We start from the raw sequence: 144179 nt of genomic DNA on the forward strand, positions 1-144179 counted from the left end.
GAGCGCGTACCCCTCCCGCAGGCATCCCGCATCCCTCATCATCCCCCTCCACCACCTGGGGCCGGCAGGGCAGGGCAGGGCGGAGCCAGGGCCGCCCGCCGCCCTTTAAGAGCCGCGGCGGGAGCGGCGCTGGCCCCACCCGCTCGGCCGCGGGGCCGGGCCGTCCCCCTCATTAATATGAAGGCGGCGGCCGCGGCGGCGAATGGGTAATGAAGCTGTCACTCCGGCACCTACTTGTTGGGTGTCCGCGGAGCCGAGGCGCACAGAGGGCGAGCGGAGCCCGCGGGAGGGGAGCGGCGGCGGTGGTGGAGCGCTCCGGGCGGCCCCGCCGGCAGCCCATGCCCTGCGCCCCCCGGCGCGCTGCGGGCGGCTCCCCCGCCGCCCATGCCGCGAGCGGCCGCCGGTCCGTGGCCGGTGGGCTCGGCGGGCTCCTCTGAGGCGGCGGCGCGGAGCGGCAGCGGCAGGAGAAGGAGGAGGAGGAGGAGGAGGCATGCGGGGCGCCGGCCGGCCGAGCCGGGCCCCCCGCGCCGCCGCGCTCGGCCTGGCGCTGCTCCTCGCCTCCTGCGTGCAGGTAGGGACGGGGCGCGGGGGGCTCCGCTCCGGCCGCGGGGCGTCCGCGGGTCCCTTCTGCCTTCTCCCCGCTCCGTTTCCACCTTGCTCATTTCTAATTTATATATATATAATATTATATCTATCCATCTATCTGTCTGTCTCTCTGTTGAGCCCGCAGCCGGCGAAAGTTGTCGCGGGGAGCCGGGGACCCGCAAGCCCCGCGCTGCCGGCGCTGCACCCCCGGCCGCGGTAGTAACGAGGCTGTCTTTCCCCTTCGGCTTTTATTTTTAGGTGTCCCGCTCCACGGGCTATTTCGAGCTGCAGCTTAACTCGGTGCGGAATGTAAACGGCGAGTTGCTCAATGGGGAATGCTGCGATGGCATGAAAAGCCCCCAGAACCAGGACTGCTCCCGGGACGAGTGCGACACTTACGTGAAAGTCTGCCTCAAGGAATATCAGGCCAAGATCACGCCGGTCGGACCCTGCAACTACGGATTCGGATCTACCCCCGTTCTCGGTGGAAATATTTTCTATTTGAACAGCAACAAATACTCCCACCAAGGCAGAACCCCCGAGACGGGCAGGATTGTTATTCCCTTCCAGTTCGCGTGGCCGGTAGGTTGATGATCGCGCTGTCGCTATCACCCTTTTTTTTTTTGTGTGTGGTTCCCCCCCCGCCCGCTCCCGTCGGTGCCGCTCCCGCGTTAAGAGAGCGGGGCGAGCCGCCGGTGCGCAGCCTGGGCGCGGCCGCCGCCTCCCGGGGCTGCGGGGCACGGCCGGCGGAGTGGGATGCGGGGGTGGGGGGGTTGGTGCGCAGCCCTCGCCCCTCCGAGAGGGTGCGCGGGAGGGGGGGCGGATGCTGTGCAGGCGCTCCGGGTAGCGGCCCGGCGGGTTGGCGGCGTGAGGGGGCTGCCGCTGTCGGGACGCGAGAGGCTAAACGAAGGGAAATTATAATAACGAGGAGTGAAAATCACCCCACCCCCGGGGGGAGCGGTGGTGGCGCGCCCGGGCCCGCGGGTGCGCGCAGCGCGGGGCTGCCCCCGGCAGGGGGCGCTGCCGCCGGGCGGGTCGCGGCGCGTGCCGCGGCTCGCGGAGGGCGCGAGCGGCCCCGGGGCGCGGGCGGGGCCGCGCGTGGCGGCGGCGAAGGGGGGGGGGCGGGGAGGGCTCTGTGTGGGGAGGTGTCCCCGCACCTGAGGGACCCTCGCACCTGAGCTGGGAGGGGACACTCCGCACCCGGGGGACACCGGGCGAGCCCGGCGGTCCCCGTCTCCCCCCGTCTCCCCAGGTGGCGCGGGTTGTGGGAGCGGGGCTTGCAGCAGCCGCCGCCTCCTCCCGAAGCGCAGCCCTGCTCAGACCCCGCAAACACCGGCTCCGTGTGTGTGTGGAACCCCGTGGCTGCTCTGCCCTTCCCTGCCCTCCCCTCCGTGTCTCGTGGGGGGCTCTCGGGTGCGTTGCCTCAGCCCCCGCCGCCCCGTGCGCCGCCTGACCCGCGGGGCGCATGGAATGATTTGGGTTGGAAGGGACCGTGTAGATCGTCCGGGTCTGACACCTCCCCCCCCATGGTCAGGGACACTTCTCGCTACACCGCCTTGCTCAGAGCCCCGTCCAGCCTGGCTTTGAACGCTCCCAGGGATGGGGCATCCGCAGGGGCCAGCGCTGGTCCCCGTCCTTGCAGGCTGGCGTATCCCTCTTGCTGTTTGGGGGTGCTGGGTGTGGAGAGCGGAGGGAGGGAAGGCCGGGCTCCCTGCCCGGCTGCAGGCAGGTAGGATCCTGCAGGGAGTTTCACAGCTGTTGCCCTCGGCCCTTCCAAGTGGGCCACGGGGTGGGAGCTGGCAAGTTGCGAGGCGCTGAGGAATGGGGGTGGTGCGGTGCCCGAGCTGGGAGATGCGTATCGGGAGCCTCGGTACCTGCGGGCTGCGTTTGGCACCTGGTGACTAAACAGATGAAATGGCCCTTGCTGACCTCTCTGAAACACACGTAGCTCGCGGGATCTTTGCTACTTGGAAAACGCCAGCTAGGAGTGATCGGGGGCAAAAGTGCTTCACTTGCATTTCAAGCTAAAGGAAACCCACTCCACATAAATCAGTTAACTTTCTGTGCTGCTAGGGACCTGATGCTCGTGCCTTAAGAACTAACTGTTATTTGGAGATAGGGGTTTTGCAGCAGTTAAATGGTTAAAAAAATACAGTACAACCGATAAATTTTTCTGTGCAGAGGCACTTAAGCTCTGGTTGCCAGGTTGGGGTGTTTTGATGGCCTTTGTTGGTCCTGTGGCCTGTTGAACTTGGAAACGTTCCTATTAATGTGTATAATCAATACCGTAAAAACAGGGCATTTAGAACTGTGCTCTTAAGTTGTAAGATCAAAGGGAAAATTAATATTCTTTCTTCTCTTTATTGACCATTTAATAGAGGCTTGATGAAATCGTAAACTCTTCAGTAGGAGATTGCAGTAACATTAGCACCTCAAACTTTATATGTTATCTGCATGAGGAAGTAAAGGTAACTTAACTCACGCTTTTATTTTGCCAGTTTCTAGTATTGCTACTTGAAACACGAGGAGAGTTTGATAATCCTTGTGGTGCAGGTCCCTAAGCCCAGCCTTCTTTGGATTTTTCTCTGTTGGAATAAGCACATTCTTACCTTGCAGCTGCCGGATATTGTTGTTCTGTGCTCACCTGGTCCTAAGTAAGGCCTGTTTGACCTGCCTCTTGCAGGTGAATTAAAGCAGTGCCTCCAGTACAGGGCCCTGTCTGCTGCTGTTTCTTGAGTTGTTGCCTCCAGCATTTTAAGGGAATTGAAATACTCGGGGGTTTTTCCACCATTTTTTTCTTGCAGCTGTTGCAAAGCAGCCTGTAATTTATTTAAACAGTGCCACTGCAGTCTAGTGGGTGGCTAGCTGATTTTTGGAAGGTTTACTGAATACTCTTCCAGCCTACCCATGGTTCTAAAAATAGGTTTTGAAGTAGTTGTACTTCTTAAAACAGTCTGTGGATGCACCTATGGAAAAGAAGTCCCTCCTGTATATTGTAGTTAGATCTTAACTCTTGATGTTCAGTCTGTTGATGGGGAACACAGCATCTTTGTCAGAGCTGTACATAAGCTGTGTAGACTCTGCAAGGACAGGCTTAATTGTAATGCTAGTTTAACACAAGGGGCTTTTGAAGTAGGTTGAGTTCCTGGGTTAGGTTTCAACTCCCTGGGGTAATGTCAAAGTTATTCTCCAGTAATATTCTCTCTCTATTCAAGTTTGCAAACAAGAAACAACAAAATGGGCATAGCCTTTTCATAAGATTTTTATTTTTGCTATACAACAGTAATGAAATTATTGCTTATATAAAATGCTGGGAAAAGGAGCAAGAGTAAAGAGAACTGGAAATTGTGTCCTCCTGAAACAAATTTGCTTTGGTGTTGGCAGGGAGAAAAGGACTTTTTTCAGTAGTTGTAGTTTGGATTTTTAGGACTAAAAAAATCCAACCCTAATGAAAGCCAGCATTGGTATATGTTCACTTCTTACTGAACCTCATCTGAACAGTAACTCCCTCATTTAGAGACTAATGTAGTAATGCTTAAATTGCTTGAGGGAGGTTTTCTTGAAGTCTGTTTGATATTGCCGTGTCCTGAGTTAGCAGTAGCTGTAAAGCAAGTAGTTTCATGAAAAGTAATTTGTTTTGGTTTACTGATTTTCTTTTTTAATTTTACAAGGTAAAATTTTATTCCAAAATTTGGACAAGTGTCTCTTCTGTAATGCTGCAGTACCAGAGTTCAGTGACTTCTGGTGTTTGTTACAGTGTCAGTTATCCAGTTTAGTCCTATTTCCTGTCTCTCTTTTTTAATATCATTAGTCTGATCTCTGATTTGCAAGAGGGAGCTTGGGACATTGCCAAAAAGTTCTTAAAATTGCTACCTTGGGATACATCATCCCCAGAAATCTGGCAGTGGGAGAGGCTGAGGAACGGCTAGAACAATACAGCTGTCTTCTTCACCCACCTACCTCACATTTATTTCTTTGCCTCCTGCTGTAAAACTTGAAGCTTAATGATTGTTTGAGATTGTTAACAAACAAATGATGCAATTAAAATTTATGTGCAACTTTAAAACAAAAAAGACAGAAGAATTCCAAGTAGCTCTGAAGAATGGATTCTAATCAGTTACACAATTTAGCTTCATTAGTCTTAGAATTTTTTTTCCTAGCACAAAGCTGTTTGTTCAGACACTGAAGCTTCAGAAATACCTGGCACAGCAATATTTATCAATAGCAATTAGGTTATTGGCAGACTTTTAGATTTGGGGTTAATTGAAGGTTAGTGCTGAAAATGATGCTCTGAACTATAGACATTGTGCTGGATGGGTGGAACCATTTTTTTGTACTCCTTTGCAAGATGGCATGAAATGGAGTTGTGTGTGTGGTTTTTCCCTCCACCCTGTTCTTTCCCTCAGGGAATTCACAGCTTTTCCTGTACCATAAATATTGGTATGGCATCCATTACTTCAGTTAATTAGTCATATAGAGGAATTGTTCTGACTAGTTGTGGATGTTGAAATCATGTATTACAGTATGCATCATTAGCTCCTCTCAGCCCCTCTGTTTTCAAGATCCTACTGTGACTGACAGTCAGTGCAGTGCACATATGAGTGCTGTGTACTCTGAGCTCCCCAAGTGAACCTCAGTGTTCAGGGCTTTGGAGATAAGTAGCAGAAACAAGCATTTTCATCTCTTTTTTCCCCTAGTACTTAGCCAGGACTCTGTGTACCTATCTGAAGGAGAGGTAGTAGAGGTTCAGGCAGCCCTCACAAATTGCTTGAGTAAAGGGTGCCTTCCCCACTAGAGTTGTGCAACTAATTATTTTTGTGAGCACTATACTAAGGCTTTTTCCTATTTAGAGTGTGATTGTAGCAACACTTTCTAAACTTCTGAAGTACTGTTAACTTTCAGGTAGATTAAAAATGCATATATTTTTCATATCCAGGCTCTGTGTGAGGTTCATCCATATTCAGTCCACATGAGAGTCTCATCCAAATGCCTGGAGGGGCTCAGTCTTGCTCTAAAGCATATACAGGAGCATGAACCATCAAATATGTAAAACTGCTGAGAGGATAACTTGGCTGCAGCAGTAAGTGATAAAATTCTTAGAAAGCAACCCATCTCTTCCCCTGCCAAAACCTGAGCAGGAATACTTGACCTTACAGCTTTTATTGCTTAATGGGTACAGCTTTGTGTTTGGCACTTCCACGTGTTGTCTGCTTAAGTTTAGGATTCTTCATCAAGCTCTCTCAATCCTTCTAATTTGAAAAACGAAGGTGTTCAGGCCCCGGAAGGCATCTAGCCTTGAAGCTCACTATCTGGGATCCTTGGTGCCTGTAGGGAACTAGATATAGCCTGACTGTAGGAAATGCTCTTGTCTATTTTTGTTTGGCTGGTAGATCCACAGTTGGTCTACCTCCTGTCTCAACACAGCCATCACTGCTCTCTGATCAGGATCTTGAGGCTTTGTAATGAAAATATCCTGGATTAGATTACTCGCTGCTCCCTGATGGAGTAAACATGCATCCTGTCAGCTTGGATGACAACCCATCGGCTTAAAAATTAGGCAGGTTAAAGTTTAGCACTGGAAAAGGTCCTTCTACACAGCTGTACCAGAGGAACAGTAGGTATGTTTTTTCATAAAAAGGATTACAATTAGACAAATGAAGCATCAAGTGAGACACAGCAAGCTTTACCTGTAATTAGTTGTTCTTTGCTCCATTGATACTCTCCTTTATTAAAGTGCATGCAAAAGCACAGTTCCAAGCAAGACCTTAGGGCAGGGAATAAGAAGGAATTAAGAGCAAGACCTTCTGCCAAAATGTGAAATTCACCTGGTGTGGTGATGGGTTATAATGTACACACATCACACCTCGTTAGCAGAGGAAATCAGCGTGGAAAAAATATTGTAGTTAGTAGCTATATATTGACTATTTAACATAAATGTTTAATGTCTTCTTCGCTAGCAGCCTAAGTTTTTTCCCCCAGGTGGAAGGCTTTGCTGACAGCACAGAGCTTCCTTTTTTTACTTGACTATTTATTTATTTTATTTCCTCCCCTGAACTTGGTGCATGATTACTGACTGCCTGATGGACTTGCCAGCAAACTCTAGAACTCCCGTGGAACTGCCATGCCAAACTGTTTCATATTTTGCCAAAACACCTGCAGTCCTTTTACTTGTAGAGCCCTTCCCTGCTTTTTGCAATTTATGGACAAATATATTGTGGATCAGAAAACATGGATCTATGTTTCCTCAGTTCTGGGGAGCTAGATTAGGGAATTTGTATGCTTCCATCTGCTCGGTACTGTTTTTACCTCGAAACCTTTTTGATCAGAAATGAGAGGTCGAGGGAATGGTTTTATTATATAAACAATATCCCTTTGGTTTCAAGTTACATAAATGCAAAGAGTAGTTCTCAGGTTTTGTTATGCTCTTTCTTAAAAGAAGATAATCAGGTGATGTTTTAGAGAGTGACTTTAGCAGTGCTGGGTAGTGACAACTCCAGTTGATTTCAATAGCAGCTGCAGGTGTCACCTCTAAAAAAGAATCAAGGCCTTAATGGTAACCACTTCAGAACCACTCTTTGAAAAAGGGATTTATTATTGGCATGCTGTGTGTGCCAGCAACTATTTGCAGCTTGCCCAGAATAGAAAGTCTAAAGACTTAAGTTTCATGTAACTATAGGAAATCTGTCTTCTAATTTTAAGCAGAAATGCTCTTTGCACTCTTAATCTTTCATGCATTGATGTCACTAAATCTAGAATTTCTTATGTCTTTGAAATAAATATGCCTCAAAGGACAGTATTCTCCTAACTATTTAAACTTTATACCTCAAAGTTCTGGGGGGGTTTTTGAATGTCACAGAGATGGTCAGATAGTAAAGAACACTTCTATTTATACTCCTTGAAAGCTTCCTTAAATAAACACCTGCTTATTTATTGGAAACATTGAGGCTGAAGTTAAAACTTGCAGACAAACTCCCTCACCTCCCAGCCACGGAGAGTGGGTATTCTTGTATACCTCTAGTTGACTTTCTAATCTTTATTCCAGAAGGTGCTCCAGCCAGCCTATCTGTGAAATGCTACACTCCTAGCCACACAGCTGGTGTGGGCATTAAATCTTTGACTGAAAATGGAATAGGTATTAAAGTAGTCAGGATTACTCTTACAGTAGAGGATATGAGCTGGAGAAGAGGGTGAAGTAGAAGCAGAGCATGTTTGAGTCACTGCAGGGCAGCAGAGGCTTTATAGCACTTTCTCTGGACTGTTTGAAGATGTTTCAAATCCTGTTTTCTCAGAAAAAAAAAGTTTACATGTGAAAGGTTTGCTGAAGACATGACTACTTGTAGCTTTAATCTTAAAACTATCAGGTTTATCTAGAGCATAGTTGTTTGGGGTAAGACCGTAATTGGTTGTGTTATATCAGACTTGTGATATTTGGCCTAATTGGGCTGCATTCCCACTGTATTGTAGGCAGCCTGAGTGATCCTGTGAAGTTCAAGTGTTAGTGTAGATGTTGGGGAACTTTGTGTGGCCAAAGCTACGTTCTGTTTGATGCTATTGCTTGTATTCCTGGTAAAAGTCCAGCTCACTTTGAATTACTACTGGAGCTCATTGGATGTCAGCACAAAAGCTGCAAAAATTAAGCTTCTGCCAAACAATAAATTATGGGAAACAAGTACGTTTTCTGGATGTAAAAAATGCCAAAAGAGTGTAGTGAGTGAGTTTTTAATCTATTTGTTGTTAATCTGTACTGTTGCCACAAAATTTTTCTTGCATGAGAAGGATTGTATTTGAGACAGATATGCAGGGTAAATTGTGATTTTGTTTTTTAACCTTTAAAATTACTTTTGTGCTGTCCCTGTGGGCCAGTGGCTGTCTGGCCCCTCTGTTGAGTGATGCCGTTGAGTCACTGTTGTGTAGGTGAGATGAGCGGAATTCATCCTTTTTGTGTAGTCTGACTCCTCTTGTTTTTCCTCTAGGTGTTGATTTGTGTGAGTGTTGGCTCTGGAGTACATGCTATGAACATACTTTAAAAACTACTCTAAGTTCATAAAGCAGCAATGATCACACCGTATTCTTAGTCATCTGCAGACACTTTACGTTATTGTGTGCCAGAAAGCTTCCCTCCCCTCTCTTCTGAAAACAAGCCCAATGTTTTGTCAACTCTGTGTGGGTCCTGTTTGCATTGCCTGCTCTAGTTCAGAGCTGCTTAGCCTGCTGAGGAGACTAGAAAGTGACCCTCCCTTTTCTGCCAGCACACACATTTACTTTCCCTCATTCCTTTCCAGTTCTAGCTACTAATAATCCTCTGATCTGGAAGGAGCTTGAGAGCATCAATTTGGAAGGAGAGGTGCTGCCTCAAGGAGTGAGGAATAAGGGTATAATGGCATTGCTTCTGGCTCCTTACTGCTTAGCCATTTGCTTACCTGAAGGATAGTTGCTACTGTTCCTTGGCAGTAACTCCAGCCCTCCCTTCCTCTTCTGCACTGTGATAAACCTTTGATGGTCATCCTCTGGTCTGGCTTCTGATTAGTGGGTGTCTAAAACAGGTCAGTCTTTGGTCAGAGGTGACTGTTGGCCGTGGTGTCTGCCAAGTTCATTCAGTGTTTTTGAGCTGCACGTTCAGGTCTCACGTGAGAGCTGAACACCCACATCAGGTGGGGCCTGAACACCCCCACCCCACCACTGCCCCCAGGGGCAGGGAGTGAACCAGTGTGGGTACCTAAGAGCATCTCTGCTAGTTCATGTTGGGCAGGACTGAACTTCTGCCTCCTGTGGGGTGGGGGGGCTCTGAGAGTTGCTCCTTCCCCTCTGTACACCCAGGGAGACCTGTTGGGATGGAGAGAGCTGAAGAGAGTGCTGTGATGGCTCTTGTGTAGAACCACCTTGTGTCAGGGAGGGGTGACCATCCTTGATTTAACCACAGACTTGTGGTGTCTTTGCTTACTGTACAAGAAAAAATACTGTATATAAAACTTAATGGTTAAAGGTGCTATCTTAAGTGGAGACTCTGTCCACTGATACTACAGACAAGCAGTGATGTAGAATAGGACTAAACAGATGAGTTTATTTTTTTTAATTACTCCAATGCCTTGGGCTTTTTTTTCTGGTCTGAAGGTCAGATTTTGCTTAAAGGTGTTTAAATTTAGAAATCTGATGTGTGCAACATAGTAGATACACTTCACCATCACCAAAGATTTAAATACCATCCAGCTCTGAGAGAAATGCTTGCTATTTACCTGAAATGTCTCTACTGCTGCTTTTGATATTAAGCATTTTTTTTGGTAATCATATTTGTGGAATGTTTTACAGTTATAAAATCTTGTTTTTCAAGAGTTGAGCTATACCTTATGCTCATTTATTAAACTTAATTTCCAAGGGTTTTCTTTAGAGTCATAGTTAGCCTTTAATTTGTATATAAGGGAGAAAAGTTAAATGTCTATTTTATTAGTTGCTGTTTCAGATGCTAAATAAAATGTAAAAAGCATATTTAACATGAAGATCTTCTGATAACAAGAACTCTGAGCTGAAATACATAGCAAGCCTTGATTTTTATCTGTGGTTGAAATGACTATTTGCTTCTCAAGAGCAGTTAGAATGCTATATTAGATGGAAGGGGCAAGGCATTTCAAGGCTAAATGACAATCTTAGTCTTACTTGATTAGAGCTTGCTGAGGTTGCTAAGAAACAGCCTAATAGTCCTTGAGTAAGCAATTATATGCCCCTTGGACAGATGCACAGGTGCTCATTCTCTGAAGTTGTTTTTTGGTTTTTTGTTGGTTTTTTTTTTAATCTGAGATAAGACTGGAGTATTAGTACATAAACTGCAATCTGTTTACATCCTGCTTCGGGCTTGAAAGTCCTGATTTTATATATTTGTTGTTCCCAGCAGGATGTGTTCTGGTGGGTTTTGTTTAGTATGTTACTAATTGATTATTATTATTATGCTTAAATTGTTTTTGCAATGCCTCATCTAGTTCCAGATAGTCCACTAGGTCTTTAGTCTCTCCAGTACTTTTCTAGTACTGTGAATGCACCAGCTTAAGTAACTCTAGGCATCTAAAGTTCAGATTGGATAGTTTTTACATTTTTAAAACTTAGTGAGTAGGCAATAGTAATATTGATGCTGTAGAGCTAGCTTTTCTTACCCCTTCCAAAGCAGTTCTGTTCATGCAAATTGCAGTGAACTATTGTACAAGGTAGCAGTTAACCTAAAACATCAAACAGGATTCTTTCAGTCTTCCCCCCCCCCAAATATGTATGATTCTGGTTATAGCGTCATAAAATTGAAATGTCTATCTTAAAACCCAATCTACGTTTTTAATGTAAAAGGTCCTGGATTGCAGCTGAAAAACTTAAGTTCTAATTAGGGAACTTCTTCATCCTTGGAAGACTTGATTGACATGTGCTTTGAGCAGTAAGTTGAGAAATACTTAAATAGCTTAATTATTGATCTACTCCAGTCAAGACTGAAGTATAAGTTTTCTGGGGTGTTCAATTTTTGGTACCACTTACTGTTCTTACTATTGATCAAGGACAATTTTAACAGCACTGGTTTGGTAACCTATACTACTGCTTAATAGGTTTTAGTGGCAGTTTCTTTCTCTTACAGCATGTAGAAAAAAAAAACAACCAAAAAAACCCCCCAAACCCCCAAACCAACCAAACAAAAACCCACAAACAAAAACCAAAAAAAACCATGGTGCTTTTTATGGTTTTGATTCCCTTATGTTACAATAACATGATTTTCCTTGTATCACAACATGGAATTTTTACTGTAACTGGCTACATGCAATCAGCAAAGTCTAGAAGTCTGACCATGCTTACTTGAACTGTTAAGACCAAGTATAGCTGTCTGTTGCCCCTCAGTAACGACTGGATTTTGTACACAACAATGACCTGATAGCACCCTTGTGCTGGTTATAAACTGTTGTTTAAATCATATGTTTATATGTAGGCCCCAAATATTTTAGTATTGTATTTGGCCGTTGGAGACCTTTGTAGAACAGTGTTGTTTCCGTGATTCATCCCCACATATTGGTGCTTTCTCCTACCAGAAAGTGAAGAAGGGAAGGAAGCAGGGAAACTGAAATGTTTAGACTTGGATGCACACCTAAGGTGTTGGTTGTCAAATATTTAGTGCTCCTGCAGTGCCTTCTGATGTTTGCTGTTAAGTAACCCTGATAACTTCAGGGCTGTATGGTTTATATCTTGTAGTCTCTTCACATCCCTCTTGTTCTGTAAGAGGTGAGGGGTAAGGTGGTTGCCTCTTGATTGTCACAGGGCTTAGACAGAAGTACAAACTGTTGCATATTAACTGATCTCAAGCTGTTCGTATTTACTCCTAGATCACTGCAAACATGAGGTAAACAAAATAAGCTTTAGCTGGCATGAAGCAATAGTCTTGACTTGTGGTAGCTTGCTATCAGCAATAATTTGTTTGTCCCTGAGCCTTTAGGATGGATTTTCAAGATTTGGTAGCCTGTGAAACTTCAGCTTGACGAGGAGTGTGGAGAAGTCAGAACAGCAGAGTGAGTGGTAAATGAAGTACTGAAACTGTAAAATAGTCACTAGTACCTACTTTTGAGATACAAGTCCAGCTTTGGACTAGCAAAACTAGTCTCCAGGTTTTGCTAATATTAGCTTACTTTAGATGGCTTCGTTCTGTTCTCCATTGATACTCATCCTTATGAGGAAAGAGTGTAACATTGTTACCCACCAGAGGAGTAACTAGGGGTCAACAATGAAATGAATTTGAAGACTTGCTGAGATAATATGCCTTTCATAGCTTCCAGATCCATGTCAATGGGAGGAGAAGGGTGGAAAAAAATAGAGAAGCATTCTGAATTTACATGCTTAGAGTAAATTTACAGGGCAAGTGCTTACTTTCAAAGGGTGTTTCATGTGCTTTGCTACACTTGTTACACTTTCCTTCCAAAGGTGTGCCCATTTGTGAGGTTTGCCTGAGTTGCAGTAGTAAAAAGCTGTATCAGATTCCCCTCCAGCTTACGTGAATGTGAAAGATATGATTGGTTATTAAAGTTCTGATGCTGCTTTGTTATGGTGGGATTGATCATGGCTGTTGTCATATATTCAAATAGATACCGTGGAATTGTGGTCTGCCTATGCTATTGCTGTAAGCAACTAATTTTTAAGAGTAATTAAATACAATGTAGTGGTTGGTGCTGCAAGCATGTGATAAAGATTTACTGTAGCCATAAAGTATTGTTCAGAAGATTCAGTCTTGCTGCTGGAATATGATACAAGATTTTGTTTCAGGAACGTATTTATAGACTTATTTTTTACCAACTAAACTTTGGCTCTACCATGTGTATTTAAATGTGTGCATAGTCCCTGTTTAATCCTTTATTCAAGTTCCTTGCATGAGTTGGATCTGCATGAAAGAACTTGCACCCACTCTTAGAGTGGTGACTTTTCTGCTCAACTTCTTTCTGCAAATTTACAGAGAACTAAAATAAGGTGTTTTCTATCTGTTGACTTCTCTGCCAGCCTCTTTACCATTTGCAGAATTTGAAAACTCAGCTGGTGTTTCACTCGGGGCTGAAATGAAGGACAGATTAGGTGTGTTACTCCTTTTCTCTGGATTAATGAGTTCTGTTACTAGCCATGAGCAGATCTACAATCTGTTTGATAAGTCTCTTGTGAAAATGTGAAGTTCAAATTGACTGAAGCTGTCGTGTGACTCAAGTAGCAATAAAACTGAGACACTTGTGTTGCTTTATGATGAGAAGATCTGTAATGATAGCTGTGCTCAGAGCCCACAGCATTGGGATGTGTCTTGTTTGGATCTGTATGAATATTTGATCAGTCAGGGGTTGCTGTTAGTGTGGGGCAGTGGAGTCTTTATCTCATTTGTCCTCTTTCAGCTGTGACTGCTGCTGCCCAAGTAGCTCTAGAGGTGACTCAGTTGGGTAGGACTGATGAGAGAGTTGAAGAGGACTTAGAAAAACGATGCTGTAATCCCCACTCCCTTAGGAGCAGAGGTTGAGTGTGGGCCTCTCCTCTTCCTAAGGCAAGATATCTAGGCTCATTAGCTGGAATTGGTTTTGTGGGCATTTGCTTTTTCAAAAACAAAGGGAAAGATTGCAGTGCTATCAGCAGCTAACAATATTTAAAAGGGGTAAGATTAAAACACTACTCTCTGTTCCTGGGAACTTTACATACACAGAACTTGGGGGCATATCTTTTTTTTAATGTATTTGCTTACCTTCTTAGTATGCATATTTCCAATACAAAAGAGTGCATGCAGGTGTTCTGTGTTTAGAACAATAATTAAAGTATGTTATTACATAGTTAGCTTAATTCCCTCTTGACTTCAAGTTGAAATTATAATGATGCATGGCTTGAAGTGCCCAGAGGACACTAATACCCATGCCACATGGAGCGCAGAGGGGAGGGGAAGAGCAGTATTAATTACTAGTTCATCTTTGAATTCTAAATATTAGCATAAAACAAGTCTTGCACTAACCGTTAATGGGTCTTCATGGTTGTTACACACACTTCAAAAGAGACAATCTAGCTACACTTTCATTAATGCAACAAGAAAGTGTATGTATAGTGGGCTCAATTTATCTTGGACTTCTTCCAAAACTTTAGGAAAAGAGTAGGACGTGGATACTTGGTTAATATCAAGTTTGTCTGAAGCAGTTCAAAGGTGGTAGCAGGGCTGAAAGCTTCTACTGAAATCTAATAGAAGGATGCTGAGATGGTACCCAACTGTCTGCCTGGTGTTGCACGTGTCTCTTTATAAAAGGCTTTTTTCTCTGTTCTCTAATTTCATCAATACTTTCTTCTGTTCTTTGCTATTGGATTAGCTCAGTGGATTTCTGGAAAATGCTAGTGCTAGCTCCAGCTGTGCGGGAGAGGACTGTGTTATATTAGCTGGGAAGTCATGAAAGTATCTGAAGATGTAGCTTGTTTATTTCCTTTTATGTAATGATCAGGCAAAGTGTCTGTTTACACTTAATCCTATGACCCTCCATCTAAATCAGTGTGTTTTGGTTTTGTTGCTTGTTTGGTTTTTTGTTGTTTGTTTTTTTTTTGTTTGGTTAGTTGGTTTTTTGTTGTTGTCCAGTAAAACTGGATACTAGCAAAAAACCCCATCTACTGGAATTGCTACTCTGCTCTCTTGTGTATAATTTATGATTTAATCTCAATTTCTGATCTCAATTAAAAATCAATACCTGGGGTTCTTCCTGTTCAGGATGGAAGAGAAGGCTGTTATTTAAGGTTCTAGCATGTGTTCAGGATTGATGCATGTGGGGATAATTTCACTTTCCTTCCTGCTGCTTCTGCTCTAGAAACTCCAGAAATATAACCTGGAGGCGTTACACTAGGCTCTCCTGTTTGAAAGAGTTACAATACAAAGTGATACTTGTTTGACTGCTCTCAGGTAAGATAGTAGGATGCTATCTTTTCCTCTTGTATGGTTGTAGTGTACCATACCAAATTCTATTGCTTTGGTTGGTAGCTGTTATATTTAAAATAGTTTTGGTGGTTGGCTGGCTTCTCTACTAATTTCTTCTAAGGTGTAGAAGGAAAGCTTGCTGATACTATTTTGTGTCCCAATATGCATTCCAGAACCTCATTGGAACAGGCACATTAACACCCGTATCAAAGGCTAGCTAAACATTTGTTACCTTTTAATCAGACTACATAAAGGTTTAGTGCCCAGAGATGTGCTGGGTAAATTAACCAGCAGAGGGGAGCTGTGGCAGTAGGAAGGATGACTGATGGTTCTTCTGAGCACTGGTATTTGCTGGTCACACTAACTCTTCTGTGTTCTGTGGTCATCATTAGCTCTCATCTCATATTGTAACAAAGCAAAGTGATGATCAGGGTGGCTTGTTAGGACTGCTTTCAGGTGGATTTGACTTCCTGCACGTATCATCTTTCTTTATAGTGTCAATTGTTCTTTCACAGTGGTCATGTGTGAACAGAGCTCTGGCAGCTGGGAGGAACTGTCCTTTTTGAGGCCTGTTTTCCACATGCCTAAAGCTTTTTATGGGATGCTAGGCCTCTGGCCAGTAAATCTAAGTATCACCTCCAAGATGCATCTGCCGTGTTCTTTGTGGCAGATTGGAATAGGCAGGGTGAGGTGGGATTCCTTTATGTGGAACAAAAGCAGTTTCACTGAGGTGTTGAATGGTATTGAGTTTCTGCAAGTCTTTTCATATGACTTGTTAGAGACCCGAAGGACAAGGTCTTCTGTGCTTATTGACCAAAACTTTTAAGGCGTTTTTTCCCCTACTGGACAGTGTGCAAAAGTTCAAATGAACAAGGTTACCTGAAATGGGTTTACCTCTATAGGTATAGATCCAGAAGGCTTATTGTGTCTTAATTCCTGCTTCCTTACCCCTGTTTGTTCTGGTCTAAACTGTGTTTCCTGAGGTCGGTAAGGATTCTGATCTCTGCTCAGATTCTGAAGCTGTGTTGCCTGAGCCCTGGACTGAAACTGTAGCAACTGTCAAGTACACAGGTACTGAGGTATCTGAAGAGCTAAGCAGATACATCTGCCATTTCCCTTTATCAGGAGCACTCTAGGTATCCATGCAGTGTATCTAGAAGCATCTTTTGGAAATCCAGACAATTAATCTGGTTTGCTCTGAAGAGTCTGCTTCTTCCTGTAGTTTGTCTGGGATCTTGAGTAATGCCAATACTCCCTTTCAGTATTTGAAAATAGGTTTTACGGATAGCAGTGTTGCATTGAGGGTAGTTCAGTCAAGTTAGAGGAAGTTCTGCAGCAAGTCTATGACTATTTTTTGCTTTTTAATCCCTTTCAGCTCTAAAGTTCTAACACTTTTTTTAGCTGGTATTTCCAGACTGTCACAGATGCTGTTGCCTTCACAGCTTTTGTGCCAGTCATGCTAACTTAATTTTCACCCTTTCTATTCTATTCTTGCCCTAATTCTCCTTGGAGTATATGAGTGATGTTTTGAAAGCTGTTTTGTTCCTCCTTAGACTGTGTCCTGAGTTACTGAAAGTCCCAGCTTTTAATGGGGGAGGTATTTCTTGCTTGCTTTTTAGCTAGTGTGGAAGAACATGTCTGGCTAGTGTGAACTTGGCTCAGTGACACACACAGACAGTGCAGAATCACTTTATTAGTGGAGGAAGCTTAATTAGGAAGAGCACCAGCCTTCATCTATGCTATACAGAACCCAATAGGGATTGATTTGGACTAATGTAAATAGAATAGCTGAAGTTTGGAGATGAATTGCCAAATTATTTCAGTTAGCTTTTTGTGTAAACCTTGGTTTAGTCTCTCCAAGACAAGTACCAGTTTTCTTATAGTTAAACCGGGGTTTTTGTCACAAATGCGCTGATGAATTTTTGTGTGAAAAATTGGTAAGCTTAGTATTTCACTTGACACTTGTCAGTCCTCCTCGAGTTAAAGGACAAATGCTTGGTGTATTCAAGCATTTCTGTTACCTTGCCTTGGATGACAGAATGTTCTGCTTTGTGTCACCTGACTTAATCACTATTAAAAGACTGTCTGGATTACCTTTTCCTCAGGGGAAGTTTCAGAAGCCTACAGTCCTCCTTTATTCCAAATAGTAAGGTCTCCAATTAGTAGCTTTAGCTCAGCTTGTCCTTTTTTTTTTTTTCTGAATAGCATATGTTGTGTTTACTGCAACAGGTACCTGACTGAATTTCATACAAGGGTTGGTGATTTTTGCATTTGTTTTATTTCATGTGACATTTCAGTGTTGCAGAAAGGAGAATCTAATTAGATTTTTCAGTTATGGCTTCTTCTGTCATGGTTTTCAAAGAGGAGTTCTGAGATATAATTATAAATCTGATTTAGAACTGTGCTTTGTTTATCCTGGGTCCTTTTTTTTTTTTTTTCCCCTCAAACACTCCTTGGGCACAATTTTGATTACCCTGTAAGTGGTAATGGCTCAGGCAGACATGCAAGATTCTACAGTGTAATTGTTTTATTTATTTTAGTACTCTCTTGTTTTAATGTCAGCCATTAGAAAAAGCAAAATACTTGCTTCAGAACTGCACCTATACTGAAGTCATAGTTCAGGGAATGTAAGCAAATGTCAATGAGAGGCTAAGGGCAAGAATATAGAAAACTGTTCTGTGTTCTCTCAAGCTTTGTTTTCAACCTGGGACCTTCCTGAGCTAACTGTGATTGGTCTCTCTGAAGTATTTCTGCCACACTGTCCTTGGACCCACAAAACTCTTAAAACCACTTTGCACTTAGGCAACCTATGTATTGTTTTGCAAATTTCTGCCTAAAGTGCCATCTTTTCTTCATTTCTTCTAGCCATGGATCCTATTAGCTTACTTTCATGCCTTTTGTGTCAAGAACATGAAAACAGATGATCTACTCCTAACCATCCCCAGAGTCTCTTTCTGAAGCCTTGTAGGCTTCTGTTGCATATTCCCTTGTGTCTCTTCTAGGCTATGGAGGTTTGACCAACTCTTGCATTTCTCTCGTGGAAATTATTTGACTCTTTGTTCCTTCTTGCGTTTCTCTGGACCTTTGATTTCTGACATCCTCCTCTTGGGGATTGCTGTTCATCCTGTCTCATGGGAGAGGGAGAACAGGGGAACCACACTGCTTCCCTCCACCTTCACTTACAGAATCGCACAGTGTCATAGCACTGGATGTCTTTTTTCCTTGTTGTTTGCCCTGTTCTCTAGCCTCCCTTTCTCTCCAGGATGCTCTTTCCAACAGACATCTGAATATTAAATAGTCAAGACATGGGTGAGAGTGGGAGGCAGATCTCTTAATGTAATCTGATCAAAGAACTTGTGTTGAGTTTGTGAAGGGAACTCGCTTAGCTAGGAGCAAGATGGCTTTGGTGGGTTGAAGGAGTAACTGGTTGTGGAACTGGCAAGTTGCAAGATGTATTTTGGGAAACCTTATCAATACAGATTTGCACAGAAGAACAAGGTCACAGGTGTCATTAACTCAGGGTTATGTGAGGCTCTCTGAAAATTAGTTTACATTCAACAAGGCTGGAAGTTAAAATAATGAGATATGCAACACTATACTCCCATTATGACAGTTGGTACAGAGAATTCTGAAAGGTACTGTGGAAAGAGAAATGATAAGATTAAGTAGTAGTTTGAAGACTGCCTAGAATGTCACTATTCTAGTAACTAGAATAAAATTGTAGTTACTGGTCATTCATCTAAGATGAAATTGCTTACTTTTTTTGTGAATATTAAGCTTGCTTATCCAGTTGGGGAAAAGATTTTTCTATGTCCCCCTTGATGTATTGATTAGTTTTATAAACCAGTACTTTTGCTGAGACTTGTCTCAGAGGAGGTGCCTAGAGATGACATAGGCAGGAGGCATTTGCAGTAAAATAGAAGTGTTTCAAGAAAACTGACAAATTTGATAACATGAACTGGTGTTAACCACTGATATTCTTGTTTCTTGCTGAAAAATCTTGACAAAGGCAAGTGATTGTGGGAGTCCTTGTATCCGAGTAGCAAAATTTTCACTGATGCTTTTTTTTTTGTTTAGTTCCGAAAGTATAAGGAAAACAAATGACTTGGAAGTCAATCCTTCAGTGTTTGTTCAAACTTAAGTGGCCACAGTTGGCACTTCAGTTGGCCACTTGGACTTCATAGTTGGAACTTAATCTCCCTGAGTACAGAGATGTGTACATGCTGGAATCAGGGGAGGGGGGATGGAGTAGGGTGGGGATGAATAGCAGACAGCTATAAAAAGCAGAGGCAAGTATTACTTCTGTTCCACTGGACTAGCATTACTGCTATGTGTGTAATGGTGAAAGGCACTGCTTTAAAATAGGGATGGGCTCTTCTAGAACCTTTAGTGTCCCGTGAGCTGAGAGTAGATAGCCAATGAACTTTTCTTCAGATGAAATCCTCACATGACTACTGCCTGGTCAGATATCCTTCAGGTTTTCTAAATAAGAAACTAATGACTTGTTTCTGGCCTTGTGAAAACTATTAGTGAGGTGCATGCTTCGTTTTTTCTCAGGGGTGCTGCTGCCCTCGCTGCAGCAGCTGTCTGACAGAGAGTGCTGTCAAAGGTCGGGGTATCACTGAGGTGTCGGGAGCAAATACATCTCTAAGACTTGTCATTTGTCACAAGGTTGACTTGGCTGAGATTTGCTTTGAGTTTCTGTCTAGTTACAAGAAGCTTGTGGAGTCCTTCCAGCAGTTTGGCTTCTCATATGTAGTTGGATCTCCAGAGGGCTTTCTCTTTGCTTTTATGTGGCCTGAGGTGACCGTATTAATGTTCTGCCTCGACGATCTCTAGTCAGTCATGGCATTTTGGCCTTTTGTGAAAATGGGTCACTGTTTTACAGGCCTTAGCTAAAGCTTATATGTGACTTCAGATGATTTTGAGAACTCCTCAGCTAAAATGCTTCCTGTCTTGTGATATATCAAAACCCTTTCATGTTGAGAAACTCCTGCTGCATTCTGCCACTGCAGCAGGATCAGAGTGTCTTCAACCTTTGCTTGAAGATCTTCCTACAGGTATATCATCTGGTAAGGTGTGCCATGGTCCTAGTAGTTTGATCACCCTGGAGAGAAGCACACTATGCTCCTGTTTCACAAAACACTAGGCACTGCCAAATAGGTGTTGTAATACCCCTTTGAGTCCCTCCTTGAAGTTGTTTTATCTTTCAGATACATGCAGCTGGTTGTTGGTAGGATTCTTCCACCTAGTTGCTGGGTAATTTTACTGGAATGAGTCTCTACCTGGGTGTTAAATTTGGTATATTAACTCCAAGACTGACTCCTGTTCACCTGTTGTTTTTATTTGTGCTCTTTTTGCAATGAAATGACTCTTAGTAGTCTAGACATCTAGATTTCCCTCTGCCACCCCCATATGCGTACACACACACACCCCTCCAGTTTAGATTTTGCTTAGTTTGGGGGAGGAGTGGAATGAGTGTTCAGACTCATGTAGGTGGAGATATCAGCCTGTTGACTATTAATCATGGCAAAAAATAGCCCCTCTCCCCACTCCCTGGTTTTACAGACTTCCTAAAGATTGTCAGGTGGGGCTATTTCATAAAGAGTTCCCCTCAAACAGCATTAGGGCTCCAGAGTTTGTAAACATGGTTCTGCTTTTGTGACTGGGCCAAGAGGAGTATAACTGCAGTAATTGCTCTCAAATAGAAAGCTTCAACTTGTTCAACTGCTTTCTGCTATCTGCTGCTGATGTTTGCAGTACTCTAACCTGGCCTTCCACTCCTAACAAAATGGGGCTGTTTGGCCCTGATTTCCAAAGGGAAGCACTATGCTTGCTGCTTAAATGAAAAATGAGGGTTTAGAGGATATGATTATGATTTTGTGTGGTGAATGGCCTCTGAGACCAGCAGACAAGTTCTTGCATGCAAGTGGCTGAAATATTGTTCAAGTTTCAAAAAAAAACCCAAAAAAACTCCCAACCCCCCGCCCCCAATGGGGATCATTTACTCCTTCAGCAAAGGTCTCCATTGTGACTCTATAATGTCTCTTTCTAAAAGATAAACCTACAGACCTGCTTCATTTGTCTGCCCTTAAACCTGTATTGAAGATGAGTCCTGGATCTTCTCAGAATCTTTCTTTATTTCTTCCTTATTCCCTTTGCACCTCTGGGTTATTCATGAGGAAGTTGTAAGAACTCGCTGCAGGGTTCCTGGGGAAGGAAATGGAATATGCTTGCCTTGAAGTCAGCTTTTTCCATGGCAAGCAGGCTGCTTGAGGCGGGGGAAAGGTGCTGAAACAAAAAAAAGGGGGGGCAAGCCCCCAGACCTGTGTTTGCCTCAGTTGTCTCAGAGCTCCTTAGGAAAGCAAGCAGGAGAGTTGACTGTGCTGATCAAGACTTAATGGACTTGCAAGACATATTGGTGATGGTTTATTCCAGAAATTACAAAAATTAGACTAGCAGTAAGAAGAGTACTATGCTGTTGTTCAGCCTGTTTTGACAGTCAAAGTGTTTGACTACAAATGCTGCCTATGCTTGATTGAGGTTTGAAAAGTGGTATTTACTGGGGATAAGACCCTACATTTACCGTGTGGCTGTGGAACAGGAAGATAAGGTGGGCTCAGGGTTTGTTTAGGAGCCAAACTTTCTTTTTTCTACTTCATAGCTCATTCTTATGAGGTTTTTCCTCGTAGAAACTCCAGTCAGTCCTTTTAATGTGAAATTGATAATTTTTTGTCTGTTAGAAGTTTTAATACCCAATAGCATGTAATTGATGCAGAAAACTTCAAGTATTGATTTCAGCTCAACCTTCACCTTTTGCATTTTTCAGACTATGAGTTGGAGAATATATGAGTTCTATGACTGACTATGAGTTCTATGACTATATATGAGTTCTATGCCTGACAAAGTGCTGTCAGCAGATTGATCATCATCTTTCTTGGGATGAAAAATCTGACGTCTGGTTTGCCAAAAAACCCCTACCTTTTGAGTGTTGATTTGCAGGTATCAAGGTAATAGTAATAGTTCATGAAAGTGAACAAAACCAATCTTACAGGTCTTGTTTCCCCTCTCCTCATAAAGGAGGTCGCTGGGATAGTATGGGGAGTGTTTTGTTTAGTGCAAACAGTGGAATAATGCTTTGAAGTTGCTTATGTCAACACGAATCCTGAGAAAAAAACACAACTGAAGCAGCATCACCATGATAAACAGACTTAATTTGTATCTTTCCAAGCTGCTTGGCATATCTGTTCAGTTAACTCCTACGAAGTAGTTCTTGCATAAGCTGTGCTCTTCTGCAGAAGTGCGCTGATGCTCTCCTGATTCGTAGCCTTTAACATCTTCCAGTTTTTCATTTGATGAGCACAAATGCTGTTGTGTGTTTTATTTCTTTCCAGAAAATAAACCCAGACACTAAAGTCAGCAGAATGAAGTGTATTTTCAGTATATTAGCCCCTATCCCCTCACCCTCCAATCTGTGCCATGGTCACTTTAAAAATATTTTCTCAGTGTTTTGCTAGTACTAGTTGAAATGAACAACAGGTTCTACTTCATAAAGCTTTTCTTATATGTAAGAACAGACTGGAGTGTGCGTGTCCTGCTGTTATGGTTGTATCAGCCTACAGCAAGAGCTCTGTGCAAGTTAAAGAAGAAGCAGGTGAGGTGGTGTGTGTGTATTATGCATAAGACTCATGATTTTGGGGCATTTTTAGGATACGTTTATAGAGATTTCTGGTAGATTTATGCCTGAACTTGAACACACATTCATATCAACAGTCTGTGGAGAACATTCTGTCTTCAATAACTTTTATGCTGGCTTGTTCATATCAAAGGTACATCAAAGAGCCAAGACACTGCTCAATGATGTGAGGGAGTTAAAGATTTGCAGTATGAGTAGACCTTAGATTCTGGACAAGAGCTAAATTAGTGCAAATTTTGAAGCTGTTTGCTGCAAGCACCATTTGAGAAAAATGTCTGGTGTCAATGTCTGTGCAATAGAAGGGTTACTTGCAGCTGGTGTTAGTAGATGGTGTGCTGGGTAGTCTGTCTTAGACTTTCTGTTGAAGAGTACAGGTGTGACTAATGCATAAAATGAGTATGGCCATTATGTGAGCTAAAGATATCCTTCAAAGTTTATATCCATTAGTATTATTCAGCTTTATAGCTCCTACTCTGGTTATTGGGCAGGGTTACAGTGTGGGTGGGTGTATGAATATTAAAAATTCCACTAGTAAATCATTTTGATAGTCAAACATGTTTCTGATTACTGAGCCATAACTGGGAAGCTCTCAGTGCAGCATACTATAGACATACTTGGTAACACAGATGCTTTTTTTTGTAAGTTTTCAGCTGTTGTTTTAAATTAAAGTGCAAAATTCAAATGAGCTTAAGCAGATCTAGTGCAAGACTTCCTACATGTGATAGTGGGCAAGACTGGTTTTTTTTGAACCAGTATGTTAAGGACCAGCTTTCTCTTTTGAGGTGTAGTAATTGTAATATGACAATCCATTGCACTACCACAGAGAGGAATTCCTCTTTCAAGTTACTGACTAGCTGAAAGTGAGGAAGGGAAGACAAATTGGACTGGTAGCCTTAGCTGTCTTCTCTAGTGGTAAAATAGCCATAAAAATCAGTTTTATGGTTGCATTCTTGCTGTGTCTAAGGGTTTTGAAGGTGTAATTCAGTAGACAGCAGGAAGCGGCACAACTGAGAGCTGTCCCAGCTGAAACTGATCTTCCAGTAAAGATGTATTTGTCTATCAATACTGTTTAATGCCATCTGATTAACATCTCTAATCTCCTGCAAGTGTGACTACAAGCCTTCCTAAAATGTTACACTCCATATGCTTGCTTACATATGAACAGCCAAGGGATAGCCTATTAGCCCATAAGTAAACACAGGGAAACTGAGGCTATGGGATGCCAGTACGTGAAAGAATTTAATAGTCTGGGTCTTGTTTTTTTGTTTTGTAGGGGTTTTAAGCTTTTTATAGGTGGGCTTATGGTGCTTGGTGGTCATTAATGGGACAATGGTAAAAGCAAATGCTGGAGACCAGGCTTGTGGAACCTGGGGCTTGCAAAGCCATGAGGAGGCAACACGAGCTGTGTGGGCAGCAAAGGTTGGGGTTTGGGACAGAATTTCAGTTCTTTGACATTTTGAAAGAGCTGTTGAGAACCAGAGTCATAGTTGCTTCTAATGTACTGTTGAGTCTCTATAAGACAGTAGAGGAATTTTTTCAACTCCAGAGACTATGACAACTTAGATTGTGAGATTTGCTGCCAGAGCTATTGGATTCCTTGTTTTAAGCATCTTAAAATTGGTAGAAGGCCTCTTTATCCCCATTCACACTATCCAGCGTGAGCATGCTGGAGCAGTGTATTGTGTGGAGTTCTCTTAACCCACAAAAATTCCTTAGCATCCTGAGCAAAGATACAAATCTACTTTCAAATGGTATGATGGGAAAGCATAGTTGACTGATCTGTTTCCTAAGGCAGCAAGTCCAGCTTGAATTTTTTTTTCTGCCTTGGCTTGTGTGGGAAGTCAGATGCAGAAGTCAATTTGCAGTAGGAAAGACCAGCACTTACATAAGATAAGCAAGTGGACATCTGGAAGCACTTGAGCTCTAGTTTATACTTCTAATACAGATCAGTGGAACACAGGAAAACTGGGAATATGTTAGAAGACAAGTAGGTAAAAGTAGAAGAGGTGGATAACATCTTTGGATCTTGCACCAATTTGCAGAATTCTACCTGGATTAGTTCATAATTTTTCAGAATTAGGATAACTCACCATTGCCAGAAGGAGATGTTAGGGCAGTGCTACATAGCACTTATTTTCTCAGCTATTCAAGGTATGTTGTTTTTTTTTTTTCAGGTTGCAGTTAGAAAGAGGGGTGGCAGGCAGTGTTTTCAGAGTACAGTAGAATCCCTAAATACTGAGATATTGGTGGTTGGGGGCATGGGAGAGCAGGGAGTTGGAGGGTGAATCTACTAAAATGCTTCACTAACACTTGTCTTCAAAAAAACTGGGTGGAGTTGTGAGTTGTGCTATGATATCATACCTCAGAAGTAGAGACCTTTACTTTCTCAGCTGATCTCGATCAGTTGTCCTTATTCAAAGGCAGTCCAAACTCCAGTATGCCTCTGTCCAGTGTAGCCAGTCCTGAGCTCCCTTTCCCCCTCCTTCCTTGTGTAATCTAAATATTTACTTTTTCTGTTTCAATGATGGAAAATCATCTTCCCCAGTATATGTCTGAAGCTGAAAGTACAGAAGAAAGATGTTTTTCAAAGACTGAGCTGTTGTTTGTATGTTAATGTAAGTAAGCAGTGGAAAAATATGCACTCAGTTAAGTGTGCTTCTGAGTAGACTCTGCTGTAGTAGTGAAAGACCTCCAGGCAAAGAGCCTTTCTGCTTAGGGTGCTGCACTGATCTCTGTTCTTGTTGCTGCTGTTCTAAAATGGGGAGATTTCAGTGTTATGATCACTTGGTGGGAAGTTGAGGGGCATAAAAAGCACTTATGAGCTACCTCAAGGTGAAAACATACATCTCTTGATATAACAGTACAATAGTTTTAGCCACGCTATGAAAGATGGCTGAATTCTTACATAATCCTCTTCCTAAGAGTGCTGGAAATTTCTTGGCCGAATGTCCCCATATCCATGTGAATTCATAGACCATTAGCCTGTGAATTCTGCACACATCAGGGCTTGGCTCTGCTGTACTTAACGAGCCCCAGGTTTTGGTGTGGCTTACCTCTGAGCACAGAGATGTGTACAGCGGGGTTTTAGGACAGTGATGCAATAACTCCTGTTCTTGGTGGGTTTTTTTTTCCTTGGTTTTGAATGTATGTGAGGATCTCAGTGTTACTTGGAACCGTTGGAGACTGTCAAAGCTGAAGGGTTTGACAGCTATTCTTGTTAAACACAAAACAGGTCAACATTACCTATATGCATAAGGTAACTTTTTTTCTAAATAAGCTTAGTATTTGAATATCAACATGTGTCCTACGTATTTGATCATAAACACGAGAAAGATGCCTGAAGCCTTACTTTAGTGTGAAGTAAAGCCTTCATGTTTTTTCCAAATAATTTTAAAACTGTCTGAAATCATGGGTTTTCTCTTTCCTCTGGGGAAAATACAACGCCAGGTGTGCTTGCTGTAATAATTACGTTTCTGCTGTGTCTTTTGCAGGTGTGTTTTTCACACTGTCTTTTCCAGAAGAAAGAAGTCTAAATTTTTGATAGATGTGGGGTGATTTCGGTGTTTCTTCTTTAGATATGTTTTTCTGTAAAACAGATCTGGTATAGATTTACCTCATTTTATTCCTCTTTCGGGGGAGTGGTTCAGTTGTTTAAGTCTTAAATATCCTAGCTGTTTCCCAAGGTTGAGAACTTCATTTCATTTAAACCTTTTAGGGCTGTGTCTAAAAAGGATTTCTGTGGCTAGGCAGAGCTGAGAATTAGATGCAGTGGGAGGAGAATAATAATAATAATAATAATTCAGTCCTCCATGTGTGGGGGGGATGTTTTTGTTTTGCTGTTAGCATGGTTTGCCCCACAATTTTTAATGCTGTTATATTTCATGCTTTTGAAAAGATGCCTTCAAGGGCTTTCACATGACAACAGAGAAGTGAAATTTTTAACTGCTTTCATTTGGCTTTCTTGTAACAAGAATATCTGCTTATTTCAAATCACAGTTTGTCTGGTGTGTAACCAGTAGCTTTTTATTACTGTCTAATTGGTGTCTTGTTTCTTTTCAGAGATCGTTCACATTAATATTAGAAGCATGGGATTGGGATAACGATACAAAAGCTGGTGAGTATTTGTGTAAAACTTGGAGTTTTTACTAACTCTGTGCTGTTTGTATGCAAATTGGGTAGAGGGGAATGGTATGCTGCTGCAATTAGCCATCCCTCCCAATCAGCCTGAATGCAAACCTGCTGCCTAAGTAAAGGGCTTGTACATGCCCAAACAGTGACTACTGGGTTAGGAACCATGAAAAATTAGTGCTGTATAGGAAAAATAATGGACAATAGTAACTGAAGGTTGTAACACAACTCCTGATAACTAGCTTTAAAAAATGTTAGAAAACCATTGTAGCTTTTTTTGGCTTTATTATTTAAAGGAAGGACAATAATCTGTGCTGTAGACTTGCACTTTAAATTCTCCTCAGTTTGCCTTTAACCATGCTGTGCAGTACTTCTCATGATCAAGTAAACAACTAAGCATTCTTGCTTCCCATAAAGAAACCAGGCTTTGGTTTTGTGTTCTAAATCATGGTATGATTGCTTCTCTGTTTCTCCTCAAGTCCAAGTACCTTGTATTTTCAGTCTGTAAATGTTAATGTTCAGTATCAGCAGAGCTATTAATCTGAAAGAAAAGCAAGATTATGGTATAAAAACTTGAAAATCATAAAGGGTGCTGATTGCTATATTGTTGCTAAAGTGGTACTCCAGCTTGAACCTACTCTTTGGCAATGGTTTACAAATCTGTCTTAAAATAATCAATGCTTCTGACTTCAAGTGTTAAGTAAACCTCAGACTTGCATTGTGGTTATTGGTGGACTATTTAGTTTTGTTTGGGATCAATGTAGAGGAAGACATTAAGATAGCAAAGGGATTATGTCCCAAATCATCATCAGTTTCAAATTAGCAGTTGCATCCTCCCCTGCTTCACTGACCATTCTTATCAAAATGCATCAAGCATAAAAACTTGGCAGAACTGAATTAATATTAATGCCATGTCAGAGTTTCAAGGTCCTTTTTCTTGAAGATGGGGATCAGTCTCACTTGAATTTTCCTAACTGAGAGATTTTTTTTTTTTAGCATACTGTATCTCCAATGGTAGACAAAGTAGTGATGAGTTTGTAATTTGTTCCTGAACCCTTCTTCTGTTAGAATTAAACTTTTGTTGTGTTTAACAACTTCTTCAAACTTTATTTCTTTAAATCTCTGATATTTATGCTGCTGCAACTCTTCAGCTGAGTTTGTCCACATCCTTCTTGAATGACACTTCCCAAAGCTGGATGTGGTATTTAAAATGAGATCTTGTGTGCTGAGCAGAGTAAGCTTGAATCATGAATAAATTTAGATATCCTACAAAGCAACAGATTGGAGGAATCCTCTTGAATGCTTTGCTCAAAAAGTACTACATTAAGCTAATTCTTTTAAATACTTTCCATCTTGGGAATAATTTACCTAGGGACAACTAATACAGCAAATATTGGAGTGAAATTCCCTAGTTCTAGGTGGCAGGTCAACTCATGAGATCGTGTTGTAGGAGTGGGTGAACATGAAGAGCCTACCCTGTAAGTCATCTGTATGCACTTAAGTGTTGTATTTTGTTTATTAGAAAGCTTCTTGATAAGTAATGCTCTCATAACTTTGCATATTTCTTAGGATTTGCGGAATCCTCTTACAAACCTGTAGCTTTAAACCCCCAGTATTTCTTTTAAGTACATTTGATAAGAGGACGATTGCTTCAGGCCTGTGTTAAGTCTTTGTTGTGCTTTTTAGTTTAACATGCTCTAACAAATCTCTTTACTTGCATTCATGTCACACTTTTTTTTGTGAACTTGAGGCCAACAGGATATAGAGTGCCTTCTGGAGGCCCAGTGTGCCATCTCCTTAATTTAAGTTTCCGTGAACTGCAGGAGTCTATATAAGTGTCAGATTACGGTTTAGCTCTCATGAGGAACTGCTAATGGGAAGTGAACTTCCCTTTAATTTAGGCTGCTGAAGAGGTACTGCTAAGTCGTACTGCATCTGAAACTAGAAGGCTTGCCATGTCAGTTTGGGAAGACTTTCCTGGCCTGTAGTTTTGCAGAATTCTATCAAAGTGCTTGTTTTGGTTAAATGTTTCTGTAGTCTGTTTACCAGTTTCATGACAGATATGTTGCTTTGCCATGCTGCAATTTACACTTGCATGTAAGATTCCTATGAAGAATTCCTTGTTGCTGAGGTTTTTTTTTTGGGGGGGGGGAGGGAGTTTGATCTTTGCAGTGAGTCCTCCAGTAGGTTTTGCCTTGTGAATCCGTCAACATGCAAAGGTGCTTCACTTGTATTTTTACAAGTCCTGAACTGCCACACAGGGGCAGATCAGTAAAAAATCACGTGTAAAGGAATAGGAAAAGGAATATGGCAACTTCTCCAGAAAAAAGACAAACTGTATCTGCATCCTGGAGGGGTGAAGTGAGTATCTGTGGAAAGCTTAGCTCCCTATCAATCCTGAACACTGAGCTGGTCTGTGGATCAGGTTACATGTATCTTCTGTTGCTACTGTAAGAAAGATTAATCAAAGTAATTGCCAGAGTCTGTTTATAAGCTGATTAATTAGTTCCAGAGTCAGGTTTTGCTTTCCTTTAATGAGGATGAGTAAGGCTGAAAGTTAAATGTAGATTCTGTGTTTCAGCTTGGACTCTCAAGTGGGTAACAAACAAAACAAAACAGCCCCAAAACCCCATCCAAAACAAAACAACTCCCCTACAAAATAAAAATGAAACAACAACAAAAACAAACAACAAAACCCAAACCAAACAACAAGCAAACAAAAGAAACCCTAAAACCTAGAAAGTGGGGGTTCTAGTGAACAACTTGAAGGTTCTAGAACACTTGTCATTCTTCCCTCCCTCTGTGCCCTTGTATCCTGTGTTCTTCCTTGCACTCATCGAAAGCAAGGCAAGGGGGCTCAGAGCAGATCTGTAAAGTACAATCTCAAGAACAAGTCTACCAGGGCAAATGTTTCCCCTGTACTTACCTCAAACTATGAACTCTTAAGAGTGTCTTTCAGACCCGGATTCCTGACCTATTCCTGTGTTTTCCTCCTCCTCTGTGCCCCAGGGTTGGCCCAGAGGTAAGCTTGTGGCAGTGTAGTTGTTACCACTTGTTTGCTTTGGAAGAGGGGGAGAGGAAACTGGCTTAGATACTAAGTCACTGTAAAGGGCCTGCTCGCTGTCATCTGTCACAGCAACCCCTGCTGCTTTCCAGGTAAGTCATTTGACTTGGCAAACTTCAAGCTGTGTAGCAGAGGTCTGACCCAGCCCTGCTATTACAAAACAAGCTGGCATCCTCACATGTGAAGTAACTTTCCATTTGACTACAAGTCCGCTGCAGGGATGCAGTGGTTGCCTTCCTCTTTCCCATGAAATCTGTAGGAGACTAGTCTGTCCTTTATGGCATTTTGAAATGCATGCTTGAAAACAGCTGAAGAGAATGTGCTTCCTGAAAAGGGCACCTCCTGTTCCTTTGGAAGTGAACGTCACGTGGTACCGTGTGTGTGTTCCCTTGCAAACAGGCACCAGCATCACCTTTTGCATGGCCCTGTGAGTGGCTGGTTGGGAGTGTCTGACCTCTGCTAAAAGTTAGGGTGTTGATGAGCAGTGTTCTTATTTGTGTATTGTGGCTCCCAATTGCACAGTTAAATACTCTCCAGATAACACTTTCTCTTCCAAAAATCAGATGCTCTGGAAACATTAATTTAAGAACTACCTTTTGTCCATCATCTCCTTTTGTGCAAACATCTGTACTACTATCTGCTTTTCTAGACAGGCTTGTAAAAAGCTTCTTATTAATCAAGGAAAAGAAACCTAATTGCTTGTTGGGGGGTGTGAAAGTTTGAGTAATGAATGCTACTTTTGACCAATAACCGGACAAATTCAGTCATACAGCCTTTACTGAGAGCTAAAAGAAATGAGTCTGAGTCCCAAAGGTAAACTTCCATGGCAAAGCCAGATGCAGGGAGCAAACTTGTCTCATCAAAACAGTTAGGTGAGAGAAACTGGAATAGCTTCAGAAGCACTTTGATATTGTGGGGGAGGAAGGAGGAACCCTGACAAACACGTTCCTCCCTGTGATTACAGATCTCTTTGGAAGATGCACCTTCTAGTTGGGATCGGTTTTAAATTAGAAGTAAAGCAGAATTCTAATACTCTGGTACTTGAGAATTAAGTGTTAGAAACTAAATGGCTTGGAGCTGATTTTCCGATGCCTTCTGTGGTTCAGGGTAAATTATTTGGCTTGCTTATTTAGGCTGTTAAGGCCTACTTGTGCTGATATAAACTTGAGGAAAAACTCTTAAGACTCTGAATACATTCTTTTTCAGAGGAGCTCGTGAAGATAAAGTTTGAGTGTTCAAAAAAAAAAAAAAGCACTCTTGGGTTATTTCCCCTGTTCTTGAGCCCCGGTATCAAGAGGTCTGTTCTGCATAGGTGTATTTGCAGTAGCTGTAATGCTTGTTCCAGTTGTTTAACTGAGTCTGATGAATCTCCATTAGCCTGAAGATGCCCGATAAGGTTTTTATTATATAAGCCACTGCTTTAATCTCAGGACTTGTTCTTCAGTCCATCTGATGCACTTTGAGGAAACACTTTTATGGCAGTGGCTGGTGCAGCTGGTTTTAAGGAGCCACTGTTGCTTTTAGCTGAAAAATAGCTCTGTAGTGCATATCTGCTATTTGTTCAAATTTCCTTGACCATCCAGTGGTTTAGCATGTTTTCCTTTATAGTTTTTCAGATCAGTAGTCATTGGAGAAGAATAAGATTATACAAAATTATGTTGAAATCTGCCTGGGGAAGTGGTAGAGCCACCACCCCTGGAGGGATTTAAAAACCATGTAGACATGGTTTAGTGGTGGCCTTGGCAGTGCTGGGTTAATGGTTGGACTCAATGACCTTAAAGGTCTTTTCCAACCTAAACAGTTCTATGATTCGATCTAATTGTGAATCTTTTAGTGGTGACTGGTACCATAAATATTCTGTTAAGTCAGAAATAAAATGCAGGCAGCCTTTTCACTCTTGCATGTTTCTTGTCCACTCTGATACCATGTACTGCTGGATGTCAGAGGAGTTAGTGTATAGGAACGAGAGAGTTAAAGAACAGGGGTAGACATCAGCCAAGAAATGTTTTATGCAGATTAGTCCAGGCAAGCATGACTTGTAGCCTATACATGGCAATACCACTTTTAATATTAGAGAGATACTATAATTTCTTAATAATTGAAGTACTTTCAATGCTTAATTAAAAAGGTTGGGTTTCTTTAAGTTCAGTACTGTTTAATGTTAAGAGGAAATATTTTTATAGAAACAAGCTTGAAAAAAGATATCAAGTGAACAAAATGCTTTGCAGACCTGACTACTTCTGTAGCTTTCCTTTTTCTTTAATGTTGGAGTGACTGAAAATTGTCATTTGAGTCCTTTTACATGCTGAGGGGAAAATGCTGCTTTGGTAAGAGAAGACAGGATACTTCTATGCTGTCAATAACTTTCTAGTTGAGAAAAAGTCACTCCTTTGGTTTTGTTTTCTAAACAGATTAGGTTAATGAGTTCTAGAAAGTAAGTAGGTAAAATACATTTGCTGAAAGTAGTAGGGTAATATTGCTTGCTACCAGCTTGGTATGTTTTATATTATTAATTATTTGAACTTTAGGCTTTCTCTTACTACTCTTACTACTTTCTCTTACTATGTGCAAGTTTTTGGTTCTTCATTTCTCTTAACAGGCATTTTAAATAAACTCTATTTAAACAAAATGGATGCTGAAGCTCTCAGCTGGCATCATTATAGTGATTTCATAGATGGGTGTGAAATTAATGTGTACCAGTGAAGCTTCTGTACCTTCTTCTTCTCCTTAACTAGTGTTTGGTGTTGCAGTTGCAGCTTGCAGTAGAATGGTACCAGATTTGAATAGTGAAACCATTAGAAAACTCCTGTCACTGGAATTACTCAGTGTCTGCCCTTATCCCTTACTGTGCTTTGCTTATTCTTGATGTTTGCTGGAGACATTGTATCATTTCATTGTACTGACTATAATTGTGTCTCTTCTCCTGGTATTGAAGTTTCTATACCAAGAATTACATGAATAAAAGTACAAAATGGATATTCATAAAAGTGAAAATACTTTGTGTTGGCAGTTTCCACAACTTTATATCCTAGAATCCTCTTGTCCCCTTTGACAGATAATGCTTTATGCACATTTGGTCTCATTTAATGGAACCTGGCAGTAGGAGTGCTGCTGCTTTCCACGGGGACAAGGCAGGATGCTTGCAAAGTGTATTGCAACAGAGATCACAGTTATCAGTAGTTTCACTAGGGATAAGGATAAGCTGGATACAGAGTTGAGAATGGCCCTTGACAATCCTGGGTTCACTTCTTTATATCTTCTCAAAATGTGAAATATTAGCTGCACTGTGTTCTCTGAAATGCTTCTTAAAGGTGTTTTGCTTTTATTGTAGAGAGAATGATAAAATGCACCAAGCCAGTTTATGTACAATAATGCAAGCCCACCAGAGTGTTTACTATTGCTCAGTAACTTCATAGCATATTTAATATATTGTGATTTGTTTTATATTTAAAATTAAACTCACACCAGAGAACTTTAATGTCTCAGCTACTAGATTATGCAGATTTGCAATTTTATAAGAACAAAAAGGAGGCAAAAAGAGCCTCAAATCAAGATAAAGCTGCTAGTTGTCAGCGTGTGGGTGTGGTATGTTTGGCTGCCTTGAAAAATAAGCTATTTCCTATGGATTATGTTCCAGGGTTTTTTAATATTTCCTTTGGGACACTTTTTTAAATTGGCCTTCCTGTAATGAACTTTGCAAGGCAAAGGAAAATTCAGTTACACAGTAGATCTTTATCATCTTAACATTTTCTTCACTAGGTTTTATCTTAACCAGTTGAATACTTTCAATTGGATTCCATATATTCTTGTGTGCTTGAACTTACCACCTGTTGAATTTACCTTTTTTTTGTTTGTTTTTCCAAAAAAAAAAAGGTGAAGACTTGTTAATAGAGCGAGTGGCACATGCTGGCATGATCAACCCAGAAGATCGATGGAAGACACTACAAATCAATGGTCCTGTTGCCCATTTTGAAGTACAAATAAGGGTGAAGTGTGATGAAAATTACTACAGTGCCCTGTGCAATAAATTCTGCGGCCCCCGAGATGACTTTGTTGGTCACTACACCTGCGATCAAAATGGAAACAAAGCTTGCATGGAAGGTTGGATGGGCGAAGAATGTAAACAAGGTAGCATGTTTCCTTTGTTTTAGTTTAGCCCTGGTGTATATATAATAAACTGCAGTAGGTACTTCTGTGGTGTCAGTCCTATAGCATATTAATTTTAGCACATACAGACTTTGTCTTTTAAATACAAATATTTGAAATAAAACCTCCTCTGTGAAAAGTGGAACACAGTGTTGCTGCTGATGTGTTCTGTGGACACTTAAATTTAGGATTCAAAGCAGTGAGACATCTTTTTACGTATTACATTCATTCAGTGGTAGTGTTCCTTCAAAGCAAAATGATGTATTACATCCATTAATGTAAGATTTTATTGAAGTGATATCATAAGTAATACCATAGACTTTAATCCTGGAGAAATGCCCTGGTTTTGCAAATGAAAAATTTTAAGAGTATAGTATGCAAGGCTGAAAGCTTTTTGATAGCTCTTAATGTGAACAGAAATTCAGGTGTAGTCATCTCTTTTAATGTACCACTCAATCAAATCTCTTTGCCTTTTGTCTTCAGTAAGTAATTAGCACTAAAATTATTTGATATACTCTTCTGCTGAGGGCTTCTTTGTTTTGTTTTCTGTTCCTTTTCAGTAAAAAGCTTGTTAATGATGGGGAGGGCCATTTTTAGGGCTTACTCAAGGTCATGTGTAGCATTTGAAGTTTGGGGGTTCCAGCGTAACACCAGGTTTTAAAAATAACTTTATTTGAGAAATGTTTCAGTGCTGACACTCCTGCTGCAAACCTTTTTGTTGGTAATGGAGTTGTGTTTTGTGAAATAGCTAGCTGGAAGAGCAACAACTATTGGAACATGGCAAAAGACAGTCTGCTTTGCACAAACAACAGGCAGGCTAAATGACAGAAGCCATAGCTGAACAGCTCCAGATTGCTGCTGCACTAATGGACACCTGGCTGCCCACACTGATGCCTAAATCTTTTTTGTGTTTACAGCTGTGTGTAAACAAGGATGTAATTTGCTCCATGGGGGTTGCAGTGTACCTGGGGAATGCAAGTAAGTCTGCATGCTTGAGTATCTTCTGTTTAGGAGTACCGATCTCTAGTGTTTTCTGTGTATGGTGCTGCTTTTAAAAAGTCTACATTAAAATGGAAAAATTCTGTGTAAGAACATGGATGGAAAGAGATCTCAAGTAGATGTCTCATGTGTAAGAATTGCATATACTTTATACTGTTTTGTGATGCTGTTCTATTTTTCACACATATAGGACTGAACAGATTTGCTTCATGTAATTCAGAACTATGCCTCTTTCAAATGAGAAAAATATTTTGGTTTATTATTTTCAAAATCCTTAGGAGTTTTGATCTCTATGTACTACTTGTTCTTCTCAAATAAAAAGGGCAGCTTGTTCTTTGGACTGTTAGGATCAGGGAATGCTCACAGTCCTAGGAAACTCAATATATGTTTTAGTCACCAGACTTTGTTCCAAGAAGAAAAGATTTTTGCTAGTAATGGAGATACAGTAGCAAGCCCAGCCTAAACTTTCTACCCCAGGTAAACTTTTTTGGTCCCTGAATATGAGAGAACAGAGTCTGAAATGTTCCCTTTAACTTCATGATGCAACTTAAGTAGACTTTGATAGCAAGGGCAGTTGATTGTTTTCCTGTAAAGGTTCAGGCATTCGACATAGTAGGTCAAGGGGAAATGGGTGTTATTTTTACACTGGCTGTTGAAGAAATGGGACAGGTCTGCTTGCAAGTTTGGGATTCTGTGTAAGTTCTGAGTTTATTTGTGGTCAGAGTGGAATTCATCACCGAGAGTAGATTTATGCAGTGGTTCCTTAGTGAGCTGCGTTGAACCTGCTTGATTGGAATGATGTGAACCTGAACTGGCTGCCAGAACCCCTGAGAGCTGACAAATACCACTTGTGGCAAGCTGTGACAGTTTAAGGCAATTTTGCTTCATCCTTCTACTACTAATTACTGCAACCGTCACAGAAGTGGCAGAAATAGGATGCAGAGAATTTAGTTTAGCTGGGCTTAGAGCTAAGCTGGGGTTGAGGTGCCAGTTTGTGAGCTGTGGTAGGTGACATGCCGACAAGTCCCATCCTGCTGCAGAGCCTGAAGCTTCTGTCAGTGGGGCATGGCAGATAACAAAGTAAGCCTTAAATCATTGCACCACAGAGTGGTTTCTTACTGCCCTGAAACTTCCATCAGATGCAGCTGACTTGTTGAAGGTTTGGTGTGTTGTAACTCTCAGATCTGACTGAAAACTGTAAATTTGAAATTTGCAGGGCTTCGGGGTGTGTGTGTATAGTTTCATTTCTCAAGAGCTATAAAATATCCCTCAAAGGATTTTTTTTCAAGGCAGATATTTAAGCAATGGCTTTTTAATCTTTCCATATCACTAAATATTTTCCTTGTGATTTCAAGTATTGTGTGCCCCTACTGCTGTTGGTGATTTTTTTTTTTTTTTAGGTTACAAGTAAAGATTGTGGTTGAGAGCTGGGCCAGTGCCACTTCTGCCTGAGGAAGAAGCACTTCTTCCTCTGAGCCTTCCAGGAACACATTTTTCCCCTTGAGAACCTACTTTAGTGAATTTTGATTCATGTAAGGGTTTCTAGAGTCCTGTAGGTTTCAAAGGAACATCCCAGGAGCCTGTGAATATTTGCTGTTTGAATGCAAGAAGTCTTTTGACTAAAGGTGTAAAAGAAACAGGTTTAAGCAAACAGAAAGCAGTACCTTTTTTTGTTGTGTTCTTTTTATGGAGGGTAGGGGAGTGAGAGGGATTGGTGCAGTTTCCTTTTTAACTTACAGCTGGTCTCACAGAGAAATGATTCTGAAGGCAGAAGTTGGAGAGGAGGAGGAGGAGGGTTTAAAGAAGGGAATACAAAACCTTTGAAGATGGGGGGCTGAGTGGCTATGTTTACTTTTTTTAAGGTGCCTGTAGTCTTATAGAAGCAAAACCTTTCCTTGCAACCTGTTGCTGATGGGAAGAAGCATCTAGTATTGAACTCCAGGTGTTCCCTTGCTAAACTAAGCTCACAAAAATAACGCTGAGTCTATTTAAGGCCTCTGTCTAGGTATGTCACTATTTGTTAGGTGGATTCTGTCATCTGAAAGTACTGAGAGAAGGAAAAATGGATTGTATGCTTTGTTTTTTAGTGCCTGTCTGCTGAAGTGATAGATCTGTGATCAGCAAGTTTGAGAACAGTGGCCACTCTGCAAAACTGCAGAAAGTTCTCAGCTACGTCTTGAGTAGTGATTTGGTAGCCTGAGCCTGTTCACACAGCTGTCTTTAACTTTTACTCTGTAATAGTTATTAGACTGTATTAGAAATGTTGCTTTTAACAGAAATGGATAATACTTTCTGTAGAAAAATGATGCTGAACTAAAAATAAACAAGGCTTACAGATATGACCTTTATCTTCAGCAGTACAAAGGAAGCTGTTATTTAAAAGAAACTGCTATGTTTGGTGCTATTGAATTTTAATCTAGATTGCTTCATCCTGCTTTTTGGACAGTTGCCACTGTCATTTTAACAGGTGAAAACAATGTCCTTTTTTAATTCAGAAAGAAAATAAAAATGTGAGAAAAATATGGGTGTGAGATGCATGGAAATCTACTGCTGCCAATAGCTACTTGATTGCCAGAATTTGCAGTGGTGTTTTTAAATAGAAAAGTTGGAAAACAGTTTCCTTCTTCAACTTGCATGAGCATGCAGGTAAATTAGGCACTGTGTCTCTCAGGCTTCAGCCTAGCTCTCATAGAAAGGATCTACCCTCCATTCATGATGTTCCAATGTAATATAGAGCTGTTCTTGGATTAAAAGTTATAATGAAACCAGATCTTAGAAATAACTGAATGACCTCAGGCTGTTAATAAAGGATGTGCCATTAGTTCTAGTTGTACATCATCTGTCAGGCAAGTTCATATACTTATTGTTTTGAGAAAGTTAGTGTTGAAATATTTTTCCATTTCTTTTGTTGAGTTTTCATCAAAGTGGAAAAAAAAATAGGGATGCCCTGATGTAGGAAATGACTTTATGGTATGGCTGGGTCCAGGCAATAGTTTTTTGTCATTGTGGAGGCAATTCAGAAAAAATAAAAATTTTCTGCATAATGAGAGAAAAAAAATACATCCTTGAGGAAAGCAAAAGCAACTTAGCTTAGTCTTGCAAGAATGGGAAATTGCCGGCTTCTTAAAATAAAAAGAAAACAAACCAATCTTTATCCATAGTGGATAGAGAAAGTCAATAAACATTGGTCTGCAGCGGCAGACCAGATGCTCTTGTTTATTGACTTCACCAGGCCAAAGTAGTAGGAAGGATTATCAAAGAAGCAACATTGCTGAGCCATGATGTTGGTGCTTTTTGTATGTTTTTACATCACTCAAAGTACTTTGTTAAATTCCATTAAGCTGTCTAGAGGAGAATGAAGCTTCATCTAATGGCTCATATCTGGCTTAGGTTCAACCGCCTTATGCAATTAGCAAAGTTGAATATAGAGAAACCACAAGTGACAGTCTCCTTCCTCGATTAAAACTGCTGACCTGACTATGTTTGGTACCACTCATAAACTGTCACTAGGCTTAACAGCTTAATCTTTCACTTCCTTGTTATCCAGAGTGGTATGGCTTTGGTTGAGGTCCAGATATGCCTCTCATCTGGCCTACATTGTCATATTCCTGCCAGGATGGTGGTATTTTCAGAAGTCTTTTGACTTTTCCTGTTGCCTTTGAATGTTTAAGTTTCTCATCTAAAGCAAAATAAAAGGAGTCAAATCCTTAACACTACTCAGGTTGTGTTCAGCTTCTGGAGCTATGGTAGGACCTGGGAAATGCCAGTCTTAACTTCACACAACTCTGGTACAAAATTTCTTTAGAATGTGTAGACTAACTGAAATGAATTAGAAATGGGATCGTTAATAGAGCTGTGATGTGAATTTTGTGCAAGGTGAACAAAGCAAGTGTACTTGCAACAAAAACTTGTAAATTGAGGTTGATGTGCTTTCAACTGACTTTATTCTAGAATTAATTTTGAAATATCTGTGACAAAAGATTTGTTTTACAGTGTTGGTGTGTTTTTGTTTAATCATATACTTTTTTTGTCCCATTGAAACAGATTTCTCAAACTTTGTCCAGTGCTGTGCCTTCTGTAGTCCTTGTGTTCCACTTTTGGAACTTCCCTGCTCACAGAGCTGATTTCGTGTGTCCAGCAGAGTCTGCAAGGGCTCTAGCCATCTCCCTAGTGATGGGAGAACTTTAAGGGCCCAAACTTGCTCAACTATTATTCATGTTGAGCAAGTACTGAGTACTTTCTTTGCAGAGATGCAGGCTCAAAAGCTTGAGTTGCAAAATGAACTTGCAACTACCTGGAATACTGGGAGTATAATAGTGTTCTAGAGATTCTTTGTTAAATCTTAGACTTGCATAGTCTTCCTGTCTTTTTCAGTAGAAGGCCTACCAATAACATTGATATCTCATTTGTGTTTTTATGGCAGTTGGGTAGATAACATGGTTAACATCAGTACTGGGGAACTCTGCCTAAACTTCAAAAAAAAACAACCCCAACAAAGCAAACAAACAAACAAAACAATAAAAAAGGGCACCTGGAGTCTTGTAAACTCATCCTTATGTTCAAAGTGATCCACTGAGGCTTCTCAAAACAGGTTGTTATTGAAAGACTGTAGAGGACTAACAAAAGGTCACAAAGAGCTGAAAAAAAGGAAATGCTATTCCTGCTTCTAAAAGTGGGGGGGAAGTAAGAGGTGGGGAGCTTCCACAGTTGTTCCAGAGCAGAATTATGAGAAATCTCATAAACTGCTCTGAGCAGTAAACTAGAAACAGTCTTGTTTGAGCAGAGTGCTAGCTGCTTTGGCATCTGACTGCTTCAATTCCTGCAACGTTGGACAGCCTATGGTCCCTAAAGAGCTTAAGGCTGTTGTTTTGGCCCTGCAGGAATGCACTTGGTACCCGTTCATCATCTCCTGTCACCTCTTTGGTGTAAGATATTGTGTCACAGCTTTGGGTTTCAAAGATCTTGTAAAATTACTACAATTACTATGTCTTTCATCGTATCTAGTGTTCTTCCCTGTTGTTACAACCAGTATGCTTTTATTATTGTTTTTTATGGCCTAGTGGTAAGCCCTTTGGGAATGCTGGCAAGTATTTCACAAGTAGACACATTGTTACACAAAGAGTCCCATGTTTTGTTTCTTTATTGGTCAATGAACTGAGGCACACTCTGCTTTCACTTGCTTGGATGGTTAGTGCGTAGGAAGGCATAGAATGTGTTCTAAAGGTGGGTGCTGCTTCCAGGAGAACACGAGCAGGTGTACAGGAAATAAAAACATGTAATGCTTTAACTTGTGTCTATAATAGTGTAGGTAGTGCAGCTGAACTACAACAGTAGATTAAAGCAGCCTCGAGAACCCACCATCTATACTCAAAACACTTCAGGTTTTTAAATTTTAGACTAACTCTAGTCTGTTCATGTGGACTGAGTGCCCGTTTGCAGGTGGAACACATTAGATGTGCTCCTGGCGTACGTTGTCATATGTTACCTTAGCTTAACCTAAAAGGAATCCAATGCCTTTGTTCCAAAACAGCTCTGTGAGGTGAACCAATGCACCAGCAGCAGGAATGATCAGGCAGTTCACTTAAACAGCATGTTCCAGGTGTGAACTAATGCAAATACAGGCACACCCTTAGAGCCACTTACTGTGAGTTAACTGAGAAGTGTTCTCACTAAAAAATGTTGAACCATCTCCCCTATCAACTCATTGTCAAAACTCTAAATAGTACTGGGGAGAGACTGTTAGCTTTCAATAACTTCCTTTATTAGAGGAGAAAAAGGCTTGTAGGGAAGGGTTTGTATCTTTTGGTGTGATAAGAATGCTGGGGGTGAGAGGAAAAGATAACAAGCTTTCAGGTAATTAAATTATTTGAGTTCATTAACAAGCATATTTTCCTTTCCTATTCACAAGATTGTCTTGCCTATTTCGAAGTAGACAAAGTGTTTCTGTGACAAATCTTAGTGAATGAGTACTGTACTACCTATTAGCATAGAAGGATCTAACAGCTAGACAATATTGCTGCCTGCTATGCAACAAGTAATCTCTTAAAAGTTTAAACAGACTTTCTTATAGTTATTTTAAGTAAATAACTAATATAAAGCTATTGTTCTGGCCTATGCAACACCATCCTGTTCACGTCATTAGAAAATTTAGTGGTTTTCTATTTAAGGGGGTTATTTCTCCCCCACCCCTGAATGATGCATTTTGCTTCTGCTCTTAATGTCACTGTTCTGCTTCATTTTCCTGTGTTGAGTGTTTTGGCCCCAGCTTCCACTTGAAACATGATTGGGAGAAGCTCTCTCCAAAAGAATATGCTTAAAAAATATGTGTAAGTATGTCATAATTATCTTCACTTCAACCTTTGTAGAAAGAGCAATATACCAGTAAAGTGTAACCTGTGGCATTTAAAGGCTTATACCACGTTGCCTACATCCTCCCTGAGATTTTTTTTAATTTATTTTTAGGTCCCATATTCTGACCTAGATTGCAGAAATAGTCTTGACTTTCTTCACGTTAGTGGTTTAGGTGTATTTATGCATGAAGTTCTGACACAGATCTGCAGATAGGTGTAGAACAGAATTTATTTAGGTATCCTCTCGTTCTTTTCTATTACGAAGCTTTTTTCTTAAGGTTAACCAGAGTAGATCCGTGATTGGATGAGATGTGTGAGACGAAGTTTCTCAGCTGACCTTTCTGCACAGAAGGTTCAAGACTCTCAAATAACCAGAAGTGATTAAACCAGGAGAATAAACCGTGTATGAAGATAGTACAAAACATTTGAGTTAGGGTGCTCTCAGTGGTCAACTTTAACTTTTTTGTTGTGTTAGCAGATAGGCATCCTCCTTTGGGATAAGGAGGAGTTAATCATGCAAGGTGCTGAGAGACCATGGTTTACAGACCATCAGAGTCTCTTTACTGTTCCACATCACTTCCATAACTGCCATTGTAGAATTTATCATAAAATAGAGTCTGAATAAAACTTCCAGCATCATCAAGTCCCATCTCCTTGCCTGAGGAGGTCTAGTTAGACCAGGTTGCTCAGGGCCTTTTCCTCCCAGTAATGAATCTTTTTACATACAGCAGCATTGGATCTTGTTCCATCTGATTCAGAAATACTCAATTTCAACCTAGATTTCACTAAATAATTATAACACAAACATCCTCAGAGGAAAGCAAAGACCACTGTCAACTTTTTCCCTAATTATAACTGTTTCAAAAGAATGTAGGGAAAGCGTAGTTCCGTAGAAAAATCTGTTCTTTTGGACTTGATGAGTTTAGCTCTTTAATGGCCCTGGGGAAAAAAAAACCCAAAAAATGCAAATCTTATATTTCTTTTTCCTTTCCCCACTTCCTCCTGCTCCTACCTCTGAGGACATATGTACCTTTGAACTGTGTGTAGTGATGAGTGCTTCTGTAGGTTTCCCTGATGCTAAATTTACTACTTTAAACACACTGAGTTTCACTGTAGAAAGTCTTTTTTTCTTATCCTGGAATTCAGCTGTTTGAAGCCCCATTGTCGTATTATAGCCAAGTATACACTGAGCTGAATTACTGTGACTTTATCTACTTGTCAATGACAACAGTATATTTTCTGCACAGTTGCAGGTTTTCTTTTTTTAATCTGAAGACTGAAATGTTATCTAGAATTTTTGCTAATGTTAACTCCTGCCACCTCCCCTTTCTCCAGGCTTTTATTTGAATTCTCATTTTCTTTTGCCGCCAGACTCTCATCTAAGAAAAATGGAAGCCGTGAAGTGTGCCTGTAGAATTACCAGGTCTCTTCTGCAAGTTCTTGGTTTCAAGATAACTAGCAATTGTTCTTCTCTCCCTATTACACTGTGTTAATTCTGACCCAAAGGGATGCTTTGGTCTGGGAGCAGATGCCTGTACTTCAACCTCCAGTCAGGAAGTTACTAAACTGTAACAATCTATTTATGGTAGCTTCTTTGTACTGCTAATAACCCAGCAAAAGGCTAAGATTAAACCAGGCCTGATTTTTGTTTTGCATGTGCTGGGTTGTAAAGACACGTTAGAGCTGATGAAGTCAGCAGAGGGGAAGGACAAAGGAAGTAGAATCTTGATTCCAATAAGAATTTTCTTTGTCCGTTGAACAATGAGAATCCTTATGGATTCTCTATATTTGGCTTTCTTATTTAGTCAGATGTGAAAAATGTAGAACTGCAATTTAGTTGATTCTTTACTGGTGGGGGGTGCAGGGAAGAAGTAACTTTAGCCCACTGTTTGCTGCACTAGCAGTTTCCCTTTGGCTTTTACACAAGTGGTTGGTACTCGAAAAGGAACTCTGGTTTGTTTTTTTTCTTGATGATGTTGCTTTTGTGTCTGTACCTTTTGGACTTCTTATAGTGGCTCATTAACCTTTTTCATCCTTGTGTTTCGGCTTGATATTTTTCTCATAAATGACGACATGCCCGTTTCTGAGTTGGTTTCTCTTTATTGAACACATCTTGCTCTCAGGGTGAGCCAATATCCATGCAAACATTATCTTTTTAGAAGGAAGTGGAATTAATGCTGCTCTAGCACCTGCTAATATAGGATGCGACCAGACTTCCTGTTCAAGAGGAAATCCTAATTTACTCTTCCTTGTAAACTGAGGGCTGATCAGCTTACCACATAGTAACCTTTTGACTTGTAAACAGTGTGTTCCTTTGGACTGCTTTTAGCCTCTAGAAATTATTTCCCTCAGGCTTGGTGGCAACTTTAACAGTAAACTTTGACTGTGTTGAATATCATGAAAAAGCAGCAACCTTTTTTTATTTCTGAATTCATTTTAATGCCATCAAGCACACCTACAAACTCAAGTGGGTGCTTAAGACGCCTTCAAGTTCTAGAAGGTGTCAGTATTTTTCCTTGTACTCTTAAGTACCAGTGCAATGTTTAACAAAGAATCTTGTTATCCATTGGCTATGGAGAACAAATTGAGATATTGTGATTATTTGCTTTGTGATGCAGACTTTCAGCTCTTGAAAATTCTTGTTGTATGTGGGTGGGGAGTTGGCTCTGGCTAGGATAGTCATGGTGAATCACTGGCAGTAGTGCCAGGTTTGGCATAGATGAAGATTTGGGTTGGGGCCAGTAAAGTGCTTTTTTTATTGTTTATTACCAGCCTCTGAAAAGATTTTTCTGTCCTTGAGGAGGAAGGAAGAGATCAAATTTAGCAGGAGCGGTATTTGTTTCCTCTTACTGCTAATACAGCAAAGAAAACTGCATCTAAAATATGTGTGTTCTCCAGGCTTCTGACAGCCTTGCTCAGATGAGCAATTGAGGCCTCTGGGCTGGGAACACAGCTGAGGTTCTCCTTAGGGATCCCACAACTGTGAAGTTCTCAATGAGGAGCAGGTACTGGGACTAAGAGCTCAAAGTAGAGCTTTATTTGGAAAAAAAGAACTATATATGGAAAAAAAATGGCCTTGCAAAGATCTGTACCTAGTTTCTTTCTGCCGATGTAAATAGTAGAAATTTAAATACTATGCTGCCAGCACAACTTGTTCTGTTGCTCTGGGGATTGATCCAGCTCACTGAAACAGTGGAAGGGGATTGAATCACAAGGAACCAAGACTTCTCATTTATATATCTCCTCCTTGTCTTTTCTCACTGCACCCCAAAGACCTAATTTATTTTCTTTTCTTTTATACTGTTCAAAAAGTGGATAATAGAATGGTAGTGTTAAATCTAAAAAATGTACAGTTGCATTTCTAATGCTTTTCTTCCCCTAGGCATTAGGGCAGCAGTGGCATGCATGTGCCCAACTCCCATTCAGTGTTTTTATGCATCTCTTTGTTGCTAGTATGTCTCTTAAATTCTGTATAAGAAATACTCTTTAACAGGCAGAACACTTCTTTTGTTGGCTCAAAAGAGCAAGCTTACTATTTCTTGTTACTTAAAATGTGTGAAATATACGTTAAGAAAAAACATTAGTTTATGCCCTTTTCTTTTTTTTTTTTCTTGTAAGTTCAGACTTTTAACACTTTTCTATAGCCTAAACAGTTGCTTCTGTTACAGATTAACATAAAGATACTGGTCTCTGAAGAAATCTTGGGGGGGGAGAATTCAACTCTAAGCCAAATGAATTATTAATAGCTTTTGTTTCTGTTCTTGCTCCTCCTTTCTCCAAAGAGTACTTTTTCCATAGTGTCAGTAGAGAACACTGAGGCTATAACAGAGTAAATCTATAAGAAGGGTTCTCTTGAGAAATTAGGCCTTGAGAAAATTGGCAAGACTGCTGCCTCTCTGGCTGCCCTGGTCCTTTAAGGCTGTAGCACTCTAGAGCAAAGTAGCTATTATCTTGAAATTTCTCTTCATAGAAAAACCCTGTGGTGCTCAGTGCAGTAAGCCAGCAGCCTCCTTTTTGAAAAGCAATTTCAACTTTTTTTTTTTTTATATCAATCACAATTTTTATCCTAGTGTGAGATGATTATGTGAAGATGGGACTTGTTGTGAAAGAACAGCTAATTCATGTACAGTTCTCATAACACATAGTGCTTGGTGGTGTTTGTTGCCAGGGTATGTAATATGTTTGAAGCAGGATGAGTTCCAGTAAGGATGTTCAACAAGACTAGTATGTCCCTTCTAAACAGGATAAATAAAGTTTTGTTATCTGTTGCACATTGAGCAGTTGACCTTGTTCTTGAGAATGGTAAGTGTGGTGTTCTAAATACATGTACTGCTGATAATTAAGCATCATGTTGCTAACTTTTAACATGTGAACTTACATCTTAGGTGTCATTATGGTTGGCAAGGACAGTTCTGTGATGAGTGTGTCCGCTACCCAGGCTGTGCTCATGGGAGCTGTAATGAACCATGGCAGTGTAATTGTGAAACCAACTGGGGTGGCCTGCTCTGTAACAAAGGTACTTAACATTAATGTACAGGAAAAATAAGTTTAAGTTGCATGATTAACTGATAACTCATTAACCCCTTTTTTTTCTGCTAGTGTGCAACTACCTGAGTGTTTCTGTGCCTTAATTCTTTTATGGCAGATGGTGCCTAAGCATCATAAGTGTAAGAAGTTTAAGAAAAAAGGCTTGAATGGTCCTGACTCTTCTAACTCATGCAGTTGTCTCTTGTTCATTCTTCCTTGTTCTGTGGATAGTTACCAGATGACAGGCTAGCTCACGGAATACGGGGATGATGTGGGTGAATGCTGTTCAAGCCAGAAAGGCATCTGTGTATCTGACCAGGGATTGAAATGGTGAGATTTGTGTTCCTTGTTGATTGACACTTTTCTCTGTCCAGATCTGAATTACTGTGGAAATCACCATCCCTGCCTGAACGGTGGAACCTGTATGAACACTGAGCCGGATGAGTATCGCTGTGCCTGCCCAGATGGCTACTCTGGAAAGAACTGCGAAATTGGTACTTGTGGATATCACATCTATCTTTGGAAATCTGAAACTGTCTTAGGCATTCTTATAGGCTCAGTGGGGATATGCCAGCTCTGTCTCTCCTATCTAGTGCCTTATGCTGGCTCTTCAAAAAAATCATTGAGGGCAACAGAAATGCTGCAGCAATTTCCTTTGGATTTAGATGAGACTGGGAATATTTCTTCCCTTAGAGTTCTTCACTTCCTTAATCCTCACATGCAACTGGGCTGTAGTCTCATGGAAATAGGTTACACATGCACCTTTTCCTGTTACCTTTCTCCCCACTACCCATTTTCTTGTCTTCTGGCTTGCTGACAAACATGCATTTTATGCAAGCTGGGGTCTAAGGAAGGTAGCGGTGATGGACACTGTAGTTTTAACTGTGATGTGGGGTTTTGGCCCAGTTTTTAGTTGGCTGAATGTGTTAGCTATCCTTTTTAATCAACTGAAACTTAAATCTTTTAATATGGGACTTCTAATACTTTTGGATTAATAATGCAGATGTTGAGTACTATGGAAATGTGCTCAAACTGTCTTACAGAGTCACGTTGAGCAGTCTGAACAAAAAGTGTCTTCCCTGTTCCCATTACCAAAATGGAGGAAAGCATTTAAACCACATTTGTGATGAAGTATGGCTTTGTGACTTGAGTCTAACAGATCTGTGTCTTTCCAACATGAAAAACTGCTTCCTATCTCAACCACAGTACGAAGATAGCATGTTGCTTTTTTCTATTTGTTAGTGTGTGTTACACAAAGACCAAAATGTTCATATTCTGGGGACAATTTTGGTATTTGCAGACTTTTCATGATTATTCTCACTTTGGAGGTAAATGGACAAGTGTGCAGTTTTCTAGTTTTTTCCTATTTTGCTTTAAAGTTTTGATGTTTGAAGAAAAATTAGAGCTTTTGATTTAAGTTTCTCACATGTAGTATTTAGTTGGATGTTCTGTCATGATGGATTGTTAAATCCTTTTTTTTACATGTGATATTCCCAGTCTTCTCACTATGAATTTTGCTATTCCTTGATAGTTAAAAGTTCAGATAGGAAGTATCCATTTTTTTCTCTCACTTAACTGCTTGGTCTTAAGTTGACTAAGTATTACAGAAAGTTTTCAGAGTTAATCAGGATGTAGATCTTTGAACTTCCATGAAGTGCTGTTGTATTAAAGATACTATCAAAACTTGAATTTTGCTTCTACTGGTAGAATATGATGCAAAGTTTAGGCTAAAGTGGATGAAATCTTGTCTTAGCTTGTCCTGAAAGCTGTGGGGAAAGCACCTTGGCTCTTCAGGTGAGGAGGCAGTGAAAAAGGAGCCATACCATTGTTCAGAGCTGTTGTGATTATTAACAGTAGGTTGGTGTATGAGCTGCTTTAGGTACTAGTACGAAGGGTCATAGACGATGTAAATTCAGTTTTCAAAATGGATAACATCCCTGAAAGAAAGATTCCAACTGAGAAGGGAAGACACCAAGAGTGATGGCATAGAGCTTGTCCCTCCTCAACCTGATTCTTGCTTAGTGCAGCTTCTGCCAGTGTTACACCCTACATGGAGTGACAACGAGCAGCACTGCCCAGAACTGCCAGCACCTCTGTTCTTTGCTGTTTCCAAGGAACAGTATTAGAATGAAGCTAAACAGAACTTTGATACTTAAGTTACTAGTGCTGTTCAGACCTCTGAACACAGCATATCTGTTTTGTCTCACTGAATTTAAAAGAAGTGCTGCAGCACTCTGGAGGTGGAATTCTGGAAGCAGAATGTTAATGGGAAACTTTTCTAGTTTGTGGGATATTGAAATAGAGTGACCTGTCTCTGTTTAGGCTTTGTAGTCATTAGATAGGAAGGATGATGCACCTTCAGCAAAATCCTGCTTTAGTTTTCTACTGGGAATCTTAACTCTCTGCAGCTGGGAGAGGAAGGCTCCAATCTCATGTACTGGCACCTCTCCACTGCCCCTGCTCTTGGTCACTTTTAATCGATGCAGTTTTTAACCACAAGTTCTCCTTTTGTTGGATACTGGAAGAGTATTTAGCAAGAATGTCTTTCTCTCTCTCTTCCCAGCGGAGCATGCTTGTGTATCTAATCCCTGTGCTAATGGTGGAATTTGTCACGAAATTTCATCAGGCTTCAAGTGTCACTGCCCATCGGGCTGGAGTGGACCAACATGTGCTATTGGTGGGTATGCATTTACTGGTGACTAACCTGTTAGGATGGAAGGGCTGATGCAGCTAACTTGGTAACATCACGTTCTGTGGGTATGGAATTTGGTGGTAGTCTTTTACTTTACCTGACTTTTTAACAGCTAAGCATTGATGGACTGAAAAGAGGAGTGGTACTATGCAGCCAGCAGCACTGACTTGATGCAGTTGAGATCTAAAATAAAGGTTATCAAAAGCATAGTTGGACCATATCCAAAGAAATGCCCTGTTGGCAAAGGTTGTTTGACAATTCCTGACTCCTTAAACAGTCTAAAGGAAAATACAGAATGGTTTCATCTTAAGAAATATAAATGTGAGGATGAAGGGTTCTTCCCTTTCTTAAATGGTTGAAGAGTAGATTTGTACACTTAAATACTTAAATGTCTGGATTGAAAGACAGGAAAGTGGTTGAAATGTATTGTGGATCTCTGTAATTGGTTTTCCTGGGATTTGGAATACAGGTGGCTTATCCATCTTTAAACAGCAACTGTTCCCAAAAAAGACCAAAAAAGCCCCAACCAACCACGAAACCAAAACTGGCTAAACTTATGTCATGATCTAGGAACATGACTTTCAATCTGCAAATTGCTGGCAGATTGACTGAGTCTTCTTGCTGTTCGCAAATAGAAATTTTCAGAATTTCCCTTTGCCCTATCTTAGATGTGAGAAAAGCCTAAGTGAAAGTTAGGTTTGGAATGTTGGTTTGTTCCTAAGCTTGTTTGTACATTCTCCCCCTTCATCTCAAAATAACTTTAAACCAAAACCTGCTAAGCCCATCCTTAAGCCGTGTAATGGAAGGCGCACTCTGACTTTGCAGATATTGACGAATGCGCCTCTAACCCCTGTGCTCAAGGAGGGACCTGCATTGATGGTGTTAATGCATTTGAGTGCATATGTCCACAACAGTGGATTGGAGCAACTTGTCAGCTTGGTAAGTAATTGCCTTCCAAAGTTTTGATGACCACTGGAGATTGTTCCTAAGTGATGAATAACAGTGTATGTTTCTGGCATGATGTTTACTGAAGAAAACGTGGAATATGTTGTGTTATTGTTATCTTAGCTCCTCTTTAGTATGTCTTGAAGCCAGAAGTTTCAGGTGAATCTAACTATTTGAGCACCAACTTGAGCTTACTTATAATGCCCCATAACTTTTCTGTTGTAAAATGCAGCATTGGTGATGGTTCTTCATGGTGGCAGAAGAGTGACTTAAGCTTATGGGGGCAAGAAAGGATTTGCCCTGACTAACATATTATCTTTTTGAGTTTTGGGAAAGGGAAGAGTAAGATAACATGCATGTGCTACTGTAGGCAAGTGTGCATTAAAAACCTGTGATATATAAGTGGTTTTAGTGCCCTACCAATGTATAATGTGAGCTGCTGATGCTTTGACTGCATGGACACTTTGCTTGGTGCTGTGGTAATCTGTTTCTGGGTTTGTTCTTTATTCTATTCTTTATTTTCTCTTCTTTCACAGATGCTAATGAGTGTGAGGGGAAACCCTGTGTTAATGCTTACTCTTGCAAAAATCTCATTGGTGGATATTACTGTGACTGCATTCCAGGATGGACAGGAGTAAATTGTCATATCAGTTAGTATTTCTTTAGTATGTATGATGACAGTAGGATGTTTTGTTCTTTAAAAAAGATTTTCTGATAAGTGATAGTGCACATACTTGTACAAGAAAAAATATCTGTTGTCAGGATTTTTTGAATTTTTAGCATGAAAATTGAAAATAATGTTTGAAAACTTATTTTAAAAGTTAATAGGTATTAAAATAAGCTCAAATATACACTCTTCATTCCTATTTCTGAATGATATCATGTACTGATTCAATTTAAAATATTTTTATGCTAAAATGTTAGATACAAAATTTTGACATTTGACTCTTTTAGTATGTTGTAATAGAAATATAGAATATAAGTTTTTATTAGATATTTCTAAAAATGAGAATCTCTCAAGATATCAGGCATCCTTGCTTTCTGTTGAAACATATAGAAAAGTCCTTTCTGAAAATCATTTGTTCTCCCTTTTTGTACCAAACCCATACTTTACGGCTTAGTCTTCCAGTATAAATTCTAACACTTTGCATATTTTATCTCTAGATATTAATGACTGTCATGGACAATGTCAGCATGGAGGGACTTGTAAGGTAACTCTTACTTATTACATTCCATATTGAAAATTAATCTTTTTCTGCCTAGTTATGAATTCTGTAGTTTGGATTTACAGGTTGTTTAAATGAGGTTAAATATTAAAAGCGTAGTATTACACTTGCAGACTCTCGCACTCCTTTCACAAAGTAACTTTATGTGGTGCTACAAAATAACTTTTGGTGGTTCCCAAATCCAGAATATAGAAATAACTTGAGTTTTTGTGAGCAAGTTTTATCAATAAACAAATCTTTCCACTTTTGCTTCTTTTCTTCCTGCCTCTGAAGGATGAAGTGAATGGTTACCACTGCTTGTGCCCTCGTGGTTTCACAGGAAAAAACTGTGAGGTAGAAACAGATGAGTGTGAGAGCAATCCCTGCCAAAATGGAGGCCGGTGCAAAGACCTGGTGAATGGATTCAGTTGCCTGTGTTCACAGGGATTCTCGGGAGTCTTTTGCGAGGTGAGGGCAGTGGAGACATTACTGCAATACTTCTCGTGGATTGAATTCTTGAAAGAAATATATCTCTGGGTTTAAATGGGAGTGACCAGAGGCTGAGGCATTACTGACTGTCGTAGCTGTTACCTGATACTCTGAATAAGCAAATTTGTTGTGCAGTGCTGTCATAGTAGCTCTAACACTTGAATTTGCAGCCTGATAAACTACAAGTTGTTGCATATAGGTGTTGGCCTTCCTAAGTGTTTTAAGGCTGCAAGTATTCCTTAAGCTTGAAACATTTTCCTTTGCAATTGTCAGGACCTTCGTCCTTTTGTTACACTAGAATGCTTTAAGTTCTCATCCTGATAACTCTGAAGTAATCCTACTGCTGTTGCTAGGAGTATATTAATTATTTATCAATTATCTATATTACATATAATGTAGATAATTAATATAATTATTAAAGGCAGGCAGATATGGAAGTATTAGTTCTCAGAACTTTGAGATCATTTTAGGAACATGTAGTTCCAGTGCTTAAGGATTCAGATATAAAATATTGAAGTCCTAATGATAATTCCTGAAGTACTTCTTGATAATGAAGATATTCCTCTTTCTAGGGAGAATGTTAGACTTCTTGATGTAAAATTATTTTGCATTAAGTATACACTTTCTGGCTTTTGCTGACAGTCAAATCCATGTGAGTGTTATGCTTAGCAAGGCAGCATCAACTGGAGGCATTACGTTAGAGTTTTGTTGGATTTGCTCCAGAATTTTTTGTGGAGGACATTGGAGTGATCTGTCTTAAATGCTGAAGCAATTTTATTCTATTATTTGCATTGTTAAAGAAGCAGTGCCCTCCTTTTATTCAAAATTAAAAAGGGCTGCAGGTACCAACCAGTTTAATAAAACTGGTGCAGCTCATGAACCATTTCTGCATAAGGATCATAACCCGAGTGCCCTACTCTGGGCTGATTCATACAGCACTGTGTAACTAAAGTTTTAGCAAATGTGCTTGAATAATAGGGGAGAGTTGGCTGCTTGCCTTGTGTGTTGCAGGAAATATCTACCATTGATTCCAGATGCTAAAGTACCAGCTACTGAACTTGCATTGGGAAGGGGAAATTTACACTAATGGAAGGAAACAAATGGAGACATCTGATAGAGGAGATCTGAGAATCTTTCTCAGCCCTTAGCTATTTTTTTTATAGTTTGCTTTGAATGTTCCGTATGAAAGCACGAAATGGCTTGCTGAAATTGTATGTGCTCCTCTGAATTAAATACTTAGCACCATTTGTGTTCCTTCTGCTTTGGCTAATTTTGCATTTTTCTCCTATTTAACTACTGAACTGCTAAAAATAGGGATGAAAAACCGCTATTGGGCTTAATTTTATGTCTGTAAAGTTGAAAGCTGTCTTTCTCCCAAGAGAGATGTGAAGAAGGAAAAACTGACTTGGGGGGAGAAAAGCAATCCTTAAGAATAACAATTTGGAGGAAAGATACTGTGATGTAAAAATATCCCTTTTGAGGCTGCTTTGTGGGTTTTGAGACCAACTTAGGGCATCACGAATCACTGATCCTGTGTGTCAGTCTAAAGCAGAAAGCAGCAGAATTGTTTTGCCACAGCAATGTCTATGTTAAAGGTTATATTGTGAAAGCTGGTTTTAAATTTTGCTCTCTGAATCAGATGGTAAGAGTTCAAAATGTACCTCATGTATCTGTGTGTAAATTGGCACGGTGACAATATCTGTAAGAATAAGGCCCTGAGCAGCTGGGTCTAACCAGACCTACTTTGAGCTGGAGGTGGGGAGTAGCTGACCTCTAGAGGTCCGTTCCAAGCTGTGTGGTTTTGTAATAAATTCTCTGTGTTAATTGAGATAGGAAGAGAAGTTGCTCTAGAGGATGGGATTTTGTTCAGGTTCTGTGTATTTTAAATCTCTTGCACACACAAAGCCGACAAGTGCGCTGGTATTTAACTTGCATTATAGCACTTAGTCCATGAATGTGAAGGACAGAGAAGTGACTTAAAGTGATCCACAGCAGTCACAATGAGATGTCTCTGAATGGCTTAAGTAACTCTTTGATAAGTTGTTGCAAATGTGCTGATTCAGCTTCCTGCAGAGGAGTATCTTCTTAGCAGTGGCACAGATGCTTTGGGTTAGGATGGACTAAAGTAAGCTGAAGTTTGTGTCTTGCAGGATGGAATGCAATATGTATGATTCATAAACCTTCTTAAACCTTGAGGTTCCTTGTACATTAGCTTCATCTGTGTCTTTGGCAAAGCAGATAATGCTGCCTGCTCCTGGGAAATGAAGCAGCTGCTGCTAACTGTGGTCTCTCTTACAGATGGATATTGATTTCTGTGAACCTAACCCTTGCCAGAATGGGGCTAAATGTTATGATCTGGGAGGAGATTATTACTGTGCCTGCCCTGATGACTATGATGGAAAAAATTGCTCTCATCTCAAGGACCACTGCAAGAACAATTCTTGTAAAGGTACCTGCTGTTGTCCAGAAATCTGTCGTGATATAGTGGTGGTACATTGTAAAAAAAAAAATAAATAAAAAAATAGTATTGTTTGGAATAGAATAATGCAGAAATGTTATTGTACTCACGTAGACTTCATAAAATAGCGAGGCAGTGAGAAGAAATGCTCCTTATAGACCATCTACCTATAGAGGTAGATGGTAACTTGTAGGTGACATAAAATTGTGATTTAGTTTTAATTTTTGTCTAACATGTATAAAATTAAAAACTGATGATGCAGGTCATTACTCTGATGATACACTTCTCATTCTTAGTAATAGACAGCTGTACAATAGAAGTCTTCACTAATGCTACCCAAGAAGGAATCCGTTTCATTTCATCTAATGTTTGTGGGCCTCATGGACGATGTATTAGTCAGCCAGGAGGGAACTTTACCTGTGCATGTGACAGAGGTTTTACTGGAACATACTGTCATGAAAGTAAGTAGGAGTTGTTTGTAAATTATTTTTCTCTAAAAACTGTAGTTTTTGTTCTGAAGCTTTACAACATAGAACGGAACATTTGGATTTTAATAAAATTGCACAGAGCATTGTTTTGCATGTACTGCTTGAAATTCAGTTTCTTCCTGTAGCAGTTGTCTTTGTAGTGGTTCACACTTCCTCTGTGAAAGAAAACTGGCTTTAGTCCAACTTCAATGTGAATGTGTTAGTGCCCACTACCTTTATGTACAGTCATAGAAGCCATGGGTTTCTCCAGCATGAGAGTGATAAAGAAGGGACTGACAAATTGACAGCACAGCTTAGTAGCACATGTATTCTGGTCTAGGTGTTTTTTAAACACCTGGATATTTTTGCCAGGTAAACTTAATGCTCTGGTTTGACTTGCTGCATGAGGGACAATACAGCTAGGAACCTTACCAGGCTTGAGAAGAGGTGTTTGAGCCTTTCTTTTGCATGTATGAATGAAGTAATAACTTTGTGCTACTCTTCCTAGAGGCACAAGTCTACATTGCTCCTTTAAGTAGGGGAGAAGAGCCTTGTGCAATAATTGTTGACTTTTTGTTGTAGATATCAATGATTGTCTTGGGAAACCTTGCAAGAATGGTGGGACATGCATCGATGAAGTTGATTCATTTAGATGTTTCTGTTCAAGTGGCTGGGAAGGAGAATTGTGTGACACAAGTGAGTACTGCTAAGTGTTGCAGGGTCAAATATTACAGCTTTGTTGTAACAGTTAGAGGTGGTATGTAGTTAATAATGGGGTAGTTTCTCTGTTCTGTAATTACAGGCTTGTTTGCAGAAGTGTTTTCAGGAAGATATTCTGGGTAGCTGCTCTAGAAGTCTGTTCCTTTAATAGGAGCAGGATCTGATTCTTTGGTATAGGAGAAGAGAACTTTTTTTCCTGGGAATAGGCAAAAATGTTGTCCAAGAAGTGTACTAGGCCAGTTCATGGCTAAGTCACCCCAGAGGAAACTCTGGTTGTTTCTTTTTATGCTCTGAATGAAGCCCCTTCTAAAACATGATGGCAAGGACTTGCTGAGACTTATTACAGGACATGCATGAATTCAGATGTGAAATAGAGACTGAGAAGCTTTTGGCAGCTATTGCTGTCGAAAGAGCCTTTTGTGTGGTCTAAATGAAGTTTGTTCTGGAATAATTATGTTCACCTATTAAAACGTTTGTCTCAAGTGAAAAGAATTTTCTCTAAAATTTATGTTTGTGTATATGTTTAATGTGTGTATACTTACACATGGATGTGTACATATGGTTAAGCCACCTAATGGCTCTAACTCTGTTTTGAAACATAAAGCAGAAGAAGGGGGCCTTAACTGCCTCATGTGAATATCCTGTGTTGGGGCTCCTTTTCAGGACACTGTGGTCCCTACTAGAAAGCTTTTTCTGAAGTTCAGAATACAGCTGTTTGTAAAAATTAAGTTACTTTGGTGCTCTACTTAGAAACCATACTGAATGGTCCTTCTAAGCTGTCAGAAAATCTTTCATAATTCATATTGTTCTGTATTATATCAGAGTTTTTTCCTTGCTTATATAAAGATAACCTTGTAATAATTAGGACCGCCATCTTCCTAAATAGTACAAAATTTATTTTCTTTATAGAGAAGCATTTTGTATTTTCTCATGGCCTTGGCTGGGCTAGATCATCTAAGTTGAATAACTGTTTTTCTAGATTTCAATGACTGTTCTCCTAACCCATGTCACAACGGTGGCCGATGCATTGATTTGGTAAATGACTTCTATTGTGAGTGTAAGAATGACTGGAAAGGCAAAACTTGTCATTCACGTAAGTGTTCTTTGCTTTGATCTTTAGATTACCCAAGGATTTGTTTTCTTTCTTCTCAAGGGACTAGAGTTCCTGAAATTTAAAATAAAACAATTGCAGTGAAAAAATAGGCACGTTTTCATTACCTCTTCCATTTTCCCAGTCACAAAATGGAACACTTAAAAAACGTATTCCTTCATGTAGTGAAACAGTTTTGTAAGAGATGTCCTTAGATTCCATTCTTTGGGTTGCTTACCATAATACAACAAGTGGAACTATGTGTTTCTGGTACTGTTGCATTTAAATATTAAGTCTCTTTTAAAGTACTTTGGTGATTAAGAAGTACATCTTTAAACTCAACAAGAGGAATGGAAACTAAAGTTGCTTTGTTGTGATGTATAGGTGAATACCAGTGTGATGCAAACACTTGCAGCAATGGTGGAACATGCTATGATGATGGAGATACATTCCGCTGCTCATGCCCTCCAGAATGGATAGGAAGCACTTGCAACACTGGTAAGCTTTCTGAATTATCTACAGGGGAACCCAGAAGAAGTAGAGAAGTGTTTAAATAATAAAAAAAAATTGTTTAGTAAATAGGCAAACTCTTCTGGCTAGTTCAGAGCTGTTCCAGTTGGGTGGTGACTGAAGTTTAAAGTAACTTTTTCTACTCACCTGACATGATACTGATTTTTGGGAAGCTGTTTTCCTCTGACTGCATTTCTGGTCTCTTCAATAGCTTCTCCTGAACAGTTTTAGAACACTTGGGCTTGTCTTAATTTGTCTATTAGTCTTCAGAGGCCCTGTGTAAGGGTTTTCCTGGGAACTTAGTTCCCCACTTGGCTTGTGGAGTCATAATGTGAATAAGTTTGTGATCGAGAGGTGTCTGAGCAGGCATACTCAGGGAGAATGGAATGAAGTGCTTCTTCCTGGGGGATTTGCAGGGTTACTGCCTGCTGTAGGGAACTACTCTTGTTTTTTTGGAAATTCAGTGTAGTATCTGTGGTGCATCTTTCTGAAAATGAAACTTCCATTAGGACCAGGAAGCTGAATGAAGGTCATTCAGTACAGTTTTTCTACTTTTTTAGATACATTTGCAGCTTTTTATCAAAACCTGAACTTTAAATACTAGTACCTTGTCATGAAGAACACCTCATGATCTGGGTAACTCGCTGCCAAAGCAATAATTTAGCAGTATATGAAGAATGCTTACACAGATGGGGAAGAAAATAAGTAATTCTTCTTAAATAAAATTTCATGGTTCAATTAAACAATTGAATTGGGAGGATGGTGAAGGTAGGTGAGAGATTATCATGCGATGTGACTATTTTTGGAGCCTTTTGATCTTGTGAGTCTTGAACTGTTGATTTAAATATTGTTTAGGATTGGTGATATTGACATACCCAGATGATACATACTCTTTGCTTCCTGTGCTAAATACAGACCTTTTCTGTTTTCAAAGCTAAAAACAGCAGCTGTATTCTAAACCCTTGCATGAATGGTGGAACATGTGTTGGCAGTGGAGATTCCTTTTCATGCATCTGCAAAGAAGGATGGGAAGGACGTACATGCACACAGAGTAAGGCTTTTCTCCTTTCTTCCCCTGCATTCCCCTGGGATATTGGGAGTGTCTGGCAGAGAGCTTTTAACTGAAACAAAGCAAGTTTATAGGGTTCGTGTGCCAAAATATCTGAATCATTCAGAGTGGGAGGTAGGTAAAGAAGACGATGCTCGAGTAATGAATGAAGAGTTTGTCATGCTTCTTTTTGTATCTAGTCTCTGCCAAAATAAGGCTCTCAGCCTTCTGTAAAAATATAGCTTTTGGAAACATGTGCAGAGCAGAAAAATCCTCACAGAACTACTAATTTTAATAATGAAAACTATACAGAAAGGTGAGCAGTAGCGTATAAGCCATTTTCTCTGAGGATAGCAGTAACTACTTTGACATACCAATACAATGAATTGCTTAGGTGGAGTAAAGCCTGCAACTTTGTTTATTTTTTTTCCCCCGAGGCATAACACTGGGGGAGGGAAAATCTAAATTTCAGCTCTGTTTTTACTTTAAGTCTACTGGTGATATGATAATTGAACTTTCTTTACAAGTGTGGAAGAAAACATTCAATTCTGTATTATTTTTCTTTACTTTCCTTGTCAGATATGTTGTTTTCTAAACTGTAGTATTATGTATTAGAAAATAAATTGTGCCACTAGTTACACTAGTCTGTATTGTTCTTTTTTATAGACACCAATGACTGCAACCCTCATCCGTGGTAAGTGTGTGAACTCCAGTTCTGTACCTGTGAAAACAAAAGTGAGCACAGTAATATAGATTTCCATTTCAGATTAGAACTAATTCTACTCTGAAATAATTGAAGCCAGTCTCTCTAAAATATCTTAAAGCCATTTTTTTTGCCATGCCATATCTATTCTTTGACAGCAACAAAGACCACAAAACAATCCTGAGTCGATTCTGTATGAACAGATAAAAGTATTTCAGTGTACTCTTTGTGCTAGAGCTGAATAGTAAATTACAGTGATATGAAGTGAATCAGACTTGATAACATTTGAAGCCTTTGCAACTGAGCAGAATAAAAAAGAAAAATTGAAACCTGTTCATTTGCAATAAATAAATTTAAATGTCCTGTTAAATGAGTTACTATGTCTAAATGTGTTTTAAAAACAAAATTAAATTTTTGGAAGATACAATGGGAATATTTTGAATATAGAAGTTGATATTTATGGTCAAAGGTGAAAAACAGTGTGTGGATGAAGCAATCTGCCTTATCTTTCTCTGTGTTTCATGTATTAAAAAAGAAACAAACTTGCAAAAGTTTGGGCTTTCTTTATGTTCACTTGGAATTGTTGTTCCATCTCCTTGAGTTCTGTGGATATACTTCCTCATGCATTTGTAGGATGTTGCTCTTTTAACAGGTGACTTACTAAGCAATATTGTTTGTCTAGCACTATACTTTCTCTGTTGATAGCAATAAATTGTCCCCTTAAACAGCAGCAGATGCTTTAATTAACAGAGTTTTTTAACTGGAGACCAATGAAATAATGCAGATGGCTTTTTTAAGTAGACCTGTATTATGAATTAATAGGGACCTTTTAATTCTGCATTGTTGAATAGTGAGGGAAAAATAGAATAGGGACAATGGAAATTTGCATTTGAACATGCTGCCTAAGACTCGTCTGTAGACTAGTGAGTCTACCCTGAGAATGCTTGGTGTAGTGACAGGTTTATTATTTTTACAGTTACAATGGAGGCATCTGCGTTGATGGGGTGAATTGGTTTCGATGTGAATGTGCACCTGGGTTTGCTGGTCCTGACTGCAGAATTAGTAAGTACCTGCGTGGGTAAAGGCCTGAATGGTTGAACCATTCCAATGCACAAACTCCTGGTGACCCTTTTTGTGTTAGGTTAGCTGACTTCCAACTAATGAAGCAGAAGCCACCTGTTAAGCCAGGTACTGATACCTTGTGAATATTGCCAAGTTATATGCCTTTATTAATTTCATGAAATGGAGCTGAAATGACTTGGCCTAAATTACATTGAAAAATTTGGTTTCTGGGTTTCACTGGACAATTCTGAAGGTTCTGGGGTGCTGGTTTCATAGAAGCTTAAGTTTTAAATATTTTTCTTGACAAACAGCTTGTTGGTAAAGGTGATGTGTATCGACAGGTGTTCCACTTAACATAAGAAACCAAAATCCCCTGAGACTTCACAAATGAAAACAAAAACATCAGGAGTGAAGTGCTGGCACATGAATAACAAAAGTATGATAAAGGTCTTTCAAAGCTAGAAAACAAACCTGTTGCACTGCAATTATTCTAAGGATAGAGGCTGAAAAGAAGGGAGAGCAACAGACCCTAAAAATGCGTTGAAGTGTTGTAGAAGAATCTGGTGGTGGGGTTTTATTGTTTGGTTGGGTTTGGGCATTGTTCTGGGGGGGTTTTTTGATGGAATTTTACCATTTTGACTTGTATGGGATAGATACCTTATTTTTACCTTATTTCTACTTTGGAAGATCAGACTTTGAGTCTTCTGTAGCCTCGAGGCTTTTGGGCTTGGTCCTTCCACTCCATCAGTATGGTGAATGTGCCTTCAAGTTAAGACTTCATCCTCATTCTGGCTCATAGAAAATAAACCACCACCTCTAGTTGGAGGGCAGCTGCAGCACTTGTAGAAGCATCAGCTTAGTGATCTCTGGATACAGAACCAGGGATGGCAGATCATCCTGTATCTGGGTCCAGACACCCAGAAAGGGATATCAAATTCTGCTTGGGTGCTTCTTGCCCTTAAGGGTAGGACAAATACAAATACTGTGCTTTAATGGAACTGCAGATGTTTTTTACTTGTTTAGATTGGTATAGACAGAAGGAGTAGCTTTGACAAAAATGCCTTTTATGGATGATACAGAAACAGAGTTAAGTCACTTTTTTCAGCATAGGATGGAGACTCTTAAACCTACATAGCTTGAAGAGAGAAGGAAAGAGTAGTTAAATCCCACTAATGTTTAGATACTCACATGTTTATGTAAAACTTCATCTTAGTGCACTTTTGAAGGAAGCTACAATAGAACCAAAAGCCCTTCCCTATCCATTTGATTATTTTCTATTGCTTACATGTGTAGCAGTCTCACTACTGCCATTTATTGTGTTCACTTTCAAAGTTTAGTCCTTTAAAGACAGAAAATGAACTGATACTGTGTGTTGGACAAGAACTGGTATTTAAACAGGTTTTTTGAGGGGTTGGGACTGAATATGAATGCCATTTGTATTCAGTGGATGGAAACCTTTCAAAAGATGCTTTGGAAGAGAAAGGTTAAGGTTGAAAATGAAGAAGTTGGTGCCTGTAGCTTCTGAATTTGGACTCTGTTGCCTTTTGTAGACTGTTGCATAAATTAGTATTGGTCAATTCCCCAGGATAACAAATGACACCTTGCCATGCATCTGAATGCACTATGCTTCCCTGCCTTTTTCCATAGATTTCTACAGCTAAACCTCTGAATCTTGGAAGGTGGGGGTTTTTTTAAGAGGCTTTCGTGCTAACTATGTATGCACTAAATTAATCTGCTCACTTATTTCAAGGTTATTGATGTTCATCAAATGTGTTACAAACCAAACTGTTATTCTTCTGCCTCATGGTGACTTGTATTGCACTAAGTCACTTTTTTGAGCATTGTTGAGCAAATTAATTGTTCAGCTCTTGCACTGTGATAACTTCATGAAAGCATGTGCTTTTCTAGGAAGCCTAAATGTCTGAGTTTAGCACTAGAACAGGATGTGGGACTTGTTCTATAGCTGAATGTGGAGAAGGCATTAGCACCTTCAGCTCTCCAACACCTCTGCTCTGTGAGATGAGTCAGCATATGACTGCTGTTTTAATTACCAGAACTTCAATTAGGGTGCAATTATGAGAAATCTGTTACAGGTTACTGCTGAAATGATAGAACTGTTTAATTAGGAGATGAATTCTGAGGAGAAACCGTCCTTTGCGTTTAGAAAAGGAGGTATTGTCAAATTACATCTCAGTAAATTATTAATTACAATGTTCTGTGTCTTTGTCACTGAGTTTTACCTATTTTCTCTCTAGATATTGATGAATGCCAGTCTTCCCCTTGTGGATATGGTGCCACCTGTATAGATGAGATAAATGGATACCGATGCACTTGTCCCCCTGGAAGAATTGGTCCAAGATGCCAAGAAGGTATTCCTATATCTGCTATCAACCTCTACCCAAAAATCAGTAGGGCACAATGTAGCCAGTATAGAGTTGATATACAGTAGTCTGATGTGTAAGGAACAGTAGCTAGTATTTTTTTATTTAAATTTGTATGGTTTTAACTTTGAAGAGATGAAGTGTCTGAGTGTGGTTTTGTTGATTTTTTTTTTTTTTTTTTAGTCATTGGAATTGGAAAGCCTTGCTGGCTTAAAGGAATGACTTTTCCCCATGGGAGCCGGTGGGAACAAGAGTGCAACAGCTGCCACTGTTTGGATGGCCGTATTGACTGCACCAAGGTAGGCATTTTGAGCTATTTTTTTAAATTCTTCTGGCTGAAATTTGCTGTTCTTCGTGCACAAGTTTGTATTTGTCTCTCCTAAATTTCCTTTGTTTAAAAAAAAAAGTTACTTCCTGTAAAAGTACTTAAGGATTGTCTTTATAATCCTAAGTACTGTCCTGCTCTCTACCTGCTAGAACAGGCTCTCTAGAGCTCTTGTTACAGAAAATGAAATATTAACTGGAATAATGATCCTTGAAAGGATAAATAAATTAGTCTGCTAAAACTTTCCAAACACAATTTTAGAGCTCTTAATTTTGTGTAACATTAGTTCCAAGGTGAAGGACATGTTGGAAGAAGTTTTTTCAGTGGGTATTAATTGCCTTTTTGTATTGTCCTTTAGTGGCTTTATGAACTGACAGATTTCAACCTTTATTTATTATGGACTATATCCTGGTGGTTGTGACTTAGAAAAAGTAAAACTAACCTAAATGCAGATTGGACATGTGTGTTAGTATATGTGCTCCAAGCCTTTCTGCCCTCCTGAGGTAGCATTTCTCAGTGGATTTGTGGTACCTGTGCAACTTTATATCACAGCTGGAGAGAGAGAAGGAAGGTTGGTGCTGCTTGGCAAGTTGTAGGGCTAAGTGGGTGGCTCCAGCTGAGCACTAGTAGCACTTAGAACATTGCCTAACATGGCAGTCTCCCATCTTTCACTGGGAGCACCAGTTAAAAAACCTCCAGGTTTTATCTATCCAGCATCTTTTTTTTATTTTTAGCGAAGTGCACACTGTAGGCAAAGAAGTAGCTAAATCTTGCACTTAGTAATTTAGAAATGCTCTTTTAGACCCTTTATGGTGGTGTGATTGTGAGTTTGAGATGTCTTCAGAAGATAACAGTATGTGAAGGTAACTAGAATCTCAAATGGTGGGTGCTGTAAATGCAAGTTATCAGTGTGTGGTATTTGGTTCTTTCCTGCATAACAGAACAAATTCACTTTCTCGCTGACAGTTGTGCTTTAAGAATCTGTAAGTTTCTACACTAATAGCTGTAGAGTATTATGTAGAATCTTAAAGGTTACATGGAATCACAGAATATCCTGAGTTGGAAGGGACCCACAAGGATCCTTGAAGTCCGACTCCTGGAAAGGAGCTTTGTTTGGAAACTCCCTGCACCTCAGTAATTTATGGGTACCAGCATACTGTTTTCTTTTGGGAGTGTGGTTGAAGTGGCAGTGCTTATCACCAGTGTACATCAGCTCTTAACATATTCAGCATTTTCTGTCAAGGGTCTCAGCACAAATATTGAAGAAATTAATCTTTGTGGAGATATTTCTTTCTAGATTATAGAAGCCTGGATGACTAGGTTAAAATAAATACTTAAATTTCTGTATAGCTCAGTTATGTGGGACAAATCCACAAGCTTCTAAAGAGATGTGCCCAGTCAGTGGTTTCTCAGGTTATTTTTGCCCAGTTTTTTACTCTTCTGTCCGTACAAAATGTCCTCACTTTGTGGAAGAGCAGCTCCATCTGCTACTAGACTACAGCAGTATCAAAATACGGATATTTTACAGTCAGCAGCAGATGATGACCATCTTACATGAATTCCTTATTTTGATTTGAGCAATTACCTGTAACAGTACTTTGTTTTTTTAATTTCTAGGTGTGGTGTGGAAAAAAACCTTGTCTGTTACACAAATACTGGGATAGTTCAAATAACCAGTGTCCCATGGGTCAAGAATGCCAGGAGAAGTACATGAAATGCTTTCAGCCACCATGCACAGACTGGGGAGAATGCAGTGCCTCTGAACCTCTGCCTATCAATATCAAGTGTCTGCCTAATTCTGGGTACTTGGACAATGACTGTGCTAGAATTACTTTAATTTTTAACGGAGACAAAGTCCCCCAGGTAAGAATAGAATTCATAATGAAGTATGGTAATATATGTAGAGATCTATTCTATGGCACAGCATGGAAGATTAAGGTTTCTAGTATGACCTCTTGCTATTATAAACTTGCAAAATCCATTACTAGACTCCTCTGTTGCTGTGAATTGTGCTTTGTCTAAAGGGTGAGGCAAAATTGGGGTTTGTACAGAATATTTTATTTTCTTTCTTTAGTCTTGAACTATTTACATTTCAAGATGGGCTCAGGCTGTACTAGGATAGTCATGCAAGCTCAGTTTTTAACCCTTCATTCCAAAACCCTGTTCTTCACTTTTCTGCCCTTTCTTGCTACTGTGTTTGCTGCCTTCATTGGGTTTTAGTAACTGCAAGAACTCAAGGTGTTTATTTTTCCGTGCCATTTTTCACTTGAGCTAAAAACATACCATCTCCCTTGCTTCTAACAGGGCACTACAACAGAAAATATCTGTTCTGAAATCCGGTATTTACCAGCTACCAGGACTGTTTCTAGGGACAGGACTCTGATAATATTATGTGATCTGTCTTACTCTACAGAGAATGCAGTGGAAGTCGCTATTGTAAGTATGAGACTGGTATTAATGTATATACAAAAATGTTTTCTTATTAGTTTTTGCTGGGGAAGAGGTCATTTAAGCTTGTTCCACTTGAATGCAGGTGGTGAAATCTGTGGCTTAGTCTTGACTGCAAAGCAATTTTGTGATCTCACAATTTCCTGTAGTGGCAGATAGCTGAAATTGCAGGTCTCATTAATGACAGAAGGCTACTACAACCTTCTGATAAATTAGTCTTTAGAGTAATTCAGCCCAAATTAGAGAACAGGTGCCTACTTGTTCTGTCAGAAATCTTGGGCTGTTGACCTTCTCAGTAAGGAGATATGGTTGCAGGTGGCTGGATTGGATCTTGTGAAGGGGTTTCTGCTGTGCATTTAGAGCATGGCTGCTTCAGGGTGTTCATTAAACACAAGGTACTAAGTGAGAAGTGGAAGAAGGTGCAAGATGAGTAGATGAAAGTAACTGTTGCCCTAATGAGCTCAAGACTTATTTTAGAGGCACTTACAGCTCAATCACTTGATGCCAGTGTCTAGCTTTGATTTCAAGAAAGGGTTAATTTTCATAGTAAATGTTTATCCAGGCAGAAGCTGGACTGTCTGTCTCTTCTAGTACTGTAAAGAACATGCTGAGCCATGATGCAGGGAGCAAACTGTATGGTATAAATAGAGCAGACTGTTATTAGTCCAAGCTTCTATCTAGATAATCCACATATTGAACTGCTCCAAACTATGACTAAGTTTAGCTCATCAGTTTAAGTAACATGGAAGTCACTGCCTTTCCTTTGAAGTATGCTAGATTAGCAAGTAGGCACGTTACCCACCAAGTCTGACACTGCATCTGCAGTTTGGGCAGAACCAGCCATGCTATTGCTATGGTAAACTTCTAGAGTACTATTTGTAGCTACTGTCAGGCAAATTCAACCTAGTGAACTCAATTAAGGTCTAGCTGTAATACATTTCCATGGTTAGGTGATTGCAATAACTTCTTGTTTTTCCCCTTCACTCCCTTTAGTCCTTTGTCCCGCACCGAGATGAACAAGATAATAGCCTCATACAGAATGCTGCTAATACAATAGTGAATGCCATCACTAAGCGACAGAACAGCACTGTTATGTTGGCAGTAACTGAAGTCAAAGTAGAGACCATCGTTGTTGGGAATTCATCATCAGGTAAGTCTCCCAGTGCATACCTCCTGTGTGTGTGTGTGTTTTCTGTTCCCCTGCTGTCAATCTTCTCTTGTCGTTCTTTACGTGTTGGAGAAAATGACAGGTCAGGTTGTGTCTTTAATTGGGATTACTAACTGAAGAGAAAGTGGCTTTAAAATCGAGATTTTTGTGCTTGTGCGCTAGTTTAAACTTAACCTCATCCCTAATGTGATATCCCCAGATACTCTTGCTGCGGTTTTGGATCTAACTTCCATTGCAGTTCCCCAGTCTAAGCATACCTTTCACAAGATCAGGAGTTGCTCTTGTGTGTGGTTCCAGTCCTTTTCAAATCCCCTACATTAACCTTAGGCCAATGTCAGCCCTTGATGTTGCAGCACTGAGGCTGTGAGGAATTAAAAATATGGGGAGGGGGAAGACAGTGTGGTACCAATATCTTCTGAAGTGCTTATGTATTATTTACTTCAATAATTAAAGATGTATAGTTTTTTTCCAATACTTTGCCGTGATAATGTAAAACTTTGCTCCACTCTTCATCATGTGTTTCTGACTAGTGCACAGCTGGCTTAAAATGTAATGTTCATTCCTCTTACAGAGGATATAGTGAGATTGGAGACCTTTATCTCTGAATATTGGCTCTCCCAGAGCTGTGCCAAAATAAGCGGTTGAAGACTTTGCATGCCTGTGTTCCTGCCTGGGGGAGGCAGGAGATGGTCTTGTGCAAGACCGCTGGTAGGCTCAGGTTCAACTAAGCCCCAGAGTGAAAAATCTTACAATGGTAGGAGACTCTCCCAACTTTTTCCTAGACCTCCCGAACATAATCTTTTGGAAGATCTTCCACCCATAGTCCAAACAATTAGTAGATTGCCTGGTTCTACTTTCCTTGCATTTCCCTTCTAGGAAATGCCTTTCATCTGTTAAAGTCTTGGCAAATGTATTATTTCCTTAGCTCTCCTCAAGGAGTGTACCCTCTTTGTTCTTGTCTTGAACAGCAGTTTTGTAGATGATAAAGAATCGAGCTGGGATTCTGACGTACTTCAGCCTCTGTTTTCCTGATTGCATGTTAAATGCTAGGGAAAAAGGGATGTGGATTACTCCGCCTCCTACCTCCAATAAGATTTAAAGATTCTCCAAAATTAGTGGATGAACTCTGATTCTCTTGCAGAATGATTTCCAGACTCCACATTTTAGTATGGATGCTATATTGGCCCCTAGTTCTTTAAGCAGAGTTGTTCCGAAGTAAACTGTAACCTGGACACTCATGTTGTTTGATTTGATTTGGTTTATTGTTACCCCTTAATTGGGTAAGGTAGGTGGAAACCTATCGCAAAATGTGGTGTCAAGCCTATGTGTGTGTTGAGAATCTCATTTCTATGGGATGCTCAAGTGTCTAGGTGGAGATGATCATTTTGACACTTCATTGATTTTTCTCTGTCTTAAGGAAAAAGTAGTTTGAATTTGGAATCTGTAGGCATGCAATTTTGCATAAGAACCTGTTATTAAGTAAACTTGGATCCCTGGTACTGTGACAAAATAACAGATGTGATAGCAGTAAGAATGCAAGCTTTGTATTCTAATATTGGAGAAGCTGTTATGAAGAGCTCCTTTTTCCTTGAAGTATTTCCTCCATTCATGGATTAGTGTTAAATGGCTTACGAAAAATAAGGATAGAATAGCAGTTACTCCTTCAAGTACAATACTTCCCCAGACTGTTAAAATACAATTTTTAGATCCCTTGAGGCCAACCATGTTGGCAGTTTACTCAGCCCCCCCTTTACCAAAAGGAAGTGTTTGAGGATGTGTCACATTCCACATAGGAATATACTCAGAAGACACTTGAACGTTAGAGTGAATGACTGTGGTGGCAAAACACTGTTTGGTTTTGTACAGTCTTTTGCAGGTTACTCTGTAAGCAGATGTCTTGAAACTGGTGAGGGAATTTGTTTGGATCAGACATTAGAGTGATGAGTTGACAGCATTTGCCTGCAGAGCTGTTGAATGATCCCATGCTTTCTACAAAAAACCAAAGCACCTCATGTCTTGTTGCCTCTTACCACATGTGAATTTTTGCTTATTAAGAAGAATAGAAAAAGTTGTTATCCTGTCCTAACTGTAAAGCCCTTGAGGAAGGGGGGGGAAAGTCCAAACAGACATACATTTTTCAGGAATGTTTTCCTGTAGAAATAATCTAGGTTCTGTGGCTGGGAGAACACCAGAGTGAGCTTTTGATTGGGAATGTGGAGAAAGCAATTGCCTCAACTCCTTTTGTTTGTTCATTGAGTAGTGAAGACTCTTGTCTCTAGTGACAATATTCTGATGTCTCATTCTGAAGGAAAAACGGAACATCCTAGAGAGTGCATGATCAATTTGATTACATGGCTCTAACCTGAATGTTTCTGGAGATCGTTGATACATAAATGTCTGTAGATTTGATGTTAAAGCACTGATAGTAAATGCAGGACATATTTGTGATGCAAGTGTCAGTACTTCTAGAGCAACTTACAGGCACTACTCTGTAGCCTGCTTCCTGCTGGGACAGACTCTTAAGAGTCATTACTGAGGTTTTCTGGGCCGACTTCCATGTAGGTGCTTGAGAAAGATGCTACTTATATAACCAGTTTGTCTTTTGGAGGGGAAAAAACATCTCAAATGGAGCATTCCTCACTCATCATTAATCACAGGAAACTCTTAACTTTAAACTAGTAAAGAGCACTTCCAGATGGACTGGTGCATTTAGGCAGTTATGGTTGTGCTGTAAAGACATCTTACTTCCTTTGCCCCAAAAATATCTTTCAATGAGTAACCTGTAGCTAAGTATGGATGCTTTTCTTGCAGATGCCCGGTGCTATGTATCTTGTTCTGTTAACTCAAGACTTTATTTCTTTTCGTTTGCCCTCTAGATTATTTGGTTCCAATTCTTTGTGCGGTATTTAGCATTGTGTGGCTGACTTGTATAATCATCTGCGTGTGGTGGACTCGGAAGAGAAGAAAAGAGAGAGAGAGAAGCCGTCCTCCCAGAGAAGAGGGTGCCAATAACCAGTGGGCGCCTTTAAATCCCATCAGAAATCCTATAGACAGATCTTATAGTAACAAAGACATTCGTTATGAATGCAAAAACTTCATATCTCCTCAAAAAAGAACTTGTGATGCAGTAGAGGAGTACGTAGAGTATGAGGAAGAGGAGGATGAAGAGGAGGAAAGAGATGAGGAAATGGACAAATTCCTCTCTCACAAACTCACAAAGCCTTTGCCAACAAAGGTATCTGACACATCAGAGAGCAGTCCAGTAAAGAAATCCCATCAAATAGGCAAAATGGACAACAGATCTGTAAAAAATGTGAATGCATCAAACTTTGAAGGCAGTAGAGTCTAACCTGTATTTGGGACGTAGGCAGACTGCGCCTGCGCTTACTGGGGAGGGGAAAAATTGACATCTCCACTTTGCATCAAGGACTAAAAGTATCTGGAGTCAAATGTTCATAGTTTCTTTATTTTGCGTAAAAAAAAATAAATAAAAATAATAAATAAAATTTATTTTGTTTCTTTAGCCTTGTATAAATTATTCAATGACTGTCAGATGAAAAAAAAATGAGTAATCTTTGATAGTTGCTATTTTTGTAAAGTTTACTTATAATACACTCGCTGTGTGGCAGAGGAGAGGTTGTATTTTCAATATGTGTAAAGTTTATTACAAAAGACTGTACACTGTTTACAGAATGTATTTCTTTTTATTACTTGCTCTAATTTAATGGTGGCTTTAAAACCTCCTGGTTGAGGAAATTGTGTGAACTTTAAACTGCTTTCTTGACTTTGAATCTCTATTAATGGCAGCTCACTGCACTTGTTACGTTAGTAGCTTCTGTAAGATTTTTTCCAAATTTGCCTTACACACTTTGTAATAGGAACAAAAAAAATAATTATAGAGATCTTTCAACTGTGGTTTAAAAGTGGCCTTTTTATTTCTGTTTAATTACTTTAGAATTGCAGTATTGAAGCATGTGACAAGTGCCTTGAGATTAAACTTTTTCTATAGCAACTGTCAAAGACTGCCATATCAATATAGTAAAATTGTGAGAACTCTAGGTTCCCCAACTGACACAGTTTATTTTCTAATAGTGAAAGTGCTTTTTTGTAAATATGTACATATTAAATGAATCACTCTGTATATTTGATTTAATAAGTTAAATATTTTGGTCTTTTTTTTTTTACATGTCATTCCTTTTAATTTATGTTGCAGAAAAGGAGGTTCTATGGCAGTTTATAAGACTTTTTTTGGTATAATGTCCAGATTAGAAAATGATGTTAATACAATCAATGTTAGGAAATCTGTTGGTCATTTGTATTTACATAGGAACATAACCACTCTATGTGTAAATAGATCCAGAAATGTTTGTTTATCCCCATGTTCAGCCCATCTCAAGAACACTAACGGGTGCATCTACTGTACAGTACCAACATAGCGAGGCATTGTTTTTTCTTTTGTGAATATGTTAATTACATGTGGTATTACTTTTTTTTTTTTGCGTTTAAATACAGGCCTAATGAAGGGAACAATATTTTCCTCAATCTTGTTTCTGTTGTGCTTTATTCATCTTTCGCTCTAAAAAGGAAAAAAGGCTGGCAAGCTCAGAGGATGGGAGTATCTCATTAGAAATGGTTATATGTTATGGAAGGCTTATGCTTTTTTTTTTTTTTAAGGCTTTTATTATTGCTGTTAACTCGGCAAACTATAAGTTGTTGTTTTTTTTTTTAATTACTGAAGAAGCATAACACTACATACACCTAGTTACCCTGCCACTGAGAGGAACGGACATCTGAGAGTGTAAACTCTGGCCCACGAACAATGTAAACGTGAATGTTTTGAAACCAGTTATTTTATACAGGAATGCAGGATTTGCTTTGCAGGATCATCTGTATTAGTACATTTTTTTGACATGTTCTTGGAAAAAAAAAAACTTTCAGAAAAGAAACTATTTATTAAAGCATTTTATAATGATGTTTGTTGTAACTTTTTTACTTGTGCTAAATATTCAAAACTTATTTTGATAACCTGGTTAGGAGTTAGTTTAGAAAAGGGTACTATCCTTCTCATGTTCCCCAGTATAATCCTGAGTATTTAAACCAAAAACACTTTTTTTCTGCTACTCTTGTAACTTTTTGTACTGTAATGCTGCTGTCTTCCATAATCTAATAAAATGATTCCCTCATTGTGTGTAAGATACTTCAGGTTGTGTTTGCTTTCTAAGTGCTTTGGAGTTCGGATGTGACAAGGCTAAACAGAGGAGGAGTGAAAGTCCTGACTTAATTCCCGGTACTTCCCGTAACCTGAGCGTTCAGCCTGCACCGAGCACCGACACTTCCTGAGCCCGCTTGGCAGCCTTGTCCTGTGCCCACGCTGCTGACAGTCTGTGCAGGAGGTGGTGTCCCATGTGTGCTTTAGAGACAGGGACACCTCCAGTTCCTAAACTGAGGCTCTCCCTGTGCTACCCCTCTGCAAAGCACAAGGGCTGTGTTTTAGCTGCCAGGAGTTGGACTTGGATGATCCTTGTGGGTCCCATCCAGCTCAGGATATTCTGTGGTTGTGTGTACGATCTGCCTGTTTTGCAGTGGTTCTTCTCCTGGCTGCTGAGTGAAGGCTTGTCTGAGCAGCAGCGTTTTGATTCCTCGGGTGAGAAGAGCATGCAGAGGCCTGAGGTGATATCCTTGCCAAATTGAGTTGGATTTTAAAGTAACACCTTCTTCCTCTATTCTGCAGCTGTTTGTGTCATGCTCCAATTTCAGTTCACTAGGTCTGTGCCTGTTTCTTACAGTGGCTTTGTATGGAATATTTTTTGCAGTAAAAGGTGAATTCTTGTGTAAGGTAATATGGAATATAAGAGTTGGATTTTTCCTAATAGCTATCAACCTCCAAAGAAGAATTGTAAATCCTAGCAGAGCTTTTACTTGTCATCGTACAGCTACTTTGTTACTGCTTTCCTTGAAGTATTTGCTTGTCTTTGCCATGATAAGTGAGAGTTTGTTTCTAAGTCAGTTCTCAAAATCAAGTTCTGTTACCTTTCTCAAAAGGAGAAATAGGTTTATATACATACAGAGTTAAGACTCTTGCTGTTCTGTCGTGCATGTCAGCTGGCTCACTGCTCCCAAAGGTGCTGATTCTGCTTCTTCACAGTACTGAAATAGCATATAAAGTAATGGGGGCATAAGAATGGTCATCACCTGCTATTCTAAACAAAGTGTCTGATACTGTGTTCAGGACTGTGGATTCACTAAACCATCACAGATAAGTGTTAAGCTTTGTAGTGCTCTTTGCCTTCCAAAACCAAGAATTATTTTGTGCCTCCTTCATGTGATGGGCGAGTTATGTATGCTGAGATACATGGAACAAGATGAATAAAGTAGGAGGTTGAACAAAAAGTGAGCTTTTTAACTTGCACAAGTTAACCTTAATCTACTTTATGCAGATTTTATTTTTATGCTGCTCTTAAATTACTTCTATGTTTTCTCCACATACCTGAAATCACCTTATTCAGTAGTTTTGTTTCCTTTTGATTTTTACAAGAAGTGCTGAACCCTTCCATCTCGACTAAGCATGAGGGTACTACCAGAATCATAGGTTGCAAGAGCTATATAATGAGGAAAACTAATAAATGGACTCTTCCTCAAGATTCTTCTACATAATGAGTAGTTTTGTGCTAATTTTTCTTCTCTAATGCTCTTTTCAAGATCTGATGTTACCCTGAATCACCTGGTGAGCCTGATTCTTCTGGCCATTTGCTGTGGTCTCATTTGTTCTCCAGCAGGCCATGTAATTACTCCTCTTGAGATCAGACTGTGCTCAGCTATAAAGTTAGTTCATACAGCAAAATAACTTGCTCATACCTTTTCAAGAATAACCTAAGGGTTGGAAGGCATTTTGGTCACTGCCTCAAAAGCTGCAGAGGACACTAGTTGCCAAGCTAATTGTGAGGTAGCTTGGACAACAGGGATTGGGGTGACATGAAATTAACTTGCAGAGGAATTTCTATTAGAGTTATGATATGTGTGACAGAATTGAACTCTCTCATTGTTCTTGAGTGTTGGTGGGCTATTTTACCCCTTTGGATGCACCAGAGAAAGAATGAGCCTGAAGAAGAGCTCAAATAGCTTGTGAGCTGTCCTGGGGAGGTTGCATCTCTTCTGTTGGACAGTCTAGCTGTGAACTTTGGGGGGTTTATTTTGTGTGAAGGGGGGTGGTAGAGGTTGGCTTTACTCTTCCTCAATGGTAAAGTGAGTGTTTGAGTCACTTTCAGTTGGAATCTTGCTCTTGCTTTGGAAAAACTGAACGATGCTCAGACTTGCTGTGTTCAGTGCTACAAAGCAGTCCCTAACTAGCCTTGTGTCATTATTTCATCCAAGGTGGTGGAATAAAGAATGGGCTTATAAAACAGTAACAGAACAAAAGGTCCCCTTGGGAATGAGAGATGACTGAATCTTTCCCAAGATCATCCTTGTTACGGCACCCATTCTTGTGAAAGTGTTTCTGTACAAATATGTGGAACTTTTTGCTTTTGCTCTGTATACATTATGCTCTGTATATTTTGTTAGTGTGATGGGGACTTAGACTAAGTGCAAAAATATCTCTTCTTCAACCATTTGATTGTAAACATGTGCTTGCAATCAAATGTTTATAAGTGAATGTCATATGTAATATTCTGAAGAAGGAAGTCTTTTCTTTTTCTACAAGAATCATTAAGTTTCTGGATGCTTTATATGAATCTCCTTTTTACATTGTATATACTAATTCTAGAGCAAGAAGAAACAGACAATGTACAGGGCAGTGTACATTACAAATGAGCTGAACAGAGACCCACCTGTCCTGCTTCAAAGTTAACAATCCAGTTTTTTGCAGACAATCAGCATGATTTCATAGAGTCATGGAATGGTTTGGCTTGGAAGGGAACTTAAGAATGATCTAGTTCCAACATCCCTACCATGAGCAGGAAAACCTTCCACTAGAAAAGGTTGCTCAAAACCCCATCCAACTTGGCCTTGAACGCTTCCAGGGATTGGGCATCCATAAGTTCTCCTGACAACCTGTTCCAATGCCTCACCACCCTCAAAGTGAAGAATTTCTCCCTAATATCTAATCTAAATCTTCAGTTTAAAGCCTTTCCCCTTTGTCCTGCCAGTACATGCCTTTAGGAACTGGAAGGTGCTAAAAGATCTCCATTCATCAGGCATGTAATTTTCCACAGACTGAATACTGTCATCTTCATGATTTTTGCAGCCAATTACAAGTCCCATAGTTCATACCTGTAACCCATTCCTACAACTGTGTGGGACATCCTTCTCAAAGGGTACTTTGCAATACCTTTATGAAAGGAGTGTGGAAATCAACTAGCTTGAGGGACAAATGACCCAGTCTTTAGAAGCTCAGGGGAGGAACTTTAGTTAATTTTTTCCCTAGCACCAAAGCTGCTTCAGTTTTTTCTGGACGGGCAAAAACAAACAAACAAAAAAAAAAATCACAGAAACCTTAAGCAGCATTTAGGAGATGCTATGGTTTTGCTCAGAGTAGTGTACTCCATCTGTATTACTCTTAAGAGACACAAGGAACGTGTGCTTTTCTGAAACCCAAACTAAGATTTCTTTTTTTTTTTCTGTGGTGGATAACACAGAGGGACCACTTTCCAGGTGTAAATGTGACTAGGGAGGCATGATGTTTTCTGACCCTTGGGTTCCCAAGAACACTTTCCAGTGTTCTGAAAAAAAAAAAACAAAAAAACAAACCAAAACCAAACCAAAAAACCCAAAACAATGAAATGCAAATCCTTCAGCTCTGTTTGGTAGGGAGAGTCTTGTTAACTTGTAGATCTTTCTCAGTTGCTATCCTATCTTCTCTCCCACCCATCTGAAGGAGGCTTGGGTTGGAGGGGACTTCTTTGGCAGATTTGCTGCGCTGATAGACTATGGATGGAAGAAGGTTGAGTAGGGAGCTGTGGAGCAGGTTTGGAAACTGCTGTGGCAGCGGCATACAGAAGGCCCTTTGAAGGCTTGGCCATCTGCCTGGAGGCATAACTCTGGGCATAACCCCACCTATTAATTAACGAAGCCCTACCTGTGGGTGGGAGTTGGTTCAGCCAACAGCTGTACTGGTGCAGATCAAAGGTCCACGCAGTCTGGTATCCTCTGTCCTGCAGTGGCCAGAGGAAGATGCTTCAGAAAGCGCAAGAGAGCAGTAAATTGCAGCATAAGCCCTTCTCACACCCATCCAGCTTCTGTTGCTCAGTGGTTTATGGGGTTCCTGAGCCAGATATATTTGATAGGTATCTCTCCTCCATGGCATCATATCATCCTTTTTATGCTTTAGGCCTTCACAACATCATGTGACAATGAGTTCCACAGGCCAGCACTGTTCTATACTTTCTTCAGATCCTTTCTGGTGGGCTAGTTGCTTTTTAGCCCATGCTGACTACAAGATTTGTGAGGAAGCAAAGATGGTTATTTCAAGCCTTGGCTCTGCATGTGCCTGGTTCTTGTTAGAGCAAGGGTGCAAAGCTGCCTGACCCTTGCTGTTTTGAGTGCTGGAGTCCCTGGAGAAGCTCACTCTGCCCTGACTGTCTGCAAGGAGCAGCGCTGGGGTGTGGGGGTCCGCACTGTGGGTGAGTGTTGTGATTCTGTTTGGGGCAGGGTGGGAATGGGGGGGATATGCCAATGCCCAGGACTTGTGCACACAAGGCAGTAGAGGAACTAACCCTGCAACCTTCCCAGCAGGGAGGAGTCTGAAAAGGATGTGGGCATCAGTGAGTGTGGAAGAGGACTGTGTTTTGGGGAGCACTACATCAGCAAGATCTTGAGGTGACGGTTAGGTAGGTACCACACTGGATCTGTTCATCCCTCCTAGATTTCCCTGCTGCTGAAGAGCTGTGCAACAAGTCACAGCTGGCACAGTCTTTCTCAAAAATGATGCATCCACAGCCCTGCACTCTCCAAGGTGAGGCCAAAATGGCCACATTCATGCTGCAGCACCAGCATTTGTGGTTTGCTGTTGGAGACACAAAAGGAAGAAGAAAGAAGGGGTGGGTGCCTGGTGACTGTTGTCCTGTGCCCAGCCCTGGGCAGACATGCGGTTGCTCAAGTTTGAGGGGAGCAGCCCAGGAGGCTTCTTCCCACCATTACCTATCAGAGAGCATCAGCTCTGGTTCATCATGGGGATGCCACTTATGAAAAGCTTACCTGTGTCCAAGATCTGCTTTGGACAGTTTGTTGTTTTAGGAGCAAAGGAAATGCTCTGACAGGGCTTTTTTAAGTCCTGGTACCTGCCAGTGCCAGGAAAAGCAGCAACATAACTCCATTCAGAAACAGCTCAAAATTAGTTTTGCGTATCCAGGAGTCATAGTTTCATATAAACTTTTGTGGCATCATTTCAAAATAGTGTATGGTAGCTGTCAGTGAACAAAGGGCTGTCCTTCCTGTTGTACCCTTGTTAGATGTGGTCCCAGGACCTGACTGCTCTATGGATTAGAAATTCAGGGACAGTTTGTATCTGCTTCTCCTTTTGCCACGTGGCTTATCTAGTGCTTCCCTCTTTGGTGGTCCCTTCACTGATGTATGTCTACATGACTGGGCTACACTCCAAAATCTTCCATGTGTTACTTACAAGGATGTGTAAAGGGGAGGGAGAAAGGGCTGTTCAGTGCAGAATCCCCAAGGCAGCCTACACAGGAGATGTGCCAACTAGCCCTTGCTCTGCCCAAGGTGATATCCTTGACATGGACTGCCTTCCATGGTGCTAAAATTCCCCCAGGCAGGGCTAGCATCTCCACAGGGCACCGAAGGCTCAACTGCTGCAGCATTTTCTTATCTCTGCTTCTGAGAAGAAAATAGGAAAGGTGAGTGCAGCAGCTTCTCAATGGGAAGGAAAATTGCTGGAGTTGAACTTTTGGGCAAGTTAAAAAGTGAGTGTGGATCAGCAGGCTGTCCTTTCTATTTCTCTTCCCCATCTTTCTTCTTTTTAAAATAAAATTATAGCTCCCTCCCCCCAAAAAAAGAAAAAAATTGGCAGCGGAGAGCTCTGCTTTCTTGAGACATTCTTGAAGCTGCTTTGGCTCTGGGACCCTGGTGGGCTGCCAGGGGTGCCTGATGCAAACCTGGGCCTGGTGAGGGTCCCCAGCATGGTGGCACAGGGACAACCCTCATGCAGGTTCCTGAGGCACCACGGACGTGGCGGGTCTGCAGGGAGGTGTTCTGACAGTCCGCTGACATCGCTTTCAGTACAGATAAACCAGTGAGGTTATCTCAAGTGCAGCAATATCCTCTAGAAAAGTGAGGAGGAGAACCCTCTTTGCACTGTGTCACCATGGATAAAAGCCTGTTAATGAGCAGTGGTGGTGGGAGCAGAGACCCAGCACCTTCTAGGGGCATTGTGCAGCAGCAGCCTGGGTGTGCAGGACCCGCAGCACCAGGCAGTGGAGGGAGTACATGGCCGACATTTTCCAGCCTGGGTGTTTAAATTTTGCTCTATATTTAGTGCCCTAAATGAGTGCTTTGATTCGCAGTGTTTCCAAGCACCTGCTGCTTCCATTGACTCTGGTGGTCTATATGGGTCCCAGCAATCCTCGGGGTTAAGCTGCTCTATCTCCATGCCTAAATTTGGGTACTTGGGTTGGGAGCTGCGGGTGCTATATTCTGCTGGGGTTTGTGTTTCTCCTGCTGTGGGGTATGGTGCTAAACTGGGGTTTGTGGGCAAAGTGTTTTCAAAACAAAGGGTGGCTTTGATTTGCCAGTTTCTGGTTCGGCTCATCTGAGCGATTAATCATTTATCAGAGGAGAGAGAGATTAAAACTTGTAGAAGTAAAAACTGAACATAGGCTGACTGCTTCTTCCCAGCAGCAGATGCCTGATGCACATGCAGCGCAGCCGCTGCGGGACATCCCTCTTCCAGCCAGAGCGTTTTCCATGGCCTGTCCCCTGCAGACCCGGTGGAAAGGCTGAATTCGAATGCTGAATATGACCACCCTGCTGTCAAAACATCCAGCTGACTGTGACAGCTCAGCAGGGCACTGCTACAAGCAAAGCCAATGCTGACCTTTTAAGGAGCCCTGGTCTGCAACTGGGCATAAACACTCTCCCCTTTCATGCTCATTTCCAGGGCAGGTAATTTATGTATCTTGGTAAGCACTGGCAACCATGTCCATGCTTCTGTCCCTTTGTAATATCCTGTTGTTGCTTTCCAGAGAAAAATACCAGCAGACATTCAAGGTTACTTCCTTGGCATGCTCTGCATGTTTTCAGCCTGATTGTATCTGCACTGCGTAGACATTTCCTGATGTGCTGTATCTCCCCTGCTCTTGCATCACAGGCTGAGCAATAACTGTGCATGCTTTGCTGCAGCAGACCTTTCCTTTCTGACCACAGCCCCAGCTATCTTTCAGAGGCTTACTTCCAGCCACGTTCCCTTCTTTGTCTGACACCCAGATTGCTCCTCAGACATTTTATGGTGCTCACTAGCCCTTGGATGCTGAGGCAGATGAGTGAACATGCCACAGATCAGATGCCCACATGGGTGCTGGAAGGGTCCTCACCTCTCTTACTTCAAGGCAAATGACATCTCTCAAAGGTGGTTTTAAAAGGTGACCCTCATTGCAGTCTGACTGCTCTGAGCCTGCCTCCAGACACTGCTCTGGTTTTCTGCAGCACCTGGATGAGGAGAAAACCCATGATCCTGTTGTGTCCCTGGTTCACCGATCCAGCGCTGTTCCCTTTGCCCATCCAGACCCTGGGAAGTGAGAGTCCAGGTTTGTTGCTCCTCCTTGCTCCAGGATGCCTTGAAATTCACCGAGGAGATCAGAACCTGTTCCCATCTCCCCTGGCAGGCCCAGGCTGTGGTGGCACAGTCCAGCCCCCAGCACAGTGCCTGTATCGCGCGTGATGCTGCAGATGAAAGCTGTTGTTTGTTTACAAGCCTTCCTCAATTAGAACTCATTTGCTGCTCACACACTATATTTAAAACCTCATGTTTAAATCAGCACTGGTGATTTAGGAGTGCCTGTTTTGTTTTCTTTCCTAGATACATACGATAATTCCTCCACCTGTTAAAAATCTGTTGCTAATATTTGCTGTTAAGTTTCTACTTTATTTTTTTTCCCCTGCCAGGATAGCCAAAGGCCTGCAAGTGTTTATTTAACTCTAGCTGTTTACTTGTCATAAATTTTCCTGCCTGCAAATCCATTTGGGATCAGGCAGGAAAAAAAGCTTTGTGATCATGCTGGATTTGATCAAAATAGAAAGTTTCAGTCTGGGATTTTTGGCAGCTCTGAATCTCTTCAGAGCCACTCTCTCAAAGAGGCTTTCCAACGCACAACCCCAGCGGTATGAAGGGGATAAGGTCATGTCCTGGTGTCACTTTGTATCCCAGTGTCCTGGCCACTGGAAGTGCCCCAGGCAGTGGGGCAGCAGCAGGATCTCTGCCCATGGGATGATTCCCTGAGGTCCCTCCATCCTCAGGGGACTGTTCTAAGCAGAGCCACTGCACCCTCCTGCTGGGGTTTATGTGACCTTTTAGCCTTAATTGTTGCAGGTCAGCTAAGTGGAGAAAAATTGGATTTGTTAAATTGTTTCTCAAGGTTATTGTTTTTACGACTTTCCTGTCATTTTCTTTCTATTCTGTTTATTCTTCATTCATTTTGTTAATTCATTGCAAACTTATCACCTGATGTCTACATATATGTTTTTCAGAATATCAAATCAATCAGATCAGATTTACCCATGGGAGGATGGCTTTAGTCTTTCAAGGAAAGTTTTGTGGAGATTGCAAAACTCTTACTATAAAAATTTTCTTGTGTTTACGTGCACTTTTTTCACTTCACCTTTCCATGAATGAAACATGTGAGAGCTCCTGAGCCAAATTCCAGTGTAAACTTCGGAAACTCAGGGTAAGCCCAGGATGAGAAGACAAACTTCCTCACCGTACAGATGAACTGCTCCAGCAGGCTTCAAAGGAATGGGAGCACACCCAAGATTTGAAACCTATGGCTTTAGATTTCATCAGTCATTTCTTTCAACTAAACCTGTCCTGTCCATTTTGATATTTTGCTGTCCACCTACTGAATTTTTATGAAACTGAAATTTTCAGAGACCAAGATGGATTTTCCAATGAGCTATGAACTGGGATGCTGACAGAAATGTTCCAATGTATTTATCTGATTGGGACACATAATTTTCTTCCTCCGTGCCCCTGGGCCTTCCCTATATTTCATGCTTTAGCCAAGGGCCAAGTGCCAACCCCCATTTCCTGCTCCCACACCATGGAAGTCAGCTGAATCATTCTGGATTCTCTGCAATGTGCATGAAAAAAAATTCTTTTGTTGCTTTCCTAATTTTTAAAACAACTTGAATGACTTCAGGGATTCAGTCAGGAAACATAATCTTGAATAAGATAGAAACAAGAAAGTTGAGTCCTTGTTGTATCTTCCATGCTATTTCCATCTCCAATGTATTTCCTCCCTCAAATTGCTTCTCTCCAGAGTCACACTCTGCCAGAGATAACTAGGTGGCGGTGAGTGAAGAAAGGAACAGTGTTGTCTACAGCTTTGAACCATGAATAGCCCTTGGAAAAACAGCAGCAGAAAGAGATACAAGTTCACGTTGATAAAGTGGGATGCCAAGTGACTGAAAACTTGATCCTGTTTCACTGAAGTTGCCGGTGAACTCCCACAGACATCACTTTTATCGCTGCTCCCAGCCCATCTCGGGTGCCATCCACCACCAGCCCGGGCAGAGCGTGGCTGTGAGTAGCTCTGCAGGGATGGGGGTGGCTTTGCTGGTAGATCCTCCTTCTGCTGCAGCTGCTGGGGCCAGGGTAACACGCACCCATGTGAAGCAATGTGGGTCAGCTGAGGTTCAGCATCGTGCTGATGTTGTGCAGTTGGCTTTGAGTTGTTGATGGAGTGAGCCCAGACACATACACATAGATACATCATACTTACGTGTGGCAGGGCCTCATTAGCCACCAATTTGTAAGCAAAAGCTCCAGCAAAAGCTGGAGCAAAAGCTTCATAAGTCCCACTGGTGAAGACTGAGGCCCTGGGCTCTGCATTGGTATTGCAACTCATCCATCAGCAAAAGCCACCTGGCTGTGTTGGTCCAAACCCTGGTACGCTCCTCAGATGGCACAACAGGCTGATCCCACGAGAAAGGGTCACCTCCTTGACCTCTTACCAGACCCACCACTGTGCCTTCACCAGGTGATGGAAGAAAATGAAGCAATTTCAGGCCATTTTGATAGCTGCCTGCTTCCCTACTAGCCTTCTGTGCCCGCTCAGTGCACACGACATGAAACGTGGGGCAGCCCTGCAGCACAGCCACCCACCACCGTCACTGAGACACGTCGTCAAAACCCTGCGTAGTGTCAGTCGGCAAAGGGAAACCACTTTATTTCAGATCCTCCAAGGAGGATAGATGAGTAGCTGAACTGCAGGAGCCTAATGGCCTTCGGAGGCGGGGGAAGCAGGACGGGACATGCAACAGTTTGCTGGGAGGCGAGCGGGGAAATGTTGTTGCAGCGACGAGGAGCGGGAGATGGAGTAACAATGGCTCCGGTTTACATTGTGCTGCGCCGCCGCTGTGATCTGCTGCCAAGATCAACCCTGGGGAGAGGAACTTGAAAATAACACGAATAGTGTGGCAGGAGAGATACCCTATAGCATATCCTGCTCCCTCGGACTTCGCCTTTGAATCAGGAGTGAAATATTGGAGCTATTGTGGTGAAGTGAGATTTAAAAATAGAAGGAAAAATTACTGGGGTTTGTTTTTTGGTTTTTTGTTTTTTTTTTTCCTCTCCAAGGGGACTTTAATTGTTTTTAAGTTGTGCTACTTCTAGTTTGAGTCAAGGAGGAAAACACTTCAAGGCATTGAAAGGGCTAGAAACCATGTCACTCATCAGCTGTGGTGTGAGGGCTGCCCCTTATCTCCATTGCTATAGTGATGCTGCTGCTCTGATTACTCTCCCCAGTGGGTTTCAAACCACTCCTGCATTACCCTTCATGCTCGAGATCCTTTCACAGGAGGCCTGGTTAATACCATGACTCTTACAAAAAAATAGTGCCCAGGCTCAGGTGGCTTCACATGTGTGTGCCCCGCAAGGGGACAGAGGGCTGGTGCCAGGGCTGGTGCCAGGGCTGGTGCCAGGGGTTCCTACATGGGAGATGAAGCTGTCTTCCAGACAAAAGCTGGAAATCCTCCTCTGTCTTGCAAGAGCAAAAACCTGGAACCAAAGTGGGTTTGGGGAGTTACAAAGCTTATATTTCTTGCGGAGTTTTAACCCATTTGGGTTTTTTTGTTATTGCAGGGATTTGTGGGCAAGTGAGGTTGGCTGGTAAAGCTTAGGTGTTCAGGGAATTGTATTTACATGAATACAGGATGAAGCAGAGCAACATCAGATCTGATCACAGCAATGTGGATGCTGTTTATCTATATTCTTCAGAAACATCACTCCCCTCTGTGTTGGGCTCCTGCCTGGGCATTGCAGGATGCTTCCAGCACTGGACTCTTGGGGATGCCTTTCTGGGAGCAGAGAACCCTCCCTCTCTGCCTCTGAGCTTCCTTGGGAGTGTAGAAGTGAGTCTGGGACGCCAGCACCACCAGTACGTCCAGACAGCAGTGGATGGCTTCCAGCCACCCTCCCAGGGGGTATCCCCTCACCCCAGACTTGCTCCCACGCTTTGATGAGTGACTGCTGCCACGCAGGGACAGGACTGCTCCCCTACAAGGAGAGTGTTGCACTGCTTTGTATAAATATAGCACATGACACTTATGTCTGAGTTTACCAAATCTGGCCGTTTCCCACTGGTAAACTGTGAGAACCAGCAGGGTCATAGTGTTTATGGCCAGGAGGAATTGCTAAATCTGGATTTACACAGACCACTGAGCTCAATCACTCAAACTCAGTAGCTTGTTTCACTGAAGTCCAAGTTGCTCTGAAGGCACTGGGAGCTCTTCTTTCTCTTTGTCTCAGTAACTGGTCACCATCATAGCTCAGTTATGTGCTTTCCTTCTGGTTCAAATATGCTTGTCCTTATCTGTTAATCCACCAATGCCTTTGGTAATGTTGCAGACCTCAGCAGCACTGAATATTTTCACCCCTTCAGAGCATGTGTATCAGGCTGTCTCTCAGTCCTCTTTGCTAAAATTATGTAGAGACTCGGCTTCTTAAGAGCCTGCCTCCAAGGTCTGCCCTCCTCCTCTGCCTCTTACATCCATGGTGGGTAACATACACCCCTGGCAATCAGCATCAGAAACCTGGTCTACCACAAACTGTTTCCAAAACTCAGGATGTTTCATTTTTCCTCAGGCTCTGACCAAACCAGGTACTTTGGGATAAGATTTACTGAAGACCCTCCTATGGCTGAGATCCTACCAGCAGCAGGTCGTGGGCAACCATCTCCATGGGAGGTGGCCACCCTGAACGAGGAGCTGATGGTTTCTGTGGGAGGGTGCCCAAGTGCACGGCTCCTCCAGGAGCTCAGAGGAGCCAAAATGCAACGGCTCATTTCTGCAGCAGATTAAATCAGCAGAAGGAAGTGAATAAAGAACAAACAGTGGGTTTTGAAAGATGGAAGGAAAAGATGACCTCTTATCTGTGTGGAACCTGACAAAATACCCATGTGCTCTTCAGAGATGACACGACTTGATAAACGTGATGAAAATACAACATGGGGGCAGAGAAACAACTCAGGGCCTGGTACTGCCCTGGACATGGGGGTTGGCATCCCAGATGTTATCCCAGACCAGCCAGTACAGGTTTGATGATAGTACTGTGGGGAGCAATTGGCCGTGTTTTGAGTCCATCACGTGCTCAAGGAGGGGTATTGACTCAAACACTGAAGAAGGAGCAGGCTCTAAGCACTAGTGTAGGGGCTTTTCAAATGCCCTTAAAAAAGAAAGGGAGAATACCAACAGGACTCAAATTCTGGAGGGACAGCGAGTTGCAATCTAGAATCTGGTCCACTTGTGCCTGGTTATGGCAGTGCTTTTATTGCCTAGATCTCTGAGAGAAGGTTGGGGTGAGGAAGTTCAGGATGTAGGACCTTGACAGCAAGAGCTGCTCACTGGAAAAAGAGGTTTCCTTTCCACATATTTTTTAGCTCAATATCCAAAGGAAGCCCCCTTCATTCTGTGTTCAACTTGCTGTGCAGAGTGGAGAGACATCTTCCTCCTTCCCCCATCCCAAGGCAAAGCCCAAGACCTGTGTTCAACTTCCCTGTGCCTTTGGCTTCACCAAGATGGGGAAGATCCAGGAACACTGGTGGTTTGCACCAGGGACAGGGAGAAAAGCCTGTTTGCTCCCTGGCCAGCTGGTGTCTGGCCTGGTACCTACTGTGACAGAAAAACTAGATGTTAAAGGGGTCCTGGAATTCAGCCTGGGTTCAAGTTTTGGAAACACATGATCTCACTTCCAGTTTTGGAGGTTAGAAATCAGGCAAAGAGCACATTGGATCTTTATTGTGGGCCACGCTTCTGGAGTTGTCCTTCTGTCCACAGAAGTCACTTTCCATCTGCAGCTCTTCCTTGAACTGGGTTTAGTTGATCACAGAACAGAAGTGTACCCCAGAGGCCAATATCCCATTAAGACCTACTTGGTATTGCCTTGTTGGGCTTTGCTCCCTTCATGAAACAGTGACACCTTATTGTCCTGGAGCAATGACACAAAAACATCCTGAAGCAATGACGTGCTAGTGTCTTGGAGCACTGACCTGCTAATGTCCTGGAGCTAGCTGTAACCAAATCCTGACTTGAGCCTTGGCAATACTTATTTTACCAGAGGACCATCAGACTCATGGCTTCTCAGTTTTGGCACAGTGTGACTTCATATAAACATACAGAACTGCCTGAGAAACTAAGCTCATTGCATTATTATGACTATTTTATTATTTTTCTCTTTTTAATCTTTCACGTGAGCCTCAAGGAGCTCAGTTCATCCCCCACTTCTAATTGCCTGGGCACAATTATTAATCCCCACTGAATTGTCCTTCCTGCTGTAGAAAGTCCACTCTGAATGCAGATCCTTTGCAGAGTTTTATTTGGTTCATTTGGGCACACAATCATATGCCACAGCTTACATTTCCCATCAGAATGCACCTGAAATTCTGACAATAAGCAAAAAAAAAAAAAAAAATAAGGCCCAACAAAACTCCCCACCGACTCTGCCAAGAAAAACCCAAGTCTGTAGTCAGTAATTCCAAGGAATCACAGGGACCTCGCTCACGTTCACCAAGCAAATTCCTTCCTGGGAATTATTAGCTTGGTTTGAAGTGTTTGCTTGCCCTCTGTGCAGTGTTATGTCTCAGATGACAACTTAGGAATCATTTGCCCACAGCTGGCTGACTCCAGCCATGAATTTTTCACCATTTCATTCACCAATCCACACAATAATGTCACTGAAAGGGGACATCGTGTGGTGACTGCTTAGTTATCAAATAATTTCTCCTTTAAAATATGAAGTCCTAGCATAGGAATACTCACACCTTTCTATTACCCTCATTTGAATCTTTCAGTTTTCAGAAGAAGGAACATTTCTTGTTTGTTGCTTTTAATCTGGACAGGAGACCAAGACGCTTTCTCCTGTAAAATTAATTGGATGCCACGGAGCAGCCCAAGGCTTACAAACACAAGAAACCCATCTTCCTTATGACTAAAATAAATAATAAAAATTACCCATCTCAGGCAGAGGAGAGAGGTGATTCTGCAAATGCTCAAGCAGTGGCCTGGGTAGTATTAATCACGTCTCCTGTCAGAGATGATGTCTGTGGTTATGTCACAAACCAAGGTCACGGCAGCAGCTCCTGCACACCTCTGAGTCAGACACAGCTTTGAAACCTCCAGGTGCCAGTTTTCCTAAGTGACCTCAAGGCGGTTTCCCAAATGGGTAGTCAAGTGCAGAGGATTTGGAGCCCACACATCTGCAATGGGACTGGGACACAACCCAGCTGTTGAGTAAGCCAGCTAACGGGAGTCACAGGAGAGGAAAATGTGCTGAAAACTTACTGCATGAGGCCAGCTTTTAGTGCAGCTTCTTTCTTTTGCCTTGCTGCTGTGCATCCAGAGGCTGAGTTACCTGATGGATATTTAATGAGACCTTCTGGGGGCATCTGCTTAGCTCCTGCCCATACATTCCCAGGCTTGCTCCCTTGGTCTGGGCTCATGTTTTGGTCTGTAGCCAGCTGTAGAGGAGGGATACCCAGCCTGCCTTTGACCTCAGCACATGCCCAGCAGGCCAGCTCAGCACTGCTGGTGTAGGACCAGCCCCTGGCATGGGCATCACTTCCCATAAACATTATGGTGTGCAGTCACTATGTCCACAAAGCCCTCAGATTTTGGTGGTGCAGATGAGAGAACCTGTTTGGCAAGGATTCCACCGACCAGGAATTTGGGTCCCCTCTAATCTGATATCTCCTGTGTGCCTCCACTGGTCCTTCAGCTGTTATCCTCTCTGCAAAGAGTCTCCTTCCTTCCAACTTGTCACCGTGCTGGACAGCCTGCAGTAGGGCTTCCCAAAGCTCCTTTGGCATCTCTGGGAGTGGAGTCACACCAACAGCAGCTGAAAAAAAAGCGCCTCTGAATATTCCCCTTTTCAGCAGTTTTTTAACCCCACCACATTGTGTCATGAAACTGGATATCCTGTGGGTCCCCTTACTGCTTCCATTTCTGCCTGCACCTCCACAGGGACCGCAGGTTGACAGGTTATCTCCTGTCAAAGGTCAGCAAGTAGTAGGGTTAGTGCAGTCACAGTTCTGTGGCACAGCTCTCCCGAGCCAGAGCCCAGGCCACAATTGGCTTGGGACATTATTTGGGCAAAACTTGGAGAAGGTGTTGCCTGCAGCATCCCTCTCACCAGGTGATGCTCACAGGGTCACTGCACCTTACTGCCTTCCACACTCCTCACACGTCTTCCCCAAGGAATTCTCTCTTCAATCATGTTGATGATATTGACGTATTTACACCAGGAGCAAAATCCCCAGTGCTCTCTGGATACCCGTGGCTTTTGAAAAGAAGAAGATCTATGTTTGGGGGTGGTTGATGTTTGTTTTTTTCTCGCAGGCTTTCCCATTCCCCACAGCCCATAAGTGGCTTTCTGCCAGCTCTGCAGCTCCTCATCCCTCCTCCTGGCAGAGGCACTGGCAATGGCACATTCCACAGGTCTGAGGGAGAAATGAGTAAAGCTACATGGGATGAGAATTTCCTTCAGTGGGTGGCAGGGAATTTACGTGATTTTGCATCCGAGTTTGAAATATTGGTTCAAACCCAGAATATAATAAAAAAAAAAAAGAAATTTGAAATCCTCTTCCAGAGGTACAAGTGGAACTTCAGGTGTCAAATCAACATTCTCCATCAATACGATCAATGCTTCTTGTTCCAGGCTCAGTCTTTTCTGAAGTGCACTGATGTTTCTAATAGAATATGCATTAAAAATTAATGAAAAGTTGTTTCAAAAACAAAAAAAAAAGAAAAAAAAGAAAAGAAGAAAAAAGCTCTTAGAAAAGGCTGAGAAAATATCTTGACCTTTGCAGGAAAGTGCCAGTGTAACTTCTTGCAAAGTCACTTTCATTTGAAAGTTCCATGTTCCCACAGAAAGTTTCAATTTATTTAAGAAATGGTACTTCTTTTCCTTTCCATTTTTTTCCTTTTTTTTTTTTCCCCTGACTGAAAAGGACTCAACCTGATTATTTGCAGGCAGCTGTCTAAATAAGCTATGACAAAAATGTCTTCTTGTGGCACAGAAGAATGAGCAAAAGTATTTTTGGTCACTGAAGTGGACATACTTAATATCACACATTTTCCCTCTACACTTTTCCCAGAGTATTTCCCAAAGCTTCTGGGCAGCACATTTTTCTGCTCAGGAATTTCATCTATGGGGGTTTTCTCCCTGTCTTGGGCCCACCTGAGCATCCTGCCATTTTGTCCCATTTCCTTGTTTGTCCCAACGTGAGCCATTTACTTCTTCCCTGTCTTTTGTCATTCTTTTCAGGATCACAGACATTTGTTCACAAAGTGTGCATTGGTGCCCACAGGCAAATTTTAAGTCCCTAAATCCCCTCTTAGATGCCTCAGTGGTGCATTGAATGTGGCTCAATAGCCTCTTAAGCAACAGACCCTCCATAAGAGCCAGGGGACAGTCACATCCCTTTTCTTCTGCTGCAGTTTGTCCCCCAGGATGAACAGGAGCATCCCATCTTGCAGCTGATTATTTTTTTTTAACAGTTGGAGACATCTGCCTGGGAAAGTATCTGCCTCCCTGGGATCCACACGTGTTTGTGTGTCAGACGTAAGTAAATGGAGGGCAATTTTCCAGAAAAGTTCCTGGGCATGTGTGTGACAGCTAGAAACTGCAGGGAGGCCCTGATGGACTGGGGAGACAGGCTGTGTCCTGTAAATGACCTTTCCCAAAGGAGGAAGAGGGGGAGGGCAGCGAGGAAGATGGGGGGTGGAAGCCAGTGCAGCCACGGTGCCCTTTCTCCTTCTGCAGAGAGGAGAGGCAAATGCCACTCTCAAACGAAGATGCGAGCGTGGGGAAATCCTGCATTCATTCCCAAAAATATGGCAGATCCAGCGGCTGAGTGACGCAAGCCCCACAGTTTTCTCCCCATCCCTGTGCAAACAGCTTGTCCCTTGTTCTCTATGTCCCCCTGTGGATCAGCCACAGTGTCAGGGCTCCAAGTGGCTTTCCCTGCCTGCACGGCTTGTGCTCGCACACAATGCGACAAAGGAACCTTGTAAATCCGGGAGCGGGGACGGTGTTGGGCCTTCCAACCCCTGACCCTCCAACAATTTAGTTAATGATTCTGGCTATCAGATACACTGGCTCAGCAGTGCATCCATCACTGGGCTGACAGGGATTCAATCCTATAAGGGGAGGGAATGTGCAAACACATTCAATCCCAGCCCGGTCAGCCCCCAGCGTGCCTCACCTCCTAAATCCAAGAACAAACAGAGAGTTTCCATCAGGGGAAGATCTGCTCTGATTTATTGTAAAATAATAGACAAGAAGGGCCTGTAGATGCTGGTAATGCCTCAGATGCAGGACAACTCATCAGATGCTACTTAGCTGCTGGTGCTCCTGGCAGCATATAGGAAAGCAAGCAAAGAAAAGATGGTGTTTTCCTTTCCACAACAGTCTTTGTCCATTCCTCTGAAAGATTTTACTTTCACTGATTTCAATCCTACAGCCCAAGCCTGAAGCCAGGAGCTTGCTTTGCTGAACCTTAGCTTTACACCTTGCATCTGTACTGTTTCAATGTCCCAGCTCTGCACTAAAGACTCTTGTCCCATTTGCTTTTGGTCCCTGCCCGGGACACCATGATCCCCGCTACCTGTCCTGACCAGTTCCTTCACCCCCTTTCAGTAGATTATTCTGTAATAAATCACAGCAGTCTTCACATGATGGGAAACTCTGTTCTTGGATTTGGGGGAATTCTGCCAAGGTGCTGTCAGCCACAGCAGCCCCAGCTGTATCAAAGGGAGAAAGACACTTTGATAGCAACAGTCCAGTCACTTTGCCCACACTTGGACCCAATCCAAGGCTTCCCAAAGCTTGCAACTGCTGGCTTACCCCTGTATTTTTGAATATCACAGTATTTTCATGGTGAGCAAGGTCTGAGGCAAAATGCTGAAATACATCTGCTAGGCTCACTAGCTTTTATTTTAAACAGGCCCAGAAAAATCTGGAGACACTTCCTCTGAAGAGGGAGGGCAGAAATGAGCCCGAAGCCAGAGTTTTGAAAGACCAGCCTCTCCTGCTCAAATGCCACCAGAAATTCACACTCCTGTTTTATTTTCTTGCCTCATCACGTTATGCATGCATGGAGCTGGTGGCAGAGAGGCACAGGACATCTCTCAGTGTGGGAGTTTTCACCCTCACAGCTCCTCTGTATGGAAAAGGAGAGATCCAGAGGAACCACCATCAAACCTTGGCTGTCCAGGAGCACCAGGAGGCAACTGACCATGGAGTGGGGTGTATTAACCAGTGTAGGGTGCATCTGTTTTGTGTAGCAATTATTTCAAATTAAGCCAGGGTTAATTAGCTGCTCCTGGTTGCCTCTGCCTGAGACAGGCCACCCTCTGTGTCAAGGGCTGCAGTAGAGAGCAGACCTGGCACCTGCCTCTGCTCCTGATCAAAAAATGGGCAGGCAGCACCAGACAGGATTTGGAGGGGTGGCAAACACTGTGGTGAACTTTGTGTCTTGTTTTGGACCCCTCAAGCAGTGCAAAACTTAGGCTCAGCTTTCTCAAAGCTCACCCATAAGCAGATGACATGAGCACAGGAAGGCTGGCTATAGCAGGAGTAAGGCAGCACAGGCACCTCCTGGCTGATGGATGCTCTCTAAAGTGCCCAGTGCCAAACTACTCTTCCTGGAGGTCCTGATGCTCCCTGGTCAGGCTCATGGGTAGTCAAAACCCCCTTCCCTGGGGTTTATGTCATGACCAGGTGCAGCATCTGTAAGCAGCGTTGCTTGCAAGAGAGCAGCTGGCCCCAGCCTTGGAGCTGCAACGAATGCACAGGTTTTCCCCAGCACTTCTTCCTTCCCTCCATGCTTTCCTGGCATCCCCAAGGAAGCAGAACATGGCCATCAGTGCAGGGAGGATAGCCTGATCCATTTTTGGGTAGCGATGCTGCACCAGAGTCTGTGGTCCCACACCAGCAGCCTTTGCACTGGCCAGGTTTCGGAGAGACTGCTGGGTTAGGGAAGCCTCACTACAGCACTGCGTGATAAGAGCAGATAAGAGAGTTCCTGCTCTGATTCCAGCATGACTAAACAAGTTTCCTGATCCCTTACCTACGCCAGCCGCTCCTTGAGACAATACTGTTATCCCAGGTGGGAATGTGCAGGCAAGCAGGAGCAAACCAGAGCCACAAGCCCTGATGCCCTGTGGCAAATAAACAGCACTGCGTACCCTCATCCTGTGCAGGGCGCAGGCTCAGGGACTCGAGGCATGGAGATTTCCCAAGGAAATGTCCTGGCAGGACACCAGGCTTGGAAAACACAGAGAGAGAGGAGTTCAAAGTTACAATGAAAAGAGAACAGGATGTGAACCAATGCTGAAAATATGACAAAAAGCAACTAAGAGTGCAGAGAAACAGTTTCTCTTTGCCTAGTGGCAGTTTGCAGTTGGGTGCTGCAGGGGAGACGAGGCTCACAGCAGTGGAAATGTTCTTCACTCCACCAGCTATCCCCAGCTCCACCGTGGATGCCATGACTGTCCCAGTGTGTGGCCCAGCACGCCCCAAGTAGCCTCAAGTCGCCACGGCCCGACCGCCTTGTCCAGAAGAAACGGGCATGGAGAAACTCTCTGCAGATGGGCATGTGCAGCCAGGGCTTTGTTGCCTTGGCTGGAAGAGACTGGCAGGCTGGCTCAAGCCTTGTCGTTGCTGTCCCAGGACAAGAAAGGTTGTTTTCTCATGGATCTGTTTGCTCACATGGGCACTGAGCTGGGAAAATGCTCATACTCACGTCATTGCCGGGCTGGTCTCGGTATTTTAGGGTAGACCATGTGTTGACCCATGGGGGAAGACTGATGAATTGGAACCTCACCCACAGGGTTCTGCCTACCTGATCTCCTTTGAGCTATTAAGGTTTTATAACTCTCCTTTCAAGTGATATAAGGGTTTTCTGACACTTTATAGTGTTCTTAGCTGCTGTCCCAGCATCAGATCAAAGCATACGGCTCCAGACCTACTCAGGACTGTGCCTCTCCGGTCTCTTCCATACAGTTACTTGATAGAAACACACCTGATTTTAGAAGTAGACCTGTTGCACCACTATTGTATGTTCAAGCCCTTCTGTAAGCTCATAGGTTTAAATGAGTAAATCCCATTTACCATGGGATTCTTACCCTGTTTATATGGCAGTGAAGTCATCAGGGCTATGCCGGTGGGAAACTTGGAGCACAAGTCTGATGAGGAGTTGCTGAGGAAACTGGGCTTGTTCAGCCTCGAGAAAATGAGGCTCAATGGGGACCTTATTGTTCTCTACAACTAACTTAAAGGAGGTTTTTGACAGTGGGGGTCGGTCTCTTCTGCCAGGTAACAAGTGATAGGATGAGAGGACACAGTCTCAAGTTGCACCAGCGGAGGTTTAGGCTGGATATTAGGGAAAATTTCTTCTCTGAAAGGATAGTCAAGTATTGGAACGGGCTACCCAGGGAAGTGGTGGAGTCACTGTCCCTGAAGGAATTTAAAAGATGAGTAGATGTGGTAGTTGGGGACATGGTTTAGTGATGGGCTTGGCAGTGCTGGGTTAACAGTGGGACTCGATGGTTTTAGAGGTTTTTCCCAACCTTAAAGATTCCATGATTCTATGAAACAAGGGCAAATGCAGCCCAAGCAAGACCCATACCTGTGTGACTCAGTGTACAGCTGAAAGTGGTTTATGAACCTGTTGTTTTTGCAGGCTCAGTGTGTCTGTGCTCATTTAATTTCTATGCCCGACCTGCAGTCTGGACAAACAGCATCAGGTCATGCCAGGGTGTGCATTCAGCACCTACTTTCAGAACAAAGGAGCAAATAACGGCCCGTTAGACCACGGTATTTAGCAGATCCCACAAGAAAGAGCTTTCCAGCTATCTCAGAGGGCTAATATGCATTCAGAGAGCCAGTTTGCTTCTATGAACACTTCCTGGCCTGTCTGAACAGTGCCACCCCAACGGCTCCCAAGGAACATATTAATAGGCACCACTGAGTAAAACTTTGTAGCTGCAAATCAGAAAGGTGACCAGAAAAAATATTCCAAAGTTATTTTTTCTCACATTAAGATTTAATTTGCATAAATACAGAGGGGATCACCAGGGGGTTCTGCTGTTCTTCAAGCTAGTTTCTGCAAAGGACTCAAGAGGCTGAGACAATCTCTTCCCCTGGCAAGCAGTGGAAGTGTTCTGGTAAATAACTCTGCAGAGGTTCCTGATGTGCAATGGTTGAACACAGGCTTTTTCATGAATCTTCATGGGATGCTTAGTCCTGTGAGGACCTGCTGGGTGAGCTACTTCCTTTCATCCTGAGAGCTGGGCCAATGATTGTGGTAGACCTTCTCCTGATGTTTTGTCTCTTGGGAACTGCACCTAGGCGATGGGCTGGGAGGTCAGGAGAAAAGAAAATTGTGTGTGTCATTTGGCCAGCTCAGAACCCAGGACATGAAAAGGTGTGTGGAAATAAAACACATTAAGGATAGACTCAGGTGGTGGAAGTGTTTTCCACTTTACTAAGGAACCACCTACCGAGTCTGCTGATCTCTACCACTGCTTGGCAGACAGGCAGCTCTAGGGTCAGAAGCACAGCAGTGGTAATTTATCACGTTTGAAGGTGCAATAAGTCTCTCTAGATGTAATTAAGTGCTCTCTAAAAGGAAGGGACTATTGCTAAGCCTTGCAGGCATGTTTACTTGACCACAGAGGGCCCTCATCAGAACATTCAGTACTAATATATTATCACTAATGATGACAACCAAGAGTTTCTTCTCCGCATGAATTACAATTACACATTCTCACTTGGCTGGAGAGTCCAATTATCCACAAGGAAAATTTTTCACTTGTACAGGACAAGAAATATTAGCAATATCTACAGGTTGTTCTTTCCTACCTTCTTTTTTATTTTTATTTTTAATTTTTTTTACTCTCATTTTTCCACCTCTAATTTGTTTCAAACTATTCCCAGCACTATTAGATTGGTATGAATGATCACCTACCACTTCTCTCTTTCACCAGCCCCATGTGTCTTTAGATTCTCCACATTTTTACAGTTAGCCCAAAGGCAGTATTTGATCTCTCAAACCAGCCATCACAAGAGAGTTTACCAATCTTTATTTCATCACCAAACACTTTTTCAGTATGGCATTTGACATCCGAGCTGTGTGTTCTTCTCACCTCAAGTTCACCTTTGCAAATGTTCCTTCTCTAACAAGCATATTTTAAGGACCACTGCTCTGCTGCCCCATGCTACCTCCTACACTTATCACAACAAATTGCTCCATAAAGATCGTAGAAGGCTGAAGCAGTTTGAAGGAAGACTGCTTATCTCAGTGCAATCCAGTGGGCTGGAGTAGGCTACTATCCATGTGTAGGAGTGCTACTATGACAGTCTTCAACAGCACAGCACCTTAAGAGGCTCTGTGAAGCAAAGGTAACAGCATCAGTTCTTACCACTGTTGGAGGTGAAATGTGTTAAGGGACTAGTGTGAAGGGAACCTCAGAAGTGTTCTGGCTAGACCCCAAAGCAAGTGAAATAACAAAAGAAGGAGGCACTAGGAAAGCCTGAAACTGTCTGAAGATGAAAGTCATGGCAAGCTCAGCAGCCTCTGACAGCCAGCACTGATGTCCTGAGCTGTTGGGAGGGAGGTGGAGGTATTACCTGGGCTGAAGCCACTTCCTCAGCTCTGAGGAAGCAGCACCCCTGTGAATCTCATCCCAAAGTACACAGACCAGAGGTCAGCAGTGCCTGCTGCTGCATCCCTCTGGCTGGATGGCTGGACTGCTCCTGCAGGAGGACAGAGGGCTGGTACCACCTGGGGAAAGCACATCAATACCCAGCATGGCAGCCAGCACCTAGTCCAACCTCACTGTCCCTGATAATGAAATTCCTTCTGAACAGCATTTGTCTCCCTGCATCTGCAAGGCAATCACCAGGCATATCACTGGGGAACTACTCCACCACTCATCTATCCCCTGACAGATGAAGACACACCCTTCTTCCTGTGACAAACTTGTTTTCTGCTGCAATGCAGAGCCTGCATCTCAGGTTCATTCTCAGAATCAAACCTGCTCTCAGGTTTTGTGTGGATGCTCATTCTAGGCCTCTTCTAGTAAACCTCTTCTTTTATTTCTGTATTCCTCAGCATCCCCAAATTGTTACATGACCAAAAATCAAAATAATAAATAAATAAAAGTGTCAGTGATTTGGCTAATGAGAGCCATCCAAGCCCACGAGGTGCACACCAGAGAGACCATGAGGTGCTGGCAGTAGCCAAGGTACTTGTCAGTGGGCCCTGAAACCTTATTGTGTCCCTTGTATAATGTACTGCCTCCTGCCCAGAAGGCCCAGCAATGAGCTGCCCACTGTGGGCAGCCTCTTCTTCGTGGGGCAGGAGGAGATTGAATTTGGTTCCTCTGTCTTGTCAGGCTGTGGGATTGTGCCTCGGGACTGCACATGTACATTCACCACTCAATCACAGAGCAAGCTGCTGCCTAGACAGAGGCCGGGGGCTGCATCTCTCAGACTCAGGTGTCTGTCCTGCGGAGGAACTGGAGGGGAGCCAGCACCAGACCCATGGCTTGTTTTTACCCCACATGCTGTTTTGATGTATCACAGAGAGCTCAGACTCAGCTCTGAGGGCAGAATAAGTTTATGAGCCCCCAACACCCCCAAGTCACAGCTCCAGTCCTGGCTCCAACAGCAGCCCGATGTTACACCTCTCCACTCCGATGATTTTGCTGCATCCTGCTAAGTACCTGCCTATCTAACACTTCCTTGATCAACAAACCTCTACAACAACTTCCTAGTGTCATTCCCAGTCATTTTATTCCACTGCTGGTAGTGGAATAAAGCTGGCAGCTTGTCACCAATTTTAGCCAGGCAACTGGGTCTGACTCTCAGAAAGCAGGGCATTGCAATCAGTGGGGTTTGTTGCCTACAAAACAGACGTGAATGTCACCCACATTCTTCTTGGAGTCTTCACTCAGCTCAAAGGTCCTGCTCCAGCCCGTCCTGGAGCTTGTCCTGCACAGTGGTCCCCTCCTTCCCACTGGGACCAGACACGGAGCACTGGAATCTCATTCATGCATCTGCTGTTGCACCACTGCTGCCAATCCAGCCTGGGCTCTAGGAGAGAAGAACATGATCACTTCACAGGACTCCGGTGGAGTCACTGCACAAGCGGAGAAGACCATCTAATCCTTGCATTCCTGCAGGAAAGAAAGCCCCCAGTGAGCTAAACATAAATGGCCAATGGTGTGTGTTATTTTTAAGTCCAAAAGCCTGAAGGCAAGGTTTAAAGGCGAGTCTCATGGCATTTTTTTTCATGAGCTGCGTTAAGTCCCCTTGTCTCTTGCCCGGATTGCGTCAGCCAGCAGTGACATATTTTGGTGCAGGATCAGCCTCTGTCCCTGTTCCGAAGGCGCTTTAAGCCTCTGTACATGGCTGGCGTGGGCAAACTGAGACACGGAGCAAATGCTGGCTTCCATCTACAAGTCTTGTCATCTAGGATTGACAGAGACCACAAAGTGGCCTCATAAAGGGATAAAGTCAAATGATATGCCTGCCTGATGTTCCATGTTATACCCTTCCCTCCTCCCTGGAGCCGAGGGGAGGCTCACCATGCCCCCACAGGGATGTTCCTGGCCACCAGCTGTCCCTCACCTAACAGAGGCACTGAAACACCAAAGCAGACCCACTACCACGCCACCTCCTCCCTGCCACCTCAGGATGTGAAATCCCAGCACGTATCACAGAATCATACAATTGTTAAGTTTGGAAAAGACCTCTAAGATGACCGAGTCCAACTGTTTATCCAGCACTACCAGGTCCACCACTAAACCACGTCCCTAAGAACAACATTTACAGATTTTTTGAATGCTTCTAGGGATGGTAGCTCCCATCACTTCCCTGGGCATCCTGTTCCAATGTTTGACAAACCTTTCAGAAAAAATTTTTTTCTAATGTCCAAACTGAACCTCCCCTGGCACAGCTTGAGGCCATTTCCTCTTGTCCTGTTGTTTGTTACCTGGGAAGGGAGCCTGACCTCCATCTGGTACAACCTCCTTTCAGGTAGTTGTACAGAGCGATAAGGTCCCCCTTGAGCCTTCTTTTCTCCAGGCTAAACACCCCTAGTTCCCTCATCTGATCCTCATAAGACTTATATCATCCTTCTCTTTGCAGCTCTGCTGGCTGGCCATGGAGCACTGGGGCTGCACTACCCCTCTCAGGTTTTGGGAGCATCTCAGCTCCCTCTCCCACATGCTCAGCTCCCAGAGCACTGTACATCTCCCAGCCAAGACAAAACTCAGTGACTTCATACTATGGATGTGTCTAAGTCCCATATTTAGCTGCTTGTCACCGTATGGGGCAGCATCAGGAGATGAAATGAGGGTTGCAAATGCAGAAGGAGGAACCTTACGGGGGGCAGCCCCTGTCTCAGCACCAGCTGAGGGCATTCACCCAGTGTGCCAAGACACCAACCAGCTCTCATTGTGTTCACTCAGCCACAACTGAGCACCTGGGGTAGACACTGGTACTGCACTGCATCAGGTACTGGGTTCCCGTTCAACCCTTTCTCCACTGGAAGCAACTGCAAAAGCAGTTGAATGGTCCCTGAAACTTCACACTGTCCTCTGCACTGATGTTTCCATGTCCCAGCAATCCATTTCTGACAGAAACACCGTTTTTGTGGGACTGCTTCAGCCACCTGACATAACTGTAAAATATAACCAGCTTTGGCTTTTGCAATGTTTCCTACATGAAAACGATGATGAATATTTTTGTTACTGGGCAGACGGCTGTTTCTGAAACAAGTAGCTATTTAATCTGGGATGAAATTTGGAAGGTAGGTGAGATTTTGGGGTGTTTGGAAGAAAAGATGACTCCTGTAGACAAAGAAGCCCAGGTCTTTCCCCATATAGAAAGGATTGGGGCTGGAGTCAGAAACCATCATGCCACAATGTCGATGAATGTGAGAGGTGATGGGAGGCAGACTCAGGGGGAAGAACGGGTGTGGTTTCAACCCATTTTTCAGGATGTCTTCACCTGTGCACATTCCAGCATGGACTGTCACTTGATCCTGAAACCCCCTGAATCCCTGGCCTGTGCACCCTGCTGCTCCCATCCATGTTTCTCAGTATAAAGAAACAAAGATATATGACGCAGAAAACCACCACTGGTGCTTTGTTTTCAGAATGCAAACCTGTTCAGATGAGCTGTCTTTTTTGTTCTTTTTTAGCTTTGGCTGTGACACCCTCTCTGTTGCTCCTCTTTTCGGTGACCTCATGTGCATTTTTGCTTTTCCTAATCCAGGTTTTTCTGTCTTATCTTCTATAACCTGAAGACCCTAGCTCTCCCAGACAACACAGATTAGGGAAATAAGATACACATTGCTCTACCGCCAGACCAGCTTGCAATATTCCTTTTTCTCCTCTACTGCACCAGTCTGGCACCTGTGGGGCATCTGGCACAAAAGGGATTGATCTGAAAACAGTGTCCTCTGCATGGATAGGGGAGAGGTCTGATCGTATGGACAGTCCCTACATCTCTAGAAGTGGGTATCTGGAAGCAGCAGAGACTCAGGGGTGGCAGAAGCACTTGATCTTGTAATCATGGCCTCCTCCCTAGTGGGTGAGGGAGTCTGGGCAGACCCCAGTGTCTGGACATCTTCTTCAGAATCCCTTGGAACAGAGGGATTCTGCTCCTGATGTGGTGCAGAGAAAACAAAGGAGAGGAAACACAAGCATCAGTTTGAGGATGGAGATGAGGAGACCTTGTTTTTATTTTTTTTTTGTCTGAATTTGAATTTTTTAATTAGTTGGGTCATGAGAGTGAAAAAAAGTCAGTTTAAAGAAACCAAACCGATTTAATTAGCACTGTTTCCCAGGCAGAGGAAAGGGTCTCATCTTCAACAGTTTCATTAAAATGACTCATACCCTCTCTTCCTCTCCCCCACCCTCACCACGGGTCCTCTCTCTCCCATGCCTGTGACTGTGCTGGGATATGCCCCCGATAATCTTCTGCTATCCTGGGGGCCTGGGAGGCAGGAGGGCCATGGAAAGAATCCCAGCGTTTCCATCTGTCGAATTCCCGAGCGGCAGAAACCTGACCCTGCACGGAGCGGGGACGCGCTGCATTATTGTTGCTGTGGCAGAGCAAGCAGCCTGTGCTCCTTGTCATGCATTATTAAGTGATCTCAGGGAGGGAAAGGCACCGACAAGAGAGAGAGCGAGTGAACCTGAAAAGTGGAAAAGCCAAAACTATCCCTGTAATAAAAAGGAATTTAAAAATAAATCCAACCCTGAGCAGCCTCAGTAGCCAATGCAGCACCTGCTCCCATGGGCAGAGCGGGCCAGGCACAGAGACATGACAGCCATGCTGATGGTTTGCTGCAGCAGCGTGGGGGTTTTCCATGATTGTAGTGACTTTGTGAAAAATGAGGCAGTAAATGTTAAAGCCTGCAATACACTTGTTTCTGTCCTAATTAGCTCAGTGCTGAGGGAGTGGAAACACTTCGCCATTGGATGAGCTGTCCCAGAGCCAAACCCCACAGACGTGATGCAGTCCCATACAGGGATGTATGGGCTGTGAGCCTGGCTGGGTGCTCCTGGGGTGGCACTGCTGTCACCTGAGGCTGGAGGACACCCTGGCTGGCGCAAAGCAGCTCAGCTCTAGCTCTGTTGTCAGCACGTCCCCTTGGTCCTGAAGCACATATGGGAGTGGTGGCAGGGCCTCCTGCCCTGTGCAGAGCCCTGCCAAGGCCACAGCACTGCTAAACCATCAGCTGATATCCCCTGGGACCCACATTTAGCTGTGCAGCCATGGTCCCAGTCAAACTGGTGCACCATGAAACTGCATGGCATGACACAGAGGGGAAGAGTGTGGGTGCCAGGTTTGTCCTCTGGGACTCCATCACCCATAGAGGCGGATGTGATTTGATGTGGGGGAAAGGGAGACTCCAGAATTCACCTGCCTCTGCAGGACTGATCACCATCACAGCAACAGCAGGAGAGTTTGAACCCGCAACCAACTTTGAGCCCACTTGAGGGGAAAGGCCACCCACCAGGGTGAGATGGACCAGGGATGTACACTCATCCAGGTATGTGATTTCTCTTCCCCGAGACTGTTTAGTGATGCTTTTATGGATGCTTTTGCCAATTTTCCACCCCACTGGCAACTATTCCTTATATGGGAAAACAAGAGCACAGATGAACTTAATGTGTTTCTAGCTGCTTTTAATGAAATTTAATAACTTTGGCAAGGAAGCAGAATCAGCCCAACCAATTCTTTGTGAACCAGAGCCCATAACTGGAAAGTCTGACTCAAGCAGGGCAAAAATGGCCACTCTTGTTATTTGCAAAAGAGGCAACATTGCAAAGGGCCAAGTATTGCAAAACCCCAGGCTCTACAGAAGGTGATTTATAGTTACCTGCAAAGATGTGACTAAGAAGCTCAGGAATCCCAAGCTGAACAACAGCCCATTGATAAGCCCCAAGACACTGCAGGACAAACTCTTGGCTACCCCCCAGCTGACCCTTGGCAGTGTCCTGCACTCTCCAGAAAGGCAAAGGTGTGTGGGAGAGAGGCAGTGGGGAGCACAGGAGGGCACTGCTGCAGGCCAGGGGCTCCACACGCCGGGGCTGGTTTGCTTTTGTCAGCAGAGGATGGACTAAATCCATTGCTGGAGGCAAGTGGCTACATCCCTGTTAAGGGGCCGAGGGTCAGACCTCTGCTAATAGTGTTGTGGTTTTTTTCAGGGATGTTTTCTTTCCACTTGTGCTCCCGGAAATGCAGAGGCACACAAATAGAAAAGGACAAATCAATAAGCATTTATGAGCCATGAAAAAGCGTTCTTCTCGCTCAGGTAAAATCTTAGTTGTGCTCTTTATGTGGCTGGGATGATTCATTATGCTTCCCTCTCCCCCACAGGCAAGCAGAAATAAACAGGAACGCTTTCCAAATTCGGGAAGGGCTCCCTCCCTCCCTCTCTCCCTCTCGTCTTTTCTCCCTCCCTCTTTTTCCCAGTATATTTTTCTCCTGACAGCTTAAATGGTTCTCTCTGAAAACTTGTAAATTCCTGAACCTGCTTGGTTTGCTGCAGCACAGCCTGGAATACAGGTGGATGGTCTTCCTGGCGATGGATATGTCCCCGATCAACAGCTCATTTCCCTGTGTGCCAAAACACCCCTCCAGTCCCCTGAGCTCCACTTTTGCTGTCACTGGGGTCAGAGGCAAAACTTCCCCTGGCTCCAGCGGGAGCAGGAGCAGGTTTCGTCCGGCAAATCCACCCGTATCGCCATATGTTGCTTTCTCTCCCTGTTCTGTTTTCCTTTCGGCCCTATCTGCTTCATCAAAGCCAGGAGCTGATGGCGGTGGCCGCGCGGGGTGTTTGCACAAAGGCGGTAATTCAAGCCCCGGCGTGAGCTGTTTTGGCAGCGTAGCCAAGGCACCGCTTGTTGCTCCAGCTGACCTCTCCGGCGGCGCCTGCCCCGGCCTCCTGGATGGATGCAGGTGGCTCTCACGCCAGCTTTCCCCCCGCTGTGCTTTTAAAAACCATTTTCCTGTGAATCGCTTGTGGATGGAGGACCTCCTGCCCTGCCCTGCTTCGTGGGACTCCTGAAGGTGCTCCCACTGGACATGTTTGCATCCTGAATTACTTTTAAAACCCTGCGGGGCCAAGAGGTGCTGGGCAAAGGCAGCAAACTGGTAACAGCACTAAGAGCAGATCCTGACAGGGATTTGACTAGTGTAGGTCTTTGCCTGGGTAGGAGAGCCACACGCTGCTCTCCATCATTCTGCACATATCATGCTTGCAGGACCCAGCTATCACTGCCTCATGCTGAGAACAGGCATTGCAATTCAAAGGAAAGCATGACTTCTTTCATGTATGTCCCCATTGTAGGTGCATCCTCGCATGGAGGGAGGTACCAAGCCCTCCTGCTCCTCCTTTGCAGTGGTCTGGAGCAGTGCTCTCTCTGGCCCTTCCTTTGCAGAGGCTTTGTTTCGAACCTGTTGCCACCCTCCAAGGCCTCTGCAACGAGTTTGCTGCTTCCGACAGGTTTGCAGAAAGTGCAGGGTGAAATTCCCTTTAGCTGCACATCTCAGTTCAATTTCTCCCTGCTGCGAGAAATTCCAGGATGGAGAGCAGTCAGATCAAAGAGAGACAATCCCAGCTGAAACATGCACGATTTGCATATTCCATTAAAAAAAAATCAAAGGGGAGGGTGTGTAAAATATTTGTGCCCTGGAGCGTATACAATGTATGCCCCAACAAGATGCTCCGTGTAGGGCTTATACTTATTTACTCTGATGCCTAATAATGAAAAAACAAAAAGAAAGAAAAAGAAGCTGTTTAAATTTTTCACATCTGTAATTTTAACAGATTTGGTTCATCTGATACAAACTGACCATCTCCTTGAAAGAAGCACAGATAGCCCTAAAAACCTGGGGCTGAATTTGGCAAAATTCTTACTTTTGAAGGTCAAACTAAATACATTCCTTGTGCAGTGGGAGGTCCCCATTGATAGAAATCTTTATTGCTCTGGTTCTGCTGTTTCATTTAACATTTGATAGACCCCAAACACAGGGGAGGTGAGCGGAGGATACACGGATCTCTCTCTGCCAGATTTTGGAATGACACTGAGAAAAGCCAAACTGGCAAAGCTGAGTCTGTTTTAGGCTGAGAAAAGCAAGGGCTGAGAATTTAATTCTGCTGCTGGCTCTTCAGGCAGCCAGCTGCATAGCAGTGACAAGGTCACCACTCTGTGACACTGTTTCTCCATCTACAAAAAAAGTTATTGATCCCTTTTTGTAGTATTTTGAGACCATTATTGCTAGCATTAATATTCTTGCTGCCTCTTGTTACCCCAGTGGTGGCTGTTAAGCCAGCCCATGTTGCTCCACCCAGCTGTCTGAGCACCATGTGGGTGATACAGTTTAGTATGGGGAGAGGTGACCTGTGCTGCTTATCCTGAATCTAATGACCGTGTCCTTTCTACCATCTCCAGCTTCAAAGTCTGCACTGAGCTGTGCTGCCTTCCAGCAGGAGACAAAAAGACCAACTTCTCTGTGCTCCCCATGGAGGGGTGGGTCACAGGGCTGCTCTGCTGACCCCCACCTCTGAAGCCTTCCTTTGCAGCAGTGGGTCCCATTTGCACATCGGCAGGCCCTGAGGGATGCAGGGAAGGCTGCAGGGCAGCACACAGAGAGGAGAGGCAGGGGAAGATGATGAGTGCACGCCCAGATGGGAAAACACCACTGGCAAGAGCAGTGCATCTCCTCCCGCCTGTGACTGCCCCAACCCTGCCACAGCCAGGGGCACAGCCCTTGGCTGTCCCGTGCAGAGCTATGGGCTGAAGGAGACACGCTTCTCCTCTTCCCTGCAGGGGTTTTCTCATGGGTAAAGCCCTCCTGTGCCAGTGCCCCAACCTGCCATGAGCCTCATCCCGCAGTCCCACGGCTGCCATGCCTCACTCCTCCCCCTTGAAGGGACCAGGCACTGCAGCCTTGCATGGACACGCCCTGAGAAAGATGCTGGCTTCCTCCCATTGAGTATTCCTGGCTGTTGGCACACCACAGCAGTGCTGTATTGATTCTCTTAAAGGCGGTGGCCGAGTCCCTCATAATTTATTGAGAACCAGCCGTGTGGTTTCTGCTGACTCCCACGCCTTCTGTGGCTCACATTAACAGCGATCGGGTGCCAGCATCAAGCAGTTTTTGAGAATACAATTCCTCTCACAGAGCATCTTCCAAGAAAAAAGTAATACGCAGGAAGAATGCACCTCGAGACATCAAGCGTTTTAGCGTTGGTTTGTTTGCCTTTTCCCAACAGCCTGCCTCTAAGGTACATCATTTCTGGCATCAGGTTTCCTCACGTAGAGACCATTTAAGTACTTAAGGTGCTCTCTATGTACTCAGCCAAATGTTTTGCCAAGAAACCTAGAATTTCTTTGCTTTAGAGGCATAAAGTCTTCCATCTGAGTCTTAATTATAGGGTTGAATACACAATGAAGCGGCTGCTAAGCCCCTACATGTATGGAATGTAACACCACTTCACTGCGCCTCACCTGGAAGACAACTTGTAAAAAAGCCACAGATGAGCAATAAACTGGAAGGACACTAACAAGAAAAGAGAAAAGATTTAAGCAAAAAACCCTCCCTCCAGTAAATAATTAGCTTTTTTTTTTTCTGATTGCGCTCCTCCCGATAAAAGACAAAAAGCTCTGTCAGGAAGTGACTCCCTCTGAGTACCTACTTCCAGAAAATGTGGTTTTTCAGTCGTCTAGACCATCTGCTCGTGGCCAGGGGAAGGGTGGGTCTGAACCCGTCTGCATTCGAACCCCTCTGACGTGGGTGACAAAGCTCTCCTGAATTGTGCTCCTGGGCTGGGTGTCCCAGGGGAGGCAGGAGTAAAGGAGTCGTAGATCTCCCCTAGAAGAAGGAAGCCCAAAAACCATTGCTGCTGGGACATGTCCTTGGCGCTATTAATGATCTGCAGTGCTGGAGTCAACAGGAAATTTGCCTGGGTTTCTTTGGGCTGGAGGTCAAACCGACCTGCAAGGTTCATTTTGCATCTGGGCAGGGGCTGAGGTAGCTCTGAGGACATGGCAAACAAACTGCTCCTTCGAAGCTGCCCTGGGGCTCTCCAGAGCACAGAGAAGCTGTGGGCAGTGGTCTCATGGCCATGCTTGGGCCAGCCCAGACCAGGCAGCACTGTGCCCACCCGACTCAGGCTCCCCACCACATAATTTCTGTTGCAGGGGCTGTGCCACAGGGTTTTGATGTGATAAAAAGTGTGGATAAAAGGGACTGCCCAGCTCCAGGGAATAGGAAGGGGTGTAGGGGGTCTCCTTCCCGGGGAGGGGAGGGCACAGGCTGAGCCAGAGTGGTGCGTGGGGTGGGAAGCCCTGGAGAGGCAAGTCTGCTCTCCGTGCCACAGCAGCTGGCTTTGACTCGTTGCACAAAGAGCTGAACAGCAGAGTGAAGCCCCCTGGATAAATCCCTGGCATGGCTGGGTCATCTGCCCAGGGTCAGAGGCAGGAGGACGACAAAGAGCAAGATGAAGTCAGTGCTGCCATTGCTTTGACAGAGACAAGCACTGCATTTCTTAGCAGGGGAAGAAGCCTCATCAAAGCATACCTGAAAGGAGGGACCATGCTTCACCCAGAGCACACAATCCTCATTTTCAAACTGTAATTTATTTTTTTCCATAGAAAGATCAAATTAGCTGCTTTAGCTGCTTTAGCTCCATCCCTAATTAAATGTTTTTCCTTTTTCCTTTTTCCAAATGGCAAATTCCTGCAAATTCAAACAAGTTGTATCACCTGGCAGAATTAATTTTTAGTCAGGACATGCCTGTCATTCCAAACAAATTAGATATCCGAAGGGGTGGGTCTAGCCACATTTCTGTGCACTAACCAAACCAAGTGGTTATGATCCACACGGGGCCAAAAACGATATTCTTCAGGCGACAGTAACCCCTATGCATACCAGCACCTCGCTGAATCAAAGAGTAAACACCCATTGTACCCGGGCATATGCTGCTGTGGGTCTCTGAACCGATGTTTAATGACCTTGTCAGGGAATGTGTGTGCTGTACTCTTACATTTTTAAGAAAGCATAATGGTGCTTTTGTCTTCTGTTTTTTCCTGTGTGGCAAGTTGCAGCTAGTCTTCGAACTTAGCTTAAAAACTTCACTTATTACTTCTGGGTAGTACTCTTGCCAGTTCTGTGCTTTTTATTTTTTTTTTCCTTAATTTTTTTCCCACTTCGTCTGTGTGTCTCAGCAGATATCGAACTCTCTTTTTTAGTGCTGTAATTGATAGTTTGCAAACCAGTTGTGTGTCTGTGCATGTGTGTATCTGCAGACTCACAGTCTCCAGTCCACTGGACAACCATACAGCAAGGGCATAACTTCAGCCCCTAAGACCTAAAATAAACACTAATACTCCATTCAAAGGGCCCTAGTCTTTAGTGTCTCCTTATTCAGGAGGGAGATTCACAACGTGGCTGTCTTTTGACATGTGCCAAAGTCTCCCACTAAATTAAAGACCCTACAAGTTTTTATAGACACTGGGAAGACTGAAAACTCACGACTCAGAACCAAAGTGAAAAAGACTTTCAGAAGAAATTAGGATATAGAGTGTTTTAGGACAAGGGGAGATGTCCTTAAGCTGAAAAAAGACAGGTTTAGCTTAGATATTAGGAAGAAATTCCTCCCTGTGAGGGTGGTGAGGCACTGACACCAAGTGCCCAGAGAAGCCATGGATACCTCATCCTGGAAGTGTTCAAGCCCAGTTTGGATGGTGCTTTGAGCAACCTGGTCTAGTGGAAGGTGTCCCTGCCCATGGCAGAGGGGTTGGAACAAGATGATCTTTAAGGTCCCTTACAACCAAAAACATTCCATGACTCCACGATTCTCTTTTTGCCCGTGTTTGCCCTAGTGTGGACATGGGTGGGCAAAGCACAGGTACAGCTCATCAGCCTGCCCTAAATTCACAGCTACAGACCTGGAAAGCTGCTGCTTCAGGCATCCAAACCTGCAGTTCAGCCACTGAAAGGGACACTTCATTGTAGATAAGATAACAAACTGTGGGTAAACACACAGAAAGCTGATACAGAACCTTCATAAAAATTTCTTGGGACCTGTCACTGGGATTGGGAGGTTCAAGATAATTTTGGGGATTAGGAGCTAATAGGAACTCTTCATCCAGAGCAATAAGAAAGAAGTCAAGGCTTTTGATGACTTTGATCAATGCAGCTGTGAATTTGTTATAAATCCTAACATTCTTTTTAACCAACTTTAGTTACTGGAGAAAAAGTTGTGGCACAAGATTCATCTCACTGTGATTTAGATGTTTACAGCATTGCTGTCTTATCAGAGCTCCCTTCACAGTCCTGCAACATGTTCTAGAGAAGGATGGATGTAATTAATTTTGGGCACCCATTTTAGCATGAGATAAATCCTGCTTGAAGCCAAAGACAGCAGCAGGCTAGATGGTAATGAGCTAGATGGAGGCATCTACAACTAGGGACATGAATTTCACACAAAGTACAATTTCAGTGTTGAACAGGTCTACAAGCCAACTGCTTTTGCTGCAAAATTTGTAGGAAAATTAGTCAGAGAGCTGGAGGAATCTGGCTCTAGGCAAGGAACATTATCATCTCCTGGCAGGAGGAAAAGACACTGGGAAGTGAACAATTAGGAAAGTGTGTGAATATTAAAATCCTAAAGGCTCCTGAGGTGCCTGTTAACTTTGCTAATACCTGAATGCAAAGGAAGATACACAATGGGCCTTCCTAAAGAAGATTAGTATGAGGATAAAAGGAGCTTTTTGATCAGTTGATTTTTCTTAGTGCCCTCTAATGCCTCTTGGAAACCAGCTTCCCACTGGAGGGCTGAAGAGAAGAGACCCAGAGCTCTTCGTCTCAGCCATGGAGGGTTGCCCTTCCAAAACCACCTGAGAGCATCCTCAAGCATGCTGAATGAAGGCACAGGGGTGGGGAATGCTGAGGAATCTCCTAAAAGGTTATGAGATTTGCTGCAATGATGTCTCAAGGAGTCCAGCTCAGCTGATTTGCCAGGAGCCTTTTTTTCTCATTGTCTGGAGGAAAGCTGTGCCAGAGGCAGGGAGGAATCAGAAAGGTGGGCTGAAGGAGCCCTTTCTCTACTCATTTCTTCACCATGGAATATCCTGAGTTAGAAGGGACCCACGAGGGTCATTGAGTCCAACTCCACCACACACCACAAACATGGGTATGAAACACAACCAGATCTGCAGGATATAAGCTGGCAGGAGATGAGGGGAAGGATGGCAAGACACAAAGAGGAGGGTGGGAGCAAGGCCCTGAGAAGGTGGTTTATCCTATGACATGCTGCGAAGGGGGTGGAATTTCAGAATCACTCACACCTCAGCTGAGTGCTTCACTCCCAAAACCCCTACTTTTCACTCTGGATCAGGGGCTGCTGACTCCACATGCTGCAGCCCTATGCTGCCCCACACTGCAAGCCTCCCAAGAGCCTCCCCAGGAGCACCATACCTTGCTCCAGGGATGGACACACAGCTGAGCCCCAAGATAGGCAGGAGATGTTACTGTGGACAGGATGTCTCCCTTCCCCCAGCTGGGGTGCAGGTGGTTCAGCAGCCCCCACATCCAGCTCCATGCCTGCTGGTCCCACCCCAACACTTCCCACCTACCAGGGTTCATGAAATGCCACACCACGCAGTCTGAACATACGTGTGAGCACACGCTTTTGTATGTATTACAGACTTTACTGCTATAGGAGACCATTACATAAAATGTCAGAGCTTTAAGGCCCTGCACAGGTGCCCCACATGAAGATAACTCTTTGCATCTCAAAGTGCTTACAATCGAAACATAAGAGCAGAGGCAACAGGTGGACATGGACAGCCAGGCTGGAGGGAAGCACACAGCAAAAAAGGAAACCCAGAAATGCAGGCAGTGCTGACGAAGCTGCACATCCCTTTATTGAGATTGGTTTTGCCCATTTCATTGCACAAAAAAATTTCACATGCTGCATTCTGGGTTGTACAGATAATGCTGGAGACAAAAATGGATCAGTCATAACCACGTGCTCTAATGTGGTCGAACACTGGCAACTCCTAAAGGCTTGTGTCCTGTACAGGAGATCCCAAATTAGCTATTTTTGTTTAAATGACACTTCTACCCTTACAGCTTTTCTCACCAGCTGTCCTACGGAGGACTGTGTTCTATATCCGTTTGTTTACCTACTCTGCTGTAGGAACCGTTCCTATGACAGCTCCTATTAGAGGGAACACCTGCAAGTCTGAAACCTTGTGCTCCTTGGGCTGGAAACTAATTGTTCATCTTGATGGGCTGAAGCCTAAATCATTTAAAAAAGGGGAAGAGTGAGAATTTCCAAAAAGTATTTAGAACTGTGTATGGGGAGCTGCATCTAGAAGATGGCAGCTTCAGGTAATGAGTTCCGGAATTACCCTCTGCCAGCATGTTACATGAAGGATTTGAGATGGAAGTCTGCCATTGCAGTCTACCTGTCTGATGATAAGTCTTCAGGATCCCTGAGTTTGCCCCAGCAGGCACTCTGCACACATATAGAAAGGACATAGCCCAGAGTTTACAGGATGGGCTTTTCTTTCTATTCTGCTGATTAATCTTTTTCTTTTTAAATTCTGCTCCTGAATCAGAGCTGTGAAAAGGTTACTTGTTGCTTTATACAGATCAGGATCAAAGGGCAAGGCCAAATCCAGAAAAACAAATCTTCCACTCAGGCCCTCTTTCTGCATCGCTGAAATTAAACTGAGGTCCAGCACAAAGTTCAAATTCTGGCAGTGTTAGATGCCAAACATCCAAGAGCAGACATTGTAAAAGCAATCAAAGATTGCTGCACCAGCAAACGCTCCAGTAGTGACATCTCATACTGCTGTAACCTTCTTTGGCCAACAGAAAAATGCCCATTTACTCTACCAAGGAGGCCAACCTGGGCTATAGCATCTAGACTGGAAACGTGCTATTGAGCCCTTCCCTATCTGGCAGTGGACTGATCTCGGGCAATGCTTGCTAGAAGATTGGGCTTGATGTTAGCAATGTTGTTCCTGTCACTTCCCCAAAAGACATTCCCATAATTTCCTAGAACACAAAACCAGGAAAAGAATTTTTTAATGTTTTTTTTTTTTTTGCCTCATCTGTGGGTTTTTCCACAAAGCAGGATGAAGCATGACTGCTGTGCGTGTTAGAACACTGCTAGCAGTTCTCTAGCAAGGGCTCCATGACATGAGCTTTGTCAAGCACAGGTAACAGAAGAACAGGTCCCTGCTGGGGACCTGAGTGACAGTCAGGTAAAAGCAGGGTCATAATGATTTCAGGGCTCTGTTCATCCTGCTACTTAGACAGAGACAACGAGCATTCTACAGTGACTGCCTTGCTCTGCAGCCTCACTCAGGCTCTCTTGGATGGTAACTCTTTCTTACTGGGGGCTTTCTGTGCTCCCAGATTTGAAGGCTCTCTTCCACTGCCTTGTCACTCCCCATGGCTCACAAGCCCCGTTAGGGAGTGAAGGAAAGTACTACTAATTTAAAATTCTGATTTTGGCTGTCACCTGGCAGAGTTCATGACACAGCTCCTTAGGGCTGTGTCTGTAGTGTATAGGGCTGATCTTATACACTTCATACTGGGGGGTGACAGCAAGCTGAAGAGCACATGAAACCTCTGCAAACAAACTCTTCTCTCTTAGAAGCACAAATCTAGGCATGTTATTTTAACATTTTGACTCTTGAATGATACCTCTGAGTCTCAGAAGCATGAAACACCTTGAGCGGGGCTTGTTCCAGATCCCAGATTTCAAGACTGACCCAAGAGGTCCCTTCAGCTCTACTCCCCCCTACAAAAGCCAGCTTGGGAAAATGAGACTCAGGTTTTCAGTCAGAACCACGTATCTGGATGCATATGGTGGCCCAGCAAGCTGCTAAAGCAAACACTGGCAGCACTACCCCTTGACTTGCCCTGTAACACAATACAGAGCAGCTCCCAGGACTGATGCTTTGCAGTGCTGTCACCCGAGGAACCACTGGACTCTGCTGGTAAACTAATCCTTGAGGTGAGGCCAGGGGGCAAAGGGGAGAGGGGCACACTGGGGAGGATAATCCCCATCTCCTTTAAAAATTAAACACTGTGTTCTACTGCTCCAACACTGGGTAGCACTTTGCTCTGTGAAACATTGAGAAAAGCCAGGAAATTCTAGGTGTGCAAGCTGCCCAGCTCTCAGCTGGGTGCCAGACAAAGGGGTTTGCCCAGGCCCCTCTGCAGAGGCAGAGAGCAGGCACCATGGAGGACCACACAATCTGTAGTCCCAAGTCCATGGCCTCAAAGAGGGGAAAACTTCATCCCAGAGATACCAAAACGTGGAGAGGCACCCTAAATCATACCTCCTGCACATGGGCAGTAAGAGACTGCTTTGCTTGGACAGATCTGTATTTTTAATTTCCAGCATTTTATTGGCACCTACACCTTGAGTGGCACTTCCTCATCAGGTCTGTGATTCCGAAGCCTGTGCTACAAGCAGTGTTGGGGATCCTGCAGTCCAGGGAAGACAGCCAGGGCTCAGATGGGACCAGAGCTGTATGTATGTCCTGGGTAGCTGCCCCTCTCCAGCCTTTCACAGGCTGCCACCTCACTGAGGTTATATTTAGCAAGGCATCTGCGGTGACAGTCATTTTTCCAGTATTTAGGAAATGCTAGTGCTGTCTTCTGGTTGGCTGCCAGGTGCTACTGGGAAACATGTGTTGGGATTATTTTCAGCGCTCCCACCACCACAGTGCCCATCAATCACCCCGATGGGGCTGCTTCAAGGCTGTCTGGACCACAGCAGCCTCACAAAGTCCTCCTGCCTCCCCAGGGCGGGGGGAGCACAAGCATGAGAGGGCTCAAGGGGGGCATGCAGATCATTTTTTAAGGAATTCCTGTCACTCTAGGATTGGCTGAGCCCACTCAAGCCCACCGCAAAACCTGGGGTGGCGTTTAAAAAGAGTGGAACTGGACTGGGGGCACACTCTACCTTCGTAAGGAAGGCTTCCTCCAAAATGGTTTCCAGGAGGAAAAGCTGAGGAAATGCTCTTCTTGATGTGCTGGCTCACAGCATGGGTTTCAGCAAATGGGATGCTGCTTTCCTCCCAAGAAGCAGCTCTGAGTTTGCTTTTTTCAGGGGACATCCTGCTATTTAGAAAGCAAAATGCATCACGTAATTGCTCATAACTAAGTGAGGCATCAGGGGCCAGTAGATGGTTTTATAAGTATTGTTATTATATAATTGATACGCTCTGTTAAGCCCTTTATTTTCTTTTAAACAGGATTTTTCTTTTCAACGTACTTTGGCCACAGGAGCATCAAAGAAGCGTGGCTTGAACAAAGACTTTTGCCAGGTCTTGATTGCACTTTCCCCTGGATTGCAAAAGCCTTTCCCCACCGTTTTCAGGAGAAGGACCTGCCTCCACACCTCGGTACCCACCACTTACCACTGGGGCTTTTCCTTCGGGCTCATGATGCCCATGGATTTTCCATCTCAGCCTCTCCCCTTCTTCACAGCTATGCTTCCCTTCCCTTCCCTGCCTGCTCTCCCACACACATTTCCTTGCTGTGGGCCAACCATATGCTGAGGTCAGCCCAGGAATGAACCTCGGGGAGGGCTTTTGCTGCTCTCAGCCCTGAGCGAGGTCTGGCTTTCCTGTGGGTTCAGCACTGCTGACAAGTCCCTGCAGGCTGGGATGAGGACGGCACTCCATCCCAGACCAGGGCACCTCATCAACTTAGCAACAGTGGCTGTCTCACCAGTACTTCTCCATGGGCTCCTGCCTTCCATGCAAACCCCTGGGAAAACACATTGCAGTCACAATGTTTCAGGAAAATCCACACCCAGGAAAACGGAGAAGGTTTCCCAGCTGGCTGAAAACAGCAAAGCCTGTTCTCTAGCTCAGAATCCCCAGCAAGGGACCACAGTCACGGCCCCAAGCCTCTGCTCCAAAATGTCCACTGAGATTTCTTTCTCCCACCAAAAGTTTCATCCATCTCTGTTGTGCCTCAATAGTCTTAAAACAACATTTTAATCTTCATGCTTTGCTTGGCTGCTCAATTATTTTTTTTTCACTGGAATATATACATACATCAAGCTGCTGGTAACTGTAAAAATGTCTTGTAAATAATGTCATTAGCAGTCACAAAGTGATGGCTGTGAATTAAAAATGATTTACAGAGGAAATCTGGACACTGTTTAGAACAACTGATAAGATACAGAGTTTTGCAATAGGTGTGTGAGACAGAAAAAGACATAAAATTTCCCAAATATATTGCTGGCGATGGATGAATTTATCACTGTGCTGTATCTTTTGTTCCAGATTCTCCTGTATGTAGGCTCAGAAGCATCTTTTTATGAAATTGCTTATAAAAGTGTTTAGGTCTCCCTGATGGGAGTGCTGATCTGCATTACATATTATGGCAAAAGCAGATAGGGGGTATGGATTGTTTGGTTGCTGGGGGTGGGGAGGTCCTGTCTGTGCCAAGAAAGACATTAGATGCAAATCCCCTGCAGCTGATGTTTTTACGATTCTAGTGGGTATGCGGAGGTCCCTTTAGCTATGTGGGGTGTATGCCAATGTCACAAGCCAAACACAGAGTGCTACTCCTGGCAGACATCACTGAACCACCCAGTTGCTCTTTTAAAGCATCCACACAAGCATTGAAGCAGTGTCCACATCACCTTTCCACACCTAACACTGACTCCCACATCTCCCTTTTACTTTGTTCTTGAGAACAAATGTCACCAGCCATCAGCTCTTCCTGAAAGGCTCTTTCAGTGGCCAGGCAGGCAGAGGCACACTGCACAGTTGGGGACAGAAAGATCAGTAAAAGGGTGAATTTTCTACCTGTTTGCCACGTCAGAGCAGCATGAATTTTCATCCCTCAGCTTGTGGGTCACAGCAGTGGTTCAAAGTAGAAGATACCACCCAATGCAGGATGGGAAGGCATTTGGGACCATCCAGTCCAGCCCCCCTCAATCCTGTGAGCATCACTCTCCACTGCTGGTCCTGCATGTCCCCACCATGCAGTGCAGGATCAAGGCTGTCCCCAACACACATTTCCAGTGAAAGGCCAGAAACCCCAATGTGCCAGAGAAAGGAAGTAAGAGGAAACATTGTCACCTCTGTCCTGGGCCCAGACAATGGGAGGGCTTTAACAGGTGGAAAGTCCCAGCTGAGCCATAACCCACTGCCAAACCGCAGACAACGCAAGCCCCTCCCTAGTTATCATTCCTCCTGGGATTTTTGCTGAACTGTCAGGAAAACAGTTTCTTATCAGTCTCTTGCTGCCCCTCCCCAAATGCAGAGTTTTGCCAATAGCCAGGTTTCTTCCAAAGTTTCCAGGAATATGGTCTCTATAGTTCATGTGCACTCTCTCACAGGGTCCTGCAGTGTGCTGACAGCATCCCCAGGTCCCACAGTCTGGGAGCTGCACTTACACCTGCCCCCAGCACTGGTTGCAGCAGGCATTCTGTGAAAATCAGATTCAAGCAAAAGAATCTGTGTCTTGAGGCTTTTTAGGAGGTGACAGCCTTTTCTCCCAAGATTGCCTAGCTCCTCCAGAGAGGGCTGCCTGCAGTCAGGGTGTGTTGCTGGTGTGTAGCTCGTTCACTGGCAAATTCAGTTCCTGGAAAAACTCATGGTGGGTTGAAACTAAGAACGGAGATGCTCTTGCCCAGAATGGGAAGTATTTTTGGTTTATTTTATTTTTAGGTTTTGGATGTTTCTCAAGAAACCTTTAAAGTTGACATATCTTTTAGGAAGTGAGCATGATTGACTTTTTATTGGAGTAATAGAAACTGAAACATGGAAATTAAACAAAATATTTTGTCTTACAGGAACCGAAAGGTTGTGTTTAAGGCAAAGTGTTCAGAGTGTCTTCAGAAGTCCTTCCTCAGCCAGGCATCCAGCTTACTCATGCAGTCCTTGGGGGAGGAAGGAGGGACACAGGGACATGGCAGCCTCTAAATCCCCTTCTCCCAGCCATGGAGACAGCATCAGTCTTTTCATCATCCCTGTGCAACACATACATGGGGCTTGTCAGATCTCATCTTGAGCTGAAAATCTGCATCACAAATTTTCCCCTGAGCAGGTTTTCATATGTCACTAACAAATCCCTGGGCATATAGTCCATAATTGAAAATATTCAGCAAAAAATATTGAGTATCATGGTGGATTTTCTCTGCTTTCCTGTGTGTGATGTCTTCTGAATCATGGCTTCTCAGTACAGACAAAACTTATGGAGCTGCACAGGTTTCCCAGCTCAGGGAAATCTCCCCATAGACTTCAGAGGAATTTTCACATGGGTCCAAGTCCAGAATACATCCATGATGGTGAAAGAGGTGATCCTTGTGTTTAGTTGTCCAGGTTTCATAAGTGAAAGGGGAAATCAAACCCTGTTTTTTTTCACATTAAATGTTTATTAGTTGAGATCTAATGAGATAATTTCAGGGCAAACTCCGTGTGTATATGTGTGTGTGTGTACACTGTGTGTAACCCTGGTGAGTGACTGCCCTGGAGCCTTTACATATGAAGACTTCAATCAAGATTAGTTAAAATGTAATAAATCTAAGTAGGCAGACGTGGTCTGCCCCAACTATTAATAGCTGGAGTGGGGAACTCAACAACTGCTGGTTGCTCAAAGGGCTTAAATGGATAAAATGAAACAGAAGGTATATGTTTTATTATAGGGTGTCACAGTGTTATCAGATGCGTGGAAATCATCCTTGCAATGCTACTGCACCACTAAATCTTGCATGCAGGCTGAATGAAGAGGATTATTTCCAATATCCTTTTGCTCATGCTGCTGTCACAGCTTTTCCATATTTGACTTTGGGAAAAGAAGAGAAGAGTTTGCAATATGAAGAGTCATGGCAACGCTGTGTGTTAGCACCAAATCAAATCAGTCATGGCTGATCTCATCGGTACATCAGAAGTTCCAAAGCTGGCAGAAATGGCTAAAGATCCTCTGCAGGGATCCACTGGTATTTGGGTTTATATCCATTTCAAAGGGAAGAAGATATGGATAAAGCACTTTATGGCAGACTGACGTAAAGCAGTAATGAGTGTAAGAGAGTAGGCAACTTCATCCAGTATGCCAGAGGAAAAGTGCATTTAGAACTGGATTTTATTCTCAATTCTAAAGAGTCTGACTCTGGTTTGGACACTTCTTCTTAATCCTTGCCCTCCTTTACACTCTCTTGGACACTGGGGCTTCCAGTGGTGTAGCACAAGCACCATGTCTCGTCATACACTTATTCAAGGACTACCTCAATGTGCCCAATCTTAGCATCTGTAGGAGGCATCATAATGCTAATAAATCCTGGGGGTTGGCTTGAAATATTTTTAGATATACTTCTAATATTGGTCTCTGTGTGGGTGTGTAGCTGGGATTAGCAGGTTTTCTGCAGATACTACTAGAACTGCTAGAAATGAACAATCGAAAATAAAACCTAATTTCCATCATATATTCTTGTCTTTTCCAGAAAAATGACAAAATATATTAGAATTTTGGAAGTAGGACACATTTTTTTGACTACGACAATACTACTTCCCGTAATAGCTAATAGTGACTTCCAAAGTTCCCTGCTTTTCTTTCAGCTTCCAAATTCATAGTACTGTGAAGGATGGCAAGTCATAACGCTGTTAGGGAATTTTTGTTTTTGTTGGCACAACCTGAAGTCATGTCCCACTTGCTCACATTCCCCATATGGGCCTAGGAGTCTGCTTTGTACTTAGTCTTCAAGACTTGAATATAGACCTACAAGTTGAACCTTTCATCCAGTGACCCTTTAAAATGGTGCAACTTCCTGAAAATCTGCCACAGCCTTCGGAAAACCAAGAATGGGAACCAATGAAACTTTGATTACAACGATAGCAGCCTTCCAGTACCTAAAGGGGGTTACAAGAAGGCTGGAGAGGGAGTTTTTACAAGGGTGTATCATGATAGGACAAGAGGCAATGACTTCAAACTGACATAGAGCAGGTTTAGATTAGACTTTAGGAAGAAATTCTTTGCTGTGAGAGTGGTAAGGCACTGGAACAGGTTGCTCAGAGAAGTTACAGATGCTCCATCCCTGAAAGTGTTCAAGGCCAGGTTGGATGGGGCTTGGAGCAACCTGATCTAGTGGAAGGTGTCCCTGCCCATGGCAGAGGGGTTGGAATGAGATGATCTTTAAGGTTCCTTCCAACCCAGGCCATTCTATGATTTCTATGAAAACTCATAAAGGTTACCTTTGAAAATGGAGGTTGGTCCTGAAAAGCTGTTCACTTGAAGGGCTCTATCAGATGTGCTTGACACATTCAGTGTCCCATGACAGAAAACTCCTGGGCTTCTAAGGTACCACTCAAAAAGAGAAGATGCAGGTAAGCAACTGCTGCCCAGATGGACCACGGAGTACCAGTGGTACAAGCACTTGTCTGTCTTGTGTTGCAGGACAACCTTTCCTGGGGCTGCTCCATTCCCATCTATCCCAGTGCCTCGCTGCTTGGATCAGATGGAGTTTTCATGTGAATTCTTTGTTGCTCTCCCTCCAGCTCCAACCACTGTCCAGACCCGACCCATATGCAAGGTCATGCAAGGATTAGCAGTTCTCCCTTAAGACTCTCATCACACAGGAAGCTTAAAAAAAATAGTATATTGGGTTGGACTCTAAGTGCATGGGCAGAGACTAACACAAGGTGCTCCTTCCCAAAGGGAAGCCCAGGACTGGCCCACATACACTGCTACCTAAAACAAGACAGAGGGCCTTTCTGTGGCACCAACTTACACAAATTGACTATGTCCATGCTCCATAATATTTAGGACTGGATCCTTGTTAGGCCCCATGTAATGACTCTCCAACATGAATATTTTTTACCCATTTTTCCATCTCAAAGTCTCTGCAGTAGCACTGAGGTCATCCTGTTACCAGTCAGAACATTTGAAGTGGAGGTTGCGTATTGCATGCCCTGGAGGGAAGCTCTGGGAAGATTGAAGCACATGGGGCCATGCTCCATGCTGCAAGGATAGGGGATGGCAGGAATAAGCAGCTGAACAGGCTTATCCATATAATTGCTAGTATAAGGTCCAGAGCATCAGTTACACCATCAGCTATCATAGTCAGGAAACCTGTAACAGGATGATCCCTGAAAGGGGAAAATGAATTGTCTCTCCCAGAGACTGATGGGGCTATTCTGTAGTGCCTGCACTCTGTTGGCTGACTGTCTTCTCTCTGGCCATCTGGAACCAGGGAAAGCAGCACATAACGTGTGTGAAGGCAGATGATAACAGCTGAAGCTGGAAAAGAGAAGCAGAGAAAGAGAGAGGAAGTTGTTTGTGCTGCCAGAATCTGTTCTTCTAGATACAGGGGTTTCATTTATTTTGCAACGTATATCAGAGGTTGGGAAAAAAAAACTAGAAGTGAATCCTAAAATGAAGAATTTAGACCTATGAGAAATCATGAGTTTTGTACTGAAAAAAAATCAATAATTTAAACTATTGATATTGATCTATTAAAATGCTTGAAATTGCAGTTCTCTTACTTATTTTCTCCTTTTTACTCTTCATTCCAAGTCCCTTTGTTCCTCACTTGTCACTCAATGTCTCATAGATTTTATGATAATCTGCATTTTCTCTCCAGCTTTCTTACAATCATCTGCTCGCCCGTGTCTCATTTCTCTCCCCGTCACTCTGGGTGCAAATCATCTGACGCAATTTTAGCCATTTGAGAGGGAGCTGCTCACTCGAGCTGGGCTTCTGGGCTCATTTTACAGCGGGCAGAGAGAGACCCAGCTGGCAGTTTATCCCACGCTCTCTAGGAAGGGGCAAAAGGCTTAGCTTAGCTTTCACTAGACATCTACACTAAGGCAGCAGAGAAAGAGGGTGACGAGCCCTGTCATCTGTGACTTTCCAATAACTGCATAATACTGGACTTAAAAGGACAAAAGGGAGGATAAAGCAAAGACATGCTGTTATTTGAAAGGAAAAAAAGCGGAAAACCAAAAGTCTCCACTTGTTAGAAACTGAGATTTTTTTCTTTTTTAGAAATATTATATTTAGGAAAATCCAAAACTTTTCACATGAATTCCAAATTTAGGATGAAAAGGGAATTTTAAGCAAAAAAATACAAACCAGATTTAGTAAAATTATAGCCATTATTTCTCTAAGCTTTCCCAGGATGTAGTTGGATACTTTAGGAAAGGTGAGAGAATGTTTTAAGCAAGAACCATCTCTAAGCATCTATGAGCAGATCTGTCATGGACCAGGGAGCAGATGTGTTCTGTGTTGGGGCAGATGTTGTAATGACAACAGGGGAACCCGACACATGGATCGGAAACACATTTTATCTGGAAACCTGGTGTATTGTCTACAAAAAACCAATAAAGCCAAACCAGGTATTAAGTTTATCAGAAAATTATCTACAACTTGAAGGAAGTTCCAGTATTTTCTTTTTTTTTCTTCTGAAGAAAAGCAAATCTGTATAACTTCATATGATATTTAAGTGCCTCTATCTCTGCTTCCCTGTCAGCCCCACATCATCACTTGACATCTCTTCATTTCTCCCTATTTGTCTCAATTAAAAGATCAAATTTAATTTTCCACCTGATTTTCCTTCCTGAAGTTTTTAATTCCATTTTTCCAGCATCCTATTAAATGTCAATCTATCCACACATGCATAAATTACTTAATAAAGTTGGGGGCAGGGAGGGGAGGGAAGAAGAAGACAACATTAGATTAAAAAATCCAAATAATTCACAAATGATGGCTAAGGAATAAATGCTACAGATGCCATGTGGATTTTGATTCCGTGGGGCTGCTCTGCTACCTAAAGCCTGTCCAGTTGCTCTGCCCCTTCCAAGGGCCTGGCTCCCTCAGGTGTGTGCAGAGCTGTTTTCATGTGCCACTGCAGGGAGGTGATCCTGCTGCAGGGTGCTCCCATGATCCTGAGGTGTGGGCTGTAAGTGGTTTGGTAAGGTGTTCAAGCTCAGAATTTGGAGCATGGTCCCCTGGAACAGTGCTCTGTATAACAGCATCTCCCAGAGATCCTGGCTCGCCAGCTGAGCCCCAGCCTTCGTGGGCGATTGCAATGAGTGGGAGAAACCTTATTTCTTCTCATTTTAGTAGTAATTCATTAAGTTGGAAATTACCCCAGCTGTGAAATCGATATGTCCCCACCTTATAGGGGCAAATGAATGCACAGCCCCTTCTGCAAAGAGAGGTTTAATTTACTTCCCAATTGCTGTGAACTGCTGTGATATTAACTGTACCAGTGTCCCATGTAATCATGGCTGAGGTCAGGTTTTAATGTTTGCGAGCTCCTGTCCAACAAACAGGTCTTTTGACAGTGAATTTGTTGGTAAGGCTGTAAAAAAGAAGCACCCTCTTCTTCTAAAAGCACAATTCTTGTGAAGTAGATGGGCCACCATTACTGAAGGCTTGTTCCCCCTTGTGAGCATTCACTGAGATGCTCAGACAGACCTCTAAAAAGAGGGATTCTGCAGGTGGGGAGACAGAGGCACGGAGTGGCAGCGTGGCCCAAGCCAAAGCCAAGGAGGATTTTCCCCCTGGTTGTGTTGCCCTGACATCAGGGTTTGCTAGAACTGGCAGTCAAGCAGTGATTATGACTCCCAGGCCATGCTTTCATGATCATTTCTTCCCCAGAATATTTCCCTTGGTGTTGATGTCGGAGTTCAGGATCGCCTACTGGTGACCAGCAGATCCAGGTAGCAGTTTTGTGAAGCATGTTAGATCCTCCATGGCTTTCCCGGTATTCTCAGCTGCCTCTAGCCACTGTCTCCCTCCCTGCTATCTACATCCAGGTCTTTTTCCTCTCCTCTACGCTGGTAACTCGATAGCTTTCTGTCTCCAAGTGCCTCTGTGTTAAATTCATGTTCATAAACTTGCGAAGGCAACTATAAAAGTGCAAAACAAATGAATATATGTTAATGTATTCTGTGATCATAAAACCAGAAAAAGGAGAAAAGAAAACAGTGATTTTATCTCTGTAGAAAGAATAAATTTAAGAAACATTACCAAACATAGCTATAGGACATGGTTAATGACTCTATTTCAGGTCTTAACCTCCATAGCGACCCGCCCATAAATGAGGTATTTTTTCAACCTCGTGTACTTCCCAAGCTGCAAATAATCCACAGCATCAGTGATTCCAGTCTCATTTATTTGCACCAGCGTACCTTTATTTTTCAAATAAAAAGCACAGTGCCACACATTTTGCCTACAGCTGGAATAACATGAGAGTTGTTAGGTGTTAAATTCACCCAAGGGGAGCAGTTTAAGGTAAAGCAGCATTAGCCTGGAGCACATGTCACAGCACAAGAGAACCCCTTGAAAATGAAAATAAAAATGCAAATCTGCCCTCTGTGTCGCCTGTTACACTGTGGCACCAGTTGAGCCTCGTCTCTAGGTTTTAAACATTAAGAGAACAGCCCTGTTTGATTTTTTACTCCCAGGTTGGTTCTTTAGCTCAGTGTACAGATATTATTCTGACAAATAACTCCTGTGTAATTTGAGCTACGCTACAAGATTAATCCCTTCTTGTTTTTTTTAGAGGACAACCTGATGGAAAGAGCTGCAGTTAGCAGGTGGGCTTGTGGCAAAGAAAAGAGAGCAAGGATCAATTATAGCCTTGAACGTGGCTGCTCAACTATGTATCAGATAACCACCAATTCCCTGAAAATCTGTCACTACCCAGCAGTTGCTACGCAAGGGTGAGTGTGAGGCTGCTTAGTTCATGTTCGTAATTGGGCCAGGTGGGTGATGCCTTTTAAGGAGAAGTGGTAGGAAGAATGCATTGGGACCCAGGACGAGCAGCCCTCTCTTTTTTGCCAGAATAAAATGTACTTGATGGCCTGGGAGCTCTGGTTTTGTCTGCAAAGGGTTTTTTCAGGGGTACCACATAGAAACAGAGCCCTGTCAGTCAGGTTGTGATGCTGTTTGGATTGCATGGATATGTACAGGACAAAGAATTGGTCTGATCTAAGAAGCGTTTGCTTTCTCCTGGACACAGCCCCCCTCTGAATATCCCCCATTTTTTCACTGTAACATATGTTTCTGTGCATTTCCAGTTTCTAATTTTTCCTCCTGCTGGTGCAGTCACACAGACATCCTCATTTCAATACAGTTCTTGGGGGAGGGCACAAAATCTGGTGATTGGTTTAATTGGCCATTATCACAGATAAATGCTTAAAATTGTTCCCTTATCTGTGGGTGTACATATAAAGCTCTTTGATGAGAGAAAGAACGTGCTGGTTCCATATCTCACCTCTTCAAGTGATACCTTGAACCCGGTGAAACATCTGGCTGATCCAGCTGCCACACTTATCAGATCTTCATGTTCATCAAGACAAACCATATCCCCCACTTTATACTCCCTCTGGCTGCAATCTCACCTCGCAGCAGTTTTACTTGCGCTGCTGAAACAGAAAATGGAAAAGAGACCTGAGAGCTGGAGCTTGAGACCCTCCAACATTGTCTGGTACGGAAATGGCTCTTGGGCACAAAAAACTCACAAATCAGCTGTGCATGCACAGGCTTTCCAACACCTGGGCCTCAGCCAACTTCCTGGGATGTGCATGTGCCAGGACTGCCCAAGCTTTTCCCCTGAGCTGTCACGAAGTCTGACTATCAGCCAAAGCAGTGCAAGGGTGGATGGGCTTGGAGGTGAGGAGACACATCCTCAGCCATGTGAACTCTCCTCTGCTTGGGTCAGGAGCACCAAACCTGTACCAGCTGGACCTCCTCGGTGGTCACACAAGGCCAGTTGGTACTGTAGGAAAACAAAGAGAAAGCAGCAGGTAGTTGAATGAGTGAAGAAAGCTGAGCAACAGGTAAAGAAAAGAAGGGGCAATGGGACACCTCCCTGACAAGGTGACCACAGATGAAGCTGTCCCCACATCTGGGTGCTTCTCAAGTGCTCTGCAGACCAAAGCTGATTCGTAGCTGTTCCTCAGCAAACCTTTTTATATCATGAAACAAGGCCATAAAAGACAAAGTCCTCCTCGGAGGCCAGAGAAAATAACCAAGGCAAAACAAACACAACAAAATAAACATATTTTAACACTAAGAGGCCAGTAAATTCTTAAGTGTCAAGAAATTAAGCTGTGTTTTCAGAAAGGACTCAAAAGATTGAAGTAATGGGAGCTCAGGGACTTATGGTTGCCACCATATAATGGGACAGCTGAAGACAGGGACTGCTCCCAGCTGTACTCTTTATGTCCCTCATCCAAAAGAAGCAGGACACGTGCCTGCCTCAGCCATTGCATTTTTAACTCCACGTGAGTCAAGACCCTTAGGTTCCTCCTTTTGAAGATGGGGTGTAGGTCCTTACAACTCTTAGTTGTTTATAAAAATACTTTCCAAAAACCAGGCACGGTGTTACAGGGCAGTGACTCAAAACTGCCTGTTATTTGCTAAATAATTTTATGATGTACTAAACGCTTACTATGTTCTTCAGTGCCCTCCCAGGGGAATTGTTGCAAACAAATTTTGGAAGATGGTGCCTGTCCCAAAGCACTTGTAGTCTGGACAGACAAGACAGACAAAGTGTGGAAGGATAAACAGGATAAAATTGAGACTGGCTCTCCTGATGCCCCATTCCCAGTCAGATACTTTGTTCATTCAGTTCTGACACTGTTATTCCCAGCTATAGAAGAAGTTAATTGAAAAATATGGCAGGACAGAATATTACCAATAAATGGTAGGGGCTTTTACCTGATGCCTGTTTGCAGAAGTAGTTATGACCGAGGAACTAATTCTCAGGGTTCCCTCCTCCATGAAAGCAGGTTGGTTGTCTTTGACGCCACTTTTACTTTCTCTCTTCTGCCACTGAGAAATGGTGATTTACTTGCACAGGATGGGACATTCATTGCAAGAGTGCTTGATGTAGATCCTACTGCTGTCGCATAGGTGCAAGTGATATATCCACAGTATTCCAACTCATCTGTGGTAGAGCAGAGGCTGATGATGCAGGGATGTCCTCTAACAACTGGGCAGGGGATGAAGAATGAGTCACTTGGCTGCTCTGCTCAGCCAGCAGCTTTGCAATCCTATCCTTAGTTCATCTCCTGGCGGGTTTTGGGGTGACCACTCATGCTATCCAGTGTACTCGGGGTGTACCACACACCCATCACATCTCCATTCCTGCTCTCCCATTGCAGAGGTGTCATTCAGATGTTTCCCTTTTTACCGGGAGGTGACAGTGATGTGGCCTCAGAGAACTGTGAGACCTGTGGACAGCAAGGGAAGCAGAGGGGATTACATCTGCCGCCTGGACACCTCGAAAGGAGCACTGGGAAAGCTGGAGCTACAAGCTAAGTGTTAACACCCACCTCTGAGAGCTCTCTGCTTTGTTGGTAGTTGGAATATTCGTCCTTGAAGCAGCTCAGTTATACCCCTGAGGAGGAAAAGCAGCAAGAATATCTGAGGGCACTGTAGCAGCCAGAAAGCTCCAGAAAACGTAAATATGTGTATCTTAGGCTTTTGTGGTTCCATGACATCTTGCTGGATATTAGAAAAGTAGACAATTTTTAAGAACAGCAAAGGATCCAGATACAAAATGAGTAAGAATTCAGGCCCTTTACAAACCACTTGCATTTTAATAACATTTAGTCCTACAGACAGGCAGCAAAGGGACTTTTGGTTGCCACTACATAACAGGATAGCAAAGAGAGGAGGGATCACAGATATTCCAGCTGCATTAACATGCTTCCTACAGGATTTATTCCTGATTTCCTAAAACCACAAATAAGTGTGGATGGGGAGATGTGAGGAAAGCTCTTGTGAGAAAGATGGAAGAGGAGCATCTTTGCCTGGTGGTGATGTCCAACCAGATCTGTGGAAGGTTTTTCACTCTTGGGACTACTTTGAGGGAATTTTGTGTGGACAGAAGTTATTTGTGCATGCAGCAGGCTGTCAGTTTAGGCTGCGCTGTAGCAGAGCCATCAAACTTCAGAGGAACTGCCTCTGACCGTGGAAGCCAAGGACAGGTCTCTCCTGAGGGACCAGAGACACAGTGTGTAAAGGTGGTACCACTATGTGAGTAGAAGATGGGATCAGTTGAAGAGAAGAAGTGGATCTCGAGGCTCTTCTAAACCACAGGGAGATCAAGTGAATCCCTCCTGGTGGGAGGTGGAAACAGGAAAATCCCTCAGGTGCTTTGCCCTTCCCAACAACTGCCTGAACCTGCAACATCAAAGGTTGGCCAACCCTAAGGTGAAAAGAAAAATAGCAATGGTGTCCCTTGGTGCAGACCACAGTGGGTCTTCAAATAGGTGTGTGAGCGTCTGAGTGTGCACAGAAACAGGGCTAAGCCCACCATGGCTTCTCAGCCAAGCTCTGGGCCAGGGTGGGACCTGAGCACCAGGTGAATCCCTCTCTGACCCTTGGAGATGAGCTGCTTCCCAAGACATCAGGAGCAACATGAGCAGCAGAGGAGCGGGCACAGAGCAGACCTTCCCCAGCTTGCACGCCTTGGCAGCGAGGAACCAGCCGAGCCGCTCGCCCGCCGCCGCCGCCAGCCACGTGCCAGCGAGCCTGCCCAGCCTTGCAGCAGCTTTATCATTTTAATTAAGCTCTGCAAACCATGAGCTGTTAGGACAGGACTCATGTCTCTGGTATTCGCTCTTGGCTCCGGTGGGGACACACTCCCTGCGGCTTTTGGGTGACGGGGAGGGGCCCTGCACACCGTGGTGCTGGCGGGGCACTGGCGCGTGCCCGGCAGCTCTGCCGACACCCCGGTGCCTGATTCCTGCAGGGTTACTCAGCTGGCTGGAGCACACGGTGCAGGAGGAATGGGCTCCCTCAGGGCACAGATTTGGCTGCTCTGGGTGAGATCCAAGCGTAGCAATCCCACGCACTGGTGAGGAGTGATGTGATGGCCAAGGGAGGGTCACAGGGTCCCCTGGCAAGGCAGGGATGTGGGCTGCCTCTTTTTGGCTCTTTGCAATTGCTGCCATGCCCAGGCTCTGCCCTGACTGAAACAGGTGAAAAGTCAGATTTTAAGTATCCCCCATCCAAGAAGAGGCAGGAGTTGAATGTGGGGTTGCTTTGGTCTGCCCTGGTGTGCTGTTGTAACACTTCCCATGGGGTTCCCCAGCCAGCCCCCATAACCCCCAGTGAGCCCCCGCCTGGCAGGCTGGCAGCATGCCCAGGCCCGGCGTGCCGGGGCACCTTTCCAGCCTCATCCGTGGTGGCCATGCCTTCCCTCCCTGCCCACGCTGTCTCGAGAGCTTCCTGCAAGCACCAGCAGTGGTGCCAAACAGAGGGTGTAATCCCCAGGGGCTCTGGAAATCTGTGTGGTATGTCCCCAAGGAGGCTCAGAGGTACATACCCAAGAGCAGCCTTACTGGTGGACACCTTGGCAGGCTGCAGCTCCAAGCTGGCTCTCCTTCGTTCCAGGGTGACATGGAGTCACCTTGTTAGTGCTAGAGCAGCCCCTGAGTTGGAATGAGAAGGGATACTGCCCTGTGTACAGAGGATACGTCCTCCAACAGCTGCTCAGGAGCACATTTCTTTCTATAGGTGAAAGAATAAGGATTTTGCTTCCCCCCCACACACACCCGTTTTTGAAAGCAAAAGGTCTCAGTGAAAGCATTTTAGTTCCAATACTTTGACTAAGCTTTGAATTCCTGTGGTCACAGAAAGTGGTGTCTTATGAACATCCATAAAAACAACAGGCCTTAATCACACGTGCAATTTTCCCCTGGCTTCTCCAGCGGCAGCAGGAGATGTGTTGCAGTGATGCCGTACATGCTCCTGGGAGGAAGGGGAAAGGCCTGCCTGTGAGGGTGGCTCCAGGGCAAATGGGCCAAACTCCCACCATCCACAAGCATGACAGAATTTTTGAGTAGCATTTCTAGCCAAAGTTAGTGGAGCTGCTCCAGCCACTGCAACCAAGGTCACCCTTTAACCTAACGCAGCAGCCTCAACAGCAACATCACCATGCTCCGTGGCACTGGGCAAGGACCAGGTGTGGCAAGTGTGCCTTTTTCCCTGCAGTGCCACCTTCATCCCCACACAGCTGAGGGTCTGTTTAGCATTCCAGGGTTTTCAAGATATTCAGTTGGATTTTTATTACCGATGAAGGTTTTATATTGTACTTAATGCGGTGATTTGGCTCTTAATTATTTTCTCTTCTAGGAAATGACTTTAAACTTTCATTGTTGCTGTTTTAAAAGTTTAAACAGTTTCTTTCCCATTGTGTTTCTTCCCTTCCTCAAAAGAAATATCACGGGACACGGGTGTCTGCACCCAAACTTTTAATTGCTTGTGGAAACTTGTCTGTCTATGTGCATGTCAGCTGTTTTATACCAGAATCAGAAGTGCATTTAAAGAAAAACAAAAAAAGATAAAAGAAAATTAAGTGTAATAAAAAGTATAGCTGAAGGGGTTTGAAAGGTATCTCCATATCAAGAAAAGTTACATCACTTATGAAAACATCAGATATACTCTTACAGCTCTGCAGTCATTATCCTTATTAGCAGTGTTGTTATTGCCACTGGAACAAGCGTGAGCTCAGGGCCATGGAAGCTGGAGGGCTCCGGGCCACATCCGGCATATCCTGCAGCACGTGTGATGGGGGGCCTGACCCAGACATGCAACAGCAAAAAAATTTGTACAGAAGAGATGAAGGAGAATTTTTGTAGCTACATTTTTGGGAGAAGTGTTTTTCTTGAGAAGGAAAAAGAATTTCTCTCTCAATGCAAACACAGTGGGGCAACTGGCATAAGAAATTGGGCGCATTCCTAGAAAAGAGGGAAGATTATTTACAAAGCTCTTCCCTAGGCAGGAACTGCCTGCAGCCCAGCAGAGATCTGCCCACTAGCCTGTGGGAGAGGTACACAAAGAGTCCACAGCTTCAGCCACCAGCAACCCCCAAAAGTGTCACACTATCTGCCCACTCTCCCAGGGATCATGAAAAACTTCAGTGCTCAGTTTAGAGGAATTGTTTTAGTCCTATCTGTGGCAGAGGAGAGAGGTGGACGCTTCCAGGAGGTTTTCTTGCCCCAGGGAGAATACTGAGAGGAATGAATGGGCTGCATCTTCTCGCAGGCTCATAGCTATTCATCAGTGATAAACAAAGGCCAGTCTGAATCGACACATTCTCTTTGAAAAGGACTACTCCAGGCAGGTTGGCAGAATTAAATCTCATTGAAGGTGGGTATTTCTGTAAATAAATTCTACTAAAAAAAAAAGGCCAACCCCCTTTCCCAGGAAGCCACCCACTTTTTGCATGCCAGCTGCTCTGCTGCCTGGAAACTTTCCAGACAAAGTGCAAAAAAGTTTCTGGATGGGCTGCAAATTAATTCAGCAGCAGTTCATTTGTTTCCCTTAGCTGCATGTACCAATTGCAAATAAAGTTAACAGATGATATTTGCTTCTTTGAATCGTTGATAAAACATTACAGGAATTATTTATAGCCTGTCTTCTCTGCATACATGGAGATTTGGTCTGAGGATCAAGAAATCAAGCTCTTTAGCACCAGTTAAACCCCCTCTTGTGAAATTTCATAAATCACCATCAGTGGAGAATAATGTACAGACTTATACCATACCAGCTGGAATCCTGGAAGACAGGTTTGCCACTTCATTAGAGAGAGAAATCACACCAGTTTTCACAAGGGAACAAGAGGAATTGATGTTCATATTGTTCTGCATGGGCTGGCTTCTCTGCTGATCTGTGCTGCTGGAGCTCCATCAGCAGCATCACTACAGTTTGCCCCTAGCTGGGCATCCAGATTACAAAAAATAAGAAGTACATTTCATTTAAATGTCAGCATTTTACAAATAAGCCTCCAGATAAAATCCTTGCACTTCTCAGTATGTTCTGTGTCTCATTTTTCGACAGCATCAATATCCCATTTACAGGCCAGTTGCAGACTAATTAATACACATACATATCCGTAAGTGTGTGTGTAGATACAATTTTATGGCTAGCATGTTAACTGAAGAGGAATATCACAGGCCCAAACTGCACTACAGGCTCCGTCAACTTACCATCTGAAATGTTTTTTTTCCATATCAGTCTCTTTTCCATATCTCCTCTTAAAGCACATTTAACTCCTCAGACTTCATGGTTATGGGATAGTGCTGGATTGGATCACTCCGACTTAGCAGCTGGTTATGTATGAATCTGGAAAAGTCCTTCTGCATGTATAGTTACCTATTTTGCATTTCAAAATGAGATGGACCACTTATCTGTAAAACTGGTCTTTAGGTATACCTACAACACCATAAGACATATAAAAAAGTTATCCTTTCTTCAGCTTCTGAAAGAAGACAGGTGATGCCTCCAGAGACTGTTGAACAATCTCTGTGCTGGAGAATCCCTTTGGAAAGAAAACAAAACAGAAGTTCCAGTGCCATCACATCAAGACACTGATTTTTTCATGGGGTCTACCAACCTTTGTGATCCTGCTGCCAAATTATCTCAGCTCCTACAGGGAGAACTTGCAGAAGTCTGGAGCCTATGAAGGTAAACCTGGTTTACCTTTCTCCTCTATCATGCCATGAAAAGCTTGCAGGTGAGGTCACCAGAAGGCCTGCAGATAACAGGCTGGAGATGGTTGCAGGCATTTCCAAAGGCATAGGCATCATCTAGCAGTGAGCTTGTGCAGTGAGCAGTGAGTACAAGGCATCCAGTACATGCAAGTGCCAGGAAGTGCCTGACATTTGGAGAATTTATGTACTCATTGTTCACATGAACATAGAGTCCCAGGGAGCCTGGACACCCAGAAACAAGCCAGATGGTGAGGGTGCTTGTGGACAAGCCACTTGTCAGTCAAATACCACCTGGTTTGAGCTGAGGGTGTCTTCAAATAGGCATGAAGAACCATACCTTCTGTCTTCCTTGAACCCCCTCTAGATTTGAACCAGATTAAGTAATTGGAAGGATCAAGTGGGAGTTAAATACACGGCTCTTGACTTCTTTCAAAGTTGGATGAAACAGTGTTTACTTCCTTGCATTCCTTCAGGGAGCTCTTATCCAACAGGAGAGATCTAATGACCTAATCCATGTGAAGCCCTGGAGATACTGTTTTTGCTTCAAAGACTGAATGCAAACTCTGTGCTTGTACCTTGTGTGGTTGAAGGGCTTGGCATGAGTACAGAGGTGGGAGTACAGAGGGCACTGCTGCCTGTCTGTCTGTCTGAGGGGTCAGTAGCAAGTAATGGCAGCACCTCGACACAAAAAGGCTAGAAGATTAAAGTCTTGCTAGTTGCTATTCAGGATTTGTTGTAATGATGCAGGGAATGCCTCCAACACTGCAGGGCCAGAAGTGAGACCCCAAAGGATTTTGAAAAGCAGGTATTTTTCCCACCCCAAATTTAAAGACCTTAACTGCTTCCAAGGCATCTGATCACACCCCAAACCCTCTTCCTCTCCCAGTAATCTGCCACTCAATCACCACCTCCCTGGGTGCCATCCTCACTCCTGGAGTGCAGGGGGATGAGCCCAGGGGCCCTGTCCTCCCTGAGAGGAAGTGGCTGTGCCCCATGGCCATCCAGGCATGGTCTGCTAAGGTCACACCCCTGAACACCAGCATGAAGTCATGGCATCAGACAGGTCACCAGGAGGGCAAAGAAATTCCGTGGGTTGAGTCTTTTCCATTTAAAGTATCATCTCCCCCCTTCGCTCTCTCTGCCCAAGGCCACTGATCTCCAGAATTTGTTCAAATCTTGGCCTCTGTGGTTGCAGAGGTGAGATGAGCCCAGGCATCCTGTTTGCTTCAGCTTCCCTTCATCAAGGCTGTTTTCTTCCTGCTGTTTCTTCTCCATTTGCTTTTCTCCTCTACCATCCCATTTGTCAGTAGTCTGAAGTCACCACAGCTCTCACAGGCTGTAAAGTTGATCCTAGTCCACGATGCTCAACTGTGAAATGGGAATCAAATCAAATGAGGACTCTGCCCACATGTGGCATTAGTTGGTGATAAGCAGCAGCACATTTCTGAAAGAAACCTTGCTCAGTGGGAATCAGAGTTAACACGTCCCCTTGAACAGCCTCCTCTCGGTCAGAGCTCGCAGGAGTCATGCAGGCTGGATGTCATTTCCAGACAAAGCCTGCACAACACCCAGATATTGCAGACTGTTGATGGCTTTTAAGAGGGGTTGAAAACATCATCACCACAGCATAATTATTTGTAAAACAGGCCAATTTCAACGCTCAGCACAATAGTTTTAAACAATACTTGATGAAAATCAATTCCCAAGTCTGTTGAGAGGCTGATAACATCCCCGGCTTACACTGCTCATCCTGCTGGCGTGCTCATTCCCAAGTAACCGTATTAGAGGCAGATGTCGCACAGGAATGTGACTCCACTAACCATTAAGAGACACTGAACTCCTTTGTCTTCTGAAGCAAGTTTCCATGGGATTATACTGGGTAGAATAATTTAGGAATTAAAAAAAACCCTAAAATCATTTAATGGGATATTTCCTTAATGTTCCTTGTATGGAAAAATCCAGACTAATCAGGGGTAAGGGGACACATCTCCCCAGGGGTAAATGGCCATGAAATGCTAGCTCACATCCAACTGCTGTGGGACCAGGCCATTTAATTGTTGTTGGTATCTTTGCAAATCTACCTCCTAGGTGAAAATGCACTCTGCTGTTCTGCCAAAAAGCAGTAGTCATTTTTGTTTTCAGTGGGACTCTCTTATCCTAGATGAGAATACACAGATATTCTCATAACTTTAGAAAGCCTTTCAAAACCCAGGTGCAGAGCTTTGGCATCAGCAGCCTCCCCAGAGCACTTTATAGCACATAAATCTTGCTCCTAGTTAATCAAACAGTGCTGGTGTGAGCCAAGGAACCATGAGAACTTAAAATGCTCTTCTCCTCCCTTCCCACTTATCAGAGATTGCTGCTGCTTCTTCAGAGGCAGAGTGAGGAGTTTTATAGCTTTAAAGGTGACTTTAACACTGGTAAGGATGCTGCATTTGTTGGACATGGGAATTTCCTCAGCAAAGAAGTTTTTACTTTTTTTTTTGCCCTTGGTGGACCAGCTGCTCTCCTGCCTTCATCCTGCTCTGGAACCGGTCTTTCGACTCTCACTGGTGCTTTAACCCCAGTCTGAGCCCTCAGCAAGGCTGGAACTGTTGTGCTGTTGTGGTGAGACACAACCACACTGTTTCTCCCAGCCAACGACTTTCCTGGGCATGTGGCTGCCTAACGCTTAAGCGGAGCAAAATACAAAGTGCTGCAAATGGGATAAGGATGAGCCTTCTGTTATGAATATTTCAGTCCTCTCTGTTTTGAGCTGCAGGAAGATTCAGGGTGCATTGCCTTTTGTTGATGAAGAGCTTTGCAAGGGTGAGAGAGGAGATAACACCACCAAGATGATACTTTTTCCACCAAAGGCATCTTGGAGCAAAACTCCCTTTTTGCCCAAAGTTAATGCTGCAGGTGCCAGACTGGTTTTCAACCAGGGATGCTCAGGCTCAAGCTGAGCCAAGTAGAACCAGAGGAAAAAACTGTATCTCCAACCTGTCAGGAAATTGGGATTAGCACATGAAGCAGGAGCTGTGTTTAAAGGCTTGTTTAACCTCCTGCTTAACAGAAGTCTTTACTTTAATCTATAATGGCATCTTGTTTTGTCTTAATGAAGTTATGCAAAAAGTTCTTTACTGAAAAGACCAACCCAGGATTTTCTTTCTTCCCTTCAAGCTGAGATGAAAAGGACTGCCTGCAGCCTGGAAGTTTGTTTCCTTAAGGAAACGGAAAGCAAAGAACTTACTTATATGAATGTTTCATATCAAGTACCTTTGAATTTCAAGGGGTAAAAATCAGCCTTGACCTGGCTCCTGTGTCCAGGTTTTCATAACGTTTTTCCCACTCTGCTGGCGCCAAGGTCAACCGGTTGCACTTCTGCTTCAGTCTGTTTTAATTCTGGTCTCTTAGTGCTGATTTCTGTGTGCAAGACATGGAAGCCACACCCCAGTGTATGCTACTCCCAGCCATTAACAATCTTGTGCTAAATAAACACACAGGGATACTTCTGCATCTGGTTTTACTGGCAGCAGAAGGAGACATTATATGTCTCTGGAAATCTGATAAAACAGTGACATATAAATCCTGGATTGCAGACACGGCCAGTTTAACTACACCGGACAGAATGTGCTGCAATGCTTAAGGCTGAGAATAAGATTTTTCAGTTTTTCTAAGCACTTTAGACCAGAAAATTTTAAAATTAGTATTTGGCGATGTCTACAACTTTTTACCAGCAGATAATAACCCCTCAAATTCAGTTTCTGCAGTCTGCCCTACTGTAGGGTAATGACTCCTTATTTGTTCTGACTTCTTTGTGGAGTATTGCACAAGCCTGCCTTTCTTCCACGAATATTTTAAAAAGCTGGATAGTTGCTTGGCAAAGGCCTGGGCTGGTGCCTGAATATTGAGCAGTCTTTACCATGCTCTGCCACAAGCTTCCTGCATGACCTTGATAAGTGCCTGCATTTCTCCCATTTCTCAATTTCCCATCACTGCAGTGCACATTTCCCTTCTTCTGTACTTTGCCTGTAAATTCCTGGAACAAGTAAATATCCCTCTGTATATTCTTCTTTATACAGGGCTTACTGCTGATCTTGTTTAAGTTTTCAGATGCTAGAAGCAATATGATTGATTAGATTAGAGAAAAAAGGTCTACTGCTGGTTTTGTTGCTGCAATACTTAAGATTGTTTGAACATGATACATAGATGTAGGTATAGGTATGGGGATAGATATAGATAGATATAGGTTTGTTTAGCCTATGTTTTCAAAAGCCATTCAACTAGCATCACATAAGGAGAAAATAGTCAATGCTACAAGCTAGCACTTGGGTGCAGGCACTGAGACAACACTGAGACAAAGGAGCAACACCCTTGAATCCCTTGCAAGTGAGATTTAATACTTGGAAGAGGACAACCTTGCTACAGAAGGGGACTGCCAGACCTTGTCTCTGCTATGAGCTGTGTCCACCCTTTCCCAGGGGTGGACTGAAATGTCTCCAGTGCCGTAATCAAGAGTCCTGAAACATGTTGATGCCCCCACTCCCTGGCCGCAGTGTGAGCACACCCCATCCCGCTGCCATTGAGTCCTGGGGCCATGATCCTGTTCTTCCTTCCCAGCCCACTGGTTGTCACCCTTTGAAAGGAGGTGGCCAGAAGGGCATTAGGGAGGAGGTAGTTCTGGCAGCATTTTTCACTGTAAATGAGGAAAGCAACAATGTGGAAACCTGGAGCAGGGATGGGCTTGAAGGATGAGTTTGCAGAAGAGCAAGTGGCAGAGCCAGGATCATACAGTAAAAGTGGAAGGAGACATGATCAGGAGAGCACTAAGGACAGGGTAGATGGAGATTTTGCCAAGACTGGTGGAGGAAGATGGAAAAAGAGTGAACTGGGAGTGAAATTTTTAACTTTGGCCATTGCTGATAGTGATTCCTCATGAAGAAAATCATGAGCAACCAGGACATCAGAATTTCCGTCAGACACCAGGACATTCCTGACCTGGAGAACCCAGAAGCATCTGGCTGGTTTAACAGGGAAACAAAATCTGCATCTGTTTAAAATTTAGTCCCCATCCCTGACCTTTTTAAGAATTGCAAGTGTGAGATTTCTGGCAAAAAACTTCCCTCCCTGCTACCAAAACAGAGGCACCACCTTTCTCAGCAGACAGGGCAGTCTAGTGCAGCAGTAATGGAAAAGCCATTGCTAAAATACTCCATTCAGCATGTTTAAAGAGGCTTCATCAAAGAAAATCAGAAAGAAGAATCCAGAAAAGCATAATATTTTTATTAAGCTACAAAATTTACATTATTAGCGGTAGAGCAATTCACAGTGCATGCTACACTTAAGGAACACACTATCTATACATTAAAAAGTCACTCAGAGTGTTGTGGAAAAAGAGTATCTACAGATAACATTGACACAAGCAAAGCTGTGAGTACTTAGCTTCTTATCTTTGCTTAAGTGTCCTCTTAGAAACACACATCTTCAGATCCATCTTAATTTACAGAGCTTAGGTATGAATGAAATTTGTGCCCCAGCTCTTCCATTTGATTATTCCAGACACTGAACTAGATTCTTTTCTTAGGTCCTTGGTTGAAGAGGACGTGTCTGTCTGTTAAGATCTAGACTCCTTCTGAGGAGGTGTTGCTAGTGCTGTGGCCCATGTTTTGCCATAGTTAAGTGGTTTCTATGCTTTGCCTTGATGAAAGTGGAGGATTTGTCCTTTGGGGTCGATGTTGCATTTATAGTTTCTAAAGGGGCCTTTGTAGTTAAATCCTGGAGATGTAATTCATTGTGGAGAAACTGTATACAGTTAAGCTTTGTCAAGCAAGAAAATATGCATTATATGTGTGCATAACAAGAATTTGAGGGCAAAATTCTTCTGTCTGAGCCACATAATGGAGTGAGAAGGTGTGCTGGAGATGTACCGTGGCCACACTGTTTGAGTGCAATTACATGATCTGCTCTCTTTGATGGTAAAGCTAACTTCAGATGTTCTAGTGAAGTAGAAACATTCCAAACACTGTGCTTAATAATTTAATTTTCCACTGAAATATGTGCATGTCCTTCAAAGATGCATTCTTGTTGAAACAGCTTAATTAGGGACAGGTGTGATGACAAGGTATAACGTGGATCTTCCGTGCGCTCTGTGGCTCAGAGGAGAGTTTTGGATCAGCAGAGGGGCACGGCGTGTCCACAGGAGAAAGATGAAAATAGCTGCAGTGCGTAACTGTTATCCCGGAGTTCGGTGGATTTGACACTTTACACCAGCAGCACTTGAGAATCGGGGAGGGTTCCTGGAGCTGAGTGTTAAGTACATGAACCTGAGCAGCATAAATGTCACAGGAATAAGGCTGGATTGGGAACCGGTGTTTGTTCATAATTGAGTCTCCTGCCTTTGTTCATAGACACGATTGAAGTCCACGTACTAATATGCTCAAGCACTATCTTTTTCCCCTCTCTCTTTCCCTTTTCTTCAGATTAGAGCATAGCACAGGTTATTCTAAGCTTACAGGAAATGACAGCGATATTAATCACTGATTAATCAGGATTTCTAACAAAGGCCCTGTTATTTTGAATATTCATATTGCCATGGCATTAGGAATGTCAGAATTGCCATTGTTCTGCAGATAATGACACGTCCCCGCTCTTCCCGCTCAGCATCTCTGGGATGCAGCTCCAATGAGAGTGAACCACACTTTCTTCTGAAGCGCTGCCCCTGTTCTCCAGATGTGAGGCAGAGGCACAGAGACATGAATTGACTTGGCCGGATCACATGGGATCCCAAGGAGAGCCAGGAAAGGAACACAGATCTTCTTAATCCTGGCACAGGGAGGGAACTCTGTTTCATATAAACAAAATAATTCACATACCTGACATGAAAGCGTGTATCAAGGTGATGAATGTATGTGTGAATACATGTGCATGTAGATAATACACACAAAATGTGTATGAGATATATAATATTAGATGTGTAACTCACTCAGACTTGGCCAGAAAGAGCCATTGTAGTGCTGGCTGAACAAATTTATGCAAATTAGTCACTGATGAAATTAATAAGCTTTACAATATTCTTCAGGTAAATCAAATGTTTGTGGAACTGTTAGTCTCTAATTCCCAGCCTAGAAAATAGGTTATGATGGAAAAATTAGTCTTAACGGAGGGAGAAGGTGTATGAAGAGGGAGTCATCTGTTGTCCATCTCCCCACTGCCAGCTCAAGGTCATCCTTGGGTTGGACCACCAGGATTAGCCTTTGGGCCAGCTGGTAGTCAGCTTGGGGAGTGTGTTGCTTTAGAAGGCTGTGGAGGTAAGGAGTGCCAGCAGGGCCAAAGGATTACACAGATTCATAAACAAAAGGTGCAAGCAGGAATGTGCCCTATAATGTCACAAGTTGGAACATGGAAAATTCCAGTGAGATATAAGGCCAAAAAATTTTTTACCATGACGATGGTCAAATACAGCACAAGTCATCCGGAGAGGCTGTGGGATTTCCCATTCTCGGAGATCCTCAAGACTGGACTAGACAAGTCCCTGAGCAAATTGATCTTTGTCCAGCTCAAAGCTGGACTGAGTTGTCTCCAGAGATGCCTCCCAGCACAAATTGTTCCTTGGTTCTCTAACCAAGTTACCAGCTCTTCCTTTTACTCCTCTCTTTGTTTCCTCTCCTCCCCATTGGTTCTCTTTCTCCCTAATGCATGTGGTCTTGCAGGAGGATGGGTTTGCTCTCCCTCTTTCTCAGGAACCCTCAGGATGCGGCCTTCAGGATTCCCATAATAATCTTGGGTCTCATGTCTTTTAAGGCTAATTTCTTTACTCATCTCTCTGGAGACTTTCCAGTCCCAGCCCCTTGAAACAGAAACACTGGTTTTCCTCAGGCAGCAGGTCTATGGTGCCCTCACTCTGATGGGAACCCCCGGGATATAACGAGCCAGGGGAAGAGCTGGCCCAACCCTGCCACCAAAAGGTGGTTTCCGTGGTCATGGTACACCAATTTCCTAACACTCATCATGCTCTTGCATTTTACCTGGCCTGTGTTCCCACATTGCCAGCCGTGCTATGGGAAGCCTGCAATAATCTGGCAGAATTTCTTTTCTGGGCACCAAGGTCACTGAAAAAGAAAAAAACACCAAACAATTTTGGCCCACCTGGCCCATGGTCTAACACTGTAAAAAGTAGGAATGTACTCAGCTTAAGCTGATTTTGGTCTCTGCACAGCAAATGCCTTGCTTAGTTGACCTGCCAATGCTCGTTTATGTGGAAATGAAGAGGCAATGACAGCATGAGATGAATTAACAGGAAAGAAGACACTGAATTTTAAGTGCCCATACTAGAACTGGGAGACTGTTTTAATGTTTTGTGCGTCTTCCTGCCCTGAAGTATTTCAAACACTCATGTCTTGTTTGCTGAACACTCTGAACAATACACGTGTAGTTACAGTTTGATATCATAAATCACCCAAAGAACAAGATGGTCTTTCAGAACAGAAAGGACAATTTTGAGGAAGTTTATTTTTTAAATGGCAATATTTATCCTCTTAGTACTTCAGAAACAAAACAAAAAAAAAGGGATCTTAGCTGTTGGGCCTGAAAACCACCTGGAAAACATTAGAAAAAGCTTATATTCTGCCTTTAATATTTTATGTTTCTATGTATATGTGAGTGCACATGTATGTATGTGCATATGTAAGTATATAAAAAATCAAACAAAATAAAAGTGGGTAGGACCAAATTTCACAAGCCAAGTGAAATCCAAAGCTCAAATTTTATTTTAGATAAATGCACATTTTTGAGCCAGTGTGGAAATATGAAGCTAAACAGGAACAGACAGGATAAGCAGTGATGGAAGCCGTGTTCCTCCTTCAGAGGCTGTGCTGGAATGGCTGTGTTGGCAGAGACCCCAGATATGGCTGTGTATATACTAATGGCAGGAGCTCTGTATCTGATATAGCTATGCTGTGTTTCCTGGTAATGTGTGTTGGGTCAGCAAAATAAATCTTGGAAGGTCCATCAACTGAATGTTGACGTTCCACCTCAGGAAGATTTCCAGAGTTTGTCTTTGTTCAGATTGGGGTTGAAAACCTGAAACTTCAAAACTACTGTAAGGGAAACCTTTGAGAAAAAGAATACAAACAAACATGAGGTATGGTTCCTTGATTTATATTAAATCTATTGATCTGATTAATTTTTGTTTTTCAATATTTCCATTTTGTACTATATTTTATTACTGTTTTCTTACATTATGATCTATGTTACAGTAGGATATCAAAATAATAATCTGTTCCATGGTGGAAAATATAAATTACTTTATTCTAAGAAAGGTGGAACAGGATGTTTCAACAACTTTTCTGCTCAATTTTACAAAACTTCCAAATTCTAATAGAAACAATTTGTCTTACTTCCACTGACATCTCTCTGCCTAGCCCCATATTTAAATATTAAATAATTAGAGAGCAAAATACATACCTGATGTCCAGCAGGTCCATGTAGACAAATACTGCTTCTAAGTTAGTTACAGTATTTTCTCTTGGTCAGAGACAGCAAGTTATCATTGTAGGGCATTGCCAAAGGATGTAACAGACATAGCACAGGCTGTAATTTTTCATTTACTCAGGTGTGTTATTTATATACATTCTATGGGATCAACCTAATTACCCAAGGAGTGATAATTCCAAGTTTTGCAAGTGGGGCTACGAAACTCTGCAAGGGTTTGGCAGCTGGAATATGAAGTGGCTTCAACTGAAAGAGGTGTGTGACAGCTCACACTGTTCCCACAGTCAGTCCAGGGAGAGGTGATGCCCTCTCACTTCACACCAGCCTCTGTTTCTGTGCAAGTGATAAATTGGTGGCAAATGTTTGCTCTCTGCCATGAAGTGAACAGAGGAAGTGATTATCATCGCTGCTGCCTTCCAAATAATAATGAAAGCATCCTCTTCATTTTCATGAACTCTTCAGTATTTGATCACCTGCTCCTCTCGAGCAAAGTGTCCTCTTCCCAGAGGCACATCACCGGATTTGTTAGCCCTGCCAAGGGTTTGACTTGGCTCCAGCTCTTCTGTGTGCATGGACAAGTCTCTCCTTGGTAAGAAGAGGTCCTGACTTGTGATATCTCTACTCCGAATAGGTTTGTTGCAAAACAGTTGTTCAGCAATACATTAGACACAGAGGAGAAATGATGATGCTCAGTATCATCCCAACCCTTCTGTGGATTGCCAAATTCAGGAGCAAAAAAAAAAAAACCAAACCAAACCAAAACAAAACAAAAAAAAACCCAAAACCAAGAAAAGCCAAACCAAACCAACCAACCAAACCAAACCAAACCAAAAAACAACATCAACGAAACCAAAACTGAGGCTGCTTTCATTCCCAATAAATAGAATTAGAGAGAGAAGTCAGATTTCCGTCTGTCACATCTATCTCCATCTCTTCCCAGACATTGCTATTGGTCAGTGATGTTCTGAACTTTCAAACTGGACTGAATCCAGCTGTAGTCCTGCTTCAGGCTGCTAGAGGTTAGTATGCAAAAACATACATAGTTTGGACAGGATTTTTGTGCTGATACTTTAAAATAGGGTCAACTGTTGCACTTAGTGTTTTCGTCAACCCTTTCTATACACTCCTCATGATGGCTGATCACAGCAGAAGAAGCAAAACTCAGAAACTGAGGATGGAAGACCATAGAAGTGAGTCCACACTCATTTCCCAAAAATAGCAGACCCTGAAAATCAGTGTCTTTCCCTTCCTTGTACAGAGGATGTACAGCAATGCACCTTGTAGCTCATTTCTACAAAGAGCTAAAGCACTTCTCTTGTACTTGTCTTCACCGCTGTCCTGCCTTTTGGACCCTTTCCAGGCATGATATATCCTGGCCCAGGTGCAGCAACACTCTCCCACAGTGTGCACTTTGGATGAAGATTTCCAGGCACTGTGGGAGAAGATGTTTTCGAGCAGAAGACCTGTGTTGCTGCTCTGACCTCCACAGAAGACAGAGCCAGGGCTCCTCAGCTTGCTCTGTGACAGCAGAGCCCCAGGGGCTGTGATCTGCCTCTGAGCCATGGCCTGCTGCAGGTGCACACAAAGGGATGGCATCTCCAGAAATCTCCCCACTTCCCTCCTTACTCCTGCCATAATTTATTAGGAGCTGATGTCAGGAGCAAATTGTCCTCAGTCACCCTCTCAGCTGCCCTGCCAAGTGCTACTGGGTGGGACTGAAGTGCAGCTCCCTGCCTTCTCCCAAAGGCTATGTTCTGCTCCTGGGGATTTCTCCAGCCTTTCAGAGGAGGAAGGAGCTCCCACTGCGATCTGGGCATGGGAAAAAATGAGAGGAGACAAAGAATAACCAGGAAGGAGGAGGAATGAGAAGAGTGCTCAGAGTCACTGAGCAAACAGACAGTGGCATCCAGGCATGTGCTGCACTTCCATGGTTTCCACCCTGTGGCCAAAGAGCCTTGGCTCTCCCAGGACTTGGCCACGGTGGAGTTAGGGGAGAGAGGGAAGGGACAAAGGTAATAGTTTCGCAAGGACACAATGATCTTGAGCAATTTCTGTGCAGGCATAAACATGATTTCCTGCAGCACTGCTTGGCACACACGTCTCCTCACTCAAACAGGACTGAATGCTTTTGTTTACTGTGTTCAATGCAAGGAAAACTTCTGACATATGTTTTATTTATGAGGTGTCCTAACGTAGTGATACTTTTTGTGTGCATGAGGTAGGGAGGGAATTGGTTGCCTCTCAATGGCCCCTAATTTGAATGGCTGAGGACTGGGTTTATAGATACATGTGGAGGGATGTCTTAAAAGCTGTACAGACTTGGTCTGTGTAAGATGATCAGTAAAAGTGGACTGTCTACTACTGAGCATGTTCACAGACCCTGCAGCTTTCCTCAGAGCTCGTCTGCTTCTTTAAGATGCCTAAAAGACAGCAAAGGTGATTCTGAAATCAGGAGGAGAGAGTAAAAAATAATCTCAGTCCTTTTGATTCAATTCAATTGACTTCATGAAGATGCCTGAACCTTCCAATACCCTGCAGCAAGGACTCCCAAGAACTGTGTGAGGAGATGACTGATGTGACACAGATAGAGAGGCAGGGAGCCCTTAGCAGAGGGGATTAGAGGACTTTTGTCCTGGCTGGGCAAAGATGCTTTCTCTAGAGTCTGAGGAGATGGTGGGTGCTTGGTCCAGGCAGATGAAACAGGCAACAAAGTGGCAGCAGGAGGTGAAGAGGAAAAGCATGTCAGAGGGAGAGGCCTGGTACAAGGTAAAAGTAATGAGAGTGACTCTGACCATAAGGTAAGAAAAATACAGAGCCTTGGTAAAGGCTCCAAGTATGAAATTGGGATTCATTGCAGACTGGGTCAGGAAATAATGGGAAAGACAAGGGCAGCTGGAACTGTTTGGGGCAGAGTGCAGGCAAGAACTGGAGACAGTGGGATTAAGCCTCGAACAAGACCATGCACTGAGCAACATGCTGCTCAAAAGTGAGTCATTTAAAAGCAGTTTGGGTGCATCTGCCCTGCAGTTACTTCTGTGAATGCAATGAATTATTAGATTTGCTGGCATGGGCTGTTCTGCACAGGGCAGGTTACTATAGTAGTGTTTACTTTTACGGCAAACAAACTTTTCCAGTGCGAGTTACCTTGGGGACAAGCCTCCCCACTGAGCAATAGCGATGTCACAGCTCAGCCCACGTTTGAGCCTTTCCTTAATCTCTACTCCCAGGAGGATTTGATGGAAAAGGGCTTTAATAACCACTTTAGGAAAGAAAGAGGTACCTATAGCTTCCTGGTGACTTAAGTGTTAGAGGTTAGGATGGGGTTCCTGCGCTAAACAGTCCATTCAACAAACCCACAAATGCAGTTTTGGAGAAATGGATGCTTTTCATGAAAACAGGTGGAATTTACCAATAGTTTTGGCCCAGCTAAATGCAAACACATGCTGTGTAGGGATGTGGTGTAGAAGAAGGATATGAGAGGTTGAAGATGATGATGAAAAGATCAAACAAGATATTGAATTTTCTTTGTTTCCTTTGGAAACACCTTCTTTTTTATTCAATTCTCATCCTCTTTTCATAGTCCTCTCCTTCTAAGTTTTTCTTAAGGGCTTAGGCAACCTGCAAAGAAATTGACCACTTTCCTTTCTGAAGGTCTAATGGTCTGGGATTTCCAAAGTCATTTTTTCCTTCCATGTCACAAAAAAACCCCAAACCTAGTAAGAACAAATACTGTATATAATGCAAGTGGTGGAAATGAAGCCTGGTGTATGGTAATCAGCCCGGAGCTGGGCCCTTGGAGAGCGCTGCTGGGAGCTGGAAATGGCCATGCCCTTTAGGAAGGAGAAGAAGCAAGGTATGTGCATGCCACTACTCTGGCAGGGTGGGGAAGGAAGCATCTGAGAATCTGGTCCCTCTCTCAGTCACACATAGGTCCACTGTGTTACAACTCTTGTGTGATTGAGTGTAATATCCACCCTGACCTGGCCATGTGTGTAAAGCACAAGACACGGGCCGGTCTATATATACTTTCCTGCAGGAAACATCAAAGTCACTTCCCCTGCAGTGTTTCTTCACCAACTTAACTGAAGCAATGTCTGCAGTGACGTGGTGAGGAGGAGAAGTATCTGGCTGCCCCTGCAACCGAGCTCAGGCTATGCTGGCTCCCTCACAGCAAGGGCTACTTACATCAGCTTCCTCATTGCAGAGAACTTCCTTGGCCCAGGAAGCACACAGCCTGATCTCTTTTCCCCCTGAAATATCCCAGTCTCTGAGTCATCCTATCCACAAAATTCAGGGCAAAATTCAGCCCGTCATATCCTGCTTTTTACTCAAAGAAAACAATGAGCAACAGGTCTGCCAGCAGGGTCCAATTGCGCTGGGGACTCCTGTGGGCCCTCACTGGAATCCAAGGGGATGTGGGCAACATCTGTCCAGAAATCCAGATGGTTTCTTTGGTCCACATATCTGGATGTATCAGAGGATTCAGGGATACACTTGGGTTTCCTGATAGGCCTCTTGCTTTGTAACATGTCTGCTGGTGGTGGTGGGTGTTTGCAAGGCCACTGCAATTAGCTCGGGGTACAACGATCCCTCTGGACTTCAGCAGGATGCACTGCAGCTTGTTTTTGGAATCAACCTCACACACTTTGGCTTCCAAGTCACTTCTAACCACTGGGCCTAATTTATTTGGAAGATAGTCTGCTTTGCTCCACAGTTTTTACGTAGCTCAGTGGTTGATACAAAATCCCCTTTCCCTCTTTTTTTTTAAGCTAGCACTAGTAGGAAGAGCATGGCAGGCAACAGGTACCATAGAGCTGACAGGAAAAAAATTGCCATGCAAAATGCTACAATCCCTGAATTAGCATCCAGGCTTTTTATCATCCAGGTACAAATGTGACAGGATCTGGACACAGCACTTTGTGTCCACTTTGCTCCAGCCACAGGAGCAAAAGAGAAATTTACTTTCCATCAGTTTCACAAATGCAAATTCTATCAACACCCTCTGTCATTCAAAAATAGCAAATATCTCCTCTTTAGAACAAGCTGCAAGAAAATGTGCTTTGGAGTTATAATCCAAAGGAGTTCTCCTTCGACAGGCTGACTGCTCAAGTTGCATGCAGAAAGTCCAAGGTGAGACTGGTTTTCTGTGTGTTTGGTTTGGTTTTTTGTTTTTTTCCTCCAAAGCCCAGTTTGTCTCTCTAGAGGGTATATGAGCCATAGTTAAAATCTCTGAGTTGTGCAGTGGAGCCTGTGGCTCCAGTAGCTGCTCAGGGATTTCGCAGCTGTTCTCCAGCAGAGATGTGTAATAACTGTGCAGTAACACACACGTATTTTCTTTCATAGTGGATGTTAATTTATGAGCTCGCTTAGAACTTTAACACTCGGTTGGTTTACACTACACCTTTTTTTGTTATACATAGACAGCATTTCCTAAACCAGGACAGCAACTGGATACGAGGTTGCCTCAAATCCTCAGCAAGGTCTGCCATTCAGAAATTCCACCCTAAGCCCAGTCAAGTCTTTTGTCACAGAATATTATTAGTTCCCTCTAAAAGGCCCTGAGAGTCACAAAGTACTTTTTTTTTTTTTTTTTAAACCCAAACTTATCTCAACTGGGAAGTAGAAAAGGTGATGGGAGGCTTATTTCTCGTGAGAAGATGCAGACTGAGGACAAGACGCTTTTCTCAGGTGCTCTTCTAATACATGATGCATCTGGAGATCTGAAAAGTCCTTCTCCCATTATATCTGGTTCAGTGTTAGTGACATAAGAAACCACTTATATGCTTCAGGTTAGAGGTCACATCACAGGGATATCTGACAACTTCCTTGCAAGCTACAACTTTCTTATAGACACCCTAAAACCAGGTTTCATCCAATCAGCGCTCTGCAAAATAGGTGCTTGGGCCCTCACCCAAAGGGATGGAAGGAAGAACCAAGATTGTGCTCTCCCAGTACAGCAAAAGGGGATTCCTGTTCAGTAGGTGGGCATCCTACTCACTGGGCTGTGGCATGCAGGTAGCATCCAGTCCCTGCTTCCCTATCCTACCCACACTTACAAAAAGGTCTGCAACTCTGGTCCCTTTCTCTCCAAATTATCCTTTTAATTTCCAATAAAAGAAGTCCTCAAGTAGTCCCAGGTGAAACAGATTATTAGGACTGAAAAAGAATGTTTTATTGGTCTGTTCTTTATCGGTTTTCTGAAACTCATAGCAAACCAAAAGAAAACCTCAGCTTATTTCAAGCATGGTTTAAGCATGTGGTTTAACTTCTCCAGGTTTCTAAAGGTATTTTCTACAATACTTAGAGGCAAACTCATGCCCAAGTTC

General features: G+C 43.1%; 1 protein-coding gene across 1 annotated transcript; it reads left to right on the plus strand.

Annotated features, from left to right (window-relative positions):
- Positions 1-202: 202 nt before the first annotated feature.
- On the plus strand, positions 203-70825 carry JAG2 (jagged 2). Its single transcript, XM_017807609.1, has 26 exons — positions 203-571; positions 844-1167; positions 26763-26817; positions 33769-34023; positions 34959-35019; positions 45776-45906; positions 46292-46411; positions 48481-48594; positions 49435-49548; positions 50091-50204; positions 50719-50765; positions 51054-51227; positions 53547-53697; positions 54003-54167; positions 54756-54869; positions 55873-55986; positions 56368-56481; positions 57428-57544; positions 58208-58235; positions 59221-59306; positions 61562-61675; positions 61871-61986; positions 63630-63875; positions 64317-64448; positions 65454-65610; positions 68505-70825. The coding sequence occupies exons 1-26, from the start codon at positions 203-205 to the stop codon at positions 68975-68977; spliced, it is 4005 nt and encodes a 1334-aa protein (XP_017663098.1). The 3' UTR covers positions 68978-70825.
- Positions 70826-144179: the final 73354 nt, after the last annotated feature.

This window comes from Lepidothrix coronata, unplaced genomic scaffold (genome assembly GCF_001604755.1).
Source record: "Lepidothrix coronata isolate B3197 unplaced genomic scaffold, Lepidothrix_coronata-1.0 Scaffold19, whole genome shotgun sequence".
Taxonomy (NCBI): domain Eukaryota; kingdom Metazoa; phylum Chordata; class Aves; order Passeriformes; family Pipridae; genus Lepidothrix; species Lepidothrix coronata.

Excerpts from the sequence above, each read along its gene's own strand:
- JAG2 (XM_017807609.1), top strand. The coding sequence starts at position 203 with ATGGGTAATGAAGCTGTCACTCCGGCACCTACTTGTTGGGTGTCCGCG. Across the intron at positions 48,595-49,434 it reads TGGACCAACATGTGCTATTG|ATATTGACGAATGCGCCTCT; the intron begins GTGGGTATGCAT and ends CTGACTTTGCAG. Across the intron at positions 50,766-51,053 it reads AGCATGGAGGGACTTGTAAG|GATGAAGTGAATGGTTACCA; the intron begins GTAACTCTTACT and ends CTGCCTCTGAAG.